Source organism: Tyto alba, unplaced genomic scaffold (genome assembly GCF_018691265.1).
Source record: "Tyto alba isolate M040663 unplaced genomic scaffold, T.alba_DEE_v4.0 Super-Scaffold_33, whole genome shotgun sequence".
NCBI classification, from domain to species: Eukaryota; Metazoa; Chordata; class Aves; order Strigiformes; family Tytonidae; genus Tyto; species Tyto alba.
This window is the reverse complement of record NW_024881308.1, coordinates 2,672,618-2,794,513: the sequence shown is the minus strand read 5'-3', so window position 1 is coordinate 2,794,513 and position 121,896 is coordinate 2,672,618. Positions and strand designations below refer to the sequence as shown.

At 49.3% G+C, this 121,896-nt stretch overlaps 4 protein-coding genes and 1 long non-coding RNA gene across 6 annotated transcripts; 3 read left to right on the top strand and 2 right to left on the bottom strand.

Moving 5' to 3' along the window:
- Positions 1-1,009: 1,009 nt before the first annotated feature.
- Positions 1,010-5,357, bottom strand: E2F1 (E2F transcription factor 1). Its single transcript, XM_042800741.1, has 7 exons — positions 5,157-5,357; positions 4,580-4,670; positions 3,780-3,999; positions 3,190-3,342; positions 2,898-3,012; positions 2,579-2,783; positions 1,010-2,333 (listed from the first exon to the last, which is right to left on the bottom strand). The coding sequence occupies exons 1-7, from the start codon at positions 5,355-5,357 to the stop codon at positions 2,083-2,085; spliced, it is 1,236 nt and encodes a 411-aa protein (XP_042656675.1). The 3' UTR covers positions 1,010-2,082.
- A 2,552-nt stretch (positions 5,358-7,909) lies between these two features.
- Positions 7,910-10,399, top strand: LOC122154153. The gene is made up of 2 exons (XR_006166074.1): positions 7,910-9,457; positions 9,898-10,399. It is a non-coding gene; the product is annotated as an uncharacterized LOC122154153 (long non-coding RNA).
- A 278-nt stretch (positions 10,400-10,677) lies between these two features.
- Positions 10,678-18,234, bottom strand: PXMP4 (peroxisomal membrane protein 4). The gene is made up of 4 exons (XM_033001250.2): positions 18,062-18,234; positions 17,578-17,640; positions 16,796-16,994; positions 10,678-15,818 (listed from the first exon to the last, which is right to left on the bottom strand). The coding sequence occupies exons 1-4, from the start codon at positions 18,175-18,177 to the stop codon at positions 15,555-15,557; spliced, it is 642 nt and encodes a 213-aa protein (XP_032857141.1). The 5' UTR covers positions 18,178-18,234; the 3' UTR covers positions 10,678-15,554.
- A 509-nt stretch (positions 18,235-18,743) lies between these two features.
- On the top strand, positions 18,744-41,201 carry ZNF341 (zinc finger protein 341). Of its 2 annotated transcripts, XM_042801075.1 has the most exons (15): positions 18,744-18,823; positions 22,887-22,997; positions 24,134-24,321; positions 25,444-25,596; positions 26,267-26,506; positions 27,655-27,850; positions 29,082-29,166; positions 30,215-30,405; positions 31,377-31,570; positions 32,382-32,590; positions 34,016-34,112; positions 35,716-35,848; positions 36,275-36,386; positions 37,196-37,266; positions 38,416-41,201. In XM_042801075.1, exons 1-15 carry the CDS (start codon positions 18,793-18,795, stop codon positions 38,928-38,930), a joined length of 2,526 nt encoding a protein of 841 aa, XP_042657009.1. In that variant the 5' UTR covers positions 18,744-18,792; the 3' UTR covers positions 38,931-41,201. The 2 variants fall into 2 exon arrangements, with proteins under 2 accessions (XP_042657009.1, XP_042657010.1); XM_042801076.1 differs by lacking the exon at positions 22,887-22,997 and having other exon boundaries at positions 18,771-18,823.
- Positions 41,202-43,952: 2,751 nt separating this feature from the next.
- On the top strand, positions 43,953-71,331 carry CHMP4B (charged multivesicular body protein 4B). Its single transcript, XM_033001253.2, has 5 exons — positions 43,953-44,331; positions 65,747-65,924; positions 66,666-66,780; positions 67,354-67,480; positions 70,519-71,331. Exons 1-5 carry the CDS (start codon positions 44,136-44,138, stop codon positions 70,584-70,586), a joined length of 684 nt encoding a protein of 227 aa, XP_032857144.2. The 5' UTR covers positions 43,953-44,135; the 3' UTR covers positions 70,587-71,331.
- The last annotated feature ends 50,565 nt before the right edge of the window (positions 71,332-121,896 follow it).

Genomic DNA, 121,896 nt, shown 5'->3' with positions numbered 1-121,896 from the left:
CTTGGCCAGAACCTGCGCTCCCATTCCCCTCAAAAACTGGTGCAGCAGCAGGGTGAGCCTACGCCACGTGGCCCAGGGTGAAATATTTTTCAGGCTGTTTAAAGGAGAAACAGGCAGGAGGCCAGGCAGAAAGAGGAGGGGAGCGAGTGCTCAAATAGGGCAGGGAAGTGGCATGTCCCTGCCTGCCACTGAGGTGGGGGCCATGATCCCCCTGGGCCTGCTCCGGGCTGCCAGGGGGTCCCGGGAGTCTGCAAGCATCCCTCTCTGGGGGAACCCCACTGTCACCTGCTCCCCAGGAGGGGAATAGTGTGCCACGGAGGGGGTTGGGACATTCAGGGTCAGGGCTGCCACTTGCTGCCAACTCGTCCCCAGTGAGCAGGGACACGGGGACCTCAAACGCCAGGCCACGAACTGGTGCCAGCAGCTGCATTCAGGCAGGATGAAAGGGTGCTGGGGTGAAGAGGGGAGCTGGGAAGGCACTGGGAGCCTGCTGGTGCAGTGGATGCATGGACTGGCTTCACATCAGCTCCACACTGCCTTCCTTCTCCCCACGCTGGAGCTGGAGTCAGTGGCATGTGCCGTGCAACTGCTGCCCCCAAAACCAGGAGGAAGGCAGGGGAGGGGGCCAGGCAGGAGAGGATCTGTAAGGGGACAGGGGCTGCCAAAGGATGGGGACTCTGAAAGAAGGGATCCCTGTCCAGACTCATCACCCTGTCCCCCTGGGGCACAGGCTCTTTGGAGGAGCAGAGGGTGGCAGGATCAGCCCCAGCTCCCATCCCACAGACAGGAGCATGTGGAGATGCAGGGAGAAAAACAAACAAACAAAAAAAAAAAAACAAGGACCAAATCACTTCCTGCAGCCCCAGGCAGTGACATGCCTGCTTGTGCCATTTCAAGTTCAAAATGGAACCTCCTCCCAAAGTAACACAAACCCCCTTGGTTTCTCAGGTTGGGGTCTCCATCACCCCTAATGCCGCCAGCCACACCTGAGCACAGCCCTGCACCGAAGGCCAGTCAGTAGAAACCTTTATTAAACACGAAGCTCAGAGGAACACAAGCTTGTTAAAAGGCAGTAAAAGTGAAAGTGCGTCTCCAGCCCAGCTCTGGGGGGTGCCGGGACACCCCGCTCCTCCCTTCTGCCTCTCCCAGCCCCAGTGGGCCGGAGAGGGGGAGACGGAGATGAAAGGCTAAACGGCTGCATGCAGAGGGGAAGAAAAGCCTGGAGACAGCACTGGGTCCTTGCCCGCAGAGATGCAGCCGCCCCCTGGACACCCCTGCGTGTCCCCCCACCCCCACCCCGAGGGGAAACACCCATGGTCCTGGGGCTGCCAGCACCATCCAGCCCTGCTTCCCCTCCTGTGGCCACTTGCCACCGCAGTGGCCTTGCCAGCAAAGCTGGGACGTGCCTGTGAGTCCCTGGCGGGACCCTCCATGTGTGTGTCCCCCCCCCCTCACCAGCACCGTCCCCCACTCCCTCCTGCTCCCCATGTCCTGGGAGAACTCCCATACGCCATAAATAATAAATAAATACCCCGCACTCAGCTGGGCTGTGGGCAGCCCCCCTCGCAGGGGGGGGGAGAGCCCCAACCCAGCGCCCCCACATCTCTGCCACCCCCTTCCCAGCATAACGAAACCTCTTGGCACCCCCACTCTGCTGCATGGCCCCCCCCCAATCCCCCCATGGAAATTAAACGCTGTCCCAAGAGGACAATAATAAATTAATCAAATCTATACACAGGACTGCTTAAGGCTCTGTAAGGGGCAACTGGGGGGGGGGGCAGTGGCTCTGCCTTGGGCAGCCCCTCCCCCTGATTAGGGCTTTGTGGGGGGGTCCCCTGAGATGGGACCCCCACCCTGGCATCCCCCTCATGGGGCTGGAGCCAGGGAGGCCACTGGCTCCTGCTGGGCTGGGGGGGGCTGGAGGTCTAAGAAGAAAATATTGCAAAAACAGACAGGGAGAGGAGCTGTGGGCGCTGCAGCTGGAGGGGCTGCCTGCCCTGCCCGCTCTGCCTGCGAAGGCAGGAGCCCAAGGGTGGGCCCCCCCGAACCTGGCAGCTCCCCTGCAAGCACCCCAGCAGAGCCTCAGAAGTCCAAAGGTGTGAAGTCCCCAAAGTCGCAGTCGAAGAGCTCGCTGATGCCCTCGCCCTCCTCCAGGCCGAAGTGGTAGTCCTGCGCCTGCGGCGGCGACAGGTTGATGAACTCATCCGCCAAGAAACCAGAAAAATCCTCCCTGCTCTGCTCCAGGAGGGCGTCCATGGAGGCCAGTGGCGAGAGGCTCACCTCCTCTGCTGGGCACTTGCTGGGAAGTGCGCTTGTCCCCGGCAGCAGTGTTTCTGCAGGGATGGGAAGCAGCAAAAAAATCCCACAACAGTTGCCAAAAACCCCAAAAAAGCAAGTTCTGGCTATGCAGCAGAACCTGCTTTCCCACCTCCCTGTCTTGCTAAGGTGCCGGAGCACCACCCCAGCTCATTGTGCTGACGGCAGAGGGGCTCACACAGCAAAAGCCCCTGGCCAGAGCCACTGTGCCATCATGACAGCAACCCCCATCCCCTGCTCCCTCCTGTCCCCAGCCCCTCACCTTGCTCTCCGGGCAGCAGCGGCATGTTCACATCCTGGGCGGGATGCAGGAGTGGGGAGGCTCTGGGCTGCGAATGGTTGGGAGATGACTCCTCTGCGGGGCCTTTGAAGGGGCTCTTGACAGGGCTACAGACCCCCGAGCTGTCCTCCGGGCAGAGGAAGACATCAATGGGGCCCTGAGTGCTTCGCACGGAGACCTGGAAAGCCTGAGGAAAGGGGAGAGGAGTGAGACGAGAAGGCACAAGGATGCCCAGGGAGCCTGGGCTGGGATTTGCTGTGGGTTGTGCAGGTGTGGGGAGCAAAGGGTGGCCCCAGCTCACCTCTGCTGGGTCCGAGACCTGCAGCTGGGTCTCTGGGGGGGCTTTGATAACCATCACCATTTGCTCCGAGGGGTCCACAATGCTGCGGAGGTCCTGGCAGGTCACGTAGGCTGCGGTGTGGAGGGTCAAGGAGCAGACACGGGGATGCTCTCACGTGGCGGGGGAGGGAGGGTGGGCTGCCAAACGCCCTGCTTGCAACATGGACGGGCTCACCTCAGGGCTCGACCGCGTTGTGTCTGTGTGTGTGTGTGTGTCCCAGCCAGCCCCATCCCAGCCTCGCACTAAAGGATATTGCTGGTTGGCAGGGTCCTCGGTGAGCAGGCGCAGCTGCACCGTGCACGTCTGGATGAGATCGTCCAGCTGCCGCTCGGCTGCCTGCAGCTCCCGCAGCTCCTTCTCCAGCAGCCGGTGCCGGCCAGGGGCCCCCACCGTGGCCTGGCTGCCCCTAGGGAGCACCACGGCCATCAGCAACCAAACCCCACAGCTCCCTCGGCCCCACGCCCTGACTGACCCCACGCGCGGTCCCCACCTGGGCCAGGTTAAATCCCACCCTGTACGCAGGGAATAAGCCTTGCAGGGAGATTTCCCAGCAGGGCACAGCCCCAGGGTCCCTTTCCCAATCCTGGACACAGTCCCTGACTTGCCAGGCTGGCTTGGGGGACACGAAGGGGACTCACAGCTGACACAGGAATGCCCACACTGCTTGGGAGCCCTTGCGTGGGGCTGTGCACCATGTGAACGGGGAGCCACCACTCAACCCTCAAGCAGATGCTCCCGGTGACACCGCTCTGAGCTCCTCCATCCCAGCAGGACACTGCTCCACCCCGAGCCATCCCAGGGAACAGCCATCCACAGCCCCACGAGCCCAGCCCAGGGACATACAGCCACTGGATGTTGTTCTTGGACTTCTTGGTGATGAGTTGGATGCCCTCCAGGACATTGGTGATGTCGTAGATGCGCCTCTTCTGCACTTTCAGGACCTCGGCTGCCCAGTTGAGGTCCACCACGCCGTCGGGCGACTGGCTCAGCAGCTCCAGGAAGCGCTTGGTGGTGAGGTTCAGCGAGGTTTCGTAGCGGGACTTCTCCCCAGGAGACTTTGCCCCTGCAGCCACCGAGGACAAGTGTGATAAGGCACAAGTGGAACCCAGTGCTGGAGGTGAGAAGTCCCAAAACATCTCCCCATGCTTGCAGGTGGCTCATGGACCTGAAACCCATCTGCTTTCTCAGGACAACGGGGTGAGCTCCCCACATCCTCTGCGGGAAGAACGCCGCAGGACCTGGCACAGGCTCCGACGGCCGTCCTCAGTTGTGACACTGAGGTGCCAGGCAGGGCTCGGGAGGGGGAGATGACGGAGCATCCACCCGGGGCACGGCACTGACACCGTGCTGACAGCTACGGTTCCATCCCCCAGGGAGGGACAGAGCTGGCGCGGTGCCCATCAGATGGGCAGGACAGCCATGCCACCAGCCCAGGAGACAGCAGCACGGGCTGGAGAGAGCAGCCAGAAAGAACCTGGCCCCAGGAACAGCCTCTCCAAACCAACATGAAGGGATGGGGAGAAGCTGCCAGGGATGAGTGTGGAGGCACAGCCCGGCTCGTGGGCAGCAGAGTGGGGCTGCCAGACACCCTGCCGCAGGCTGGGCTGGCTTGGGGGGGGGCTCAGAGGGTGCGGGGCTGGTACCTTTAGTGGGGTTCCTGGCCTTGCCCCGGCCCACTGGCAGGCTCTCTGCTATGTACTGGTGATCCGTCTCCAAGTTCAGCTTCCTCTTCACCTGCGAGGGATGGGGCCGCTCATCAGGACGGCCACAGCCGCGGCCTCACCGTCCCCAACGGCGCCGGAGAGCGGCCGCGAGGGACCCCCCCCGCGGGATTCCCCCGGGGGATGGGAGCTCCCACCCCCGGCAGGGACGGGTTGACGGGAACGGCTCCTCGGCTGCCACGCAGGCCGGCGGGGCCGGCGCGGGCACCGAGGGCCCCGCCACGTTGTGGGGAGCGCCCCAAAACAGGCGCGGGCCGCAGGACGGGGAGGCGAAGCCCGGCCCAGCGCCCGGGCGTGCGGCTTCCGGGGAAGAGCCGCGCTCGGCAGGTGAGCTGCGTGGCGCGGCGCGACCTCGAGCACGGCACTGCCTAGCAGGGTTTAGCGGGTCACGGCCCGGTACACAGCCCGGCCCGGTGCGCAGCACGGCCCCGCCGCGTCCCGGGCTCCGCAGCCCCCGCCCCCGCGCCGCCCCCTCCCTGTCCCGCTCCCGGGGGGTTACCGGCGGGCGGCCCAGCGCGGGCCGGCGCGGCGCGGCGCCGGGGCGGGCGGGCTGCGGCGTGGCGAAGAGCAGGAGGTCGGCGTCGGGGTGGTGCCCGCCGCCCGCGGGCTCCTCCGCGGCCGAGACGATGAGGAGGTGCGGGGAGGCGCTGCCCAGCAGCGCCGCCAGCCCCGCCGCGCCGCCCGCCGCCGCCGCCGCCATGGCTCACATGGCCGCCGGGGCGGCGGGCGGCGCGGCGGGCAGGGCGCGGGCAGGGGCGCGGCCCATGCCGGGCGCGGGGCCGCTCCGCTCCGCTCGGCTCCGCGCCCGCCGCCGTATTGTTCGGGCGCGACCGGCCCCGCGCGCCTTTGCGCGCCAAATCCTTTTTGCCGCGAAAGCGGCGCGAGCATCCCCGCCGCCCGCCCATTGGCTGCGCCCGCCGCCGGGCGCCGCGGCGGGGGGGCGGGGGCGCCGTCCCATTGGTCTCCGCCGACGAAGCGACGGGCGGTGCCGCCCGCCCATTGGTCGCGGACGGCGGCGCCCGACGCGCTGACAGGCGGCCAATCGGCGGCGCCGCGCCGAGGCAGGGGCCAATCGGGGGGCGGCTCGGGGACGCGGCGGGGGCGCCGCGTGGGTGCGGAGCGCGCGGGGACGGGCGGGGGGTGGGGGGGGGGAGGAGGCGCCTTTCGCCCCCCGCCCCGGGGATCCCGCTGCGAGCGCTGCTCGGCCCCGGGCTCTGCCCGCCCGTGGCGGGGTTAAGCCGCGGGGAAAGCTGGGCACGCAGCGCCGGCGTGCAGGGAGGGCTCTGTGCTCCGCGCCCGGGCTCCGGGTCCTGCCCCTGCCCCGGCGGGGTGACGGGTTTCCGGCTGCGGGCGCAGCTGCTCGTCGGATGGCGGAGGGGGAGGAGGAGGGCACCGGCACACACCCACGAGCAAAGTTCACATTGCCCCCCCCCACCCCCACGGACTTTGCCCACCCGTGGGGCCCGGTGGCTTTGGGCGCTGCGGGCTGTCCCAGGCTGCCCCCCCAGCCGTGCCCCTTCCCCGTGGGGTGACGGTGACTCGGAGGCTCAGGGCATCCCCCCGCCGCAGGGCCAGCCCGGCAGCAGCTGGCGGGTGTCAGGGGGTGCTCAGCCGTGCTGGGGTGCAGCCTTCGAGCAGGAGGTCTGCGGGGGGCAACGTTCTCAGGGGAGTGTTGGGACCGTAAAACTGATGGAGGGACAGAGGGATGAGTTCAGGGTTGTCCTGTCTCCCTTGTTGCAAAGCCGCCCCGAGACCATGGATGAGGCTGTCGGGCAAGTCCGGAGGCTTTGGGCTCGGGTGCTGCTTGAGGGGTCCAGCTCGTGCAGAAAGGTTGGGATGCTGCAGCCAGCTCTGCCCGTTTGCCGGATAACTCACAGCATTTTGTATTTCCAATCACCTAACAGCTCTGGATCTCAGCAGCTTCTTCAGCACTAGCTGATAACCCCTTGCAGGGTGGCACAGGGAAAAAGCTCTGCTGGGAGCAAAATCTGCCCTTGACCGTGCCGGCAGGGATCTCCGGCGGCGGGACTGCGTGGCTGGGGCTGAGGGCCGGGCAGCCGGAGCCAGGAGTGGCCCCACCACGCAGAGAGAGATGATAATCCACCCAGGAGACACAGCACAGGCGGCTCCCACCATCAGCATCTACCGCGTGCAGGGTGCTGATAACCCTCCTGCTGCATGAGAAGGCAAAATGAAAAAGGAAAAAAAAAAAAAAAATAGACATCTTTCTAATAAAACCCCTGAACTTAAAGAGTAGGCCCTTCCCAGGGCCTGGAGATGTTGAAGCTCATGGGCAGAACGTGCAGCCTGGGTCTTGGCCAGGCACCCAGAACCCCTCTGAGCCGAGCCCAGCGTTTAACCCGTGTCCCCACAGGCTGCCCCACGCGTCCCCAAAGGGCCCCACGGATAAACGTGGTGGCCTCCAGCTCCTTGCTGCTGCCAGGCAGGGCTGTGGGCCAGCGCTGGCTCCCGCCCCGGCCCCGCTGCCAAATCCGACCTGCCTGGGATGCAGGAGATGGGGTGTTTTTTTCCACCAGTGCGTGGGATGCAGGAGGCATTCGCAGGGATGTGTTAACTCCTCTGCTGCAGAGCAGATCCTGACACGCCGTGCCCCTGCGCTGGCCTAACAGGTTTCAGGCTTTGAATGATTTTATGCTGGATACTTTGGCAGCGGCTGCAATTGCCCCACAGGACAGCCAGCACAGAGCAATGCCATGACTTCCCCAGATCCCTACACATCCTTAAATATGTCAGTAACATCGTGCATGTCCGTGACCAATCACATCACCTCTCCATGCCTCATTTCTTCATTAGCAAAAAAGCAAAGAGAAATGCTGCCCTGCTTAAAGGAAATTAATACAGTTAATTATCCCTCAGCCCTTCTAATATTAAAGAGCTCACTCTCTGGAGCCCTTGCACTGCAATATCATCACTACTATGATGCATAAGCAACAGTTAGACCAGATGTTTGCACATAGTTAATGTTTCTTCCATCTGGGGAGAGGGGAAAAAGGCAACTCGACAGCCGGGCAGGAGCGAATGGCTGGCAGTGCTCTTCCCCGTCCCCGGGGAGCCTCGGCCAGGCGCTTCCTGGGGTGACGCAGGGTTTGGGACACAGCTGCTGCACCAGCTGCTCCCGCTCTGCTCACAAAGGCTGCTTTTCCCACCCCACCCCCCCTAATTCATGCGGGACCTTATTCAGGGGGAATAGGCTGTGCTCTGCCTCCCTCTCCCACCGAGTTGCTGCGCTGCCTGGCTGCACTGCAACTTCTCCAAGGCTTTTAGTGCTGTTGGTGCTGAGAAAGGGTGGCTGCGAAGACAAATGAAAGGCAAATACTGGTGGGAGAAGAGCAGGAGCTTTTCTTTCATGCATATGAGCGAAAGCAGATGAATCCCATCTCCTGCACAGCTGCAGCCTCCTCCCAGCCTCACCAGCCCTGCTAAGGAGTGGAGATGTGCTTCCAAGATTAGCTGTCTGGCGAGTGTTGCACAAAGATAAAGTCATTTATCCTGCGGCCTCACTTGGTCACGGAGAGGATCAGGGAGGCTATTCATATGCTTTGTACCCCAGCTGGATTTACCCTGCAGCAGTCACTGAGCTGGGGTGGGTTTTAGCTTGCCTGCACTCAGGCCAAGGGGTGTCTGCTGGTCCCCGTGCTGAAGGAGAAGCTCAAACCGGGGCTGCAGACAGAGCTGGAGCTGGTATCTATGCTGCAAAATCATCTCCCGGCAGTGGGAGCAGGCAGGAGGAGAGCTGGTAGGATGCAAACCTGCATCCCTGTGCTCAGTGAACCTTAGCATGTAGGTGTCCCAGAAGCACGCTCACTGTCCTTGTTGTCTGTAGGGTGGTCCTGCTTTCAGCACCTCCCGCCCGGCCTGCGCTGAGCTGTCGCGCTGGAACGGCCGCCTGGCGTGAAGGGGAGCGCGGCCACCCCCGGGGGGTCCTGCCAACGCCCCCGCTCCCACCGCTTCGGCTCAGATGACAGCGAGCCGACAGCGTGGCACGCTCTCGCTGCAAGAGGACCTGTGGAGGGGGACAGGCAGCTGGGGAAAGCCCAGAGCTCCCATAGTCCTGTTATCCTGACCTTACTGCCCTCCACCATTGCCTTTTTTCTACAGGAGCTGAAGCTCTTTTCTGATAGCGCAAATGAAATAACTGAAGCTTGATTGTGTCAGATGGAGAGCATCACTGGTTTAGGTGTCTTCTCTCAGATCCCAGTCCCAAAAACTAGGAACTGCCTGCTCCCTTTCATCTTGTTATAGAAGACTACACTAGCAGTTCTTCTGCCAAGACATTAGGTCAGCTACTCTCATGGATGTTGGGCACAACAGATTCAGCAGTGTTATTTCCTTCTCTCGTATGATGGCATCTGTTATTAAAGTTCACATCAACCCGTAGAGTCTTTCAGTAGAAGCGACAGGGGCACGGAACCTCTTCGCCCCCGGCTCTGCTTTTCACACCCGAACAGGACAATCTTGTTCCAGTCTCTGTAAGGCAGAGCAGTACGCCGCCACCTTCCCACGCCGGTTGCTAAAAGCCACTCCGTGCGACAAGGCTCTTCAACTTCCTTCGCTCAGGGCCTGCGGAGGAATGGAGAGGCAGAAGCATTTCTCCTTGCAGAGCAGTACGTTATGCAAATAGCCTGGGACTCATCACGGAGTATTCCCGAATGGGAATAAGCCCCTTGATGCTGCTTCTGTGTTTTAGCTTCTACCTAGACTTCGTAACTCTAGCTGGTCCAAGCTCACTTCCCAGCAGGTTCAGAGCATGGCCACTGGCACTGTGAACCCAAAAGGCAGGTAAAGTGTCAGAGCAAAATCTCACTCAGAGCTTCACTTGGAGCAGAAGGGCTCAGGTACAGTGTGATGCTTTCAGCGGGGGGGGGGGGGGGGGGAGGAAAGTTAAGCTAGGACTGACATCAGTTTTGAGGTGTCAGTTTGGCTTCTCATGGACCTCTGCTGCACACTGCAGCACTGCAGCAGCTACAAAGTGGGAAGTTTTCTCTTACAGCTGTTCAGCACTCTCACTGCAGAGGGACCCTCTTCTGTTTGGGATCAGGACCTCCCTTACCTGCCCGTACGGAGGAAGCTCCTCACACAGGGACTGCTTTGCTGTAGCTCCACTACCACAGCTGCTAGCTCTACAGCATATTCTCTCTATGGCTTGGAAGAGGCAGCAAAATCATCTGTATACACTCTTATTTTGTCTAACTATTTGTATATGTCCTTAATTTGTTTAGTGAACAGGCAAAGCAGGTTCAGGCTTCTGTCGGGTGCCTTGTACCTGCGCCCTGCCCTGGCAGATGGTCCCGTCGCAGGCTGTCCGCCCTAAAGAGGAGTATTTGGGCAAGGACCAGGCACACAGACCGAAGCCAGGACTCCACAGGCAAGCGGGGCAGTCACCAACAGAGCTTCCTCCAGCTGACTTCTCTGAAGAGTTGCGTGCCTTCCCCAACCTCTCGTGTGTGTTCTCGGCGGCCCGCAAGGCACCAAGGAGCAGTCTGCCCCATACCCATGCCACCCCAGGAATGCCCAGCGGGACAGACTGACTCTTTGCCAGCTGCAATGCAAGAGCAAAAAGAGGGTCGCACCCTTTTCCATTAACACTGTGTTTGAGCGTGTCCTGCTTGTATGTGCTACCAACCGCCCAGCCTAGACACAATTTGGCTGACTTGGTCTGAAGATACGGCCACACTAAGCAATCCAACCAGCTATGGCATAGGAAAGTTCATGCTTACAAAACAAAAAAAAAAAAACAACCCCAAAAAAGGATGACAGTCACCCCAATTTGTCTTTGCATCTAGGTTCCTCACCCGAGCTAGCCAGCGTTGCAGTGGTTAAATCTGATGGTCTGGTCAACGCAAAGTAGCCCTGCCTATTGCCTCCAAGCTGGTAACACAAGGGCAACAACTGATGCCAAAAAGTCACTCTGTGCATTACTTCTCTACATACAGGAATAGCAACATGCAATAAATTAAGCATTACTTAATATATTTTAGATTAATAACGACAACAGTAAAAAAAGAAAAAAATATTTTTAATATGGTTATAGAAAGTACAGTGTAATAATACTCAGAGAGTGACTATACAGAAATAATATGTAAATTAGCTTGGCAGAAAGTCTTGGATTGATACACTATACCGACTGTGCAAGAAGGCAATTCATAGTGGACAGAGCTACTTCAACAACCCACTGCCCCCTGTTTCACATGTTTTAAAACCAAAAGCTGAGACATTAATTCCTGCAAGCATTCTGATCAGTGTAATTACAGGTTACCTGAGTTTATGTTCTAAACTTTATTCTATGTTGTCAGAAAATCAGGGCCCAGATTACATAGCAATTATGAACACAAAATATATACTAAAAGCAGAGGTAATAATACTTGTATTATAGAGCATTTCATTTTTTCCCCCCTCCTCATCATCAGTCTCATAAGGAAATGAGATGGATGAAAATTCTTCTAAGTAAAGAAAAAAAGTTACCTCCTCCAACAATCTGGTATGAACACACAGGTTCAAAAGTCAAGATTAGCACCCCTAAAATATTAACAGTGGCAGACAGACATTGTGCTGGACAGCATTAGGCCTTATTTTCTCTCCTCCCTTATCTGCTAGATTAAAAACCAGCATCAGAGAACCATACACGTTCCGCTTGGGTTGGCATGATCCAGGAAGACAAACACAACCTGACAAACAGGAGACAGCATGCAGCTTGGGGTACTATCCAAAGGTCGTATTTGTGCTGATGCAGCAAAAATGAGTTTGAGAGTTTCTCCTCTGCATGAGGGTATCCACATGGGGTTCTGGTTACTTCGCTAGCACTGGCCATCCACAACAGCTCCCAACTGGCTGCAGAGCTTAGTGTGCGCAGGGGACCCCCTCTGCAGTCACAGGGGGTCCCCATGGACGCCTGGTTTTGGTTTAATTCAGCAGCCAGACATCCCCGCACTTCTACCCACCACCTAGCTTGGTTTACGCAGAGCTTGAACTACTCTACCAGGGCAAGAAAGTCTTGCAGCACCAATATCAAAGCTCTTCTGCAGCCTCTCCCTCCCGACCCGGCTGCCTGGAGCAGGGGAGGTTACTGCCCAGGCGCAGGGATGGTGACCGGGACACAGCACGCTGTCACGCTGCCAACACAGACTCGTACTCTCCAGCAGCAGCCGCCTCCATAAGCACTTCTCTGCGGCACTAATTGGACAAGCACAGGTTTTTCTTTCAGGAATATCCTCCCCTTAACTGAAAGGATCAAATGCAGTACAGAAAACCTTAGCTATACCAAATGTCATGTACCCATTTAATTGTCACCTTTGTTAAATAATGTAATTGTCCCGGAAATGGTTCTTCAGCAATCCTGACAGCCACCACTAGCATACAAGCTGTCCTCCAAAGAGAAGTGAAGCACAGTGGGTATGCTAGGGCAGCATGCAGCGGCAGTAAATAACCCTGAGCTTGCTTTGTTCCTTCATAAAATAAATGATTAATAGCTCGGTAGAGGCAGTTTGCTATTCAAGGCCTGCTGAAAACTTTTGATCGGTCTGATTCATTAACCTTTCAAACTGCCTCTAAAAGAGGCTTAAAATCTGAAGGAGAAGCATCATTTTAAAATGAACACTTCCATTTTATCCAGTAAACCTAGTTCTTGACAAACCAAGCTAAGCATTGAGACACTCTGCTCCTCTTCATAGGCACTCAGCATCTCACAGTTAGGTGTTGAGGAAGGAAAACCACGGCAAAATAAAGTTGATGTAGACAAACAAACCCACGTTCATCTTAAAATTCAAAACCGATCAGGGTCGGGGGGGAGCAAAATGGCACTTCTTTGTGATTCTTAAGCATTTGGCTGATTCGCAGGTGGCTTGCCAACTGTCTCTTTATTTCTTGTGTTTTTAATGCTAATAAAAAAGGAACACAAACAGGGGACTCAATTCCCCACACAATGCACTGGGGGAGGGCAGGGAGTGTAACTTATGTATCCGAGAAGTCTGGCTCAGACAAATTACTTCTAGTTCACTTCCTTACTACACGCCCGCATTGTTCCAACACCTTGGTAGCATAAGGGGCTCATCCGCAGCTATCTGGTCACAGAAACAGCGATGCAGACTACTGCCATTAAAGAACTGTTCCAATTACTTTCCTGGGGAAAGAAGTGACTTGCAGCATAACGTCCTGCCCCAACGCAGCAGGCAAACCAACCGTCCGCAAACACCCAGCTAATGGCTGCTGCTACACGGGACCTGCTCCGGGGATGAGCTGCAGCTTGTCTTGCAGGGATGGCAGCTGGTTCCTGGGTCAGAAGTACAGATGGTTGGAGGCTCGGGCACAGTTTGCTTTCAAAGTGAAGTTGGTGATAGATTCCCAAGAGAAAAGGGGCATTCTGAACTAAGGACGACTGATAGCCACTGCTGACAGGCTGATACTAGAAACATGCTATTGGCTTGGTTTTGCCATCTAGAGAGGACAGAGATACTACTGTAGTATAAAAAGGACAGGACAGGTCACTTGTCCTTCATGTGGCCAGAGAAGTGCTCCACAAGCAGCCACATGGTTGCAGTGGTAGAACTAAAAGCAGAAGAAAATTATTTTTCCTCTAAGGGAATCACAAGCAGGGAATGGGATGCCAGCTATAAATTAAAAGCCATAGCTGTCAGATTGTGGAATTTTTTTCTAGGATCCCATCAAAGCTTATTCAGCAATATTAGCACAATACTAGCATACTTATTTGGAACAAATAATTGAGGCTTCTGACACAAAAATAAAGTGCTGCACCCATGCTGCTTCAGATATCCAGCAGTGGTGCAGATGAAGATACCATGTTTATAAAGAAATCAGACCGCACCTGTAGCTTCAGTATTTTTTCTGTACTTGAATCTTTAAGCTTATCTACACCAATCGACACAGAAACAAACCCAATTTTTAACTTCTATAGCTTTCCTTTGTTTAAATACTGATTGGTGTTCAAATTCAAGTATTCAGTACAGACTGTAATATCAGGTGAAGTTAAAAGTTAAAGGTACCATAGACAGTTATCATGGCAAAGCAGTATCTTGTCTTTTGGGCACCAAACACAAGTATGTTGTGAATTTGCGTGGCATAAGCACAAAGAAGCTTCCGTCTCTACACTGCAAGATCTCACAGTGAATGCAGCCAGACTCAGCACTGGATTCAGTTCATGAGCCAGAAGACTCTATTCCTACTCCACCTGAGCCACTCAGGATGCAATTCAATCCCAGACATTGCAGCACCAGACAGACTATGGAGAGGGGAACATTTCACTCTCCTTCTTGCCGACACAGAGTGTGGAAAAATAAAGAGCAAAGCAGCAGTCACAATATGCATAACAGTACTAAAAGAGCTTAGGAGGACAAGGAAAAATGACTTGAGAAGAAATTGAGAATTTTTTTCTACTTAGAAGCTACTCGTACTTAAATGTACTGTTTCAGACATATCATTGAATTCAACAAATTGATAGAGCCTGGAGCATAAAGAGACTGTGAAAGACCATGAAGAACAGCATCAGTGGGATTATAAAATGACACGCTCACGTCAGGATGGAAAAGCAGGTGGGTACAGAGAGAGCGAACAAAAGTTTCAACTGAGCCAAAAGGGAACGGTTAGCACAGGCAACTTAGTGACTCTCCTGCAGATATCACCGCAAAAAAAACACTGCATCAGGAATTATTTTAATGTACATCATTAAGTGAATGGTATAGTGTTATATGGCAGTGTAAGTGCTTTGCATGATTAACAGCTTGAACTTATTAAGAACAAGTGTTTTCCTCAGCTATCTAGTCAATCTGATGTTAAAGCCCAGCGGGTGCTGCACTACTCCCGAGGCTCAGCAACTGCATTTTTAAGAGGAAGATTCACTTGTTTTTTCATCCGTGGCCTCAACCTGGCTCAGCAACAAGCCTGCACAAACTGCAGGTACGTTCAAGTTTCACTACAGCTAACACACGCCACTGCTATGCAGGGTAGATCCTGGACCTAAGAGAAACCCACGTGCTTACCTTCCACCACAATAAAAGTGCTTGTCAAGTGTTGCTCACTTCTACATGTAAAGTACCCAGTGTGATATCCAAGGGCGTGCAATGCACCTCAGCCCGTTTCCAAAGGAGTCTAAGTAGCACAACTGGTTTTGGTTTTCAGTTCAAGCAGCTTTTAAAAACTTTACGAATAATTTAAAAATAATTATAGGGTATTAATTAGTGCACTCTGCAGAGGGGCAGATTTAGCTCAAGCATATGAAAGAAAATGAGCAAAATAGTCCTTCCAAGGCTGATTTACCAAGCTTAAACCAGACAATTTCAACACTTTTAGTCTCAAACATCTTATTGTCTCCTTGTGGGAGAACTGCAAAGAAACTCTCTTAAGGAACACACACTTGTTCTTGTAACAGATTAAACAAGATTTCCGGTTGCCCACAGAAATCACTAAGTTATGTCCCTGTTTTCAGACCTGAGAAGGTCCCCCACTCCCATCGCACCACAGTTAGCACAGAAAAAAAAAAAAGAAACTTCTGCCTTGCGAGCATTTAGATGATCCTTGGAACATTTTTTCATGATTAGACATACTCTCCAATTACTGTCAGAATGTCATAAGTATGTTTAGTTTCTTAAAAAAAACAAAACAAAACAAAACAAAACCCCAAACCCATACTTGTAGGGAAAATAAGGCCTATCTTAAAAAAGACTGCAACAAGTTTCTGTGGGGTATTTACTTGCTCTAAAGAGAGACAATAGAAGACTAATCAGAACTTTTTGGCCAGAACAAAAGAGGCAACTCTGCTTGACAGACATTAGGTTAAAAAAAAATCACCAGTCAAGAGCAACAGAATAACCTTTTCCCTTAGCTGCTGGAGGTAGCATCCCATTCAAGATGTTTTACAATGAACCACCTACTTGCTGTCTGTCCTTTTGTTATAAATAAGGAAGTCAGAAATATCGTGCCATACATTACTATCATCATACAGGTAGGTCATGGAGGACTGTAGAGAAGGCTGAAGAGTTTGCCGGTGGTATTCAAAGAGCCAAAGGACTATCCCCCATACCAGAGCGGTGACAAATGGAAAGGGATCCCGCTTTGGCTCTGGGATATAGCCCTTTTCCACTGCCAGCCGAGACAAGCCGAACAGGATCCGAGACAGCAGGTACATAGTGATCTGCATGAAGAGAAAACCCAAAGACCGTGAGGTAAATAACCTGACCAGATATACCTGCCAGGTTAAGTGATTTAGAAGCGATAAGCCAGGCAATGGGAGTGGAAACAATTTATCCAACTTAAAACCACCAGGTTGTAGGTTCACATATCAAGCAGTTTTTATAACTGGAGATGTTTGTGTCTTCCCTATGTCCTCAAAATCCTACTTCTCTGCTGGTACTCTCAGTTAGTACTCAACAAGTTATACTTCATGCAACACATCTTTGCAGTTGCACAACTTTTGTTTTTGGCTCAGTTACTGCTACCTCAGATGCTGCTGCTGATGGAATAGTCAGAGAGAGCCCTGCCCTGCTAACCTGCCAAGCAGATACAAACTCAGGAGTCTGGACACAGCCTAAACACAGACTGAAGGTATGCTCTTACAGGGCACCGCGTAAGTAGAACACTGTTGATTAATCTGCATCTATCTGTTTTACAGACTGATTCATCTGTGACTGTGTGTTAACAACCAGGTTTAACTCAAACATCCCCTGAGCAGCTGTTACCAGGTTAATTAAGAGTAGCTCAGTAACTGATTGTGCTCTACACTTAAAACATTAAAGATAAAGGGTTTAACCCTCTGAGTAGGCAGACTAGGAGGGCTCACAGTCAGTTACCACAGCTCAGATGACAGGTGGGGTAACCCAACGGCTTTGGACTGCATGACTGCTGCCTTTCCTAGGCATGCAAGCACAGCTCCGGAGGTAAACCTGGGCTTTTAGTGCTCAAACAGCACACACTGTTCATGGAGGCACACAGCCACCTCTAGTGTCTGAGTGCAGAGCAGCCAAAACAAGAACTTGTACAAAGAGGAGTATGGTGAAACAGTAATGCTACACAAGAACCACCAGAAACATGCCAGGCTATAGCAATCACTTCCTGGCACACGATCATCCGTCAGGTTTTTTTGTCATGGAAACTTTCAACGAACGCATTTACCTGGCTGTTGATGGGATTGTTCTCACTGAACACTAGCAAACTCCCCATGAAGGCTGCAAAGAAACAATGAAATGGAATTTTTTTCCCCTGTAGTTGGGACTGCAACGCCATCAGCCCCTTGTAGGTGAACACAAAATACGCCAAGTTCCAGGAATGAGTGTACGTAGCCTGAGCAATCGATTTCAATTTCTCTCTTAAACTGAAGAAAAGAAACAGACAATTAGGAGACCAAAAATGCTGGACCACTGCAGTTACTCAGCCTGGACACTATACCCCTCTGGCTTGCCCATCTAGACTGACAGGTTGGGCGCCCCACAGCACATCTTGTGAGGGAGGAGAAATCCCTTCAGCTCTGGCTTGCTCATCAGAATACAGCTCTACTCAAATTGCAGATTGGGCTTCTGTCTAGTCCTATGACTAGTCAGGCAGCCTGTATTAATATTTTTTGCCCAAGTGCAAATCTCTGGCATAAGTGGGGAAAGCCGCAACATGCAGTGCAATAGCTTGACTTTCCTTATTTGAATGGAGAGCTGCTGTTTGCATCTGCTAATTTCTCCTCTGCCCACTGCTTCTCATCAACCATTCTATGAGTGGTTGACCCCTATGACTATGTCTATCTGTGTGTGCATATAAGTTGTCCTGGTTAGCTACCAATACAACAGGCAGCAAACAAGGCTCATGTATCTTTCTGCATTTTAAGCCCTCTGGAAACTTGAAAAATTGAATGCTTGAATAAAAACATTATAAGCAGTAACACAGACATACAGAACTAGGGTTTGTACCTTCCACTCTTGAATAGGAAAGTCATCACCAGGGCATGTGGGGCACGAATTTTTGCTCCATAACTGCAAAAGTAAATACATATTTCAGAGGTTCTGTGCTACACTACCCAATTATTATATTTCTCTTCTACTGCCAGCCAAAAGACGCTACTTAAGCAACTACATCTTACTTTTAAGTCATCCCAGTAGCAGCAGCACACCAAACCAGAGGGAGCCCAGGCCACAGACTTAAGAGAACATGCACCCCAGCAAGCCAGGCCCTAAAGGGACCCCCAAACCAGTTAAAACATCGCCTATCGGTGAGGGAGATGGAAACGCCTCTCCCGAATCTCTACCGTAACAGCCCCGGCCTCCTTCCAAGCCAGGAGGGCACACGGCGGCCTGCAGCGGTCCTCGGGCCGACTGGGCCCCAGGGAGCAGAGACACCCCACCGCCCCTCCGCCGGCCCCGGTGCCCCCTTCCTCCCCTCAGCCGCTGCACTCACACGGCCCCGTTGCGGAACCCTTTGAGGACGGCGAGCGCGGTGCGGTAGCGGCGCTGCCGCAGGAAGGCATTGACGGCGCGGAGCAGGGCGCGGAACGAGGCCCCATCGCCCGCCATGGCGGCGCCCCCGGCCCCGGCTGCCGGCGGCGAGCGCGCTTCCGGGGGCGGGGCCCCGCCCGCCGTACGCATAGGCTCTCCCGCCTGTCCATCGGCACCGCCTTAACCGCTCATTGGTGAGAAGCGCCCGTGCTGCAGCCAATGGCGGAGGCGCGGAGGAAGTTCCCCCCACCCCCGCCTCTGGGGGCGGGGCCACGCTCGCCGCTGTCGGCCCCGCGGGGCGGCCCGGCCGGGCGCCGGACATGGGCCCGGGGCTCCGCGGGCCCTCACAGCCGCCGCGCCGGGAGCCCGAGCGGGGCAGGTGCAGCCGCCGCCAGGCGGTTCTGGCCCCTCTCGGCGGGACCCGCCCTCCGCGGGCTGCTGGGGCGCTGCCAACGGCGCCGCTCCGCCGCGGCCCGAGTTAAACGCAAGACCGCGCCGGGCCCGGCCGCACCAGCCGGCGCGTCGCTGCCCGGAGCGGCGGCCCGGTGCCACCCCGCCCCCCCCACATCGTCCTTTCCCCCCCCCCCCCCAACCGGGCCCCGCCGCGGGCGGAGGGCGCCCCCTGGCGGCGGGCGGCGGCGCTGCTCCCGGTGCCCGCTCCGGCTGGCGGGTCGCGGCCGCCGCGGCTCCAAGATGGCGCAGGCGATCTTCGAGGCGCTGGAAGGTAACGGGGCCGCCGCGCCGGGCCCGGCCGCGCCGCGCCGACAGCGGGGATGCGCCTCTCCTCGCTCCCCCGTCACCTCCCGCCCAGCGCCGCCGCGCGTGACGAGGGGCCGCGGTGGGGCCGCCCTGCCAGGCCTGGCGCGGCGCGGGGGTTCTCCCGGCAGCGCGGGGCCGTGCCCCGCTCCCGCTCCGCTCCGCACCGGCGCGGCCCCCGGGGCAGGCGGGCGGCGCCAGCGGCCTCGCGCGGCGGCAGGGGCGGGGCGGGGACGCCGCGGACATCCCCGCTTCCCTGGGGCACCCCCGGCCCCCTCCCGCCCGCTCCCTGCGTGTCGGGGCATCCCCGCACCGCTCCTCCCTCCGCCCCGGGCAGTCCCCGTTAGCCCCGGCACACCCCATCGCCTCCGTGCCCGGCGCCCCCGGCTCTGCGCCCAGCAAACGGCATCGCCGATCCCCGGGGCGCCCCCTTCGCCCCCGTGCCCGGCGCGCTGGGAAACCGCCGTGCCCTGGGCACCCTCAAGCCCTGCATGCTGGGCTCCCCCCGTCCTCCCCACACCCCGGGGCTCGTGCCGCTGGCCCCGCCGGTGTGCCACGCAGTGCCACGCTCCCCGTCAGCCCCGGGGATGGTCCCCGGGTGGGTGCTGGCCCCTACGCGTGTGTGTTCCCGCAGCGGGTCCGCGCTGCCTGGCGCAGCCAGGGAAGCGAACAGGTCGCGCTCGTCTTCGTCTCAATTTGGTGTTGGGTGTTACAGGCAGGTGCCATCCGAGGGGACTCTTGGGCGTGCTAAGCTGTAGGAGTCTGACCCTGACACTGAGCTCCATTTGGAGAAAAACTATTTCACAAGGCGTTTATTTCCCAAGTTGGTTTACGTGTTTTTTTTCCTTTATGAGTTGGGATGCCACTGGCTGGAAGGCCTTGCATCAAGATTGCCGCCCTGTGCTTCGTAAACAGCACCTATGATCACAGCAGCAGAGAGAGAAGCAAAGAAGAAATATTTCTCTCTATTTTGTCAGGTTACTTGGTGCATTTGACAGCACTCTGTATAATCAGGTTCCTTATTTCCTCTTTGCCATCAGCTTCTCATTGTGTGGGTTTCCTCATAGAATTCAAGATAGCAAAACATTTTAGCAAATTAAAGAAAAAGTGTGATTTTTTTTTTTTTTTTGAAGCCCACAACAATTGGCAGCTTTGAGTAACTGAGCTTGTTTGTTTTGTCTTGATTCGATTACAAGTCAATGGTGACTTGGCATTCATGTGCAGTGCTGAGAGCAGCCGTGTTCCCAGTGGGTGCTATGGGGCAGAGGTGCATTTTCACCTGTCACTAGAGCACCTGGTGCTCGTGTTGGCAGAAAAAAGACTCAATGCATGAAATTCAGGGCATGAGGGAGAAGTAGCACCTGGGTGAAGTGAGCAGTCTTGTTTCATCTCTAACTGAGAGAAATTTGAAAGAGAAAAAAAAGCACAAACCAATAGTCTTGTACTTTTATCCTGGCTTCCCCAAATCCCACTATTTTTGTCAGGCTTTGGGGAAAGCCTGCTGCTCCCAGGAGAAGAGAGATGGCTTTTTTTTTTTTTTTTGGTTTTGTGACTGTGAAGAACATCCTGTAGACTGGTGCTGGCTGTAATCAGTGCAGGATTGATCCAAAGCTCTCTCCTGGAGTCCGTGGATGGCTGTGAATGGCCTCTGTGTAACCAAGTAACTGCGGGCTTGTCTTCATGGGTTACTAAACCTTGAACTTGGTGGTTTCCCTCCATGTTAACTGTGGCACTGTGCATTTACCCTGTAGAACTGCAGGGACTCTGTAGGCATTTGTACAAATTGCCAAATGAATGGAGAGCAATGTGTTTCTGTTGTCCTGGGCCACTTTTCTCTGGCAGAAGGCTGGATGCAACACCGACAATGTTGCTGCATCATTGTTGCCTGTCTTCATGACTTGGCCTCTCCTCAAGCTTCTTCCTCCTAGCAGTATTGAGGCAATCAACTGGCTTTTTTACTTGGAAGATCTGGCTATGTGGCAGAATGAAACCCAGTTGCCCAGTGGTGGGCACATCAAGAGTGGCATTTTTTATGCAAACTGTTCTTAATAAACCCCATGATATACTTAACCTGAATTTTTGATCCCCCTTTTTCTTTTGTGTCCTGCTAGCCTACTTCTGCTGAAGAAGGGCTGCTCCATTTCACTTTCTGGTTTGGATATGCCAACAAGAGCCTGCAGTGCTGCCTTTGCAGTTGACTGGGAGGTTATTTGTACAAGAAGAGGTATATTTTAAAGCAGGGCTCTGGTTGGTGTGAGAAGATTTACCCTGGAGTGCTCCAGTGGCCTTCTGCTGGCGGGGCTGTCGTGCAGCGCTCTGTGCAAGCGAAGGCTTGCAGAACTGGACCTGCAGCTTTGCTGTGCCTCCCTCTGATTTATGTGAAAGGGTTCCCATAAGCGCAGTGGAAATTTTATGGTAGCGTGTGAAGTAGTGTGATCTGCTGCTTTCCAGTAGCCGCGTGTGCTCTCTGCTCCTCAGCAGCTGGGAGAGGTCACTCTGCTTGCTCCCAGGGGCACGTGCAGTGATTGCAACCTCTTCATGGTGAAATAATGAAAAAGGTCTTTACAGAGTCGTCATGTTACTTGCTTCACGTTGGAGATGCAGGAGAAATGAGTATTTAGGGTATCTTTAAAATGCTGTATGGGTAGTCCCCATCAGGAAGGTAACATCCCGGTTGTCCAGGAGAAATTTTAAAATCACAAGAGGAACTTGAAATGGTGATTGCTTCTGCTGCACTGTTCCTTTATGCTGTCATCTGCTACGGTGTTTCACTGTCCCTCCTGGTGCTCTTTGCTGAGCAGCCTCTTGTCAGGAGCTGTCCTCACCTCACTGCTTAGAAATTATCAGACCGATAGATTTTCTCTTTATTGTGGCATGTAATTCTGAGTTCAGAGCTTCACAGTTTTGTTTTGCAAAGATCTTGGAGAAAAGTGAAAAGCAATTTATGAGCCCCCCAACTTTTCTTTCACTCTATACATAAAGTATACAACCCTGGCATGCCATTTGTTTTATTCATGGGTTCCTTGTCATAAGGGAATGGTAGGGAGGAGTGGTGCATAAAAATCACCCCTTTTCACTGTTGTTTTTTCCATAATTGGATTGTTCTACATGTCTTTACCTGTGATTTCAAAAAAGAAAGTGTGTCAGGCTTAATCCACTGGTCTCATGCTGCTGGCCAGGTTGTCTGCCTAGATGAGCAGTCCCCCTCTCCTGTTTTTATCTGAAATCTTTTAGAACGTTTTAGCTGTAGCAAGAAATATTTGTGCCAAAGCGAGTGGGCCAATTCTGACAACAAATCTGGCTGGGGATGTGTGCTTTTATGGAGTCCTGAGGGAAATGGAAATGGGAGTGAGTGACTGGCAACTCTGCTTGAGGGGAGCCACGGTCCCGCTCTCCCACATGTCCCAGAACTGGGGTGGCCAAGGAGGTCCCCCCCAAAGCATCTATCCCAGGAGCCCCTGCTTAATATTTCCCTCTTAAAACTTGAAATCCTCCTGTAGTTCATAGCCCTGTGTCTGATCAGATCCAAACACTGGTCTTGAAAACAGGGAGGCATTTCTAACACTGCTGCTGAGACAGTCGCTGCACACCGAGGATTTTGTCTTTACCGAGCTCAGCGCTTGTCTGTGCTGTGTCACACTGTGTCCTCAGGCAGATCCACACAGGCTGCTACCCTGTATGGCCTGTGACATCCCACATAGCTACTTCTTAGCTCTTTTCATGCTCACTGTTTGTAAGCATTCTTACTCTCTGCAGCAAATGCCTGAAACCAAGCCCTTGTTTGGCTTTCCTTGCCCTTCTTCCCTTTTCTTCTTGTATTGACAGAGTGTATGGAGACAGGTGGGAGTGTTGCTTTGGTATGATAGTTAACGCAGCGGAGTAGAGGGGGATGAGAAGGTGAGTGGCTCTGTAGAAGACAGCAGCAGCTGGCGAGTGGCTTCCCTCCGTGACTCACGAGTGAGCTCCCAGCGTCTGAGCATTCCGCGTTTGGGCTGTGCCAGTTTACCATCCATACTCATGTCTCCTTTCAGGAATGGATAATCAGACAGTGCTGGCTGTGCAGTCCTTACTGGACGGTCAGGGAGGTGTGACGGATCCATCTGCTCAAAATGTGAACCCTCCCACCGCCATCCAGTCGATGGGTGAGTCCTGGTAGCACGGGGAGAGAGAGAAGAGGGGCAGAAGGGCTGCAGACCTCTTGCTACAGCGTGCGCTTGTGACTGTTGGAACAGCTGGCAGAACAGCTGTACGTGTAGGGTGCTGCTGTGAATGTTGTGAGCCCTCGGCAGGACTAGGCAGAGCAGGAGGAAGGGAACGAGTGCTCAAGCAAGCAGAGATGCTTTTGGAGATGGTCGTGACAATAGACTTGACCATGTATTTACAATAAAGGCATGAAGGGGGGGAGCAGCCACTCTTCCTGTCACTAGTGCTTGTTACTGTTCACATTTTTTATTTAATGAGTCATTTCTTATCCTCTGGGGATGTACAACTACTTCAGTCATCGAGTATCTCAAATGTGTGAATGTATATGGGAACTGGTCGTTTATGTGCACGTGAACACTCACAGTGCTTGAGTAGGACTCGCTGGGTGGATACCTGGAGGAGTTACAGTCCGTGTCCCCAAAAACGTTCTGCTTCAGGCTGTGGCTCAGCCAGGAGGTACAGCCTTGTGAGTCCGCTGGATCAAGTGCAAAATGGTGTGTGCTTTGCTAAAGCTATTTTTATCTAGGATGTGGTAACTGGGTTGTCTTCTTTCTGCTTCTAACATCAAGCAGAGGTGCCAAAGACCAGCAGTCTTGTGGGAGGGTTGTTTTTGGACACAAGCTGCCATTGGTTCTGTGCCCTGATCCAAGTTACTTCTCTTCCTTTGCGCAACCTGAGAAATAAAATCTGCCTCAACTGGCATAACACAGGTGCTTTGGAAGAAGCTGTGTTGACTTAAAGCGGAGGGTGCTACAGGAGCAAGGCTGGGTTAGTTGTTCATGTCTTTGAGATGGGAAGACAGACAACAGGGTTCAGTTTGTCACAGGGAGATGACGGGTTTTCTGTATGGGAGCAGGGCTGAGATGTGTCCAGGCACATCAGTTGGCTTTAGGGAGAGCTTGGGCTTGGGGAGGAGGGACAGTTTGGCCCCTGCAGCTGATCTCTCCTGATGGTGATGTCCTTGAGGTGCTAAGATCCAAAAGGTTTCTGTTTTCCTATGGCTGTGGTTGTAAGGTGTAGCACTGGAGAATGCAGGAGAAAGCCTGGAGCACTGATCTGGTCCTCTTAATTGCAGATGATGAAGATGTGTTCCTCTGTGGGAAGTGTAAGAAGCAGTTCAACTCACTGCCTGCCTTCATGACCCACAAGAGAGAGCAGTGCCAGGGAAATGCCCCTTCCCTCTCCACGGTCTCACTGGCCACCAACAGTGTGTACACCCCCTCCATCACATCGGTGCAGCAGGCTCCGAGCGCCAGCCGGCAGGTACTGTGCTGCAGTCAGAGGCTCTGCTGCTCTGTCGCCATGGGTTTGGGAGCTGGGGGGACCTCTGGGTGATGCTCTTAAATCCAGCGGTGCCTCATGACTGACCTCTTTTCTAGGAGGCTCAGTTGTGATCCTCTTGACTTTTGACCTATGGTTAAAGCTGACTGGTCCTCTGCAGCGAGGTGTCTTCCAGCACGCGTGTCAGATAGCCCTTTTTTCAGGACAGGAAGGGTTTCATATTGTGTCTGTCTGTGCTACAGCCAGAGTTTGGTTCTACTGAAGAGCCCCAGTGTCACAGCCTGGCAGGCCGGTCACATCCCTGGGTGCAGGCTGCGCAGTGCTCAGCGTGAAAGGGCTCTTGCTGTCCCCTGGGCCGTGGTCTGGCTTGTGAACAGAAGAGGAGGAAATGTCTGGCAGCTTCATCCCTGCATTCTTCCTCTCAGTTTCCTGCAAATAAGCCCACATAATGTGGTGTGACGAGTGTTAAGGGAATATCCTCTCTGGAGTAACTCTCCTTCCCAACAGACTTCTCAGGAGTGAGGCCCTTGTATGGGCCATGTACCGTGCCTGCAATTGTAGTGGTTTCCAAAGTGCTTTCAAACAAACTGTTTTTTTTCCAGTTAACGTAGTGCCCAGGGCTGCAAACATGGGTTGTTTCCACCCAGAAAGCGGGACAGCCTGCCTCCCCTCCTATAATCCAACTCTAGTCTCAAGAGATGAGCCTGACGTTCACCGTCTGCAGGCAGAGCAGCCTTCCTCAGTTCTCCACCTTCCCTAGCTGGGAGAAGCACCTAGGGAAAGCCTGAACTTGTCCTTGACCAGTTTGTCCTGCAGATATTGGTTAATATCCTCTGATTTGCATTGTAGCTGGTGGCCACTTTCCCGAGCCACTGTGATACTTTTTACCTCCTTTTCTAAAGAATGTTGCTGGAGCTGCCTTGCTGTTAGGGTTAGAAACTACCATGGACTCAGCAGGAAGCTGTAGATAGTAACTGTGGCTCATTTGCTGACCAGAGGCTGTGAAAGCAGAGACTCTGAGGTTCAGTAAAAAGCAGTGTCATCGTGTTTTGTTTATTGTTTTGTCCTGTTGCTGGTCAACAATGCATCCTTTTTTTCTTTCAGCAAATTTCTACATACATCACCGTTCCCCCATCACCTTTGATTCAGACCCTGGTGCAGGGGAACATCTTAGTCAGTGATGAGGTGCTGATGTCGGCCATGTCTGCTTTTACATCCTTGGACCAGCCCATGCCGACAGTGCCGCCTCCAGCGCAGGTAAACGGGCACGTGTGGGCCCGGGGAGTCCCACTGCGGGGGGCCACGCTTGCACAGGAGAGCCCTGTTGGTTGATCCGACCATAGAGATCCTGAGCACCTTCCCAGTGTGACAGCCAAGCTCAGGAAGGAGCGATGGATAAATGACAGGGTAGCTCCAGGGCCTGTTCTCTCCTGGTGTCCTTGTTGCTGGATGCTTGCATCTTTGTAATGTGGTCTCTCCAGCTTTTTGTTGAGCCCCAGTATAAAGGTTGGCTTCCAGAGCCCTTGTCAGTTTGCTCCGTGGATCCCTCTCCTCCTGGGATGGTTGTTTTGGGCTCTCCTTGGGATTGGCCAGGCCTTATACACTCTCCATGCTCTGAAAATGTTCTTTGTAACCAGAAGGATTAGAAGCTTTAAAAAACAAGGCAAAAAAAAAAGGAGAGAGTTTTGAGTGCTTGGCTTTTGGAGGAGACAGGCTCTCCTGGTGGGTCGTGCCAAGCCTCTGCAAGCCGGCACAGTCCGGTCCGACCTGGCAGTTGGACAGTGCTGCGCTGTGGCAGGCATCGTCTCTGTTTCTGTAGGTGCCATTTTTGAACTGGGATTGGGAACGTGTGTAAGGGAGCAGCCCCTCCAGCTCATCGCTGCCGCATTTTCAACATCTTGTCGGTCTCTCTCTGTTCTGGTTTCAGAGCAGCTTGGGTATGCACGCTGGGGCTGGCTACCTCTCCCAGCCCCCCCCGCCTCCACCTCCCCCTCCACCGCCCCCTCCTCAGCCTCCGCCGCCTCCCCCGCCGAGCATGGGGCCTCCAGGGCAGCCCAGCACCGGCAGCAGCGGGGTGGTCGAAGTGTACAGCGCGCCTGCTCCTCTGGCAGCAAACAGCACGGTGGAGATCCAGACGCTGGGGATGCAGCCCTACCCGCCCATGGAGGTACGGCCAGCGGCTGGCTGCAGGGGCCCTGTCCTGGGCCTCGTCTGACAAGCAAGGCTGCTCAAGAGTTGCCCGGGCTGGAGATGTGGAATTAGTCTGGGAAAATGTGTTAGGTTTTTTGACAGTGATTATTTCCTCTGGAAGAAGGGCCTGAACAGAAGGATGTTGGCAAGATGATGGGGATTCTGAGAACAGGAGGAAGAGTTAAGAGGGATGAAGGACTTGGCTTAGGAGACCTGAATGTCTGCTGTGGTCGAGGGATACCTGGAGGTGCTAGGAGTGAGAGTGAGCTGAGGTGAGGGGCTCACATCCCAGAGAGGTCCAGAGCAACGCGCTGTGCACTGCAGGCTTAGGTGGAGAGAAAAATAGTCTAAATATTGATGAGCTCGACAAGGCAGCATTTCCTAGAGAGGCACAGGCAGGGGTGGATTTACTGGTGGGTCAGCTGTTTGAAGCCTCCATGTTAGCATTGCCATTCGCAACAGAAACTACTGGGTGTGACAGAGGCTTGTCGGCCTTGTCTTTGTAGCTGGCATCTGATCTGCAAGTGTCAGTAATCAGAAACGGACAGGGATGTTGAATACATAGTGGTCTGTGCTACTGTGGGCAACAGAAACACCCTCGATCCGTAGTCAGCCCAAATGCCTCTGTCTTTTTCTCTAAGTGTCCTTTTCTAATGTTGGTGCTGATGTGGACAGCTGTGCTTTGCCATCCGGAGTTTTCTTGTGCTTTCCTTCCCTTCTGCAGTCCTGCCAGGGCGGGCAGCAGGACCTGGAGATCCTCGCCTTCAGGGCAGGGGCGAACCCACAGGGTCAGCAGTGATCATTCTGGTAACCTGCTCTGGAGGTAGAAGAATCTCTTCTAGGCATAAGACATATATGAGGGACTAGATGGCTCCCTCAGTGTTTCTTTGCTGTCCTGTTCCTGCTGTAATAACTGCTGGATACTTCGTGATGTTCAGCACAAGTGTTTGACACTGTGCAGGGTGTTAGTTTTAGTTAGAGGCACATTGTTGGACGGGTGAACCAGAAATGTGATCCATTTTGACAGGAGTCAGAATACTCAGCCAGACGAATAGCCTGGTGTGGCAAGTGTTGCTAGAAATGGAGGTTGGGGCCTGTTCCTACTGATAAATTGCACTCGTGCAGGTACCGAGCCAGTGTGTGGAAAGTCCCGTGTACCCTTCTCCTCCTGTGTACAGCCCTGGGAAGCAGGGCTTCAAGTCCAAGAGCACCAGCGCTCCCACGCCTTTGACCAGTGCAGGAGGAGGCAGTGTGGTTGGTTTTGATTCCACCCCCACTGCCAAAAGTCGACGCTGCAGAAACGAGAGCGGGCTGCAAGAAGGTAAGTGTCCTTATAGCATTTGCCCTGTAGGCCACCGTGCTTATACCGTAGTGGACTGTCAAGCCACGGGCTCTCCAGGCCCTGTGGGGTGGCAGTGGCTGTGCGTGCAGCTCTGGAGGAGGAACACAGTGTCCTGCACGAATCTATTGAGAGGAGGTGAAAGTGTGGACATGCTTCTTGTCTGTCATCTCTGAGCGCACGTGAAAGGACTGTCGCTGTGCTATTGCGTGGGCAAGCTTGTGCTGAATCTCTGCAGCCACATGTTTGTTGGATCACCCCTGAAATGGGGAGATCCTGCAAAGTAAGGTGTTAGAGCTTGGTCCGTTTTAACCTAAGGAGGACTGCCCAGCCGCAAGGCCAGTGGGCTAGGTGTGGCCTGGCCCTCAAGACTCTCTTCTCGGGCCCAACTGACCCGTCCCTGCTGTGTGTTTCAATGCCTGTGAAGAAAACACACCTGTCCCCAGGTGAGGCAGGACAGGGACGTGCACCATTACAGGGTGGAGGAGTGTCAGACCTTCCGCTGGCCGAGCCTGCCCGTTGCTGGTGTGATGCAAGCACACCTAGCTGAGTGACAAGGGAGGTCCCAGGCGTGAGGTGGAGGAAAGCCATGCGGCCTTCCTCCCCAGAGAGGTTGGGCCTCTGGAGTTACAACCATACAGACGCTAGGGTTTAACCTTATTTGCAGAGGTGTGAATGATCATGCAGGCTGCAGCTCTCAGTTCAAAATTTCCTAGAGCAGCCCACAGTTCTGCTGTTTTCCACTGGTTTATACCCCATCACAGTAGACAGAAGATATGACTGACTGATCTGGATGGGAGAAATATGCATGTGCTCTGGCTGATGGCTGACGTTGGTGAGTTCATAGGAGACAGACAGAACTGGGGTCCTTTCTCTCACTAATCCTGTGTCTTTTCCCAGTGCCCAGCATGCCTTTAAAGTAGGTGCTTTACAGCACAGCTGGAAGAGTCCCTGGAGTGGTTAATGCCTGAAAGGGATGCACTGCCCCCTCCATTGCTACTCTCCTTAGTACTTCTAGAGTTAGCTCAAGCTATGCTAAAATTTCTGTTTCTGGCCATAACCTCTCCCCAGTCTGGCCAGCCAGATCTTATCGTTCCATAAGCCCTTTATTCTTGGTCCTGAATAGACATGTCCTGGGGTGAGGGCCCTGTGGTGCAGTGGGACAGGGCTGTGCCATGTGAGCTCACTCCTGTGCTCGCTCTTGCTCTTTCAGGCAAACCCAAGTCCCCCAAGCTGAAATGCACTTACTGCGACAAGGCCTTTACCAAGAACTTTGACCTGCAGCAGCACATCAGAAGGTAATGGTGCTGCCAACCCGGGCACGGCAGGGTGGCTGGGGTGGAGGTGGGCACAGCTCTGCTGAGGGAATCTGTGTAGTCCAGTAGACCTTGTGTTTGTCATGTCCCAGAATCTGTGCTGCTCTGGGAGGTGATCCTTTGTCCCCCTCACCCCAGGACGCCTCCTCTCCAGTGGCTGGGGTGAAGGCTGCATCACGGATGTAATCTTCTTGCTGATTATGGGCTGGGACTGGAGAATTGTTTTTCTTGCTGATGGGACTTTGAAAGCCAAGCCTGTTGTTACCTGATTACTGGAGCAGCATTATCTCCACTGCTTGCCTCTGTCTTTTACTCTCCCTCCCTAGCAAGCTGCAGCCTTTGTGTTTGCTGGTGTTAGCAAACCGTAAGCCAAGCTCAGTGTCTATATAGGGAGCTCTTATAACAGAGCTTTTCTCTGGCAGGAGGCAGCTGAAATCTTCATCGGAGTCTGCCAGACTCAGGACAGATGAGAAGGAACAAGTGGTGGTTTCGCTCCCCTTCCTGGCCTGGACTCTTCACATGACGTACTCCTTGTGTTAGTCTGCTCTTTCTCCTGAAGCAGAAGGGCAGGGTAGAAAGACCTTTCTGTTGTGGACAGTGGAGAGCAAATTCAGGGAGACCAGGGGACTGCCAGCGAGAAGAGATGTGTGTGCAGGGGAGGGAGGGTGATAGGGAAGAAAAGGGTTGTGCTCCTGAGAAAATGAGGGGGTCCCCAAGGTCCATGCAGAGACCCTGACAGCAAATGCTCTGATGTTGCTGCAGAGCTCTTTTCCTCTCCCACTTCTTCCTTCGATCCCTTGCCATCCCCAGACCACGTGTTCTGTCTGTGTGGTGTCAGGCTTGTTTCCCCAGGCCTCTCACAATCCACTTACTGCAGTTAATCAGGTCTCGGAGCCCTCGTTTGGCTGGTCCAGGTGCTGATCTGCCAAGCAGAGTGCCTAGCGCAGTCCTGCAGCAGCCACCCCACCACGGTCCATGCCTGGGGGCTGCCTCCTCTGCCGGCTGCTGATCCGGTGCCTTCTGCCTTCAGTCACACAGGCGAGAAGCCCTTCCAGTGCATTGTGTGTGGCCGAGCCTTTGCCCAGAAGTCCAATGTGAAGAAGCACATGCAAACCCATAAAGTGTGGCCTCCGGGGCTGGGGTGCACTATCTCCCGCAACTCCATCACAGTGCAGGTCATGGCCTTGAATCCCAACCAGCCGGAGGACGAGGAGAACACAGGTTTGCTGCCTGGGGCTGGCATGTGCATGGGGCAGAGCAGTGGTGTGAGGAGCCTGCATGCTCCTGCACCTCCACACAGGGAGGAGGGGAGACGGGAGCTGTGTGTGCTGTTTGCATTCCTCCTGTGGGGTTTAGCAGCACGCACTGGAGAAGCGAGTTGCATTTGCTTGACTCCAGCTGGCAGTTGCATCCTTTCATACCCCCAGCCGTGGTGGATTCAGGTGGTGGTGGAGACAGTGACTTCAAACTCTGTGCAAGTATGTGCGTGTGGACAGGGCAAGGTGTCTTCCCCCCTTCTCACTCCCTGGCAGGTGCAGCTTTGGCAGTGCCTGAGCCACACTTGACAGCTCTGGTCTAGTGGCCAGACAAGCCGGTGGTTTAGCGTAGCCCAGTGCTCTGGCTTGTTTGCAGTGTGCGAGTCATGCCTGGGCTGGGTCTGGCCCCAGTGACCAACTGAAAATACCTGGGACAGAGAAGAGCTCCTCGCTGGCAGGTGGTGTCTGGATACCCTTTCTGCTGGTGGCCTCAGTCCTGGTAGGAGGTGAGGGAATGCAGTGACGGTGCCATGTCTAGAACGAGGCCTCACTGGAGCTGCTCTCTGCAGACATCATGGACTGTGAGCTACTGGCCAGATCTTACTTCTCATCTCCTGCCAGAGGTGGGAGTGAATCTGGCTCTGGTTCACCGGCAGAGGCTTGTTCTGCTGGCTGCTCCACAGAGCACAATTATGTCCCTGGAAAAAGGGAATGGGTTAAGGAGGGGAAGACAGAGTAATCAGAGCCCTTAATAATCTATAGACCAATTTAAAACTACTCTGTTAGTGAGATTTGTCTGATAAAAAGAATCTGTCTTTGAAAGGAATGAAGAGCCTGGACCCAGAGCCAGGCCTGCTATGTCTCAGCATCACGGTGCTTGCAGAGCAGCTTTCAGAGCTGTCTCATGGCAGGCTGTGACTTTCTCCCTTTCTCTAGGTTTGACTCAGCCCTCAAGGAACCCTGCACCACCGCCCCAAGACATAAGCCCCTTGGAGGAGAGTGAGGCGGGCAAACTGGAAGCCAAGCAGGTTGTCTTGATCGATAGTTCTTATCAGTGCCAGTTCTGCCCCAGCAAATTCAACACCTATTTCCAGCTCAAATCGCACATGACACAGCACAAGAACGAGCAGGTAGGGACAGAGGGTGCCCTGTGTCAGTGGTGAGATTGGGATGGGCTTCATATAGTGCACTGGCTCCCAGGGTCTGTCCTCAGCCTCTTGCTCTCTAAAGCTGCCAGTGCTTCCTGTGCAGCTCGGCTCTCTGCATGTCTGGGTTGCAGCTGTGTGGCCTGGGTGGCTTTGAAAAGCTCTGCTGTCTCCACTCTGCTGAGTGAGAAGTCAGCCCAGCAGGTTTGGGTGGCTGGAGAAGAAGCAAAGTCCAAAGTTTTCAGTGTAGGTGTCACTCTCAGGTCATGCGACAGTCGCCACTGGGGTGTTGTGGTCTCACCCCCTGAAGTGGTTTCAGGTGCTCACACAAACACCCTTTTCTTCCACCTTGCTTTCTTAGAGGAGTGCCCTGACAATCTGTGTTTGCAGATGTTCAACTCCCAGCAAGTTTTCTTCACGTGGAGCTGTCAGCTGCATTTTGATGCTGAACTGCTCTGCACTGTTCTCTAAAGACCCTTCCTCTGAGGAAGGGGATGTTTTACCACAATACTGTGTCCTGCTGCAGTGCAGGGCAGGGTTTCACTGCTGTGCCCTGACTGAGTGCTAATTTGGCTGTGGGCATGGTGGGATGCTCTGGGAACCACAGTGCTGCTTTGTTCATAACATCAGCTCATGTGTTCTCCAGCACAGTGGGTCAAGGGGCTGTGGTCCTTTTCTGTAAATGACCCAGTGGCAATGATTTCCAAAAAGGAAAGCCGCTCACTCTGTTGGCAGAGGATTTTCCCTGTTTGTTTCCATGGTGTGCCACTGCAGTCGCTCTCCCTTCTTCTCCCAGGTGTACAAATGTGTGGTGAAGACCTGTGCTCAGACCTTCCAGAAGCTGGAGTCCTTCCTGGAGCACATCAAGAGTCACCAGGAGGAGCTGAGTTATCGCTGCCACCTCTGCAGCAAGGACTTTCCCTCCCTGTATGAGCTGGGTGTCCACCAGTACTCTCACAGCCTCCTGCCCCAGCACAGCCCCAAGAAGGACATGGCCGTGTACAAGTACAGTAGCAATCGGTGCTCACAAGGCTTGTAGGAGTGAGTGGGTGCAGAGTGTGTTTGGCTGAGAGTGGTGGGGACATGCGAGGGAAGAGGGGGCTGCGTGTCCAGCAGCCATGGTTCTTTTGGGCACCCAGGTGGCAAATGGGGGGCCCCTCCGTTGGGCTGCTAAGGCCAAGCACTTGGAATGCAAGGAACCTTTCAGAAAGACAGTGAAAGGCTGGGATCAGTTACGTGGGAAGATTCCATCACTGCAAGTCCTCTTATCACCAGTCAGGAGTGAGATGGGCACGGCTGAACCTGCACTAGGCCAGGTCAGAGACCCAGGGAAGCCTCTGCCCAGCCTGTTTTCTGTGATTCTTAAACACCTGCAGCAAAGGGAGTGTGGCTTGTAGAAGCTGTGCCCAGAAAAAATTTCCTATCCCTTTGCTGTGAAAGGGTCTATTACCTGTGAAAGCCTTTCTACCAGTGTAGGTAGGTGAGAGTTCCACAAAGAGCTCTCTGGAGCTTTTGAAATGTCTGTAGACACATACAGGAGGAGTAGGAAGCTCAGAAGATACTGGAGCTTCATGGAATAAGTATCTGCTTCTTCTTGCACAGACCATGATTTCTAGCTATCCTTGTACTGCGGAGCCTCATCCTGCAGCTCGCTAGTGGGGATCTTTGAGATCAGAACCCTGTTTATGTTTGAGGAGGTTTTAGTCTGATCTAAGGAAAAAAGGTTTCACAGAAGATACACGGGGTGAGTGCCTGTGTACTCATTGTTGGTGATGCATGTCCCCATTGCCCATTATCAGTCAGCTTTGGCAGAGGTCTCCAGCAGAAATACTGCCAGGGTATGTGAGAACGGGTGAGTTAGGAGGAGAGGGCCTAGGTGGTTTTGGAGAGGTGTGACATGAGCTGAAGCTTTGTTAGATGCCAGAGACCCCACATGGAAGCGTGTCGGCTTGTGGCTGCCCTAGCCATGAGTAACACTGCTGTTAGGTTGTAACCCCGCTCTCGGCTCCTTCACTGGGAGCTGTTGTCTTCGTGCGATGAAGATGGAAGGAGGTGTTTGAAGTAAGGTGAAGTCGTTACTTAGGGCTTGTCTTCCTGAGGAAGCAATGTGGAATATGTGCTCAGGTCTGGGTGCTCCCCTGGGAGTCTGTGTGGAAGAGCACTAGCAATTTCAAGGTTTCTCCACCCAGTTTTCCAGCATCTCCCCCTCAGGAAGGATGCTAAGTGTGAGTGTGATCTGATTATGTGGGTTGCCGAGGTTTCAGAGCACCTGGGTGGTGGTATTGTCTGTACCAAACCGACCCTGTCAGAAAGCAACCTGGAAGGTGGCTGGTGAGTGGGCTGGGCAGTCCCCCCTGGGGTCTGCCTGCAGTGTGGGGTTTGCTGGCCGTAGCCTTGTTCACAGGCTCTGTCCTTTCTCTCCGCATTCAGATGTGTGAAGTGTGTAAATAAGTACTCCACCCCGGAAGCCCTGGAGCACCATCTGCAGACAGCAACGCACAACTTTCCCTGCCCTCACTGCCAGAAGGTGGGTGGGTGACCGCTGCCTGCGCTGGTCCTGGACATGTAGCTAGGGCTCTGAGGGGGACGGGAACCCTTGGCTCCCTTTCCTCTCCCTTCCTACCTCAGTACGGACTGGCAAGCTCATGAGGCGCTTTTCAGAGAGACAGAGGTGTTGCACCCCTGGCTTCCAGCTCTCTGGCCTCGCACGCAGAGTATGTTCCTCCCTGCAGTGCTGGCCTTTCTCCCGGGTCCCGTTTGCTGAACAGAATTTGTCAGGGGAGCCCCCTTATTCCCATGACAGCCCAGGACTGTGCGCTGGGCTGCTGTCCTAATTTCTTAAAAGCAAATGTACCAGGAGGAGCAAGGCTGGTTTTGTGAAGTCTCAGAGTGGTGGCAGTGCCTTTGACCCACCGTGCCTGGCTACCTATGGCTTCAAGGGTTGGGCATGGAAAGCCTTGGGTCCTGCAGGAGCTCGTACACCTCCACTGCTGGCCTCATCTCCTCTTGCAACAGAAGTCTCCAGGTTTCCCTTCATTCCTCTCTTTTTCAATGAGTGCTCTGTGTCCTTGGCAAAGCGAAACCTGTCTGAGTGATGTGACTGGGACTGGAATGATGCCTGGGTAGGTTTTGGCTGGAAATACTCCCTTCAGCACAGCCTCTGAGGGGGTTTGAGGGGCAGAATTTTGTGGGCTTTGAATTCTAATAAATTATTTTTTGAAATCCAGACTAAAATTTGGACCCTTGCTCCTCTGTTTATAGCAAAGGAAATGAAAATCCTGCAGTGGGGTCAGGGACAATCTCAAAGGAGTGACCACTCTGTACTGAGGTAGCTCAGGAAGGGGAAACGCACTCCTGCCATGGTTAGTAACCCATCTTTCTTTACCTATTTTCTCTCCACTTCCACCTCCACATGACAGACACCCTTCTGAGCCTGGGTGGGACTTTCAGTGTGCAGCATAGGAGTTTGAAAGCCCATTATCTGAAGTAGCATTTTTTTACTTCTGTTTGTATTCTTACTAATATTGCTGTTTTCTGGAGATGTGAGAGCACAGTCTTGGGTACCAGAACTCTTGGCTGTCTTGTGCTTCTCTCAGATGTGTGTTTGCAGTGTGCCCATTAGCAATTCACTTAGCTTGGGTATTTCCAGTATCCCCGTTAGCCAAAGGAACCATTCCTACTGGATTTATAAAGACCATGAATGGGAGCCTTTGGTAACAGATTATCAGGAAGCAGAAATTGAAGTGAACGCTGTGGGAAGGTAGTAACTACTGGGGGTCCTTGCTCAGCCTGTCCTGCTGCTGGCTTTGGTGGGAGACTGGGCATCCATCTGGGGTGCTGGTCCTCAGCAGTATGGTGTTAAAAAACTTAGCAGCAAGGTTTCAGCGTATGTGTTTCTTAAAGATAAGGAGGTTTGGGGTTTTTCTTGTTTTGTTTGTTTGTTTTTTAAAGAATTATCTGTATTTTCCTTATACAAAACTGAAGGTTTTCTCAGCATGTCCTTTCTGAGGAAGCAGTCACCATGAGCTTCGTATGCTTTCTATACAGGCCAACACTTCCCATGCCCATGCGGGCTCAGTGATGTCCCTTGTGTGCTGCTGGCTCTCAGCCTTATTTCTGTGTGTTAACAGGTGTTCCCCTGCGAGAGGTACCTGCGCCGCCACATCCCCACGCACGGCGGGGGCAGCAAGTTCAAGTGCCAGATCTGCAAGAAGTTCTTTCGCCGGGAGCACTACCTCAAGCTGCACGCCCACATCCACTCGGGTACGGGCTCCCCCAGCACTGCAGCGCTCATTATCTCAGCATCCCAGTCCTGTGATGCCCTGCCTATTTTCCTGATAACCAGAGTAACAGAGTTGACTGTATGAGTCATTTGTAGTAACACGGGTTCAAGAGATGCACGGTTTTGGTTCAGCCTCAGGCCCAGTACTGCACCAGTTAGAAGGGGGACACTGAGGTGGCTTCCCCACTGCCCGCGGTTGCAGAAGCTGAGGAAGCTGGCCCTGGAGAGCAGGAGCAGTGTGCAGTGTGGATTGTACCCATCCATTTACTCATCAGGCAGGGTAGGGAAGCTTGGGGAAGTTTATAGAGAAGCAGAGTGGCACAGCTGCCATAGTGAATCCTGTATGTGACTAGAGTAGCCCTGTGTGACTGGACTCTCCCTGACTCTTAGTCTCTTTTTTTATCCAGGTGAAAAGCCCTTTAAGTGCTCAGTGTGTGATGCAGCTTTCAATCGGAAAGACAAGCTCAAGCGACATATGCTGATCCATGAGCCTTTTAAGAAGTATAAATGTCCCTTCTCGTACGTAGCGTGTCTCCAGCATGGCAGCATGTCTTAATGCAATTGGGATGGGGTTTGGGATGGCAGGAATGTCTCCTGCAGGTACCCTAGGGTACACGTGTGGCATCCGCCATTCCACTGCTGCTTGGGGAGGCAGGAATGCTGTGTGCTGTTGCACTGGGAACCCAGAAGTCCCAGTTCTTTGTCACTGACTTCCTGTGCGGCCACATCATTTCATCTGAGTTCATCAAAATGCCTGTAAAATAATGCTGGCCTACATGGAAGGCTTGGGGGGCTTGTACCTGGGCAGCACTGCGGAAGAGAAGGAATATTATTTGACCACAATGCACAAGGTTGCCTGAATGATGGCCTCTGCCTGACTGCCATGTCTCGAAAAGCACTTGGCAACATAGGAGCTGATGTACGAGCCAGAGAAACCCAGGTTTAGAAGGTGCATCCCCAAATCCATGGCACACCCATGGGCCTTCGGAGATAGCCAAGACTTCTGCCTGCTCCAACCACCTTGTAGCTCCTTCCGAAGTATTTCTGTCTCCAGCCAGGATCTTGAACCTGCTGCTTTTAGGACCATTCGTGGTGAGACACGGGCCTTGTGTAATCTAGGAGAAGCCATGTGTCCCTGTAGTAGCCCGTTTATTTCTTGCCCCTTTCCAGAAGGGGTGAAATAGTGGAGCTCCTAGCGTCACTGCACCCAGGGACCTGTCTGGCTGCTGCTAGGAGAAGGGTTGTGGATCTCTTTATGGTCCAGGATCTGTTTATACATCAATCCTCAGCTGATTCATGCTCCTCACCAGCATTTGTTGTTTTTACAGAAGCCACACAGGCTGCAATAAAGAGTTCAACAGGCCTGACAAGCTGAAGGCTCACATACTGTCCCATTCAGGTAAGTGCAGCTCTGCCTGTGCTGCCAGTGGTTGGGAACAAAGTGGCTGGGATTTGCTGTGGTGCTGCAGGAGCATCTTACAGGAGTAAACCTGAGAAACAAGAGATGGCAGACTGTGAAAGTGCTTCTGCTTTATACCTGCAGAAGTGCAGGATGTTCCTTACAGGTGCTTCCCTGCAGCCTCCACTCACCGTGCAGCTAACACAGCTACTGTGTAATTCCCTGTGAGAGAATTTTCCACTGCATGTGGTACAGTGTTTCTCAGATTTAGTCCTAAATTCTTAATATCAGTTATTAGCTTTAGATTTTTTTTTATCTCTGGTGCTGCAGGCCTGTTTAAGTAAGCTTGCATTTACAGTTGTGTCTAAGCTTTGAGCTGTTTACTGAGGCAATGTAAATCTGTAGGCAGGTGTGTGTGCTATCAAATGAATATCCAGAGGGCTCTGTCTACTCCTCCCCAACACCATCTCATGTTCAAAAGGAGATCTCTTGGGATTTGATTCCCTTCTCTCTGTGTTCCAAAACAATGCTCCCACTCCTAATAAAGACACGTAATTTATTCCCATGCCATAGGGAACATTGTGACATTTGTCTCTTGGGGTAAAACTGAAAGGCTTTTCTCATGCCTGTCATGTCCAAAGCCCTGCAGAGTGCAATCAGATGGGACTGTGCTGACAGTGCGATGGATGGTTTGTGTCAGACTTGGGAGAAAAAAAAGTGAAACTTTTTTTACTTACTGAATACACTTAAAAAAAGGCAGACTTTAACACCATTTTGCATTTTCATCACAATTACCTGACATTTTTTTTTCTGGTGATATTTTAATCCTCTTATTTGAGGCAAGAACTGTTGTTTTAGCCTTTCCTAAACATGGACATTCACAGTGTAGCTGCTCACCCTTTTCTTGCAAGTTTACCTGGGGTCTCCTTAGACCATGGGGTTTTTGGTTAGTTTTAATTAGCAAGCTGAATAAAGAATGGGGCTGCTTGGATGAGGAGGTGGCTGTTTCAGGCTTTTATCAGGGAACATCTCCTTGGAAGAGGAGGTGAAGCTGCCATGTGCTCCCTCAGGGCGATGCAGATTTTCCAGAAGATCTGCATTAGGATGCAGGGTCTCTAACAGCTCTCTCCCCTCCCATGCTCTGTGCAGGGATGAAGATCCACAAGTGCCAGTACTGTAACAAGTCCTTCAGCCGACGAGCCCACATGGTAGAGCATCAGCGCTCGCACACCGGCAACTACAAATACCGCTGCCCCACCTGCAGCAAAGGCTTCACGCGCCACAAGTACATGAAGGACCACAAGTGCCGGCTGGGCTCACCCAAGGACAAAGACCTGCAGCTCAGGAAGCCCCAGAAGAAGCGGGTGGCGCGGGGGCGCAAAGCGGGCCTTTCCCTCCCCAACCAGCTGGGTCTGGCAGAGCTGAAGGACGGTGCCGCGGGGGAAAGCCCCCCCGAAGGTGGCCCCAACAAAGAACCGTTCCCGGAGTCGGATGCGGTCCTGTCCATCGTGGTTGGTGGGTCAGGAGCTGCTGACTCAGACCTTGTCGTTCCTGGGCAGCCCAACAGCATCGCGCCCGATTTGGCCCTGGCAGAACTGCAGACTGCCTCCGACGGCCCCTGCACCATGCTGGCTGTCCCTGTTTACATCCAAACGACAGAGTGATAATGCGTAGAGCCACTGTGTGGCTGAGGGCTGCTGCTGGGGCTGTCAGACTCGGTGCTGAAATTTATCCCAGTGAAAAAGACCAAAGCTCTTGCGGGGAGGCGGATGGATATGGGAGAGAATGCCTTTCATCTCCACTTGTTCTTCCCATCCTTGGGCAGAGAACTGCTTGGAAGCCACTGACAGCCACAAGGCACTGAAGAGGATGGCTCCATTATTTCTTGTCCCTCTGCATCACTGGTCAGCTTAGGGCAAGAAAAACTCAGATCCCTGAATCAGGGTAAGAAGAAGGAGCGTACAAACTTGCAACAAACAGAGCTGCTGAAATCAGGTGGCTTTGCAAATCACATCCTGTCCCATCTGTGGCTTTTCTGGACTAAAAGCTGTATTGCCCAGTATTTGGGTGGCCTTTCCAAGAGCAAACAATTGATCCTTCCTAGTGGAAGCAAGTTCATCCTGAGATCCTTTGGGAACACTGTTTGGAAATACCCTGATAGACTTATCTATGGTATCTTTCTTCTCTGTCTCTTATCAGTAGAAAGATCACCTAGTCTGTACTACATGTGTTATAAACACTGTGGACCTTGTGTCATGTGGAGTCAGTGGGTGGGAGCACGTGTGCGTGTTGATTCTGCTCTCTGGCTGGTATTCTCTCCACAGTGTTTGTCCTTTTCATGTTTTTTCTCCATATTTAAGTATGTCCAAGTGCCTTAGACACCAGTGAGCCAATCCCTGGGACAGTTAAATATGACGCCTTCTGTGTACAGCAAGGGGGAGCAATGACCTGTCCAGAGTCACACAGGCAATGCGTGATGCATCCACGGGCCAGATTTTTAGCATTGGCTCTGGATTAGGTGCTTCAGGGTACTTCTGTGCACTTCCTCTCTCTCAGCTTCTTCCCAGCCAGTGCATTCCCTCAGCTCAGTTCTATGGGCCAGGTGTTAGGAGTTCCAGTGGGTCACTGGGAGCTGAGGAGTCGGTGTGGTTGGGTAGCAAGAAAGTCTGGTGTGAGTGGGACGGTTTCTCTTGTCCGCTTGGCTTCTCCTCTCTGATTTCTCGAGTCCCAGCCAAAACCAGCATGGGAGCACCAAACTCAGGAGATGGAAAATACCATTGTGCAATGCTGGTAGAGGAGGTTGCTCTGCTCTGCCAGGCTTTCTTCCTGCTCCGTGTGTAGGCCAGCCGATCTGAGCCTTCCCGGGTAAATTTGTGTGATGAGCTGCTAAGTTGTCTGTAGATGCGAAATGCTGCGTTTCAGCCTGTTTCTCCGGGGGTGGTGCAGAGCAGAGTGTGGGTTGTCAGTCAGTCCTGGGGGCTGAAACTCTGGCTGCAGAGTCCCCTGCCTTGCCGTCTGGGAAACGGTGGGTGTTTCTGGCCGCTGGAGCCGGCAGCCCAGCGTTACTGCTCTGACCAGCCTGACCCTGAGGCCTGCCCGAGCTCCAGCCCATCGCTTGACCTCAAGGTCCTCTTCCTTTCTCCTTCCAGTGTATTTTGCTCAAATCTTAAGAATAACAGTTTGCAGAGACAGCATGCTGGTGCCGTGCCCATCGTGGCATCTCCTCCTGGCGGCGTGTGCTCCCATGCTGCACCCACTCTAACAATGGATTACGCTGGGAGACTGTCACCCTTTCCTGTCAGGATGGGTCTTGCTTTGCTTTGCTCATTCATTTTCCTAACTCACTTTTTGCCCTTTTCACTTTTTTTGTGATGCTTCTGTACCTCTTGCTGTTGGAGGGTGTTAGGAAATGGAGCACAAGGCTTACAAGGGGAGGCTGGGGCAGGGGGATTGTTCAGCTCTTCGGGCTTTGTAAGAGGTTAAGGAGAGGTCTTGCTGCTGCTTACAGCTGCCTGACAGGCGGGAGCGGAGGAGGTGGAGCCAGACTCTTCAGAGGTGCATAGGGACAGCACAAGAGGCAACAGGGACGTGTTGGAACATGGTAACTTCTGACTCGATATAAAAAAAAAAAAAAATTATACCAAGAGGGTGATCAAAGGAAGGGGGCCACGGAGAGGCTGTGAGATTTCAGTACCTGGTGATACTCCAACAGAGCATCCTGAGCTGAGTGGGTGTGCTTGGGAGGAGGTGGCTGGGCTGGAGACCTCCAGATGGCCCTTCCTCCTTGCCTGTTTCTGTGCTTCTGTGAAATGTCTTGTCTGCTTTGAAGGACGAGTTTATTTGCCCACAATGTTTGTTTTAAATACTTAGCTCTCACAGGAGGGGAACAGTATCAGGAAATAGTTTGCTAAATATACTTTTCCTATTTTCCTCCCCTCTGTGCCCACACCGTACGGTGTCATTATGTGGTCTCTGGCGCTTGCTGCAGCGCTGCACTCGGGTCTATTTTGGGAGGATGATGTGCGGGTGCAGCACTACTTCAGCTCGGAGGCACCCTCTGGAGGCCTAGCCCTTCCTTTCTGGCCCCTGCTTTCCACCAGCCCTGCGCACAAGCCAGCCAGTCTAAATGAGATGCTGGAAGTTGGTTTCCACTGGCTACGCTGAGTGTAATTCAAGGAGTGGAAGCAGAGCCTCTAAACAGCCTGTGACTGTGGGACATGCGGGCTGAAAGACGCCGTGCTCTTTGCTTGGTACATGTTTGCATGTGTGGTAGCGCTGAACCAAAATAAGTTTTATTAAGTTTTATCTTGAGCATAGTGATTGTCCTATTACAGTAAACCTCAGAGCTATTATGTGTAAGATAACAAAAGTTCCTGATAATAAGAGAGGCCGGGCTGGCTGGGTGTGCAGCTCTTGCCTGTGGAGGCTCTGTGGATATTGAGTCCTACGTGTGTCTGACGGGTGCTGCAGGCCCAGGGGGACTGGCAGAGGAAAGGATGGGTGACTGCCTGCAAGTGTGGTGGCCACTGTCCCTCAATTCCCAGCTGGGCTGGCTGCACAGGAGCAACAGCAGGTCCTGGCAGCCCCCACAGAGCTGGGTAGGTGCTCCTGGAGCCTCACTGCACTTTCTGTGGAAAGGAAACAAAAATGCAGTTATTTAAAACAACAAAAAACTCCCCTCTCCTCTGTAGCTGTACTGCCTGCAGTTTAAATTTTGACATGGAAGGAAATGTCACAGGAAAGATAATTTAATTTAAAGACTCAATGCTATCACTAAGGCCCGGGAAATCACATGCAATCCTCTGTACTATTCAGTACGTAGGGGCCAGTTGTGTAGGGAACGTGCCTCATCACAGCAGGCCACAAACTTCAGAAACCCTCTTTCTTCCTCCCTGTCCCAGTCTTGTCCAGCTGCTTAAACTCCTCTGCAAACCTGGAGTCAGTTAAGATGTGCACAAACTCTTCTAGTTCCTCCTGGCCGAAAGGGAAGAATTCCACCCAGAATTTTACTCCATGGTGTAAATCATTGTGGGCTGAGGTGTATCTAAACTGCTCAGGGCACCAATTTTGTCCCAGCACCTTTCCACAAGCCTGGTTCTATCCTGGGTACAACTGTTTTCTTTACACCACCACTGTCAGAAGCATCGGGGCATTTTCTGGAGGTTCCCTGGAGCAGCCCAGGGCCAGAGCCATCCCGTGGGAGAACCAGAGCCAGTACTGGATCAGAACAAAGGTCTGTGGTGCTCAGCCTTCGCTTCTAACAGCAGATGCTTATGTGAGAGTAAGAAGAGAGCAGGTAAAAGCTCTACCTCCCCTCTACTCTTCCAGCCTCTGATGTTGTCAGCTGGGAGGGGGGTTTTCCTGCCTACCTCTGTGGATTTTCCTTGTGTATTTTTGGGGGTCTTTCTTCCGTATCTGCTATTACGATGTTAGCAAGGTAGAGTGAGGCAAGAGCCATCAGACAGCTTTGTTGCTGAACTCCCACCTTGTGCACAAGGAGGCTGTCTTTAGTTGTATTAGCCCGTTCGGGGCCTTTTCCCCCTTTACTGAGGGCATGAAAAGGTTCTCTTGCCTGAGAAGCAGTTGTTTGGTTCTTTTTTCCTCTTTGCCATTTGGTATGTATATCCTGGCCTGTTTTACAGAGCACTAACTAGTCCAACCCTGCTCAAAAGCAGTGATTAATTTTCTTGGGTGATTTCCAATGGTAAACACTATTATTGTCTGAGTCTGTTATTAGTTAACTTGTTTTCACAACACCCCTGTCAGTGGAGAGGGGGCTGTTTATTACTTTTACAGATGATAGAGGCCAAGAGCCACAAAGAAACAAAACTCGAAAGTGTCCAGTAAAGGTTGGTTCCAGGCTGAGGCACTTAAGACTCGATTTCTTTGTTGGCCTTTGGACTCTGTAACTAGTTCCTGTGGTCATATAGCATGGAATTACGTCCAGAGTGCCTCCACAAACCGGAACGTGTGACTCAACTGTCCAGGAAATAAGGCACTCACACGTAGTCACCACTAATTAAGCAGCTGTGCCTCTGGATTTAAATACTTGATTTTGTAAAGTTATCAAGTTCTTAAAAAAAAGAAACGTCACCACACTTTGTCTCGACACCGTGGTGGGCTGCGCGCAGGTGCCGGGGCTTGAGGGGCACGCTAAGGGAGGAGGGTGCTGTTCCCCGCTGCGTGGGCGAGGCAGCGGCTCTCGGGGACTCGCACCCACACCCACGCAGGGCGGGGACGGGCGGCTCGGGGGCCGCGATGGCTGGGGAGGGCAAGCTCCCACGCTAGTCTCTTCACCCGTGGCCCTGGCTGCCCGCTTTCTTCCAAGCCCGCGCCTCGTCCAGCCCCAGCCGCGGTTCCAGCCGCCTCTCCCCGCCAGTCTCAGCTCCCGTGGGCCGGGGTCCCGCCCCGGTTCCCGCCTCCCGGCGCCGCAGCGGCCGGGCCGGGCCGGGCCCACCATGGCGCCGCCTCCGTAGGCCACTGTCCCGTCGACGTCACCAAGCCCCTGACGTCAGCGCGCCCCGTGACGCCGCTTCCAGGTTCCGCTCGGGAGCCCGCAGCTCCCGCCCTGCCCGCCGCGCCGTGACTACAGCTCCCAGCAGGCCCTGCGGGAGGCTGCCGCCTGCCTGCGCGGGGCGGCGGCGCGGGGCACGCCGGGAGCTGTATGCGGCACGGGGGTGGCGAGCGAGGGCTGAGGCGGGGCGGCGGGCGGGGTGCGGCGGCCTGGGCCGTGCTGGCGGACGGACGGACGGACGGACGGACGGACGGTCTGTGAGGGAACCACGGAGTGAGGGGCGCAGGTACCGGTGCTCTACGGCCGACCTCGCGGCCCCCGCCTCACACCGCGGCCTCGGCGGCGCGGCGCAGCCATGTCGGGGCTCCTGGGGAAGCTGTTCGGGACGGGCGCCGGCGGGAAGGGCGCCGGGAAGGGCCCGTCCCCGCAGGAGGCGATCCAGCGGCTCCGCGACACGGAGGAGATGCTCAGCAAGAAGCAGGAGTTCCTGGAGAAGAAGATCGAGCAGGAGCTGGCGGCGGCCCGCAAGCACGGCACCAAGAACAAGCGCGGTGAGCGGGCGGGGGGGCCGGGCCGGGCCGCCCCTTCCCCGGGCAACAGGTCGGGCGGGCCCGGGTGCCGGGCGGCTGGCCGCGCCCCGCGGGCACCTCCGCGGAGCTGCGTTTTACCGCTTTTATTTTATAGCGCTGCCCGGGAGCTGCGGCAGCCCTCCTTGCGGGGCCCGCCGCCCTTCCCCCGCGGGGTTTACACCGGAACGGGCTTTCCCCCACGCGGGAAGGGCAGCCCTGATCGCGTGGAGCGGTGTGGCGAGGGTGCCGCGTCACCCCCACGTGATGACCGTGTCACGGCTCGGCTCGGCTCGGCTCGCTCTCTGCTCCCGCTGCGCCTCCGTCTAGGGGGAGGTTAGGAAAACACTGTGCAGCAGAAGCTGGGGTGTTGCTGGTTGCGTACGGGAGGGGCTGGAAAAGCAGCGCATCAACGTGGAATAAGGCCTTGCTTTACTACGTTGTTGTTTTTTTTCTTCTAACGCACAAAACTCTTTTGCAAACTACTGCTAGGATTTAGCTAAATATGTTTTTATTCTGGTTAGGTATCAGGAAGCTGTAGGTGGCTTATAAATGGAGGTTAGAAATTGGTGTTTGCCAGGTGGAACTCGGCCTGCCTGGGGAGGTCTAGCTATGTATTTGCAAGCCGTGCTTGATTAGCATTAATGGTCTGTTAGCCTGAAAGTAAGAAGTGGGTTGTCGGTTCATGTATTTCAGTGCTCTGATGAGCTTCTTCCTTGTTTTACAACTGTCGTTAAAAGCAGCATTTTCAGGAAAGTGTATTTAGATTTTGGCCTTGGGGTTGCTCTTTTTGTGCTGGGTTATAGCAGAACGGCAGGTTTGAAGCAAGAGGCGCGGCTCTGTTTGTGGCACTGGGAGTTGCTAACACACACAACTACTGACCAAGTAGTAAGGGTTAATCTACCATAATTACCAATAACAGCTTCTGCTTCATATCACTACTTTAGCCAGCATTTCAAGCCTCCTTTCAAACTTCAGAACAGCGTTCTACTCACTTGCACTGTGTGTGAGCGTTTAGTGCGAATGGAGCGAGCTCGCGGGTGCTTGCTGGGCTTGTAGGCAGCGTGGCAGAGGCCTCGCTTGCTGCCCCGCGAGTCTTCTGAAGGACCTCCAGAGAGCTTGGCATGAGGCTTAACTAAGTTAGTTTCTAAATCAAATTTATTGCAACGGTTTTGATAAGTCTGAGTTTCTTGTGCAGTTTTTAGCCTAGTTTGGTAACGAGCTTGAAAGGAGAACTAAAATACATCTCTTTGTAGCCTTCCTCTTCTGCAGTTTCAACATCCTTTGTCTTACACTGGGTCCTGTTTAGCTTCTCCTAAGCTTCTCTTTCTGCTGCTGGTCACTCAGGTCTTTATCTTGCTCTGCTGTAATGTCATCTCTCTCCATGCCTTTCTGCGCATGCTGCTCATCAGTGTGCTCTGGAGCACTTTGGTAGTGGAGGGATTAAATTTCTTCAGGGGCGGAGGAGGGAGAAAAACCTGCCCACTCACTAGTGACATTCTGGGTCAGACTAATTGAGGTCTTGCAGAAGGACAGGATCCTGACGAGTAATTAAGGAGCTGCGAAAAGGAGAAGGGCTAGGGATGGTTTTCTGGTGGAAAACAAAACCTCCTTTTTCCAAAGGACTTCTGAAACTAAGAGGCCAACTTTTATTATTGGGCTGCTAGGAAAGACAGCTGATTATCTGCTTGTTTGCTGGGAAGTGAGTTCCCCTCAGGACAAAGGGGCTGCTCATTTATTCTGGATTCTAGATGTCAGTCATCAGTTGAGCTGTAACAAATTGCATTTGTTTATATGCACTTGATAGGATTTCTCTCTCTCTGACTTCAGGCTGTTTTATAATCCAAAAATAATGTAGTTTTGATGCAAAGTCGCTTAAATCCATAATTTAAGTGAAAATAAAAATTGTTGGGTTTACATATAAAAGTTTGTTTTTGTAATGGAAATATTTTGACATAGTTGAAATGTTTTAGGTAAAAGCAGACAAAAGCTAATTAGCTAGAGATTGTTTTAATTTATTTTTTTGTAAGTGCTGGATCAACTTCTGAAAAATACAACTTGAAGAATCCTTCAGCTTTCTTAGTTCTCCAAGACTTAAGCATTTTTCTCTCAGTATTTCTCTATATTTACAGAGAAGTGTACTATGGATGGTGCATATGTGTCATGTTCCCTGGGACAGTAGTGCTGACATTAATGGAAGCTGCTGTGGTAAAGCTGGCAGAAGAATATACATGTCTGCAGCAGTGGGACAGAGAGTTTACCTGAAAGTTTAAAGGCACCTTAGAAAACCTGGAATGATATTTTTGTTTTCTTAGAGGAAAGATGAGTGTCTGGCACGCTGGGGGTAACAAAAGGAAACGCTGCCTGCTCTCCGGCACACTGTGTGATTGTTTGGGTGCCAAGCCAGCGGGGTTTCTAAAGGCTCATTGACTAATTCCTACAGCACTTCTAGAGTCTAACAAAAACTCAGAAACTTATCGGCCTTCTGATTCATATGCCTGCCCCAAGCATATGCAAGTTTTTATTTATAAACTTATTATAGGTGTGTATTTTTCATAATCTGCATTTAGGATATCCAGGCTGTACAACCAGACAACTCCTCATGAAATTCTGAAGTTAAAACGAATAACTATCTGGTATAAATTTCCTTAGTCTGTATTATTTCTTGGCATGGGAGGCTTTAAACTTTTTTTTTAAAAGTTAATTTTTTCAGGGTCTTTCTGTTCTTTTCTGGCTGCAGAGATGTGGCAATTTATGGTTACCATACCTTTTGAAGTAACTCAAAAAATTTTAATAAGTAGCATTTTTTTTTTTTTTTGCTTTCACTCTACCAATTCCTTCTCATTAGTCCGTGATATCTCAATAGCTCCTGGGGGAGGGAGAGGGCAACAGTCTCCAAGTGTTAGGTTGGTATGAAGGCATATATACTGCTTCTAGAGCTCATTAGGGAGACCAGCAGTTATGGCTTTAATGTGCATGTCATTCTTTGTCCATGGTATAAAAAACTGCTGAGAAGACCAATCACCTTTAGAAGGGTTTCTTGAAAAGCTGCAAGTTAATATTCCCATATTGGGGAAGAACTTGGGTTATGCTTGTGCTCTGTTTTGTGTTCTCACAGAAATGTTGAGCGTATTCTTTTGAAAATGTTGTGAGTCCTGGTGTTTGTCCTCCTCCCTCTGCCCCCCCCCCCACCCCCCCCAAAAAGAGTCTTCACTTCTGCTCTGGCTCATGTGGATTTACTTTCCTCAGTGAAGTTAATGGAAGTAGCAGTAGTACAGCATGGTTTGAACACCAGTCAGCCAGCGTTCTACTGGATTTTAAATCCATCCTGAAAATAAATTTTGCTTTAACAAAAGAAGTGTGCAGCCGTGAGCTTGACCGTTTGGAAGTACTGTGCTGCTGTTGCATCCTTTTATTCCACTCCAGTTTGTCAATATGGTGTTGTTTTATCAAGTGTGAGGTATTTTATCAGGCACTCAGGCTTCATGAAACAAATCAAACTCCTAGATCTTGACAAGGATTATGAAGTTTTGGGGTTCAGTGTTCAGCTTCAGGATAGCTCAAGCTGATCTTAATCACTGCTGCTCCAGTTTTACTCCTTTCCTTGTGGCTACTGCCTGGTTGCATAAAGCCAAGCTGCCAGAGAAATAACATACACACACAAAGAAGCAATGGGTGAATTCCTTGATGTCTGACTAGTTTAGGTATAACTATTCCAGGATCTGTTTCTCATGGAAACCCAAAGCTCAAGTTATGTCTCAATGTGAAGATTACAGTAGGGAGGGAAATCTGACACTGTCCTTGGCTGCCACTTTTATAAGTAGTCCACTCTAGAGTTTAGGTCCAGGGGGAATCAATGCAGTTACATTCCAGCCTGCAACTAGATTTTACCTTTTTATTAATGAACACCAGGTTTACAAACACCAGAATGGGTGAAAAGCTAATATTGTATAAATATGCAGTTAGTACATTCAGGCTTTAGCAGGAGACTGATGTTTCATGGTTTTGCTATCAACTCTGATTTCTGTTAGCTAGTGGTTTTTCTCCTCTGATATCAAAGTTTCTCTTTCACTGTAAATAAATATAACAGTATTTTTTTTTCAGCACCGATGGCTGAGTACACAAAATGAATGCAAAATCACTGCTAGATTCCTGTATAATACAGCCTTTTCCTGGAAAGAGAACTCTCCTATTCTCCACCCTCCACCAAAACCAAACAAAGTTGGTGTAGGCTGAAGCCAAAAGCCACAATTTTACGCCCACCTCTGGTTCAGGACAGATCACAGTGTTGCCACAGGTAAGTCAGTTCAGCTGGCTGGTCTGATGCAAGATTAACTGTTTACCCTCCCCCTACCTTTTTTTAGTCTGTCACATCGGTCTGCTGTTCTGATTTGCCTGTTGCCGCAGGGTTACTGTGTCTGACACTGAAGAGGAGACAACTGCCCCTTTAACTGCCCCTTTCAGTCGAAGCTTAGTTAACCTGCCTGAAACATAGGACTGGTGCGTGGTGGTGTGGCTGTGGAACTGGCACCGACTGGTCTCGAGTGACGTGGCTGCCAGAAGCGGTAGTGCCTTGTCCCGCCTGTTTCTCTTGTGCTAGTGTTAGCATTTGTGTGGGCAGTGCATGAGTTGGATTAGTTTGCTGATCCAACCAAAACCTAACTCTTAAAAAAAAAAAAAGTAAGTTGTTTTGTGCACTTAACCACACATATTGCTAGAAGTGGCAGGAGAGGGAGTCAGGATTGTCACTGAAAGGAGGAGGGCAATTCTGCCTCTCCTGGCAACAGTCCCCTGCCTGGTTGGCTTACAGGTACTAATTGTAATGAAATCTGAGGGTGACATGTCATCTCCCAGCAAGGGGGCCAGCTGATCATTAATTAAAAATTTGAAGCATGCCTGCATGATGGTGTGGACATTTTTGTTAAGAAGTTTGAGTTGTTCAAAACGTTGCAATGATTTGGAATTCAAGGAGGAGAAAGCTGCAACCTCAGGCCTGGTTATGGGCAAAGACTCAAATGACCTGTGACCGTGTCTTAGACATTAACGCATTGCTTGGTAACATGTTTTTAAGGTCCTGCTTGACATTTGGCAAGAGAGTTGGTCTCTGCTCCCAGAATCAAATAACATGAACATGGTTTTGTTTCCATGCATCGTAAGATACTGATGTAGGGGGAGCAGGAGTCCTACAGCAAACACTATCCAGCCCTTCTTGTAGTACTTCAGTCTGCCTTTTCTGTGTTTCAAGTCATAGTCTAATGTAAAATGCATCTTTGAGTTGCAGGTGCTTAACCATAAACCACAGCTTCCGTGCAGGAGTACTGATAGGAGTGCTGGCCTGGGTCCTTCATCTCCCTTGAGGTTAATGAGCATTAACCACCTGGCTTGGGAAAAGTGTGATAATTACTCTTTTTAAATAGGTATTTAAAAACAAGAGGAAACTTCTGGTTTGTAATTCTGCCCTACCTGTGTTTAACAGCAGCTTTTAGAGACAGATTGCTGTAGTATAGAACAGTTTGTGAGGAGTGGGGGGATTCACAAACACTTTTTTAGAACAGCTTTAAAAAGTGGCATAAATGAAAACAAAAAGCCTTGTGTTTCTGCCAGCTGTGTTTTGGTAACTGTATTTGATGCAATACATCCTTCCTCTGTTCCTGTTCTCTGTCAAGCCCTGTCAGAAGGGAAACCTGGCATGTTTGCAGCCACTGACAGTGTGCATTACTTTTTCTCTTCAAATGTATTAGATGTTGGATTTAGTATCTCATTAAGCTCCAGGCCTAGTGATGGAATCCTGCTTAAGGGCTCCTAGTGCTAGTTCAAAACTGTAGTTTGCAGGTGATGCAAATCGTTAATTTGGTTTAACCTTCTTTTTCTTACTCAGACTTGTGCAGAAAACTTCCAGGTTGTTTCTTGCTGGCTGAATTTCTGCTGAGTTGTGCAATGTTTATCCGGACTGGAATATTGTTGGGCTTTGCTCTCATATCATTCAGGCTTCTCTGTCAGTCCCTTCTTGCTTGTTCCGACTGGGTTCTGGAAAGAACCGTTGTGCTCGTGCTTGAACATCATCCGGGAATCTGGATCCCGGACCCCCCAGGACGCTGGGCATGGCCGGGCTCTGTGTGCTCAGGTATGCTCCCTGGTGCAATCTACAGTGCTGCTCGGCAGACAGGCCTGTAGGAAAGGTGCTGTGCTGGGGCTTGGAGTTAAAAATGATCACTACCCCTCACCTGGCCAATCTTGGTGCTTTCAGGCCTGAAGTGATGGTGAAGGACGTGGCCATGCTTCATTGCTGAGCAGGGGATTAATTTAACACAGAGAAGAGAGGGATGGTGTCACAACAAGAGGAGTCTGCAGCCAGTGCTCCAGAAAAAGTTTGTGTGTTTTTTTTTTTTTGTTGATGCTCAGACTCTTTTACAGTTGCTTTTTGGCATTCAGGAATGACCTACCTTTAGGGGAGGGTACTACCACCTCTGAGCTCTTGTAGGGCTCATGCAGACTGTGTTGCCCATAGTATTGGACTTGAGTGGATACCCTCGGTGAGGTCTCCTGCTGCTGTGTGTGTCCATGTTCCTCTGTCTCTCCTTTTCTGGTAGCCCAGCTTTTCCTGCTTGCACACCGTGGGCCTTCTGCCTGCAGGGGGTGTTCTGTGTTGCTCCTGAGCACTTGTACTTGCTGGGGGCAGCAGCAGGCTGAGGGATGCACTGCTGGCACTCATCCAGTATATCTGGGAAAAGACCACTGTGATGATTTTGGCAGCGTTTTGCTCTCTCCTGTGAAATCCTGATCTGTTTGTTAACAACTTTGTTTTTTACCATTGGCCTTTCTTGTTTTTTTTTGGGGCAGTGTGTGCTACTTGTTCCAGAGACTTTGCATGGGATGTGGTGTGAGCAGGGAGGATGTGGCCTGACCTCCTGCAGCCAGCAAGACTCTGAGTGTGTGTTTGTGGGGGAGTGGGGTGTAAAGTAAAATCTTGCTGTTTACTCCCAGCACTTAAAAATGGATGATTTTTGCAAAACCGAAAGTTGGAGCAGCTCACGTGCTTTAACACATTTTCTGTGAAGTTTGCAGCAAGGTGTGCAGCAAACTGGAATGCCTGGCACAAAATGCTTGAAACAGAAAGGATGCAGTTGGAGAATCTTACATAGGCGACGCATCAGATATTGATAAACCTTTGCCTTTCCCTCAGACAACTCAAGGCCCCAGCACACAGCTGATAAGGAGGTTAGTTTTGCTTGTAATCATCCTGGTTGAGTCTTTGAGCAGAAGTGGTGTTACAGTTGCTGGAGATTTTGAGAGATGCGGGCAGGTCTGCTCACAAGGATGTGGCCAGGTTGCAGGTGAGGAGCTTTCCTCGTGGCCAGTACTGAGGGCAGTGACATGGCCACAGTGATCTCCTGCTGGTGGGAACACGGGAGAGCAGAAGTTTCCCCTTGGTGAGGCTCAGTGCCTGGCTGCAGCAAGGTTCCCATAATGTCCTTGCAGGTGGGAGCCCAGTTGGAAAAGGTCTGCTGTGGCTTCCTCCAGGTTTGTTGTTTAAATGAAGCCTTGCCAATGACTATTTTTATAGGGACTAGTAGAAATACAGGGTAATTATTCAGACAGCTCTTGTCTTGCAACTCTCAACTGATTGAGAGCAAGTGATGGAGATTTGGGGTTGTCCAACTAACCAGCGTAGCCATCCTGTGCATACGCTGGGACGTGCATGTTGATCCTTGTGTGCAGCACGCAAGGGCTGTTCCCTTTCCCATTCTAAGCTTCTGCACCAACCTGTGTTCCTCCAGTCAGCTGTCTCCCCAGCTCCTTACCCTCCCCCAGGGAAGGGGAGCCAAGTCAGTGTGTGTCGATACAACTGATGGTCCATCCTGGACTGTGCAATTCCTGCTTGCAGGATCATATCTGGAGCAATAACCAGGTAGATCCACCTTCCACTGCAGCTACTTTCCAGACAGCAATTGCTTCAGAACAGCATACAAGGTTAACAGGTCTCTGTCCCCCAGTCCTTCATCCAATAGGTCTGATGTGCTGAAGTCAACAGTTGGTTTAGACACAAGGTAAACCAAGAGTCTTGGTGGTGTGGGCACCATCCTGATGGCACAAACGCCTTGAGGTTAACCAGATAGTGACCATTTGTGAATTTGGCTGCGTATCTGCATCTTGAGTTTGTTTGGATGCCTGCTGCTGTGTTACTCCATGCATGCAAGGACTTGCAATGTAAAACCTGTCTTTTTGGAGCCCTACTTTCTGTTAAGGCTGTGCTTAGCTATGCTGGCTGTTTCACTAATGTGGTGGTGTATTAAGTGTTACCAAACATCTGTACTGTATGTGCTCTTCATGGCTTGGCAGGAGCTTATTCAGGTTTAAGGATGTTGTGTTTACTTCCAGGTGACTGCTCAGATGTAGTGAACTGAAAATAAACACAAATGCCAGGGTGACAGGAACATCAACTGATGATATTCAGAAACTTGCAGGTAATTTTTGTTAGCTATGAAATAAAACAAGTTGATATAAAACAAATTTCATAATGGGCTAACTAGGAACTGTGCACAGTCATTACATCTCCCTTGAGGGTGGTACCTTAATAAAAGGTCTTGAGAGCATCCCCGCGGTGGGTTCAGCATGTGCAAAGGCCGGGGAGGAAACTGAGTGGTAGAAAGCTGCTTCCATTAAGTGCTTCCCTGGCAGCACCATCAACTTGTGATGCGAGGGCTGCAGTAACAATGCTTACTGCTAAACCTGGCTCCTGGAGCTGATCACTGCCTAAGAGCATGGGATTGCCATTAAAAAAAATGCAATTCAGTTCTGGCCTTGAGAGACATACTGCAGTGTTGCTAGCTAAGTGTTTGGAGGTTGATTCAAGAAGTACAAACTTTTTTTTTTAATAAATATGGTTTGTCTTATTTGCTTTATAACTTTTGGGTTTCTAAAGGCTTCTGTTTTCATTTTTTTCCCCTTAGTTGTTAGTGTTGGAATCTGAGCATTCATGAAAAGAGTAACTTTTCACATCTCAAAAATAGCATAACTTCACCAGATGATATGTTAAGAGAAATGCTAAATATTATGACAACCTCAAAGAAATTCTTAGATTTGGCAACACTCGAATAATAATTGCCCAAAGCTGGAAAATGCATGACAGATTACTCAGGCAGCCACTTGCTTCATTCCCCAGGAAGAGAAGATTTCAAAACGGGCCACTTAAGGGCAGGATCTTCTGAGTTTTGTGACTTAATCACAAAGATATTGTTAAACAGGGAATTCAGTTGTTTGGGTTTTTTCCCTGTGAGAAAAGAACGTTTGGAGATACTTAAGAAGAGATACTTCTGTTCTTGTAAAGCTGAACCTCTACCTGATGCGTTTTTGGCAGGGATTCAGAAGAAGGTTATAGTTTTTCACTGGAATTGTCTTCAACAAGGTATCTTAGTCAATCACAAAAGAAAGAAAACCCATAAAGAGTATTTGCAGGCTGTGAAAATCCCAAGGAGTCCTTAAACATTATTTTCTCATCCTAAAAGTTTAAACTTTTGTTGAATTCTGAATAATTATCTCTTTTTATATACATATAAAATTCTGGTGTGAAATAAGGTGCAGATTTTTAACAGCAAAATTATTGGGCAGTTTAAAAGGGTAAGGGAGGATAATTTATCCCAGCAGCCTCAGAAAATATCTAGATGTATTTGGAAAGAAGTGTGTGGTGGGTAAATTGGTTTTGGAGATGCCTTGCAATCCCCTGCTGTCATCTAACGATATGCAGGACCACAAGAGGTGAAACACTGAAAATTAGGAAATATGGTGGATCAGATTTTAATGTAATGGTTTGAAACATTAGGCCTAGATGATTTTGGCTGGTCTGGCATTTCTTAGGCTCATTCTAGCTCCTGGGTGGAACAAACCCATTGGCTGCTTCCCTGCAATTTGGATCTTTCTTTCCTGATTTTTCTCATGTGGGCTTCAAATCTCACTATAGTTTTAGTTTACATTTTTCCTTTCTTTTTGGGCAAAACTGTCCCAGACTCACCTAGATGTTACTTTACAGAGAATTACTGACCAGGGGATCATTGCGTTGGCGTTCAAGGGGCAGAGGAATCAACTTCCAAAGCTGAAGTCTTGCTTGCTTTCTGGAATCTCCACCTCTGTGGCCTGAAGAAGGCCAGGCCAGGAGGAGGTTACTCAGCTTGCTGGTTCGGCATCCACAAGTGCAGTATGTTTCCATCTGTAACTTTCAGCCTCATCAATTCACTCACTGTTTCAGGAATAAATAGCACTGTAATCATGGATTCTGACCTTCGGAAACACGCTTGCTGCACTCCATATGAAAATGGCTGCTGGTGACTATTTTGTAAGAAAGGGCATGACAAGGAAGTGCGTTATGCTTCAAGTATAGCTGCCTTACGTCTGGGCTCTGGGATGTGGAACAACATCAACAGTTGCTGGTGCAAAGGTCGAGTCGGTGCTGATTAGGAAGAACACCGAGCAGTGCTGCAGTCGGTGACAGTGTGAAGGTGGTGCTTACTGCTGTGTTTGGGTATTGTGTGTATCAAAGCTCTGCTGTTGTGCAGGATGCTTTTTTCTTTTTTTTCTCCTTTGTGTATTTATAGATTTTTAGACCAGGAATGCTTATTTTTTAGTTTAATCTCTTGCACAGTAGACTAAATATTCCGGCAGTATTTTGCTCAAGAGGAAGTTGTAATCTTGTGTTTTAAATACAGGTAGGACAGAAACCTTCTATTTTCTGCCTGGGTTTGGATGTTTTATTGGCGTGTAGTGTTAATCAGTCACTTCATCTCTGAGCTGGGAGTAGTTGCTTTCCTCTGATGATAGGGTTTGAGAACTTTATTAGATGTTTGGTAAACAGACACAGAAAGATAAGTAGAGGACCTAAATTGAACTCTGCTCATGATACTCCCTTCTGAAAGCACAGCATCTCCTGAAAGAAAGACATAGGAGGCTGGTGCAGGCATTTGTGAGCTGCTCTCTGGGGGTCATGCTGGAGATACGAGGCCCTGGCATCGTGGGGAAATGTGTGATAATGACTTCAGACATTCAGCATAAAGTGACTTCCATACCTGTATATATCTTCTAGACATCATAGATCTCAGTAGGTAGTCCTCATGGGGAAGGAAATCGTGCTGCTTTGCACTGTATTAGCCTTGGAATTAATGTGAATTTATTTTTAACCGTATCTCTGTCTCCCAACCGCTTTCACACCATGATGCTTAAAATCAAACCTGACTTCTTGGACCTCTGACATTTTGTTCTGTGCCATCAACTTGGCTCGGTGCAGCTGAGTATTTAATGGAAAACCAGTTAGGAATATGCTTATATATCAATCAGCTTAGCGGCCATGCTTGCTTTTTTCCTCTTCAGTCCCTTGTAGGAGGCTTGTATGTTAACTGTTTCAGAAAGGCTTAATGTTTCTTGTCATTTAGAGAAATCTCACTAACGTGCAGGATGTGGACAAGGCTCTGCTGGAGCACAGGTGGGATAGGAAGTATTTCCAGAACTGGAAACAGCAGCAAAACAAAAGTGCTCAGGCAGACACTTGCAGGACAAGGATGTTCTCTAACTGTTATATCTGATGTAGTTACATGGTTTTGGAAATTCCCTGAAAAGTTTTGGAAACACCCTGAAAAAAATCTGATGTTTAGGACCCTGAATAGAGAATTAAGAGTCACCAGCTTCTGCATCTTGTAAGACTCACCTGGTCTGGGATGAGCATTGCTTGGTGTGTACTGCGGATCTGTTGTGGCAAGATACTACCTTGATGCTCTTTACTGGGTTTGGTTTGAACCAACACAAATGTTCTTCAGCTGGTTAACAGTTTCTTGAGCTAGCAAATCCCTGCAGAAAGGTATTTATTCAAGGCTAAACTCAACGGTGCGAAAGAACTTTGGTAGGACTGTAGTGGGATTTATAGCTACCTTTTTGTCTGCTTGTAGCACTGGAGGATGTTTTGTGAATTGCTTTAAATTACCTTTTTGATTCTCCAGGATTTTTTTTTTAGGATATTTTAGGCAGGTTGCTAATTCTCAATAGAATGAGAAGATGAGCAGTTGCTGCCTAAGATTAAGCTACTCTACTGCTGGCAAGGCAGCCAATTACTTCTTAAATCTACTGATGCCTCTTGTTTATCCCATTTCAAGGACGGCGAGGATGTTGTTTGTGATGAAATTTGCTGCCGAGGCAAGTGCCAGGAAGATGGAATGATATTTTCAGAAGCAGCAAAAATAATGACACTTCCTTCTGTTGAGCAAATTATAGATGGATACACTATCTAATGTACAAGACAGCCACCTAATATTAAGCTGATTATCTCAATCATCTCTAGTGTCTGGGCTTTCTGCTAGAGGGGCCGAGAGACCCCCATTTGGGAAGCTACTCTGCAGCTATCTTGCACTATTTATTTTGGCATGGCTGACATTTGGTGTACATTATTTTTGAGGCCACTGTGGAACTTTTTCATCCCATATTAATACTTTTGCAGTGGCATCTGCTGCTGCCATTTCTTCTCCCATTTGCCAGAGGAAATGTAAGAATTGGATGTGAAATTAACTTATTTTTTTCCCCACAATTGGAGTAATCAGAGCTGTTAACCCATGTGTCTTCCTCTGGATGAGAAGCCTTTCTATTTTAGGTTTCAGTGTGTTTTTTAGCAGATTTTTGCAGACGCAGGAGTTGGATGGACAGGAGAAGTGAGTGTTGTGAGCCAGAACAAATTCTCTGGGTTCGTAAACACATGGACCTTGATACAAGTGTGTTTATGAATTAAGTGAAACTCTTGAATTATATTCCCAGTTTTTCCCAGTGCTCTTTGAAGTAACTGGTCCTCTTGCTCCTCTTGAGTTGGGACATGGTTTTGCTAGCAAAACTTAGAGTTGCAAGTATGTAGAAAAAGAATTCTTAAGTTCTTAATTGTTTTTTATCTACTAGTTTATACTTTTTGACTAACGATATTTAAAAACATTAATTCAATAGAACTGCTGTATGCATAAATATCCCATTAACACTATTTGTCCTACAAGTGTATAAGCATTACTTATTTGCAAGAAGGCTGTTGATTTTTAATGAAATCACTGACACATTCATAGTCAATTTTTCCTCTCTGAATGCGCTACTGTGTAGTAAAATTGTATTTTTATTATCCTGCTAACTTCTCACAGTGAACATTTTTCTTATTTCACTAATAAGCTGTTGTAAATATTGCAAGGAAAATCTTAAGACAACACCTCTGTTAATAATTTGCTTATATACAATTTGAAATACTTTAAAAATACATAAAATCAAATTCTTACAGACAGAATTTCATGAGAACAAAGTGAAATTATTTGAGTGAGCAGTCATGCTTTTCAGACTGTGAGTGCTGACAGAGGAGGATAGTCTGGCTAAATGACTCTACTCTTTCCACTTTTGAGTGTTCATTAGTCAGAAGTAGTGACTGAGAACCCTGACACGAGTTCCTGCTTATCAGTTGTGTTGGAGGGCTGGGTGCTGCCGTGGTAGGCATAATAACAAAACCCTTGGCTTCTTGTTATTCACTGTGATTGAACGGCAAGTGTAAAACTTCTGCTGGAATTTCAAGGGGAGGCTATCACAGAAATTCAAACAAATAGGAAATTAAAAACAGTATTTGCAGTTCATCATTTGAAGACTGTAAATAAATAAAAAAACCCCAAACACGACAAACACCCCTCCCCAAAAAAGAGAAACAGACGGAGGAATAGCTTTTTATGTATTAAAAAGTTTGAGTTCTTAAACAGGCTATAAAATGTTCTTCAAATGTACTCTTATACATGCTTTTTATGTTCAGGTAATTGAAGCAGCCAGTCCAGATCTAACTGCTTTTGACTTGGCTGCTGTTTTACTGCGCTTCTCCGTCTCTCTGGAAGCTGATGTTTTCTTTGTAAGAATTTCTGTGTAAAAAAAAACAACTGCAGAGATGAGGCTGATGCTCATTAACACTGAGACATTTTGTATTACTTTGCCAGTGGAAAAGAGGTCATAAACTATTTACATCAATTTTAAATGGTCAGAGCTCTGTGGTTAAATCCTGTGAATAAAAATTTGCTCTAACATCCCAGTTGTAGCTGATAATAAAGACAATTAATATATCAAAATGTCACATGGATAAGATAATTTTGAGCCTGCTCACCATCTCTTGATGGCAAGAGTCACCCAGTTAGTTTTAAATGTATTACCTTTAATTTAATTGTAATAATATATATAACTGTTTTTTCCCTAGTGCATACTTCTTTATGTATTCCGTTGCAAACTTTACTGAGACTCAAATAAAGTACAAGTAAATTGTGTTATGTGTTGGTTGGTGGGGGTTTTTGAGTACATTTTAAGTGCATGCAATACATAATGCACATTGGACTTTAAAACACACACTGTGCCTGGTGAGCATAAGGTACAAGTTGTAAAGGTTGTTTAATATACCGAGTGTTTACTGGCAGGTTCTTGCTGTCATTTTGTGAAAACTAACTTCCTATGTAATGATCAAATAGTTTTGCTATCACTGGGTCTGTGTTGTTTCATTAAATGAACAGTATCTTAAATGTTACATTTTTTTTTTTAATAGTAAATTCTCAATCTACCACCAGTTTTCTCTTCTTGCATCATTTTATCTAATCCTTGGCTATTTAGCAGGCCAGGAGGGTAATCTGTCAGTTTGTTGTAAAATCGTTCAGCAACTTCTGTCTTTTCCTCATGTGCAACCTGTGGGAGATTTGAGCTAAAAAGGAATGAAAAAAAAAAAAAGGGGGGGGTGGGTAGTGGGCCAAGAAAATAATCCCCTCTGAAACCAGCTAGTGATTTGAACTGTTACTACTGGTTTTATATGTAATAGGGATATTCCAAGGGTATGTTAACCCTCACCCAAAGGCAGGAGGATGCTCTGGGGGGAGAAACTTCTGTTGTTATCGAGTGATTTCCCCAGAGCGTCACTTCTCACTGAGGGAAGGCAGCTCACGGGACAGCGAGTGCTGATCAGGGATGCTGCCTGTCATTTTTCAGTACCTGCTCCCCGTGTCCTTCGTTGCAAGTCCCATCCCTAGGGCCTGGGAAGGTTTTATACAGAGCTCCTTCAGCTCTGTGCAAGAGTAGTGCCATGCCGAGTGATCCCGCGAGGGCTGCGCCTTGCCCCCTGCTCACCGCCTGCGACACACTGGATTTACCAGCAGTGCTTAAGTAATTAATAACATGCAGAGATCATAGTCTGGATTTTTCTGTGCTTTATTCTGTATAAAGGCAGATACTTCCATAAGAAATACACAGCCACAACATGGTGAGAGTAAGCATCAGCCCTTATTTGTTTCGAGCCTCTGAATATCAGGCCCTTTGCAGGAGCTGCTGTGAGGGTGAGGGTCTGGTCCAGCGATCTTGGAATCTTGTATAGATTTTTAAGATAAGGAAATTGTAGCACTGTTGGAAAAATTAGATTAGCCATTTCTAGAAAAATAGGCTGGTGTTCTTTTTAGCAGCAAGTTCTGGGTCATGAGTGAACGCTGTCTGGCTAGGCTAGAGAATAAATGCTTTAAACTTAATATATGGTTACAGGTCCTGCTGAAGCAGTTCCACAGCAATTAAAGCTGAGTATTAAATTATGTTGCCTGCCTATGTAATTAGTATCTTGGAAGCAGTAAAGACATAATTAGGTGTGTGGATCCTGAGGACTGCCTCTTCCACGGTTGCCTAATCTGATAGCAGTCTTCATGAAGAGCAAAGATAGGCTGTGTTACACTTTGACTTCAAACACACATCCATTTCTTGCGTGTGTATAATGCTAGAAGACATATTTGTAGCCTTCTGTCTCTGTTTCATATTTATTTCAAATACTAGAAACTGATTTTTTTTTTTTTTTGAAAGTAAGAGCCAATGTCATTCCCTTCAGATTAAGTATTTATAACTTTGACTTCAGTGAAAACTTAATAAAAATGTATTACTCTGGCAGTACATAACGTTTCAGTGGGTAATTATGCAGATGGTAAAGACTTTTGCTGGAAAAGAGCAACACAGCTGCTCATCAGTTTTTAGAAATTGACACTTAAATAGGAGACTAGAGATGAAGTAGCTGTAGATCAGAACAGAATCACCTCCTTGGAGCTATACCCCTGTTGGGTACCACCACTCTGTAAAGTATGATAACAACATAAGGAAAATTTGCAGCCCTATTATATGTGCCAGCAAAGACTTTTGCTGGTCCTGCAGGAGTTTGTGGCAGTTACCCAGCGAGGCACAGGCGTGGGGGAAGCCCCTTGGCCCCTGTGCAGAGGTCAGCATGGCTCCCAGTTTTGCTACCAGATGGGCCCCTTCTCTAGAAATTCCTTGTGGGCTCTGAGGTGTGGGTATTGGCGTGGTGTGCTTATCCAGAAATATCCAAAGTTGGAAAATGGGTCGTGAGAGATGGAAAAATGACTTAGCTGTAATGGTTTTACATGATTTTAAGTATTTCTCTGAAAGAAAATGCATTTTTATGAACTCTTTAATAAAATTAGATGCAAAGAAATGATCATTGTGATCTGTTTTCTAGCTGAGACAAATACCAATTAGAAAGGCCTGCCCCAGATCCTGGCAGTCTCCACCACCCTGTGCAGAGGGCAGGTGTCCTGGAACGCGGTCCAGAGCATCGTGGTGTGGGTGCCTGGGAGCACCCCTGGAAGGGGCACTGTGAAAGCACTGCACTGCCACTTGCACCAAGGAGAGTCTCGAATGTCAAGTGCAAATCCTCTTCTTTGGGGGGAGGAGTGTGGGAAATAGATGCGAGTGACCTAAATTAACTTGGTATTTTATTAGCTTCTCGGCTTAATAAAATCTTCTACTTATAAACAAGGACTTTACATTAAAAGTTAAGGAAGGAAATACAGATGAAAATAAATTGCAGGAAGTTGTGATCATCTAATTTGAGGCACTGAATACCTTGTTCTACCTTCCTTAGTGCTTCTAGATGCAAAAAACTTCAGTCTCTTGTGTAATACTTTCTTCATTGCAGAAACTCATTTATCATTTTGATGTTAATTGACCTGTGCTAAATATTCATGCTGCCATGTTCAGACACAGAAGCTTTATGCATGGCCCTGAGTTTATTGCTGGGGCTGTGTACCAGTCCTTACTCCTGTTAGGCTGCTGAAACTGGCATTTCTGCCAGTCGATCTTCAAGTAGGTGCAGGTGGGCACGATGGTTATGGGAAGCTTTGTGCTTGCGTTGGTCTTATGGGGAAGAGGAGAAAATACAAATATGTATCTTGGCCGCTCTTGGTCTGAAGAAGTTAGAAAAGACACAAATCCATTTCAAGTTTTTACTGGAAACAGGCAATTTTTAAAATGAGCATGTTTATATTCCCATTCCTAGGCAGGTGTCTGTGTGCCAGGCTTTTGACTGTAGCAGATCTGGGCGTGGTGGGTGCTTGGCCGAGACACCAGCAGGAGCTCGAGGGGGTTCAGCGGGAACTCGGCAGGTTGCGGGGCTGCAGCATGGACGCAGGTGGGAGATGTGTGCCACCTTCCAGCTCTTATGAGGGGGGATCCTTGCTCAGTTCTGCAAGCTGGAAGATTCTGTACCATGCTTTTGTAAAAGCAGAAGCCTTGATCTATATATACAAGTGAGAAATTAATCAAGAAAAAGATTTACAGAGCAATGAAAGCTGGGGAGTGCAGTTCTGGAACACTGAACTGGCATGCATGGGAACAGGAAGGATAGGGTTACCCAACAGTCCTGATAAAAACTCCTGATCACAAGCTCTTGTACAGTGATGATTGCAACGTTTGGTGTCTGAGCAGCTTGTTTTAAAAGTACATAAGCATGAAATGTAGCTATTCTCAGAGAAAGCTAGAGTGGGAACTGTACATAAATTGTAGCACTTTGCTTGGGTTTGTAGAATGGTTACAAAATCTCTGGTTTTGCCAGTAATTCTCCATGATGCACAAAATCCTCAATAAAGAATGTTCTATCACTGTCTGACACTTCCCCAGCAACTGTGGCTATATAAACACAGCCTATTAACAGTTTTATCTTTCTGAGTAAGAAAACTTTATATATCCTTAATTAAGCCATTAGCACAGAATTAACCAGACTAAATATACCAGTATTGCATTGCTCATCACTTTATGATCTGGCATAAGGCTGGAATGTTTCAGATTATACTTGTGTTGCGCTTGATTCTGCAGAGCAAACACTGTCCTTTGTGTTACATGAAAACCCAGTCCTCTTCCTACCCCTGTCAAATGAGAATGGATGTTGGACTGTCCGCAAAATAATGGGGAGACTTACTGGTTGTTGGAGTGGAAGTCAGTGAAGGGGCTTGGTTTGGGTCTTGGGCTTCTTTTGGAACAGTTGAGGTGACCTGTGCTTCTGTGATTTTGATCACTTCTAATTTATCACATCATAGAATCAAATCATATAATCATCAAATGGTTTGGGTTGGCAGGGACCTTAAAGCCCCCCCAGTCCCACCCCTTTTCCCACGGGCAGGGCCCCCTTCCCCCAGCCCAGGGGGCTCCCAGCCCCGTCCAACCTGGCCTTGAACCCTTCCAGGGAGGGGGCAGCCACAGCTGCTCTGGGCACCCTGGGCCAGCGCCTCACCCCCCCCACAGGGAGGGATTTCTGCCTTACATCTAATCTAAGTCTCCCCTCCTCCAGTTTAAAACTTACTCCTCATCCTATTCCCACACCCCCTGATCCAGAGTCCCTCCCCACCTTCCCTGCCCCCCCTTTAAGCCCTGGGAGGCCGCTCGAAGGGCTCCCCGGAGCCTTCTCTTCTCCAGGCTGAACCCCCCCAACTCTCTCAGCCCGGCCTCCCAGGGGAGCTGCTCCAGCCCCCCCAGCATCTCCGTGGCCTCCTCTGGCCCCGCTCGAGCAGCTCCGTGTCCTTCTGCTGTTGGGGGCCCCCGGGCTGGCCCCAGCACTGCAGTACATACCAACATGTGCTACTTTGCATGCCTGCCAACCTTAGCTCTACCTTCACAAAGTGCTTTTTTATTTTGTAATGCATTTATGTAATTTGAAAGTAATCAAATACAGCATATTAATAACCATTTGTAAAACTGAAGGTATATGTAGAGCTTCTGGATACCAGAAGGACTTGAAGGACTGTCAAGCTTCTCAAGATGGCATCTGACAAAATACATGGGGTGCCTGCAGGCTTAATCTGCTTTTAGGAGAGGAGCTACTTTGTGTGTGTTGCAGGAACATACTCATCATGTCACAAAGTTATCATCCCTGTAATAGGGGAGATAAGGGAGACTGGCATCGGGATTTCCTACTCCGCTCCAAAAAAATCTGCCAAGTTTTGAAATGACGTCTTTCAGAGATTTAAAGATTTAAAGCCTTTATTTGCTTCCATTCCTGATGCGTGTGACTGAGCTATTAGTGTTACCTAAAAAGCGGATTTGTGCCCGGCATGCAATAAGCCAATCTTAACACACTCAGGAGAGATACTGTATTTTATTAAGGTGATTGGTGAACTCTTCCACAAATAAAGCACACCTAACAGCAGGTTTAGGTGCTTCTTTTATACACAAAAATAAGAGGTTAGTACTTTTCCAAACATGCCTATTAGATACTGATTGGTTAGTGATTATAATACAATTATAATACAGATTACATAATGCTTTTATCACTGCATGTGCTCAGGGGAAGGGTCTTCAACCTGGGCAGGGGCTGTTTTGACCCAGGGGTGTGTTTTTTAGTATTATGATGAAGGTAGTTCACTCTTATGACACTTAAAAATTTAGTTATCCTGCCAACTTAATGAATCGATTAGTCACTTTGTCAGATTGTCAAATAATTCACCCTTAACACAATCAATCCTTGGCATTCTTATTACGATCTCATGATTTACCTGTTATCTAGAGTTTGGAGGTCAAAGCCTGCTCCTCCTAAATTCCTTATCCCTAATCAGGGTCATCTCGGCCACGATTCTCGGTCTTGCTCGACCGATCTTTATGGCCCTGTAATTGTCCCCATGTGTTCTGTAACTATGGCTACCGCCAAGTTTGATGTATACTAAACTATTGTCTATAGCCAACAGCAAATGTGGAGTATACTTCTATCAATTATTAACTATGACCACCTGCAAATGTGAAGTGTACTACATCATCGGGAGATCCAGGACGTTGATTTGTGGCAGAGCTGATCCCGTGTCATGTTAACTGTTTTCTGCTACGAGTCTCACAGAGATGAAGAGACCACTGAAGAGATGAAGCGTGCAATGTGGCTGAGTTCAGAAACCGAGAGTAAGGCTGTTAGGACAGCAGCTTGTGTCCAAGCTGAGTTTTTGAAGTACACGGCTGTATTATATGAGCAGGACTGTCATGCAGCGGACAAGCGTGTTTGTGTCAGGAGGGGACATGGAAATGCCACAAAGGGCAGTTGTACTCATGACTTACTCCGTGCGATACTTGGTGGTTCATCAGTTGGCAGTGCTCAGTGCTCGGTAGGTCTTGCCCACGCTGCAGCTCCTGCCAGAACTTTTAGCCACATGCAGGCAAGATTATATGTAAATATAGTCTGTGTTCACTGTCAGCGTTTCGGGCATGGACATGCCCCCGTTGCCTGTCCGGGTGTTTCAGGAGGAGCTGGCTGTCGACTGCTGTCACCGCCTGGATGCATACCTGTCCGGGTGGGGTGGAGCTGAGCATCCCAGGAGGAGCTGGAGAAGCCTGGCTGTGCAGCGAGTTGGACCAGTCCTCCCTCACAGGGTGATCCCCGTGGGTGTGGGGCTCTGTGTTGGTGCTGTCATGGGTGGGCTCCTCTTGCAAGGGCAGGCATGGTGCGAGTGCTTAAGAGCAGCAAATCGCTCAAACCAGTTTAAGCGATGGCACCTCTTTTCTCATGTCCATCAGTAGAGACTGGTGTGTGCACAGTACCTTGTAGCAGGAGTAATGTGAAATAGGTGTGTTTCACAGCATTAAGTAGCCAAGCTGAAGAAGCATTTGTCTTGCGTTGTGTTTGAATGAGCTGCTTCTCCCAGCAGCTGCACAGGTGTTCAGCTGGCTGGTAGGGACCTGCAGCAGCATCAGAAACTCATCTGACTGGAGCTACCCCGACACTGTGCCTCGATGTGGTGGTGAACAACGATGTTTTTAAGTGTATCAGCTTGCCTGTTGAAGCCCGTTGTTTGTTGTAGCGTAGTCTGGTCTGTGGTGTGTTAGGAGTGACTGGATGACTGATCCTTGAGCGGCTTTTTGGCTCTCATATGGACAGTGGGCATCTGGCCACCTTTAAACAATTTGTCAAAAGAGGCACTTACAAGGTTGCCTAACCAGGCAACTTAATTTATCGAGGAAGAAAAGCGGACAACAAACAATAGAATGTGCTAAATATTTCTCTGTACTGAGTGGCATTTGGTACAAAATGTGAATGGCTGTTTCAGCAATATATCTCACAAATCCTACTCTTTTCTTTGTTGTTCAGCTGCTCTTCAGGCCCTAAAGCGTAAGAAGAGGTACGAGAAGCAGCTTGCACAGATAGATGGCACGTTATCAACAATTGAATTTCAGAGGGAAGCCCTTGAGAATGCCAACACTAACACTGAAGTGCTTAAGAATATGGGTTTTGCTGCTAAAGCTATGAAAGCTGCTCATGACAACATGTAAGTTACTCCCTTCTGCATCTTTCTGTAGGACCTTTAGTTTGTCATTTGATCTGCTAAATGCCAGTTGTTTCATAACCAAAGGTGGAGCTACAGTAGCAAAATCTTCTTTTAAAAGGCTGTAACTTAAACTAAAATACTAGATATACTTTCATATTGAACGAAATATGTATCGGTGCTTTCTGAGTTTGCCACCATTTTATACTGCACAAAGCTGCTGCCTTTGTCCACCAGAAGACTAGCACCAGTGTAGTCTGAAGCAAATGGGAGGATGCACCAGTTACAGATCCACCTAGCAGCAGCAAGAATTTTGAGCCTCAAGGGGAGCCTTAAACTTCATTCTGTGCAGTGGAGTTTGTGTATGTAGCAATAATTAAAGGTAAATTGAATTATGGGAATGTTGTACTTGCTCCAAAAGCAAATATTTTAGATTTAATAATGCTGGATCAGAAAATAGAGCAAATTATTATTAATACCAGTAATGCAGAACAAAACCTCTCCATATGAAGTCTCTGTATATAACTGGTGTGAGCTAAGCTTTTAGGGAAAAGTAAAAAATACATACATAATTTTGTTGAGACAGGAGGGATAAAATTCAGACTTGCATGCAAAGTGTATTTTGGGAAAGGACCTCTTAAATGTCACCATGGTGTGGCATTTCTGAAAACCCCAAGAAATACAGTCTTAAGTGTTGATTGGGAAAGTGCCTGATTATATTGACCTCTTCCCTTTCTTTTACAGGGATATTGATAAAGTAGATGAATTAATGCAGGACATTGCAGAACAGCAAGAGCTGGCAGATGAGATCTCAACAGCCATCTCAAAGCCAGTAGGATTCGGGGAAGAATTTGATGAGGTATGCTTTAAATTTGCCTCTGTTTATATCGTGGAATCATAGATTCATTTAGGCTGGAAAAGACCAGTTTTTCGAGTTCAGCCTCTAACCCAGCACTGCCAAGTCCACCACTAAACCATGTTCCTAAGCACCACATCTACAAGTCTTTTAAACACCTCCAGGGATGCTGACTCATACGAGATCCTTCTTTAAAGAGCTGCGTATTGCATGTGTCTAGGTGTAATACTAGGATATAAAACCTCTCCTGGAAATTTTTACTAGCTGTTCCTACCAGTGCATAGAGCTGCTGTGACCCTGACTTTGTGCTGAGAATGGTGTGAATGGTCTGATCTGAGAATGTTTGGACTTAGATTTCTTCTCTTCACTGCTTTCCCCACGCACCCTCCTCACCTTCCGAGAGATCACGTACAGGAATTCAGATGAAGAATCAGACTCCTCATCTCAGTTTGCTCTCATCTTGTGTGTTTAATCAATTTTCTTTAATAATATGACCAGCTAAATTTAGTTGCTAATAAATATGACTTAAAATTTCTGCCTTTTTTTTTTTATTTTTTTTCCCCTTTAAAAACCTAGGATGAACTCATGGCAGAACTAGAGGAACTAGAACAAGAAGAACTAGACAAAAACTTGCTGGAAATAAGTGGTCCCGAGACAGTACCACTACCAAACGTGCCGTCAATATCAATACCATCAAAGCCAGGTATGTATGGCCCTTTACCTGAAAGGTTTTGGATTCTTAAAAAGTGTGCTTATTTAACTGCCAGCTCCTCAGATTTGAGAGATCTAGCTGCAGGCAACACAGACGTTTGCTTGAAATTGCTTCATGTATCACAAATTACATCTAGTGCCATTTTTCTGTGGGGGCAGCCTACCTTTCATAAGAACCACAAAAATGCATAGCTATCAGAGCAACAGTTATTATCTAGTCTAGTGCTACCAGTTAATGTACAGTGTGGATGATGCTCAGGGTAGAGTGGAGTTGTGGAGAAAGGAAGTCTTCTACCAGTTGCTGCTGGCCCAACAGGAAAGTAATCTTGACAAACATACCAGGGCTATAAAAGGGAGTGGAGAGTAAATTAGCTTTTGGAATTAGTCCCAGACTGGTTCACATTCCCACACTGACCCATGCTTCCTTGCTGCTGCTTTGTTTTTTGATTCGATCCCTGCTTTTCTGGCTTTTGGGAGCAACTAGCCTCAGAGTCCCCTCCTTGGGGACAGCTGTTGCCTCCTCTGAGGTTTGCCCGTACTCATGCCAGACAATACCAACCGTAGGGTCATGCCAGTCTTAGAGCACATATATCTGGGAAATTTTCATTAGTGTGATGATTTTATGTGGAGAATGGGCAAGAAATATTCGTATTTACACAGACAGTTCAAAGCTGCTGTTAAATCTGAGCTGACCACTCTTCTGTGAACTGGAAGTGATACCTCATGAAACATAGTTGAGTTGGAGTACATCTGGCAAGCGTTAATGGAATAGGAAGCTTTACTAGCCTATTTTGCTGAATCTGCCTTAGTGTTTTATGAAAAAGTTACAGGTTTTGCAGCTCTATTTCACATGTTTCCTTAGGAAAAAATGGTTCAAAAAACTAGTGGATGAAACCAGTCCCAGCTGGTCAGTGTATTTGTCATTCCCTTGCTGCCTTGCCAGGCTTGAAAGGACCTGGGAAGCGGCTGACGCTGCCAAACAACGATGTTCTGCTTTAGGTGGCACGCTATGAAGTTAACGCCTTATGCATTACAGTTCTTTTATTTTGACATAATTGATTTTGTGTTTTTCTAGTTCTGTTTTGCTAGGCAGAATTGCTGACAAGTGTTGTTGTGAGGGGAATGAGTTATATCAGAGTATCTTAAATCTGAGACTTTGTCTAGATTTGGATCCAACAGCAGCAGAAAGAGATTAAATAAAAATGTGCATTACCGTTTTATTTCCTAGCTAGTTTAATGAGGTTTGTTCTCTAAAATATTCTTTGGGTGTGGACATTAAAACACTGACTTGAAACTAAGATACTTTTTGCATCATATTAGGTAGTAGTGACTGCGCACTAGTGAGAGACATTGTAACTGTGCACATATTTAAGTAATTACACAGCATAAGAGTTATGCAGACGTAGCACTTCCTAAAGTAATGAAAATAATAAAAATTATGAATGTTTTTGTAGTAAAAACTATGAGTATAGAACTGTGTTTTATAGGTTTTATGTTAAGCAGCTTTTGGATGGAAATTAAAATGCCATTAATGTATTTAAATAGCATGTTACTTAAATAAAGCTGCCTCTGAGACTGGGATTTGGTTAGTAAACCTTGAGATTCTGGGATGGTGGTGGGTGGGGGTTTAGAGGTTTTTTTTGTTTGTTTTTGTTAGTTTTTTTTTTTTTAATTAATGTAAATTGGTTTTCATTTAAAATTGGCTTAATGTACACTGGGATTAAAATTTTACTTTTGGTCATCATGGGTCAGACTTTAAAGGCACTACTTCACCTACCAACACAGGTACATGCTTAATGTGTCTTTTGGAAATAAGTAATGTGTCTTCTGCAGTAGAAATGACTCTATTACCTCCTTTTTATTCATTGAGTGGGAAATGATCGTGAGCTTTCTTGCTTTTACAGTTCGCAGGACCTGTCTGGATTTTGACTTAATCAGTCTGAATGAGAAAATTTTGCTGCTGCCTGTCAGCTAAGTTGATGTCAGAACAAATTCAAGCAAAAGCTGATTTTGTTTAACAGAGACTGGAAGAGCTTAATATAGAAAAACAAATTTCAAACTTATACAAATGATAGCTCTTGAGTTTGACTTAAAGCTGACTCAATTCTCTCTTACATAAATGTTTCATTTGGAATGACACAAACCATTTTGAGTATGAGTTATTTGACTCTTTTTCCCCCTTTGAAGCAAAAACACTGTCTGAGGAAATGACATCTTTTTTTGTTACTTTCCAAAATTATTGCATCAATTTCTGGGTTAAAACCTTTTTTCTGAGTTATTGGTTTTCATCTCCAGAAACTGGACTTGTCACGTTATGATAAATAGCAGCATTTGCTCCCCTGGAAGGACCAATAATGATGATAAGGCAGCGTGTAGCCTGCTACTTACAATCCACATCCACGCAGCTACTAGTGAGCACGACAGGAGGAGGGGGTAACTAGCAGGGTCCCAGAGCTCGTCAGCTCTTCAGCCCCTTGAGGAACTTGAACTGACACAAGAGTTGGAGATCTCCAAATTCTGTACCTGGCTAGACCGAAACAGAGTAGCCTCATTTGTTGCACTTTGAGTACTTAATGATGGAATAGAGAATTTTTTTTTTTTTTTCTGTGGGAGAGACTGTAATACTGGAGACAACGGATGAATTTCTGTAAGAAACTGTAACTCTCTGAGAAGGGCTCAGAAGCTGGAGGCTTGGGGTCGTCTTCTTGGAGACTCGGTGGTTGTGGAAAACAGCAGATACGACTGGTGCACACATCTTAACCTTCCTGCATGTTTGCATTCTTCCCATGTGAGCTATTGTCTTTTTCCACCGAAAGTGATAGTGTCAGAAAGCTTAGCCCGTGCTGGCTTTTTCAGAATGCACTTTTTACTTCCAATTCAAAAAGGTCTCGTGTATTTTTTTTCTTCTACTGGCATTTGGTGCTTCGTGTATTGCTTAAGTCAGTGGCACAGAGGTTTCTCTCCTGTGAAGAATTGAGACAGGGTTCTGTCAAGATTCCCACTCATTTGTTTTCTTTTAATATTTTGCAGCCAAGAAGAAAGAGGAAGAAGAGGATGATGACATGAAAGAGCTGGAAGCTTGGGCGGGAACCATGTAACCACAGCAGTAACTGGCTGGAAAAAGACTTTGATTACCTGTTCTGGGTGCAAATGTGTTGTGTTGAGGAGAAAGCATAAGCAAAATGTCTTTATCTTTAATTTTAACCCAAAGCAGTGGGAACTGCATCGTTGTTTTCTGCATAGCATGGTCTGCACAAAGGAAAGAAAGGGGAGCAAGGGGAATTGCCTGCAGTTTATACGGTTGAATTTCTGTAGAAAGGTATTTGCGAAATCAAACATTCAGCTTTTGGACTGTGCTACTGCCACTGCTGGATCTTCATCTTCAAAGTTTGGGCCATATTGAATTGAAATAAGCTGAAAAGCACTCTGTAATTTTAAGTCAGTTTAAGTGTGTCTAGAAGTCTTGTAAGGCATTTAAAAACCAGGAAAAGTCATAAGCCACCATCGGCTTCTTATTGTGTTTAGGTGCAACAATGCTTTAGGTTTTTAGTTCTTTGCAAGTTATATTTATATCCCTTGACTGATGTGTGGCCAGCCTTGTGTTTGTCACCGCAACAAGTAGTCACAATTCCCATTTTAATTGGTGGTAATGATTTGCAATGACAAATGCTATCTTGGAAGTAGGGAAGATTTAAATTTCAGTTGTACATTTTTCTACATAGCACTACAATGTTTATTGCTTTTTTGTGATAATTGATAACCCATTCAGATACATGCACACAATTATTTTAATTAAGAAACTACTATGGATTGCACTGTATTAAATATCTTGATTAATTTTCATCTGTGGCTACTGTTGTTGGTTCTTTCTGATGTTTAAGTAATCTGGCTATAACTTAACGTGCAGTTTGGCCTCCTTCTACACGAGTGACGTGCACTCTTTAAAGCTAGCTGAGCTTTGGTTATATGACTGTAGCTCGGTTGTATAAAATACAGTCTTAGCTGAGCAGAATTGCCAGAGGGCTGTTATAGCTGTTTTCTTTTATTGCTAGTAATATTCTAGTCCACCATGTCAAAACCCCCACACTAAGGAGAAATCAAAATTGAATTAATACAGAAGCAACAGGTTTCTGGACACAGGTGGGAGCCTTGGCTTTATAATTTTTGTCATAGAAATGGTATCTGTTGTGCATTGTGCTAACAAAAGTTGTATTTTAAAGCAGCATTATTATAGGAGTTAATGGTGAGCATCTCAAGTTCAGTGAAGTGTCTTAATAGAAGTGTTCAGGTGTAGCTGGGAGAGGAAAAAGAAATCCCATAAGCACCGTTAATGCTTTTAAGGTTACTGATGTGGAAGCTCAGAAACTATAAGTGACAGAGGCACCACCTGGCAACCCAGCTGTTTCCTGGGTTATGTTTTCTTTCCTGTTCATTTAGCCAATTGCTTTAACTACAGGAAGAACCTAGTCTGCACATCAAGAAGAAAATGCAATAATAGGTGTGTCATGATTCCTGTTCAGTTTTAGCCAGACGGCTAGAACAACTTTACTTCTTACAACCTATTTTTTCTTGATTATTTTAATATATGATAGGATGGTTTCTTAATCCTACAGTTTATTAGTATGTCTGAGGACCGCTCACCTTTCCGCTTTGGGTATCACTGAATTCCTTGATATATTGCATAATATTAGTGAATAGCTAAAACTGTAGCTTAGGGTAAAACATTTTCTGCCTTGCTCAGTCTCGTTCTGCAGGCAGAATTTACCTGTCAAGGGCACCAAGATGCAATGAAAAGGAAGCAGCTATCAACTGCCAGCCCGCTTTCTGTAGCTGTGCACTCGGTGCCCAGGGTTTCCCCCTCCTAGGAAGGGCAGGCTGGTTCCTGCTAGGAAGCTATTCTCAATTAACTTGCCCTCAGTGGGCAACTTAATTTGCAGCTGCATCGGTGTTTTCTTGTAGAGCTGCTGTTAGGTGTTAAAGGAGGCAAGCGGAAAACTGGAATCCAGGTATTTTCAGTTTGTGGTTAATCCTTGTTTTTTTCCTATCGGGAAGGTGAAGAACACTGTTGGTGTTGCGTGTGTGTATGAGTGACACATTGAAAACAGGGCAAAAACACAGTCTGGGCTGATGGACCTCATTGCTGCTTTTCCCTTACAACATTTTCAACCTTTTACAGAGGGGATGGCTTTATATCATCTGTGCAGGTGAAGAAACCAGGACATTGCGTTTGTCCTTTGACCCTACGGAAGGACAGTGCTTTTGCCAGGAGTGGCAGGGAAGCGTTTTGTCTTTAAGCTGCGCATTTGGGTTGAGGGAGTCAGGAAAGCGATCGTGGCGTGGTGGCTGCTCAGAGGCACAGGATTTCGCTCACACCAAGTGCCTGCTTTTTGTACCTCTAGAACAGGGGGAACAAGCAAAAAGCACTTGCAAAAGCTGGGCCAGAGCGTGGCTGAGGTGGCTTTGCTTTCAGTGCTGCTGATTATAAACCTCAGCAAACGTCCTCCCCCGGGGCTGGAGAGCACTTGCGTTGTGCAGCAGGCGGGAGGCTGTTCCCTCCCAGGAATAATGGAAATCCATAGCTCTGCCCAGTACTGCTTTCTGCGAAATCGATCTTCAGTGTTGTTGGATCTTTACCTTTACAGACGTGTAAATGGCTCTTCTGTGTGCCTTTCCTGGTCTTCTCTCTAACAGATGCTCTTTCTGGGACTTTTAAGATACAGACATTTAACTGCAAGAACCTTCAGTGGAACGTCAAATAGGCAGGGGATAAGAGGGGCTCCATTAACCACTGGCGTGGCAAATCCCTCTCCAGTTGCTTAACCGATGAGTTGTAAGCAAAAGTGCTTGTTAGTCAGTGCATGTTAATAGCAGGCTCTCGGGAGACGCTTTGGGGGACTTCGGTGGCAAGGGCTGGCTGGCGAGCGCTGGGGCTCGCACGGGGGCGCGGGGGCGCGCAGCCGGTCAGGAACCATCTCGGGTTGCCGTGGGGGGCGGCGTGCCCGCTGGATTGTGTCACTGTGGAAGCCGCTTTTTGGTACTTGAAGCTTTTGAGGGAAAGGGGGACTTCTCCAGAAAAAAAAAAAAAAAATCGTTGAAGCTTTCGTCTTGGCTTCGCCAGCAGGGAAGTGCTCCCCAGGAGCCAGCGCCGGAGCCGGCTGCCTGTCCCTAACGGACCTCGGGTGGGCCAAGGGCTTTGCTGCTGAGCACGCCACTGTGCCTTCCCAGGTCTGCTCTCGCCGAAGCGGCCTGCTGTGTGTCAGCCAGAACAGCTCCAGTGCTGAGAAGAAGAGGAAGAGCCGGTTGTCCTCCCCTGCTTCAGCCCGAGCGTTTCACATCGAAGCACCAGGCATCGACTAGCAACGCTGTGTGTGGGGAAGTCCCCCGCTGTGCACGGCCACTGCCCACGCCGGCGGGGCCAGGTGTGGCTTCAGTGGCAGAAAAGGGGCTTACAGCTCTGGGGAGGGGAAGCTCGGGAGCTGGTTCCTGCAGTTGTGGCAGCGCCCGGCTCTGCCCGCGCTCGGCAGCCAGGGGAGGTCGGCAGTCGAGTGCCGCCCGCACGTGGCTGTAGTTCGCTTTCACAGCGTGAGTGAGGCTGAGCCTGCTCTGAGCACCCTTGGGGCGGGGGTTCGTTAGCGTGGCGGCTCCAGGGATGGATGGAGATGTGAGTGTTCTCTGCAGGCCTGGAGAACCTGTGTCCTCAGCTCAGGAAGGTGAATATGGAAGTGGAGGGAGGCAGGAGGCCCTTTTCAAAGGGGCCCAGGTGCCAGTTGAGCCGTGTTTGTCAGTGCTGTGATGGGAAATGAGCAAGAACACCTCCCCAGTTCTTCAAGAGCTGCTGCACCCTGTGCACACACAGGGGATGGCATTTCATTCAGGAGTGAGAGCTCATGGCTGTCACTTAGTGGCATAAATCAGCTGCCACACTTGTCCTGAGGACTTCTTTTTCCCCATCTGAAATGCTGGCTGCCTCCCTGCCGCTGTCACACTCCCCCTTCCCATGGCATCTAACCTGTGCCCGTAGAGCTGGATCCCCCCTCGGGATCTGGTCCTGATCTGGGGGAGAGCTGACCTTATTTCACTGCCAAATAAACCCTTTTCCAATTCTCCCAGCAGCACATCACAGTTCCCTGGCTCAGTTGTTGCCCCCACCTTGTCTGATGTTACTGTCTGGTTGCTTCTGCCCTCGGTTTTCCCAACCCTAAACTGACCCTCACGCTCTGGACTCCTGCGCGTGTCTCGGTGCTGGGGGGTTCAGGCAGGGTGGGTGGGTGGGTGGGTTCGTGGGTGGGTGGGTGCCACCAGGCTGGGCCCCTCAGGAGCAGCCGATGCGGGTGCTGCGGGACGTGCGCTGGGCTGGGGCTAGAGCTGGGAGCTGGCAGCCCCTGCCTCGCTCGCTCTGGAGGGAGGTTGGGGCTGTGACCGTTTGGTCTGGCACTGAAGAGCCGCTGTCCTCCGGCCAGCCTGGTGCTGCAGGTCGCAGCCAGGGCTAAGCTGCTTGCGCTTCTTTCTTTCTCTTCTCTACCTTGGACCTACCCTGCCTGCCTCCCCGGTTAAACCCCACCACGGAAACCCATTGGATGCTCCCGTGACGCTGCAGTTTGAAACAAAAAAGGCCCGAACAACAGGCCTCAAAACCAAGGTTGACTTCTGAGTGAATCCCCTGGCCAGCAACCAGCATCTTATCAGCGTGAAAATGCAACCCTGGGAACAATCCCTGGGAACTATAAGTAAACAATAGGAAGTAACTATAAATCCCAAATGTAAAGAAAAACAGAAACTCCTCAGACGTGCCCGGATCCTGGCCAGATCCGGACACGCCTGAGTGAGGCACGTCAATCTACCAGCTATCTCCTGTGCGTTTTGCATAGATTTGTTTGTTAAACTGTACAAAAGCCGGGCCCTCTCCCAGCACAGACACAGACCTCCCCTACGAGCGGACGCCCTGCGTGGGACTTCCCATTGCCGGGAAAGGCTCTGCGACCCTTCGCTGGGACGGGGCTCCCCAGCTGATGCACGGGGCGGGGGGATGGTCAAGTAGAAGGGCAATTGGTGATGGATCTTTCTTAATCACTATAGCCAGCTTTATGTAGCAATGACTAGGTGCGTTACCTTGCTTATTCTTTCTGCTGCTTTAAGCTAAAGTAAAATAAGCCTATTTCTTTAGCTTGGTGTCTGTGTCCTTTGTGTTAACCCCATCAATTGGCAAAACACAGCTCCTCCATCCCCAGGCACAACCCCTGTGGCACATCACCTCCCGGGGTCCTGAGGCCACCTCTGTCACCTGGTGCCAGGTGAGTGTTCAACAACACAGGGTGCCCCGCGGCTGCAGCGCTGCCTCACAGGGGCTGTCCCCAGCCAGCCCGTCCCTCCACGGCTCCCCTGGGGTGCTGGCACCCCGGGAAGCACCCCGGGCTTCTCCGCACCTCTGCGGGCACCCCCAGCATCTGCCAGCCTCTTGGGTTACTATGGCGATGTGGCTTCATCCCCAGAGATGCCATCACCAGTTGCAACTCTCACTAATCCCTTCGCAGACGTATATTTAAATCTCAACCCTTTCATTAAAACCAATCAGCTTATTGAAGCCGCTGAATGCAGCGTATTTATGAAATTAGCCTGCCTGTAAGAATGAGTTTCTTCTCACTCGAGAGGTGTAATACTGCTAATCGATATAATAGGTTAAACCCTTTTATTACGGCTCTTCTGAGAGGATCTGGGGTTTGACATTTGTATCCCACGCTCAATGCTCCCTTTCTCCCCTGCTAGTTATTTTTATCATTATTTTGGTTCTTATGACAAAATTGCATTCTGCTCATCTGGAAAGCTCTTCCCCCTCTAAATCCTGCTTGTGTTCGGCTTATGCTCAGCCCTGTGGCAAATAAAAGAGCTCTCTTGACTTAATTTTCAAGCATCAAGGTCCATTAAATCAAAGTGATGCTTTCCAGATATTGTGGCTCTCAGCAGCCCCTCCCCAGCCCCATCCCGCCCTCCCGTCGTTTCAGCTCTGCGGGACGTCTCCTGAGCTGGTCACCTGGCAGAATTTTGAGGCCACGTTTTAGGGCATTATCAGAGGTTTCCCCTTGTCTTGCCTGCGCTGTGGGATCCCGGTAACGTTCTCCTACACGTCGCGTCAGAGCTGTGGCTGAGGGCATCCCTTGCTGGCTGTCCCGTGGGTGCGAAGGGGGGATGGTTGCCTGGGTCTGGGTTCCCGGGTTTCTCCTGCCCTTTGCTCTGTGCTGGGCTGTTCGCCTGCACTCGTGCTCCCGTTCTCATTACGGGCTGTGCTGGCGGGGGGACCTCCCCATCCCTCCTCCGTGACTGGCTCCACGCGTGGGACGTGAGGAGGTTTTGCAGAGGAGCGTGGTCAGCAGGGAGGAGGGACACGACACGTGGGGCCAAACAGCTCGGACACGTTCACGGGGAGTTCTTTAAAACCTTCGCAGCTCCTGTCCCCGGTCGGGGGCAGCCGGTCCCAGGCACTCACCTGCGGGTAGGGGGGAGAAGGTGTTGGCTTTGGGGGTAGATGGAGCTGAGGCTTGTAGGGCTTTTTGGGGTCCTGGGTAGGCAGCACCCTGGCGTGACGATCCCAAATGTCCCAGGCACCAGTGGGGTTTAGACAGAGGCACAAACAAAAAGCTTGTCCTGCTGCCCTGGATTGGCCCACCCTCCCTGTGCTGTGCTTGCCCACGCCTGCACACACACGCGTGTGCACCCACGCAGCCCCCTTCCCCTTGTGCGTTCAGCCTCCTGCAGAGCCCACGCAAAACACAGTGGGCGAGCTGTACTGCGGCGTGCAGGCGGGCCACAGCCGCCACCCGTGCAATATCCCGCGTGAACGCTTGGCGGCAAAACCGCCTTTGCGGACAGACGTGCAGACACGGCCCCGGCCCCCGCGGGGCCGGGGCTCCCGCGCCCCTCCTGAGCTCCCCACGGGCTCCACGGCCGCCCCGGAGCCGGGCTCAGGGGGCTGCCCGCGGGCTCCGTCCCTCTGCCACGGGTCGCGACGTGGGCACGAAGCTGCTCGGCCCTGGCCCCCGCTGCTGGTGAGCGGGAGGTGGTGGGGAGAGGGTGGGGAGGTGAGTGGGAGGGGGTGGGAGGGGATGGGAAGGTGGGTGGGGGAGGTGGGTGGGGAGGTGGTGTGGGGAGGTGAGAAGGTGGGTGGGGAGGTGGGAAGGTGGGTGGGGGGGTGATGGGGTGCTGGTGCTGAGGGCACCCTGCCAGCCCCACCCCGGGCCCCAAAGCAGCCGTGGCCCGCCAGCCGGGCATCCCCCTGCTCTGGAAAGCATCTCCCAACAAGGTTTGCAACCCTAAAGTAATTTCTGTGTCTCTCTCTCCCGAACTGCGTTAAACTTCTGTAACTTGGAGACTAAATACTTTGATGCCGCCACAGGGTCACTGGCTGCCAACTGTTAATGGGACCCATTTTTTCCCCACTTTAATTTTCAGCTCCTGGTTTCCCCAAGGGTGATGTTCAGCCCCTGAGAAGCTCCAGTCCCCTTTTTCAGTCGCTCAGCTGCTTTCCTGGGCACACAGCAGCCTGCCGGAGCCTGCAGCCAAGTCTCAGAGGAAGGAAGATTCTCCTTGCCCAGTCCCTCCAGCTGAGGCCAGTGGTAACACTGGGATTTGGCCCTGGGGATGCTGTGGGTGCCCAGCTGAGCAGCCAGAAGCAGCTCCCCAGGGTATTTTGGGCAGATGTGGTGGGGAAAAGGCTTATCCAGGAGGGATTACCAGCAGAGGGCAATGCCGTGATGGATTTCCATCTCTGTGCAGTTCAAGTAGGTGAACTCCCACCAGAGTGGGAGGAGGAAGGAGGCAGATGCTGGGACACAGTCCCTTTCAAACTGCCTCAGCCCTGGCGGCGTTTCCCCCAGCAGGCAGGAGCAGGCAGGAGCAGGCAGGAGCAGGCAGGAGGGCACCTTCTTCCCGGGGCAGGCGGCTCAGGACAGCCCAGCACCTCCCGGTCCCACCGGCGAGGGGTGGAGGTGGTGGCTGGGAGCTGCCTCCCTGCCAGTGTGGGCAGCTCTGGGGCAGCAGCTGTGGGATCAGGGTATCCAAAAGCAGGGGGGGGGGCAAATCCTGGATGACGCTGAGGGATTTGACGGCTCTCGAAGATCACAGCTTGGGTTTTGCTGCTGGCCCGTTCCCCAGAGGGCAAAGCAGAGCATTCGGGAGGCAAGAGGAGAAGTGCTCACACTGCTCTTCAAACCCTCAGCAGAACAGGGAGGAACGCTGTTCTTGGCTTTGCGAGGCTGCAAGCATCCTGACGGGGTTTGTGCACCTCTGTCCCCAGCAGAGACCAGAGCATCCTTCCAAATGCTGCCGCTCCCCTGGGCAGGCTGATGCCATCCAGGGGGGCTAGGAACGCTTGTGCTCGTGCAGGCCAGATGCATGTGGGGCTGGTGGGAGCTTGGTCTCTTGTGAAAGCGATAGGGGAAGGGGAAAAACCTGATTACAAGTGGCAAAAATGCACTTCTAGTGGGGTTATGTCAAATACACGTGGTGCGAAGCACAGACGAGTGCACACTTTTGCACAGAAGACCCTAAAAAGCAGCAGCTGCATGTAATAGGCTGAAAGTAGGGGCTTGGAGACTAGAAAACCATTACAGTGACCAGAGAAATCCCAGGGTGCCCAGATGATTGTGTGGCGTATTCTAGTGGCTCAGCTGCTGGGCAGTGAGGTGGCAGCTTGGCCACACAGGGATGCATTGGATCCAGCAAAGAAATAAAACGATCTTTTCCAAGTAACACTGCACCCACAGCTCGCTGACTGTCCCTTGCTCTGCCTGGATCACCGTGTGCCCTGCGGTGCCATCGATCCCCATCCCTCCCACCAAGATGTGCTAGGGGGAAGCAACTTGCATTTTCCTGCTCTGGCCACCTCCGGAGGTGACAGAGATTCACACCCAGTGACAGCAGCATCGGGTTTGGGGAGCGCAATGCCTTCCTCTGCTGGACCACTGATTTTTTGGCAGCACAACCAGCAGCATCCCTGCGCGGGGCCAGCCGCAGCTCCTGGGCGCTGGGCTCTGCTCTCCTGCCCCGCAGGGCACGGGCACCCAGCCAGAGGAGCAGCACCTTCCCAGGGGCCACCCATGCTTTGGCATCTTTGCTTTGCCTTGCTCTGTTTTTCTCATGAATCAGCAGCACACGAATGGTCTCTTCAGTCTCTATTAACAGAATAAGAGCCAGGGAAAATTTGTGGCCAGCCGAAGCGTTGAGTGGAGGGAGGATGCAATCTGTGCTTGCAGCTAGAGAGCGATGCTGCTCCAGACACCGCAGCGGCACTTGGCATCCCGTGGCCGTTCCCTGCAGAAACAGGGGTCAGCTCAGTGGATCAGCTCTCTGCACTTATGTCTTTCATTTCACCCTCCAGGAAAGCTGCTGCTCCTTAGGCTGACGTAAGCACAGCCCCAGTCCTCAAACCTCGCTGTGATTTTCCAAGATTGCACTTTTTTTTTGGCTTCCAGGGAAGAAGTTTGCCTCATTCATGAAAAAAGATCAGAACAAGGAGACCGGTTTCATTAGTAACAAAATATACCCCATCTTCATTATGAAATGTACACCCGCTTCAGCATCAGTTATGGAGAAAGGATGTTACCGGCCCCGATGTTCAGGGCTGGAGTCAGAAAACTGTTTGCTGGTAAGAAAATAGCCGGAGTAAGCCACGCTCAGCCCTCTTCCTTGGCTGTTTGGGAGCAAAGCCCAGGGCAGGTCCCCACTGCCGCGCTCAGCCCTGCGATGCGGAATTGCCAAGCAAGGTCAGCTGCAGGTGGGAGATGCCACCACTTATTGATGACTCCTGTTTTGAATGGGGGTTTGGAATGAACTTGGCTGGTGGTCACTGGTCTGAAGTCTCCGTGGCTTCATCTGAGACCTCTCCTGGCCAGGGCTGGTGGCTTTTGGGGCACTTGGCCAAGGGTGTCCACATTACTCCTCCTGTTGGCTTCATCTCCAAGGTGCAAGAACTGTTTGTGAAGCAATGAAATCCCTCCTTGGCAGAGCCATCCTCAGGCCACTGTGTCTGAACCCCAGTCTGAGCAGCTCTTCCTTTCCTCCCCAGCCTGTTGGGGTACTGCCCCAGGGCGATGCTGGGGTCTCTGGGGTTTGGCACAGACTTTCCCGGTTCTTCCGCTCGCCCGTGCCAGGGAGGTTCAGGTCTCAGCTCTACCTGACCGGCAATGACATGGAGATAAAATGTAAAATGTGCTGATTTATTGCAGGGAAGACACAGTCCAAGGCTTTTCTCTCCCACGCTGGCAATGGAAGTGCAATTTATGCCCCTCTGAAGGTAGGAGGGCTATAAAGAGACTGTGGTGTAAGCAGTCCCATGGTGCAAACTCTGGTCTGTGGAATAAATCCTGGGCAGGTTCATTATGAGCTGGGTGGATTCAGCTATGATTTGGGGATGCAGGGAGCCTCTTCCATCCCTCCTTGCCCTTGAGGAGGGTGAGGGTTTCACCTTGGATGGGCTTGGGGCTGGGTTGTGGCTCTCACACGTCTTGTAAGAAAACCATCAGCTGATGTTTGATGGCACAGGTGGTTAAACTGACTTAACTGGTGGGGAAACCGAGGCACAGAGTGGCAGCACTGCACCATGGGGCAGGCTCTTGGGAAGCACGGCCAGCATGTTCAGACAGGGCCGTCTTGTGCTGTGTTGACATCCTGAACTGGTGGCGCATCCCGCTCGTGTCCGTGGCATTGCTGTTGCTCAGTTAATGCTCCCAGACCTTCCTCTCCTTCACCCCTGCTGGAAGATGAGAAAGTGAATATTTGCCATATGGTTTCTTGGCAGCTTGTTGCTGTAAGGGGAGCTATTACAGATGCAAATGAACAATTTTAAGCAGTGAATGTGAAGCCCAATGGCAATGAGGTGCTCTTCACCTCTGTGACACTTTGGCAGAGGCTTGTGCAGCCGTGTGCCCGGAGTGATGGGCCTGGCACGGTGGGACTCGCCTCTCGGTGGTGGGGACATGCTGGGCCTGGAGCCATCACTGGGACAGAAGGACTTTGCTTTGTGTGGGGAGGGATATATCCCCTTGTGCTGGCTCGGGTGGAGCACTGGAGGCAGTAAGTGTTGTGCTGAGCATCCCCCAAAATGGGGCCCAGCTCCTGGAAGGGGAACATCTCTGCTGCACCTCCCCGAGGACCTGTTGCAGTGATGGAGCTGTTCCCTCCAGGCATCTTCAAGGTGTCCCAGTTCTGAGGCTCTTGTGTGCAACAGGGGAGAAAGAAGGATTGCTGGGCTGCTGGTTGTGGCTGTGCTGGAGCTTTCTACAGCCCCATGAGACACATAACCATTTTTCCAGTCTGTTGTCCCAAACAGCCCTTCTGCGGGGTCTGAGAGTCCCGTGAGCAGCGACAGTGAGTGTCCATCCTTGTCTTTGCCTGGGTCTGCTCCTCCCTGACTGCAGAGTTGCAGGACAGAAACACTTGCAATGACTTTCACAGGGCCCTGCTGGCATTTTGGGGCACAGGGAAGAAACAGAAACCTCCCAGCTCCAGGTCAGATGTGTATGGAGGCAGTGTTTCATGTGTATAGCCCTGCATGCAAGGAAGGCAGGAACATCCAGGATGTGTTTTTTCAGCCCCTGCATTAACAGCCTGCTGCCCGCAGGCACGAGCTGGGAAGCAAGTGCTAGAGCTCTGCGATGGGACAAGTTCCCAGCAGAAAATGCTGACATGTGTCCCACAGACCGAGGAGGTGCTTGGGAAAGGATGTGTGGCACGGGGAGGTAGGGCAGAGCCATCTGTCACTGATTTCTAATTAATGTTGCGTTTGATATGATAATTAAATCTGACTTTTGCATTCATTTTTTGCTAATTATTTATGCTAAAATTGATGTGGATGACTGTCATCATGTTGTGTAAAAGTGATACCCAGTGGGCAGCTGGGGGGCTGTGAGTCTGTGTGTGATGATGGGCTCATCAGTGCCCTTGGCCACGGGGCCAAAGCTGCCGCGGAGCAGGTGGCTCCAGGTTCCCAGGGCCACCACACCAGCGGGGGCTTTTTGGGGAGCTCCCCATCCCGCAGTGCTGGGATGGGGGTCAGGGCCAGCTCTGAGGGTTGGCAGCAGCTCTTCTTCACCCCAGATGTCTTGGTGCCATGTGCTGGCATTTGTAGGGCTGGGGGAAGGAGGACCCCTGGGTGCACAAGAGGCTGCTTCCACCAAAATTTCACGGTTCTGACTCTGTCAGTGGGAGCTCTGGAGATTTGTCCCCGTGGAAAGTCAAACCTGTGACCATGTTTGGTGTTGCCACCTCGAGGTGAGGCAGCATTTGCCTCATCCTCGGGGTGCCCGGGAGCAGCTCGGCCAGGCGCTGCTGAAATACCAGTGGCAAAGGAGCTTCTTGGCGTTTCAAAGCTCTGGTGGTTGAACGGGCTGCAGGAACGAGTCGGGGAGCTGGGGGGGGGGCTGGGGAGCCAGTGGGACCGAGGGGGCGGCCGAGGGATGTGGATGGATGCTCCAGCACTCCTGGCGCAGCAGAGAGGGACCATTGCAGACTCTGACAGTGCAGCTGGGGTCTTCTCGGCATTACACCCAAGCTGCCCAGCACAGGTTCAACCCCAGGATTCCCTCTTTGTCCATTGTGAGCAGACGAGGCGGCTCCAGTCTCTGAGGGCTGTAAATTCCAGCCAGCCTCTGTGCAGAGGCTCCATTTCCCCCTTCATCTTGGAAGCTCTTTTCTGTGGGACCTCTCTAGCCCTGCTCTGCCGCTCTGTGTCCCCAAACCCTGTCCTCTCGGGTGCTGGCACTGCAAGGGACAATCTCAGCAAAGCCCAGCCCCACCGTGTCAGCCTGAGAGCACCGTGTGGGGGATGTCTTTCCCCAGGAAGGGCCTGAATGGGTTCAGCCTCCTCCCAGTGTGGAGGGAAACGCTGCAGGAGGCTGCTGGCCACCCGGCAACTCTGTGAAAGGATGTGACACCGCTTACTTTATTTTTACAGGCCTCTGCATTGAAATTTGTCACGACAGCCTCAGCAGGGATCAGCTCTGCCTTGCACGTAAGGCCGGGCTGGGCACCACGGTGTCCCGGCCCTGCGTAAGCGTCGGTGCCTTCCCAGCACTTCCCATCCCCATGCGCTTCCCTGGCTCCACCAGCCCTTGTGTGGTACGAAGGGTCTGACTCTGCTGTCCCCAGTAAGGCTCTGCTGAGTGGGGGGTCTCTGCAGGACCAGCCACGCTGCTGGTGCCCCGGCCGCTGCCAGCTCTCATCCCCTGCACGAGGGGAGCAGGAGCATCTCAAAACCAGCAGTTAAAAGCCATGCAGAGCAGCTGTGGCAGATGTTTTAAGTACGTTTTCCTCCACCCACGACAAATTTGGGTAATAAATGTTTAAATTTTAAATCTGTGGTTCTCCCTCGCTCTTTACGTGGCTCGTCTGACTCTTTCCATGCTGCTTGAGAGGCAGATTACAGAGCTGGGCAGGACTGGGCTGCAGAGGTCGGTGCTGGGGGGCAGGCAAGGGGTAACGGGGAGCTGTCTGGGGGTGAGCGGGGCCCCGTACCCAGCTACTGGGGGTGCAGGATGGGGTGCACGAGCTGCAGCACCCTCAGTTCTGGCTGTTGCTTTTCCCTTCGTTAGTATAAAGCAGGCGTGCAGATTAGCTCACCCTGCTGAGTTTATTACAGGTTGCTGATTTTCTGCACCGGTTGGCTCTGTGTCTGTACAATGTGTAATTCAAAATCAACTCACCTAAAGTTAAAATACAAAGGAGGGGGAGAAAAAGACAAAAAAGGGACTTTTCAATTTAACAGCTGGTGATGCCTCAATAGCCACCACCGTGGGCTATCAACGGCACTTCACAATCCAATATCTGACATTATTTTTTAGCCTCATTCAGTTCAATTTCACCTCAATCCTGAGCAAATATTGACAAATCTCATATAATCCTGCCGGTACAGCACCAGAGAACTTTATTTTGTTTTCAGCATGCCTGGTACCATCTATATCCCTTGGACAGGAGCCAAGGGACACAAACACGAAGTTAAATCAGAAGAGCAAAAGGGCAGGAGAGCAAAGAGGCTGTGCGTGCGTGCGGTTTGCTGGGATTGTTTTTTGGGGGCTGGGGCTGCTCCTTCCCACGTGTCTGCCCACCCCTGGGCTGTCAGGGCTGGGTGGCTGGGGGCACGTCCCCTCGTGGGCATCCCCCTGTGCCCAGGGGCTCTGGGCTCCCGGTCCCGTTGCAGAATCCTCCGTGGCATGTCCAAGAGGGAAGCTTCTCTCTGTTCTGAAACATTTTCAGGGACACGGGTGTGGTGCTGTCTGCACCCAGCACATGGGGATGAGCCACGGCTCAGAGACCCCCGGCCAGAGGGGACACCCCGGGCCGGGGGCCGTGTCCCAGCGCTGGAGCCTGGCTGGGGCTGCGGTGAAGCACGACGGGAGGACGCATCGCTCAGGCGGGCAAGCGGGGAGAGTTTTGCTTTGATATTCCTGGTGGGACAGTTTCTAGTGTTCGCTGTTGGAGAGCATGACAAATCTTCCTGCTCCCACCGCTTTCATCACTCGCCTGCAGTTTATTCTTCCCACACCAAACCAACTCGCGGCGAGGCCGGGAGGTGCTAAATCAGCTCCTTCTCAGTGCCATGGCTCATGTTATTGCTTGGAAGGTTTGGGATGCTTTTGTTTTACTAATTCATCACAAACCAATTCCAGGTCAGGGAGAGTGATGGGTGTGTCAGGATGAAGACCCGGCGAGCGCTGCAGTTTCTGCTGGACACGTGCTGCCGGTGTCCCCATCACTCCTGCAGTGGCTGGTGAGGAGCTGGGGACAGTCCCTGCTGCAGCTCTGGGGCTTGGTGAGCAGAGCAACATTGTGGGCAGGAACCAGCTCAAGTCTGAACTTGAGCCAAAGTTTTTGGGGAAGGGAAAGGTCTTTTTCTTCTCCTAATCCTCATGGAGGTGTCAATGAGTGCTCAGTGTTCATGCTGAGCCGACGCCTGGTTCAGCAAAGCTCATAACAAAACAGTGTTCAGACTGTGCTACTTGTCCCTGGGGCACCGAGGGTGCCATGAATGGCCGAGTCCCTTTTGGGGATCACTCTGCACCCCAACGTGCTGCACCTGATGGGCAGAGCTGGGCCGGTGCTTGAATCTTGGAGGTAAAATCCCAGCGCTCGAATGGAAAATACTTGCTTGTAGGAAATGCTTGCTCTGATTGTAGGAAGTCTGGAGTCTGTTGAGTGCCACAGTGAAGCTGGTGTCCCTGGGGTGCTGCGGCAGAGCTGGGGACCCCTGAGCCCCATGGCAAAGCTGGTCCTCAGGGCGCCACAGCAAAACTGCAAGAAAAGGGACCTTCTTTCCCCAGGCGGCCGCTGTGGTGTCACCAGCTGCCTCACTGCCCCGTGCAGGTGAGTATTTGCAACCCCCCTACTCTGGGTGTGATGATGATCTCCCATCCCGTGTCCCACCGCAGCCGCGAGGCTCTGCAGGGGCTGCGGCGGGGCAGGGCCTGCGCCAAACCTCCCCGGCCCCGCTTGGGGACCGCGACTCTGGTTTTGTGCCCTGGGCTGTTAATCCTCTGGTCGTACCCTGCCCAGCGCAGCAGCTCCTCTGTCTGGATGGGGCCGGGCTTTGTGGTCTGTGCTGGGCTGGCACGTGGAGGGGGAGTGCTGCTGGTGCCATCGCAGAAGTGAAGCGGTGTCGGGGCAGGATGAGCCCACTGTAGCAGAAATCACGGGGAGAGCGGAGAGGTTTGGGGGACTGCAGTGTCCCACCCTGAGCCCCAGCAGACCCCAGCCAGTGCTTTTCATTTGTCAGCACCACGAGTGCTAAAACGGCCCATCTCCATCAAAAAATGGATTCAGGCAACTGCAATTCTCACCTACCTCATCTACAGCATCTTCACCCTACCCAAGTCCTGCTGCAGTGTGGTCCCAGGGGAACAGTGCTGGGGCACCAAGATGGATGTGCAGAGCCAGGAGTGATGGATGGATGGGTGCCTGGCAGGAGCATGGCAGTGGAAGAGAAAGCTCATTTCAATTGACTGGGTAATGACTTCATAAAGTCAGTGACTTGTTGGCAGTGCCTGGCAGTTCATTTTTAACAGCAGAACTCCAGTGCTCAGTCCCAAAGCCGACTGCCTCGGAAATTTGAAACTCAATAAGCAGCTCTGGGGCTGAAAATAAGCTCAGTTTGAATCAAATTGCGCTCTTCCCTGCACCCCATCCACGCTCTGCATGCTGCAGCCTTGCCATCCCCCAGTCCTGATGCAGGAATCATGCTCTGCCACACGGTATTAATCATAACCCGGGACCTTGGTTAACCTGTTCAGCATTCAGAGGAGCCGGGGACAAATGGCATCTGTGGTTTGACCTGGACACGGCATTCATTTTCTCTCTGGATTTGTGCACTTTTACACCCTGCTCACCCACAACCTGGGGCACATGAGGCCCCTCAGCAGAAGGCAGCAGCAGGCGCCGTCTCACCCTTGGTTATTCCCTCCCCAGCCTTGAGTCGTGTCCCCCCGATTAAGATGGATCATTTATCTAACTGCTAATCTGCAGCACATGTCTTGAAACACTCATAATATAATGTAATCTTTTTCAAGTCCCACAGCGTTTCTTGGCGAAATGCTGGGTATTACCACTAATCTTCCTGATCTCTGCTCATTTAATTATCTTTCTCCACACTTCATCCGACCCTCTCCCACTCCTGGCTCTCCAGCCCCTGATCCACAATCCGTGGTGGCTTCTCAGCATGGGCAGAAAAGCTGACTCTGAAGCGGGGGCTTCATCTCCAGCTGCACACTCTGAGGTTTCGTTTGAAATTTTCACCTTAAATACCTTTAAAGACTCCCTTCAACTTAACCATGACCCACTCCCCACTTTTCTGGGTGTCCCTCCCTGTGACACCCCCCTGCTCTCGCAGCTCATGGAGTATCACGGCTTCTCCCACTCATGAGGTGAGGCTCACTCATGGTGAGGTCCAAAAAACCAGGATAAAACAGTAATAAGGACACCCTGCTTCATATTAATATAACTTATTTATGGAGACATGTGCAGAAAGAATTTCTGTATTTAATCAACTCGCTGCCAGCAGCCTGGTGGCAATGGGCTGCGTTACTTCAGCAGCTTGGGCTCACGGTTATGGAAACACGGGGTTACAGCCGTGGCGAGGAGCTGGCCGCAGAAGGAAAGTCTCTTCTGCGCGGCAGTGTGTGGTAATACATACTAATTAAGACAAATGTAATTAGCCAGGCTGCAACTCATGCTTAACAAATTAGAACTAAAACATGACAAACATGAAGAGAGAGGAAAAACAAGCTCATGGTTTTGAAAAGCACAGAGCCCAAGCAGGAGCTTGGGCGTCGTCTCAACTCAGCGAATCTCCTAGAGTTCATTCAGGGCACAGGGGGATGATTTTTCAGCTTCCTCCACTGTCAGAAAGTCACTGCTGCAAGTTAGAGGGGCAAAAAATAAAATGAAAAAATATTAAAGGGGCAAAGAAAAAAATGAGTTTATTTGAGAATTGAGAACTTGGGGAGAAAAATTGAACCAGGTGTCCCCAGGTCCTTTGCAAGGAGCAAAGGACAGGGACAACAAATCCGTGTTCTTATTAGCTGTGACACCCCTGTGTTTCCTCGGAGGCCACCACTGGGCACATCCAGCTGCCTGTGCTGGGGCCACCAGCACCGAGCGCTCCCAGACGAGGCCGTGCTGGTTGGGACAGGCAGGCGCGAGGAGCGCTGCCCCGGCCGCTGCGGCGTCGCTGGGCGTTCGGTTACATCCTGCCCTTCTTGTCTTCAGCTCGTTTTCTTACCGGTGGGTGGACAGCCTCTGCCGCATCGCTGCTCTCCTGGGCAAGTCACTGAAGGAGTTTCATGCAGGCTGCAATAAAAATGTCATCATCTTTATGAACAGCCATAAACAAATCTTAGTAAAAATCCCGAGCTGGATTGCTTTAGATTTCAGGCTTTAATTTTAACCAGGCTTTAATTTTTATCAGATCATCTGATATTTAGCAGCTAAATCAGGCTTTATTTTTTATCAGAACGGAGCTGTTGGTGAAATCTTAATCATGGTGAAATCAGTGGATCATGGCTGATGCTAGTGAGGACGGTGGGAGCGAGCTGCTGAAGTTTCCCGTGGGGACATGACCGTGACCGACGTGGTGCGTGGGGACGTGTGGGTGCTGCTGTGCTGGTGCAGCCGAGCTCGGTGTCCTGCCTGGGCACCCGCGAGCTGAGCGCAGGCTCCTGGTGGGTGTCTCACTTGATTCCCTGGCTCAGACAAACTGCTGATGGTCTGGTGCAAGTGTCCTGAACCTTGAAGCCTTCTGGGAGGAGAAGGGGTTATGGAAACCCAAGTTTCAATGAAACCTTTAATTGCTTGGTCTAAATGTCAGGAAGAGATGCTGAATACTTCTTGCTCCCCTGAAAATGCCAAAAGAGACCTTTGAGCATGGAGCTGAGACTGAGCAAACCGACCGGAGAAGTGGGTGTTGCCCAGAAGTGGACATCACCATCGAGGCAGGGCAGGACCATGCTCTCCTGCTCTGGCAGCCCATGAGAAAATGCCGCGGGCTGTGCTGACCCTCTGTCAGGACTCGATGGGCTTCTCCTGGGCTGCTCCGCTTGGATCTCCCCTCGCCCGGCGGAGGTTGGCAGGAGAGGGGCTGCATTTGATGTCTTGTGGTTTCCACTCGCAGAGGGGTGTTTGTGAGGTGGGATGTTAGAAACCAGATTAATGAGCAAGACGTGAAGAATTAAACCAATAAAAATCTGCAAAGTAAGTAGACCTGCTGTCAAATGTTGCTCCAGAGGGAGATAATATCCCTTTCCCCTTAGTTTCTTAGTAAATCCATTATGATTAATGCTATTAAAGAGGAAACACTATTATTACAAATACATTGATGATGGTAGAGCTGCAGAATTAATAACACTGGGTATTACTTAACTGATTAGCTCCTGTTTTCAATAGGGTTGTTACCCAGATGCATTATACTGAGCCTTACATTGCACTATTCTCTGGACTGTCTTTGCTGCAAGGAGGTGAAATGAGAAGCATCTCCTTCTTTTTGGCCAAAAGCCATGTCCCTGCGGCACCGCCCTTCAGCTGAGCTGCCCACTGGTTGGTGGCACCTGTGGAAGCCCCGGGAAGCTGGTGGTGGAGAGTCTTGTGTTGGGAACCAGCAGCGACTGGAGGAGGAAGTGGAACCAGGATCTGGCATCTTCAGGAGTTCCTCAGCCCTCCAGGGCTGCCCATGCAGGGGACCTGAGAGGCCACTGCAGCCCACGGGGGCCTGGGCCAGCATGGGAACGTGCTCATCCCTCCTTGCAGCCTCATGGCTTCAGGGCTCCTCTGAAGAATTTTCCAACACCTTTTTGTTTGCTGCTTTTTCCACCTACTGCAGAAATGCAATTAGAAGGAGGCCTCCTTGGCTGGAAGTTTGCTTTGCCTGTTGCTGGTTGGCACCTCCACACTGGGAAATCCTGATAACTGGCTGCATATTGAGCTTCACCAAGAGAGTGGCGCCTGTGTAGTGGGCAAACTGGGTTTGAACAGGAGCTGGGAGGAGACGGGTGGGTTGAAAGTGCTCAACGCACTGGTACTGCGCAGGTCACCAGGATCCTGGAGACCCTTTTCCCACCTTGGGAAAGCCACGAGCTGTTGTCAGGTAGACCTGGGAGCTGTGGGCAGCCTCAATAGTTATTCAGCACATCCCATTTCAAATTGGAGCAAAGACCAGGTGTGGGTGAAGCAGTCACCTGCTGTAGCAGGAAATGTCTCACCCCGTCCTTGGCACTGTCACATCAATGGCTGTGTCCTGCTCAGCATCACTGGGCAACTTCTTAGCAATTCCTGCATTAGGGTAGTTTGTCTGACAGAGGTCTGCTGGGGGCTGAAAGGCAAATAAACCCTGTCATAATATTCAGAGTGGTTGGACAGATGGCTCAGGGGCTGCGTTTAGGCTGGAGAGGATTGTTCCCACCTGGCTGCAGTGCCAGCACTGTCCCTGTTCCCCAGGGATTGCCATCGCCAGGTGATGGAGTGGGCTCTTCCCCTCCTCCATCCCCCAGCCCCATCCCCTGCTCCTCCTGACACAAATGGATCCTGATGCTGCCGGAGGCCTCCTTTCAGTGACTTCAAATTAATACCTACTTAAAATTCAAATGCATATAAATTTTTAATTTCCTTAATTAAAATTATTTCCTCGTTAGAGCTGAATAATGGGATTTGAAGAATAGAAGTAATGAGACATGCCTGGCTGCATCGGAGGGGACTAATGCACAGGTAAGTAGAGCGAGAGCCCGGGAGTGGTGGGACAGTGCCCCATGTGTCTGGGGAGCCGGACCCAGCCAGAGCTCAGTGTCCCTCACAACTCCAGTAAGTAAAATTCACCCAAGTAGCTGCTTAAAATATCACAGCAACCCTTGGTTTTGCAGAGCTTGAAGATGATGGGTTGCTCCCACAGCCTCCCCTGCAGCCCAAAGCAAGGTCTGCAGGGGCTGTCGCTGTGGGGGTGGGGGGGGGAGATGCCAAGGGGGCTGATGCATCTCATTTGCACTGTGGGGGACTGGGGGAGCTGGGGGCCAGGGTGCTGAGCTGGGGGTGAACGTGGAGTAAGACCATCCCTGCACTGAACCGCTGCAGCCCGACGGCAGACAGGGTGAGCAGCAGCAGAGCTCCCTCTCTGTGTGCCGCTCTGCCCCGAAATGTATCTGCCCCAAAATAACTCTGGTTTTCAGGTTTGCTGGCTGGTTTTCTCAGCTTGGCTTTTGGGCCGGTGAGATGCAGGAGACCCGTGTATTGGGACTCTGGTGTATATGTGACTGAAAAAAAAAAGGAAAAATATATGATGATGGTACAAAATGTATTTAATCACCTCTTGCTGCCCATACACACCCCAGTATCTGGACTCACGGATAGGAGGAGCTGTAGTAAAGAGACAGATTAGACCCGCTCTGATCTCATTTGGTCTGACTGAAAAACTATTGAGTGAAAGCATAGATATTTGGATTCTGAATCTCTGAAACTTCCCTGCTGTCTGAGTATCTCCTATCTGCTCCCAGTCTCTCCCTGGCATTGTAATTCCCTGGCTCTGGAAGCTTTTAATGTTTTTATTTAAATTAATAGTAATTTACCCATTAAAATGCTGCAGATCAATAAATTATTCCTGAACAAGGTGAAGAACCCCACATATGCTTCTTTGGAGAATTTATCAGCTCATGTATTTGCACCTCTCACAGCATGCTTGTTAGATGCTGTACACGAAATGATCTATACAGATCACTGCCACTCGTACCGATCCAGCCTAGAACAATTCACAAGCAATTGCATAAATCATTTAGTAATTATTACTGAAGTACTTATGCAACTTTCATTTGAATTGTCCACCTTTTTAACTGGCATTTGCTGCATTGACAAAAAATTTTTGTGTCTAATGCATCCTGCTAACAGGCCGAGTTGATTGCAGGAGTGGTCAAACCTCTGCAGCCCCTCTCTGCCTGGCCGAGGTTTGGACACGCCGCCTCTCACTGCAGCCCCCAGCCTGACCACAATGCGTCTATACGCTCCCTCAAGTAATGAGCAGGTATCCTAATTAATCCTCATTTCCAGCAGCAGACGAAATGAGCTCCACGATGAGCACAATGCCATTTGATGCAGATGAACTGTGCTTTGGTGGGAATTCAATTACACAATTTTTCCTCGCTGAACATAATGCATTTTGACGATACAGTAGTTTCAGTGCTAATGAGATGCATTTTAACTGCTGTGAAGACTGTATTTCTCCCTGCACTTAGTACACAGGATCCACTTTAATTACAGTTTCAGTGGAGAAAAACACACAGAGTTACTACCTACATTTTACTCCTGGTAATAGCAGTTTCCTTGTATTGCCAGGAACATTATGGACTCACTTTCAAGCCACATTTTATATGAAACAACTTGATTGTGATAGCAGGGAGAAAACAACTCTGCTTTCCTTAGACTGCTCTGTCTGTGTTATAAAAGGGTCATTTATAGCAGGGAGATGAATCAGATGCATTCAAGTCAGAACATCCTCGGAATACAAGCATTTATGGAAGTTGTTTTAAGATGTTTTTGTAAGACATATGGGACTCAAGGCCAAATTAAAACAGCAGCTCATTGGCCCACACAAAAATGCACCACCCTTGCCCCTGGGATGGGGGCTGTGGTGGGCTGGAGCACATCCCCATGGGGCAGCACCCAGCCCTTGAGCCAGCATGGAAAAATCACATTTTATTCCAAGGAAGAAGCATGGTTGCTCTTGGATTTCTTGTTGAGAGTTTTTGCACTCCCAAGCCAGGCAGTGCAGAGTTTCCTCACTATTTCTCCTACAGGAGTTATGCATCACGGGAAGTCCCACAGCTTGCTATGAGCCATGGCAAAAACCCCCCACATCTTGCCCACAGATTTTGTCTCATTAGTTAAACCACGCTGCTTGCCTGTGTCTCTGGCACACGGCCCTGGTGTGGCAGGAGAGGCGGCCGGCGGCAGAGCAGAGCAGGCAGCAGCTCCTGCGAGGGGGGAGAATCCGACCCGGGGGGTCCAGCAGCATCGAGGAGCCGCCGGGCTGCACCAGCTGGGGAGTGCAGAGCAGCCTTGGGGCCGCTCTAATGCTCCGAAGCCCTGGCTTTGGGAGTTTGGAACTGGTTTCTTTACAGCCACTTCCCTTTCTCCACACAGCGGTTTGGGCTGAGAGACAGAAGCGGGCAGCTTGGAAAAGCCGAGAAGTTGTAAGCTGCATGAAGCATGTGTTTGATGAGGAGTCAGCAGTCAAAAGTACTGCAGATATATTTAATAAAAGGTTCACCAAATGTGTTGTAGCACGTTGTATAAATTGCTCTATGACTTCCATTTAACGCCAATGCCTCATCTGTTAATAGCTGGAAATAATTTGTTGCCTTCTATAATGCATCTCAGCAATTGTCGTGGAAAAATAAAAACAATTTTTTCTGTTAATCATTCATGTCTTTTATTTAAGTATTTATACATCTCCCTTGGTTTAAAGTTCCCCTCCCTCCCAGTGCAGGGGACAGCCCGGGCCAGCCGCGCTGCTGAATTGCGGAGCGCTGCAGCTGGGCTGTGAACCGGCACTAGGGCAGGTGACAAATAAACGAATCGTTCGTTAGCCCAGCAGGGTAATTAGACTCTCACTTCTGCGGCTGGGAGAAATGGCTGAACAAAGACTTATTTACTGTTGAAACTCCTTGAATATTTGACATGGTTAAAAATGTAATCCCATGCAAAAAATTCTTACTTAGCTTCCCTGAGCTGTGCAGGAGGAGGGGGGGGCTGCTGGGGTCCATGGCTGGTGTGGGGGGCATGGACAACTGAAAATGGGTTTGCATGGAATACTGGGGAGAGAGATACTTGGTCCCCATGCCAAGTGGAGTGCATTTCTTTCCTTCCTTCGACAGTTAATGCTGCTCGTTTTACAAAAAAAGCTTCTTTTCTTCTTGTTCCCTTTAATACTGATGGTTAAAGCAAAATCAGGAGGTCACAGTTCTGTCGTGTTCATGGTGTATGCTGCCTGTTGGCTAACAGCTCGCAGCAAGAGGTTGTTTAAGAGGAAACCATAATTTTCCTAGAGTCCTCAGCACCTCTGGCATGGTGGATGCTTTTGAAGACAACCGGGCAGGTGCCGAGACCTTGAAAATCTGAATATTTTTGAAAAATCAGAGCTGTGTTTCAGGCAGCTGTCCCCTGATGCCTGGCTCTGCACTTACAGAGGTGGAGGTCGCAGCGCTGGTGAGCAGTGCAAGATTTTGCAGTGTGGGCAGCCCTGAGTACCCTCCAGTGGAAAACCAACGAGAGGATTCAAAAAAATAGAGGCTCACTGTCCTTTTACTTTCTCTCTGATCTGAATTGTGTTTTTATGGTGGTGTCTGCAAGGGAAACAGCTGAAAATATACTGATTTTGACAGTCATATAGAATGAGGCTCCAGGAATCCCGGGACTCCAGGAGCCAGGGCTTCCCAAAATGTGAAGGCAGGAATAAAATCCTGGGTGCTGGCCATGCCACGGGTGCAGTGCACTAGATGGAGCTACAGGATAGCTGGCTGCCCTGCCCGCTCGCAACCCAGCAGTGGAAGGTGGCCAGACACAGGGAGCTGACAGGTGACCTGCACGGGGACATCGGTGGCCACCCTGTCCATCCCAGCCAAGCCCCCAAGATGCCTTAAGCTGATCTCATTTGATGCCTGCTTGCTGGTTTTGCTCCTTGCAAAGAAAAATCTCAAAAATGTGGAAATTATTTTGCAGGTACTATAAGGCAAATACCGTTCTTTTTTTCATTTTAGCAAGAACCAGCAGAGGATGTGAAGAACTGTTTCTTATGGGGGGTTCAGCCCCATGTCAGAGGCAGGAGCATGCCATCCTCCTTGGTCTTGGGATGGTGAAGTGCTGGTAGGTCTTGCCCTCAGCTCACCTGTTGCTGGCATCACTTGCATCCTGCACAAGGGGATGTCTGTCTGTCCAAGTCAAATGGGCATGGGGGTAGTCATGGCTGCTGAAGAGGTTTTGCAGCTCATAAACCAAAATTGAGTGAAAGGGAGCTCACTTCAGATATAAAAACATGGAAATACCTAGAAGCAGTGGGGAAAAAGCAGTAAAAGATTAATCTGGAAAAATTTACTAGAGATTAGAGATTTCACTGTTTCTTTAAATAAAACCTTCTAGCAGGTTCAGGTAGTTCAAATTCTCCTTAAATCTCTGTGAAGGTTTAACAGTAGCTAATAGGAAGTATTGGGCCTGGTAATTAAGGGGAAAAGAATGAAAATGCGTTATGTGTGTGGTCATGGTGGAGCTTGTCAACATTTCTGAAGTTCTTGGTTACTCAGTGAGATCCTGCTTTCCAGCAGGCATGTTCATGGGAAGGGTTTTACTTAAAAATCCATTTATAAATGGTACTAGAGCCTCTGGAAAGACTCCAAAAATGGGAGTAGGGAAAATGACTCTGCTGGCTGGCTTTTGCTTGTGCACCACGCTTAATTGTGGAGCTGTGTGTAGCCTTCACTTGTGCCTCAGCCCAGGCTCTGCTTCCAGGTAGGGCTCAATGTCAGAAATTTCCAACTGCCTGTTATTTTTTTTTTTTTTTGCACAAAACTTTGCTAAATTTGTGGTCATTGTTGTGGACCACTGAAAACTTTCATGGAAATATGTCAGCTGGTGAGACCTTTAATGGGGGACATGTCCTGGCCAAGGATGGGGGGAGGAGGGAGCTGCTCCTTAGGGTGAAGACTGGACTGGCCACCATGTTGTGCCCAGATCTGAGCGGGGTTGGGGACAGTCCCACGCTGTGATCCTCCTTTGGGTGCTGGTGAGTAGAAGCCAGCAGGGTTTTGTAGTTTGGGCAAACAGCTGGTCGCCTGTGGCTGGTTTGGGAGTTTGGTTGAAGTCCTGCTGCTCAGATTCTGTCCTGCTGCAGGTGGAGATAAGGTTGAAGAGCAGTTTCTCACCTGTGGACACTTCTGCTTTTAGTGACTACAGAGCTTTTGCAGGGAAGTGGATGTGAAGGTCCATGAGGTGAAGTCCAGCCCTGTCTCCAAAGTCATTTCAGGCTGCTCTACTCCCACCTTTCTCCCCCCAGTCATGGGTCTACTTCAGGGTTTCTTGCAAAGAAATGGCAGCCATCTGTTCAGCCTGCATGAACTTTTATATTAATTCTCATTTCCACATCTTCTGCAATAATGGTATCAGTTGGGGAGGGTGACTTGCAAATGCCATATGCCCAGAGTTGTTCCACTGTAGTTTCCCAGAAGCACTGAAATCTCAGAGCAGCCCAGTTAAACGTGATTGCCAGCCCAGTTTCATTCACCAAAGGGGAACAGATAGTTTGCATTTATTTCAGAGAAGCAGCCGCGATTTTGATACTTTTTGTGAGATTAATTGAACCGTGACAAGTTCTCTGGCTCACCAGCTCCAGAGGTCTGGCTGTAGAAATTCTTCCTATTCTACTTGAAAGCAGATGGCAATTTATTTTGCAGTCATGTTGGAATAATGTGTGTTTCTCTGCCTTTGTATATGGATGGTCAATAGGGAGCAGTCCATCTTCATGTAATTTTAAATATCTTGGAGGATCCAAGTGCACAACCCTGAATTTGGGGACTTCATGTGCATTTTTGACCCTTCTTAGAGGGGAGCTGAGGTCATAAAATAGTGATTGGAATTCAGGGGGACATAAATATCATATTTTTATCTGTGGCAACTATAACCTTGTTTAACTATTGTTCACGTTACTTAAAGGGAATGTGGACCCATTTGGCTTATTTAATCAGTCTGAAAGTTTCAAGACAGGATGGAGGAAGTAGTTCTAGTAATGGAATAAACTGCAAGAGATTTGGAAAGGCAGCAGAATGTCCTCTGCCAGAAAAAAAAAAAAAAAAAAAAGTTATTTTTAGGCTTTTCTAGTTGTTTATTTATGGATGGGTCCTCCTGCACCCTTTGGAGAAGATCAGGGCTGGTGAGAAGAGCATATCTTTGCCTTCATCAGAAAATGGCATGCTGTGTTTTAATGATTTTTACTGGGATGAGCTGGAGGCCCCTCTGAATCACCAGGGAGAAATGGTCTCCACAAACAGGAGAGTAACTGTGGTGCTAAGGAGGTCTCAGCTGGAGTGCAGATCTGGAGAACCTCAGCTGTGTTGCCAAGTGACAAAGTGCCTCGGGCATGGTCTCAGCAAAGACATTTGGGGACTACAGGCTCAGGCTGGGCCTCCAAGCGTGGCCATATGGTATGTGACTGTCCAGTTCTGGGATTATCTTGTGAGTGAAGATCCCATTTTCCATAGTCTAGAGCTACCCCAGAGATAGTAGGCACAAGGTAGGCCTAAGAAAGGCGCAGCACTAACACTTCTTCCCCGTCTCCAAGGTCAGCCCTCTATTTTGAGTTTTTAGGAAGTCAAATCATATATACGAATAACTTATTGTACAAAGTTTTCAACTGTCAACAGAGTGATTTGTGAATAAATGTTTTCATTACTTGTCTGGCTCTATGGATGGATGAACAATATCCGTCAAATAAATTATTCATCTTTTTCTCTCCTTGCCATCATCAGATAAATTCTTTGTGATTTATATTTGTTCATTATTCATCTGGCTACGAGAAACAGACATATTAGAGATGGGTTAAGAGCTAAATCTGCTTTATTGAAACCAACAACTAAGTTCTGGTTGGTATTGGAGGTTGTACTGACACAAATCTCATGCCATGTAGTTCAAATGCTGTCTGACCTCAGAGCAGCTCCATGGGTGGCAAGAGTCCCCAGGTGATGTGTTGAGGGCAGAGCCACGTTTTCCTGCTCTGATAACTGATCCACAACTTCTTAACGTCCTCTGATATCTCGGGCCTCTCTTGGGCTACTTCTTGCCAGAAACCATGGGGTAGGGATGCCACCCTGGCTGGCTCATGAGTTGTGTCCTTTGGCCAGGACATGGCTACAGCAAATAGACACGTGTGCTCTTAGAGGGTGCAATTCCTTGAAAATACCTGATGTATTGGAGTAGAAGGACAGTAGAGAGGAGGGGGACTATCAGTCTTTATAGATTTTTTTTCAATATTTTATATCACATAGGGGTCTGCGGCTGCAGTCCTTCCTTTCTCAGGCTCCCACTTTGGAGCTTTCTCAGGCTGATTTTGCTGCCGACAGAGGCATGCCAGAAGGCTGGCCAGCCTCCTCTTCAAAACACTCCAGCAACAGGGATATGGGAAGACTTTCCAGCAATTCCAGAGGAGGAAGGGAGGTATCACATCCCACTCAGATGAGGGACACAAGTGACTTAGATTCATACATCCCCAATGAAGCCGACAATGGTGAGACAAGTCTCAAAGTCCATGCACAAACATTTATTAATTTCCTACAGTGTACTAATTGAATACATGATAATTGCTTAAGTATATAACGAATTATGGCAAGTGATATAGTATGCCTTGCATTACTTAAGGGTAATAAATGAAAAGGGGAAAAGAAAAGAAGAGAGATAGGGAGAGAGAATAGAGAAATAGAGATCACGGGTCCGGGGTCCTGCATTGGTCCTGTCCGAGTCTGTCAAGGATGCACACATCTTGCTTGCTTGCTTCTTTCTATTGCTTGCTCACTTTTTTTCCTGCCTACTGGCTTGTCTCACTCCTCACCCCCCCTCAATTTATACAAACTTTCCTTTGGTCTGTCCCCTAGGTTGAGCCACATACCTACGCATTACATGTATGGGGAGGAGTAAGGTACTTCGTGGGGTGATGTAGCATATTCAGGGGTGTCGACTTTAATGTGCATTTCATGGATAATGAAGCAAAGGTCACTCACCAGGCAGACAGCCCTTGGAACTTTACAAGGTGAACCAGAGTAGAGCCATCCTGCCTTCACAAGAGTCCCTCTTCCAGCTGCATCCTGTGCTAATCAGGCTGCCTTATCAGCTCCAGACTCCCCATTATTCACCCAATGAATATAGTTTCATTACTAGTGAGTGTTTGAGGCATTCCTCGGCTTGGAGGGCCTCTGCTTCCCCCCATCCCTTATCTCTTTCTCAGGCTGTTTTTCTCAGTCCTTGTCAGTCCCTGTTTTTCTTAGGCTGTTTTCCTCAGACCCTGTTTTGGGGAGTTAGAAGTCAGCTCTCACAGGAGGGAGAAAGGACTTTATTTGTGTCCTCTACAAAAAGAAGCAAAGAAAACCATCACACAGAAGCTGACTGAAGGGAGAGACATAGGAGATATCTCCTGCTTCTGCTCAAAAGTGACCCGATTTGTTCATCTGATTTACAAATTGTTCCACAGCCTGGTGGCTGAACCAGTTTCAAGTTTCAAACTCTTGCTTTTTTGCTTTATTCCACTTCTGAAAGTGTGTCTATGGTTATTTTCTTTTTAAACCTCTGGGAAAAAGCATTTTTCAGTTTTTCTCCCATGACTCAAAAAAACGACAAAATGTTCTTCAAACCCTTTTCCCTCTCAAAAAGTTCAGGCAGACAGAAAATACAGAAAGTTTCACCTTTAAATAGTGAATAGCTGAGAAAGTTACCTGTCTGTGAAAAGCTGAGGTAATAACAGAGCTTGTTTTGTCACCTTAGCTCGAGTATGCTGTGCCAGGCACCTGCTTGTAATAACAGGCTGATCTACGTGAGGTGTTTGCAGACAGCCCTGGAACACCAGAAAAGCTTTGATTTTTCATTCACGGCATCTAACATGACGCTCTCAGCTGAGTGATCAAACACAGACATAAGCATCAAGATTCAGCTGGAGAGAAGGAATGACAACTGAAGGAAAAAGCCCATAACTGCGCGGATGGAAGGAGACGCATCCTTTGCAGGCAGGGGGGAGGCAGGAGGCACGGGCAGTGGTTTGTTTAGCGCTTCCCAGCCAGCCTCGGCCTGGTGCTGGTTTGCTCCCGAACACTGCTGCTCAGCCGGGCACTGTCGGGGGGTGCAGAGACCTGCTCTGGGATGCTGGGTGCATGAGCCCCCGGTGTCTGTCCCAGCCGGGGTACCCGCAGCGATGCCCGACAGGGGCTTTGGGGCTGCCGTGGGCAGGGTCCTCTTAAACACACGCTCGGCTGCTGTCACCTGTGCATACCCTAAAGGAACCAAATATGGCAGCAAGTAGGGGACCGTCGTGCCTGAAGGACGTATTGGAGTATAATTTGTGGAGTGATTGATGTTTAATTTTTTAATATTTTTTTTCCCCTCTTGCCAGCTGTCTGGTCCGGGGGACACATCAATCTTTGAGCCCTTTCGAACTCAGAAACATATTTCAGCAGGAATTGTTTGTCTTGCCCACCTGTGTGGGGTGGGCGGGTGCGGGAAGGGAAAGGAGCAGGGCTTGCTCTGCAGTGTAGTGCCAGAGGGAGGTATCTTCTGCTTGTTTTCTGTTTGCCTTTGGCCTTGGCACCCAGGGTACCTGGTGCTCTCCTGTGTGTGCAGGCGCCCTCAGCCAGCCCAACAGCTAAGCCATTAAGAGCTTGTGCTCTAGAGGCTGTGAGAACCTTTTGCACAAAATTAAGCCTATTTCAGTCACCTTTTCAGAGCTCAAGAAGTCTTGGGAGCAATCATGGAGGACAAGGGTGTCCTGAGCCTCAGCCAGGTTGTTCACCTCTTGCTTGGGTTTCCTCAGGTTGACTTTTCCAATGTGGATGGGGAAACTGTTTTGTTTTGTTTTGTTTTGTTTTTTAATTTGTGGGTTTTTGTTTGCTTGTTTGTTTTGTTTTGTTTTGGTTTTTGTTTTTGGTTTTTGGTGGTGGTTTTGTTTTTGTTTTTTTTTTTTTTTCTCCTGTTTTTCCTCCATCCAGCAATGGCAATGGAAGATCTTTAGCACCAAGAACTTGGTGTATGTGTAGGACTGAAGGGGTGAGGGAAATCAGGCAGGCAGGTATGTGTCCAAGAGTGACCATCTCACCAACTGGAGGCAAGGTGGATATGGGTGCGAGTGGTTGGACTTTGGGGCGGGTCATTTATGCTGCCTCTGTGGTGCTTAAGATCAACTTAGCGCCTGTGATTTGCTGAAATTTAGACACATCTCTGATCTTCCCTGAGGCCTGCAGAGAGCAGAGGTATGTTGGGAGGGACAGAGAGAGCCAGTGAAACCAGTGCTGGGTCAGGTTTGAGGTACCCAGTGCAAGAGGAGGCTGGCTGCAGCCTGGAAAAGGGCTGTAGCCTCCTTGGGAGCATCTCTGCCAGGGGAGCTGCTGGGCAGGACTGTGATACACCCTTCCTGCTGTCCTTCGCTGTACGCTGTCACTGGTGAGTCGACCCTGACAAAATCAAGCAGACAGAAGTAACCATGTATGGGTGCTGGCTTAATCTGCCCTGATTAGTTTCCCTTAAGCACTTATGTTGGGCAGAGGATGCAAATATACAGGGGAGCAGAGCTGTCAGAATCTGCTGAGCCCCAGAGGTTGTGTTGCCTCATGGATTTAGCAATCCTAGAGTGCTGGGTTTCATCACGACTCGGTTGGCTCTTGCGAGATGGAGCTGTTACCTGGGGGGAATGGGGTCAGCACCCAGACCGGGAGCCGCAAAGGCAGCTGCAAGCCTGAACCCTATTAAGTCAATGGGACAAAGAAAAGATGATGGGACATCTCCCAGATCTGTGTAACCAAAGAGTCTTTTCCTTCAGGTCAGGCTACAAGCATCTCAGAAGAAAATAAGCTTATGATGGTTGGGACCTGTTTGTGCATGGGAACTTGTGTGAATAGTTGTCATCTGTGTAACAAATGAAACTTGTTTTGCAGAGTTGGTTTTGGTTTTGTTTTGTTTATTTGTATTTTTTTTTCTTTGCATTGTGTTGTGTTGTTTTGTTTTTACTGGGGGGGGGCAAGGATATTGAGTTCTCAGGGTTTCTGTTCTTTGCTAACAAGTGTTTGAGCTGTTTGTCTGTCAGAAAACATGGAAGATTGCAAGCTCCCATGAAGTTGGAATAGGGCAGCAGTCACCTGACTTGTACAATATAGCTTAGAGCTATCCTGAATTTTAGCATGAGGTCATCTCTGTGGCCAACATTGGGAACTGCATCTTCAAGATGTTCCCAGCTCTGAGTATGTTCATTGAGTTACTTGTCCTCTTGGGACATAGAGGTGATATTGAAAAATTTTAGGCTAGGAAATTCACCATCTGCTCATCTTGCTCAAGGTTCCCTGCAGTCTCAGTGTATTACTAGAATTTTCTGGGATATATTTTGATGCAAACCCTGTTAGTCACCTCAAATTAGCCAGCAGACAGTTGCACTGTTCTATTATTAGCTGTGTCTCCTGCAAATTTTGAATTAAGTACCACAAGTGCAGGCTAGGAGGTGAGTGGCTTTGGAAGATGAAGACCAGTAGGCCAGCTGGTGTGTGTGTCCCTCCTGGTAGAGATTTGCAGACGCCTCTCTACCAGAGAGCTGTGAGAGGTGCAGAAAGATTCCCAAGAGAGGTACTCACACTCACCTTGGATCTGGTGTTCTACAAGATGGTATCTATGGAAAAGCAATAGTGGCCAGAAATAAATGCTTGTTTTTTTCAGAGACCTTTAATCTGTGAGTCCTTTGAAGAAGTGTCACCTCCCCAGTGTCAGAATAATGGTGATTATTCATATATTCTCCACAGCTGAGAGGGCAACTGATGTCTGGATGGATTGTATGGCTTTGTAAATGTGACCTGGCAAACTAATGCGACAGGGCACCCAGGCCTACAGCTACAACTGCTGGGCCACGCTTCATGGATTGCCTTTGCATGGCTCTGTGTGTATGAGTGGAGGTCCTTGAATCAACAGGTTAGAAAACAAGGTTGCTTCATCAGTCCCGTCCCCTCCGTCTCACCAGCTCCTACCTGCTGCTCGGTGCCCTCCTGGGGAGGAAATTCTCCCCCTAGTCAGCATGGTTTTGGGTATCTGGGGCAGCTCTGCCATGCGTGGTTGGGATTGGGCACCTTTCTGCCATCGAGCCTGAGAGGTGGTTGGGCAGCCCATGGAGATGCTTCTAATGAAGTTTTGCAAAGCCCTCTCTGCAAGGGCTGGTGGTGCTAACCTGCCCCAGACACCTTGAGGGCTGCTTGCTCTGTCTCTGGAGTGGATTAGAAGATTTTTAAACGTTCTTTTCGCTGCTGAGCAAGTGGCACAGGCTGGACATGTTGTGGCACTTGGGGATGTTGAGAGACAGATTTCCTGCTGACAGATCCCAGGGCTGCTCATCAGAAAACATCATTCCCTTTCATCTACAAAGGAACCTTTCCACACAGGGCACCCATGGGTGCCGGGGCAGTTTTACCAGGGATGCTTTTTCATTTTTATTTTGGTAACAGGAGCTCCAGGAAGCTTCTGCTGAGACTTCCCACCTTGTGTGCAGTCCAGATGTCCCCAGCTCAGCTGCTGGAGCTTCCAGCTTGCTGGTAGCAGTTTTTTTTAAGACTCTTATTTTACCCAGAATACTGTGTAGCTCACTTAAAATTAAAAATGTAAGAGTTGGGTAAAATAAATTGTATTTAATATCAACTTAAATAGTCCAATGATACTGCATTGATGGTATTCTGGATTTTCATATTTTATTCAATAAAACTTTTGGTTTGTGATAATATATCTGGAACTGCGGCAGAATTTAGCGGCCTTGCCTTGGTACTTAGACCAAGCCTGATGCAGAGGCGAGAGAGCCTGGGCTGTGCTCTCTATTTTTTAGTGAGGCCAATTCTGATCTTAAGTGGGCAAGAATAAATAAAAAGATGCCCAGCTAGACTCACAGATAGGAATAAAAGTGGTTGATGGAAGACAGCCCGATAGAGACCAGATGAGAAGCAGCCTTATAAAGGGGAAGGGAAGGGAAGGGAAGGGAAGGGAAGGGAAGGGAAGGGAAGGGAAGGGAAGGGAAGGGAAGGGAAGGGAAGGGAAGGGAAGGGAAGGGAGCCATATTTCTTGGAAACCAAGCAGGAACTCTTGCAGTTTCTGTGGCAGGGCAAGTGTCTGGCTCAGCAGATAGTCTTTACTCTTCTGACACAGTTATTGACAGCACTGCTTTTTAAATGGAGACCAAGTGGACTGACTTCCTGAGCTCTGTCCCTTTTCTTCTCCATGAAATGGTATCTCTAACAAGTGGTGCCTTGGAGGCTCCCTGTGGCCCTCAGCTCCAAGAGGAGATCCTGTCTCGCTTGGCTCTGGGGGCATGTGATGAGCCTCAGCCCTGGCCCTGTCTCTCAGGTGCTCTCTATTTTCTGAGCCTCTTTCATTCACCAGTGAGTATCCCTGAAGAGCTACCTGTAAGGGGTAATTTTACTTAAGAGCTCAAGCTAAGACTCCTGCAAGCATCACAGCCAAATTACACAGTGTGCAATTACCAAATCCACTGCTTTAGCCCATGGCTGGTGTTGAGAAGCAGAGGAGCTGTGTGGCTGGGCTGGATGATGTCCCAGCTCCCCATCCCAGCTCCACTGTACACCGCTGTGTTTCCTGCCTCTGTGCATTCAGCTCCTCCTTGCTGGGGTGACGCTGCTATGCTCCTGGCATTGCCAGTTGTCCCAGCTCCAGAGGCAATAGCAGACTTTTTCAAAATCCTTTTGCTTTATTGAACCTTCATTTTCAGGCTGGGAAGGGAGGTTGTAATGACCTGAACAGACCTCCTTGTGCCCAGGAAATCCTTCCTGTGGCTTCTGCATCCAGTTCAGTGTTTTGTCTCTGCATGACCTTCCAGATACTGGTCAGACTTGATCTGAAGACCCTGGATGTGGGAGGACTTTACACCCATAGGGAGGGTCTTCCAATGCCAATTTCTGGGGAAAATAGGGTTGGCTGCCAACTCTTTCTCTGTAATGACAGAGAATGTTTCTATTTTGGACAGGAAGAGGTGAGTTGTAACTTCCATGTGGGTAAAGTCATGGAATGATTTGGGTCCAGAAGAGGTAACATTTGGACCATCCCAAGTGAGCAGGTAAATCTGCCTCCTGCCCATGGCTGGCAGTGCCCTCAGCACTAGGGAAGAAGTCTCCTACCAGCTTACCTGGTGAGCTGTTGGGTGGTGAGTCTTCAAGCCACGTTGGCCAGGGGATGTGGGGAGACGTAATGCTGCTGGACAGGACATACTCCAGAAAGAGCCCTTTAGCTGAAGGGATCAGTAAGAGATAGCCCAGGAGTCTGGATAGGAAAGCAAACTTCACTGCTCCCTGAGATAAAGCACTTCACACATGACTAGTGGGTCTTGGGAAAGACAGACGAGCAGCTCAGGTGGGTCTGAGAAGACTGAGGTTGGTGTCTCTGGCTGCCACATCTTGCCTGCGGCTGGGAAGCACCTCCCCAGGAGAGCAGCTGGGCTCCAGCACCGCTGCAGCTGAGCAGCAAACCCCACTCACCTGGGTTAAACTGCACCGGGAGCCTTCCAGCATTGTGCAGCACATTTCAGCGCTGGAGCTGCGATCTCCTGCTGATGGGTGGTAATTAGCAGCTCCTGGTAAGAGTGGGGGGGCACTCATTTCTGAACCTGATCAGATGTGATCTGCAGATGCCCATCTGTTCAAACCCTTAATTAATATCCTGCTGTGTGTCTGATGAGTACTCGACAAAGCTCAGAAGTTAACCAGAAGTGGCTCGTGGCCCTATTTGGATGGGTCTCTAAAGCTTAGACACTGTTAAATATGTATTAAGGGATTCAGTGAACAAAGTATTTCCAGTGTCCTCTAGACAGTACTGAATGTGACAAGCTAAGACTCCATTTTCATGGCCTTTCTCTTATAATTCCCAGTTGTTTTTAATACTCCCATATTTGACTTGCAATACTTTTTTTTTTTTTTTTTTTTTAAATTGAAATAACCTTATCAGACTGAGCACATGGAACTGTGGTCATGTACATCAATCCAACAGAGGGGTCAGTTAATGGGAAGAATGAGACCAGGGATGGCATCAGCCTCCCAAGAGCCCATTTGTGCTGATGTTGCTTTGCACTCATGTTTCCCATGCACAGGCTAAACTTGAGTGTGGTCTATTCAGCCAGAGAAATTCAACATGTTCCACCTAAGGTCTTGGGGGACATCTAGCCTGCAATCACACCTGCTCCTGCTGGGTACCATGTAGCAGGACTGCAAGAAGGCAGATGGTTTCACTCAGGCTCATGAAGAAGGCAAAGCTGCAAAGAAGAACAGAAAAGCAGCTGTGACCTGCTCAAAAGTATGGGGTGAGAAGCAAGAACAAGGATGGCAGCAAAGTACAGTGTAAGGGATGTGCTGGGGGTAAAAGCAGAAGGAAGCAGGATGAGCAAGCTGGGACAGGGACCTGCACTCTTTAGTCCTGCTCCTCCTCAAGGCTGGACTGACATTTGGGAGATGAGCTCTAGGGTTGTGGTGCCAGCAAGGATCTGTGGATGTAACTCTCAAAATACATCTCTTCACTCTATGCATGAAGCCATAATTCATCTGAGCTACAGTTACCTTGTTAGGTCAATTCACATCATCCTTTCTGCCTATGAAGGTCCACTTCTACGGATGACCCCATTCCATAGGACAAAATATTTATGTTTTCAGGGTCTGTTTAATTTGTATTTTTCATGGATGCTTCAGCAATAAAAGACCACATTTTTGGGTGCAGGGTGGAGTGTTTGAAAGTCAGAAATTCCAGTGTTGTAGGTGTTTATGTTAGGGTATTTTCTTTAATCATTACCTTCCGCTACTGCTGCTTCAGACTCCTCTGCCCTTCTGTAATCACATAAAAAGCATCTCCCAACAGCCTTGAAGAGCAAACAAGAATTCAGTTGTGCTTTGACTTTCCTTATTTGCAGACAGAGCCTAGGACTCCCTCCTTTCAACCACTGTGAGCAGCAGAGAAAGGTCTGACAAAAGTGCTGGAGCCATCTCTGAAATTGGAGGAACAACCACGTTGAGTGTCCTTCCTAATGCCTTCTTCAATGTATTGGTCCATGACCTATGAAGTGTATGTAGAAGCAAGATTTTGATGTAATCCTTATTTAAACCAGTAATGCTAACAGTAAATTACTGCTTGTAGAGGTTCTACTGTTTTGACATAGGATGTCAAACTGAGGCTGTATCCTGTCCATGCCCATCACCAGCTTGTACCAAGCTGCAGACTTAACTGGGAATCTTTGCCTTGGACTTGTCCCCTTGGTGCCCTCAGTTATCGAATCCCTCTGATGTGGGCTGGATTCAGCTCCCCACTCTCAGCCATCTGAAGTTGAGACATCTCATTAGAGCAATTTTTTTTTTTTACTTTTGGCCAAGGCAGTAGAGAGAGGTGGTCAACACAGAGGGCAGCTGATCTAATTTGGAGGTTGGTATCTAAAGATAGCTAGACTGGGTGGCTCTCGAGGGACATTGTCTCCGCAGTCCCTAGAAGCTCATGGTGACTAGGTGAGATTTGAGACAGAGGGGAGATCTGCATCATCCAACTTTATATGTCCCCAGTGCAAATAACTGTGTCTCAGCAAGTTACACAGGCTTCCCTTGAAGCTGAGTGAGAGAAAGAAATTTTTCTGGAGTGTCATTCACCTTCATCGATTTAGATAGCTGAAATGAGTGAGAATGCATGTCCTGGAGAAGCTTTTTAAATTTTTTTAATATGAAACCTTCAAAAAGAGTCTGAATGGTTAACCTGGACAGGGATATCTGAGGGACATCTGAGTGGTTAATATCTAAACTTGGACAAATGTGTTTCTTCCCTAATTTTAACTCAACTTCCACCCTCCAGCAGTGAGCTGCATTCACCTAGCTAAAGCAGACCCAAGTTCTCTTCTCTTTCTACCTGTCTTCCCCCCACACCAACATGATGTGAAACACTATTTTTAAATGTCTTACTCTGTAAAACAACATATTGTACTGTTCTTCACTCACTTTCAATTTTATGCAACTTTCTTCAGTGGGATAGCATCAATGATCTCAGGAAATAATTGGTGAGCTTGTTAGACTAATGGGATTTTTATTTCCAAGGCTATAGATCAAACAAGTATGCCTGAAAATTCATTATACATGCAGTGTGCACTAAATAATTATTCCTGCCCATGAAAGTGCTGGAGGAGAGACTATGATAAGGTATAGCTTTAAAAAAACCTGCTTGATTTATCATTTATAAAGCAAAGTTCATATTAGATGCACTAGTTAAATATTCAGTGAATAGTAAGTCACTTGACTAGCCAGGGTGCAGGAGGAAAGCCTGGCAAGAATGGTGGCTTTTCTTGTTTGACTTTATTTTTGGTGTGGATCTGAATGAAGTGCCTCTCCCTGAGTTCACTTCCACCTTGTTAGCAGAGATAGCCCTTGATGTTCCTGGAAACAGCAGGAAGGTGTGTTGCTTCCAGGTGGTGAAGGCGGATGGTCTTCCCTCTCCCTCTTCTCCAGGGCTTTGATTATCATCCTTCATCTCTGCTCTCACTTACACCTGGGGCAGCAAGAGCAAACCTCAGTGTGGAGCCAGGAGGGAAGCATTAAACCCAACCCTGCATATGGACACGTGGCAAATGGGACTTCAGCAGTGGAGAACCTGTCCCATAATAAAATTATTAATACTAGTGACCATGAGACATGGGCTTTGCAGGGATCACACTCAACTTTTCCATCCTGATCATTTTGTATGTGAATTGAAGTATCTGGGGTTGTTCTGGCCAAGGCTACTGGGATGGTGTGGAGCTGAGAACATGACTATGAGCTGAGCTTGAGCAACTCCATGTGTTGTGCCCTGTGTGGAACTGCTGTCCCTCAAACAGGGTTCGTTACCCAGTGTGCAGAAGCCAATCTCACACACAGAGCTGAGATATCAATTTGTTTCATGGTTGCTCAAGCATGGGTGGCAGAGGGTCGTTCCACAAAGCTAGCACAACACAAAGCAAATTCCAAGTATTGATACACTTCAAACTACACGATTATGTAATTACTATAATGACCATTAGTTAGTTACTTATCACTTCTATCCCCCATTGGTTAGTAACATGCTTGCTTCTATTTACAGTTACAGTGTGTTTTTAATTTTCTGCACAAGCTCAAAGGGTAGGAGTGTCTATTTGGGTAGAGGTCTCTGAAGCAGTGGGTGTGATTTTTACTATTGTAACGAGGATAGTTCCTCCAAAGGACACTCTAATCTCTAATTAAGCTGGTTCCCAGCAAACATTTTTTAAAGAGCCTCCAAGTTTCAGGATATTTCCCTTTCTCAAGGGCAGTAGCTCCTGATTAGGAGTTCCCTACCAATTGTTGTTGATGATTTGAAGAACAAGCTGACCTAGCTGATGCATCCAATCTGTCCTTGTATTTGATGAAAAACATCGGTATGTACAATATTATGCACTATGTGTCCTTGTATACAAATACTGTGCAATGAGAAACTTTTGTGTGACCTGCAGAACTCGATGGAGATGTTGTGTTTGGCTCCGTGATGTTCTGGCCGAGCAACCCTGGCTCAGGCTCTGACTATGTAATCACAGTTTGTATTGTAACACAAATAATGTGAAGAGGGTGGTGGTTACCCTGGGATCTGGCTTCTGTCACAAGTCAGGCTTAATAAATTTACTCTTTGGCATGGCTGCAACTTCATTTTGCAGTTTTGTTTGTAAACTAAGCTGTCTTAAAGATGACATTTTATGTGTCTGTGTTGGAGTTGTCCACTTATGGCTACTTTTCTATTAAATATTTAGTATTTTCCATTTGTAGAGCTGGTCAAAGAATTGTTCACTAACAATTTCCATAGAAAACACTTTTAAAAAAATTACAAGTGGATACTGTTTTCATGGGGAAGACTGATGAATGTTTGGGATGTGACAGCAGAAAGAAAAAATGAAGGAATACAAAGGAAAGTCATAAAAATGTTCAAAAGCATGAGCTATGACATCTCTCAAATGAAAATGCTTGATATTCCTTGGAAAAATTTGAAAACAAATCTCCACATAACTTAAAAATAGTTATTCTCATTTTGCAGGCAGAGACTAATTTGAAGTGACATCATTTAAGAATGTCACTTCCAATCTGTTTCATTCACCCAGTATTTGCCTTCAGGGTCACCCTTCATGTGCCTGTGTGGGATCACTCTGAGCAGGCAGGAGGAGGAATTTTGTTATCCCTCATCAGAGGCTGGTGTAGATGCCCCAGCTCTTTCTGGGTGCGCAGTTCCTGATGCCCATGGTGTTGCACACACAAGTGCAGAGCAAAGGCTTGAACTTGGGTATTCTAAGCCCAGGGTCTGAACGATTGAACCATTTTCCACATGTGCTATTAATTTAATAAGTGATTTAGTCCCTGTTCAGCCCCTGATGGGAAAAACAGCGCTCTCAAGAGCTGTGCTCTTGCCAGTGGCCACCTGGAAGCAGTCCCTGCCGATCCTGGATGTGCTGCTTGGAGCTGGGAGGGTTGCAGGCTGTTACACTGGTGCTCCTCGGGGTGAAATGACCCTTGGCTGCGCTGTCGGATGAGATGTCTCCTGGCTGAGTCATGGTGAAGGCAATGTCACCATGAACATCCCGACCTAGGATGAATCTTCCTGCTGATTAATCTAGCATTCAGGGTACTGCAGTTCATCAATCATGGTAACCGTGGGTTTGCTGAGAGAGGGAAAGGGAGCAGGTTTGAATGATGAGTTGAACATCATGGCACACTGAGTAAGTGGATAACTAATAGGTAAGAGGCACTGTTTTGGCTGGAGCGTGCCTGCTGGGAGTGAGAGGAGTGGCTGCATCCATCCATTCAGGAAACGCACTCAGCATCTTGCGATGGAGGCCTTCAGGGATATGGTTCTGCTAAATGTTTGCAAATAGCTTGCTGGGCAAATCATCCAGGGCAGTTTTTCAAAAGACCACAGCAGCACCTTTCAGAAATTCCCCTTGCAGAGCACAGTTTTTAACAAGATGCACACAATTATTCCGCATACGTATGAGAAACAAGCAATCAAGCATGCTAACAACCAGTAACATTCATTACTGGCCATTTTCTTCCTGTTGCTTCTAACCTCTGGTCACAGCTGCAAAACCAGTGCAACAACTGCATGTAGAGGCCCAGAACATCCCCATTCTTTCGTTTACTGTGCAACAGTGGGATGATAATAAGTAGCTCTACAGAGAAATTGTAAAGCTTAACTAATTAATCTAGAAGTGACTGTGAAATTCTCAGCTGCAATGTGCTGTGTAAGTGTGAAGTGCTGCTTATAATACTTTAAGATGGGTGTTGGTTTTTGTACACGGTGCTTCATAAAGGAGTCTGGTCTCACATAGTTCCCTCTGAAGGTCCAATAATGAAAAGCATCTCTGTAGCTTTTGCTTGTTGTATTTGAACACTGGAAGCCACAAACAAAACCCAGAAGTGGATCTCCTAATCAAACTGGCCAGGAGGAACGTTTCTTCTCCTGCTGCCAATTATTGAGCAAGTATTACAATACAACATGCTAGTAGAATTAAATATCTATTTGAACTTGGCTCCTCATGTACTTATGGGTGGCAAATTAATTTTAATATTATTTATTCTGTGACTTTCAATAATTCATTGAGATGTGTTCGTACCAGCAATTAGAACATGTAAAATAAGAAACAGAGCTCACATAAATTATTCCATGGCATTCATTATTTATTTGACCATTTATAGCTGTGCAAAATTTACTGGGAAAATATGTACATTAATTAACATGTACATTATGATTTCACTACACTTTTTCGACAAGTAAAGATACTTAGATTTGGGTGTGTGAACAGCTAGAGAGGCCTTGCTTGTGTCTTTTAAATTAATTAAATTCAATAAAGAGCTCTGTGATTGGGATCCAGGAAGAGGTGTTTGTGGGAAGCCTTTCTGTTGGCCTGCACAAGCAATGGCAACGTTGTTTTATGAAAAGCTGCTAAGATTCCTGAGCCAAACGAAGACATGGGTGCTTGGCTGTGTTGTACAATCGCTGACATTTGAGCTAGAGCAATGAACAAGAGAAAGGCCAATAATTAAGACCCTCTGCTTTAATTTCCCATAGTTGAGGAGACTATAGGGGAGTGCAGTTGGCATGGTGGTCCCATTGCATTTGCTTGGCTAATGCATGCCTGGTGGCTGAGGCCCTGGAGAAGACTGTCGGAGGGGTCCTGGGGGCATCACTGACTCCCTTTACCAGCCCCACAGACCTCACTTGAGGCTGCTGTAAAGTCACCCCAGTTTCAAAAGCACGTCTTTGAAAATACTCACGTGCATCAGCACAGATATACAGTTCAAACATGAGGAATTTGTTTGTGCCAAGTGGATTAAAAAAAAAAAAACCCAGCAAACAACCCACAAATTCTTTTGTAGTCTGGAAGGGAAGAGAAATATTTTTAATCATTGCCATAAAACCGATGCCCACTCACCGTTTTTTACATCATTAATGAGTCCACTAGAGGACTCATGGGGAAATTTCCACATGAGTAAACTCCACCCAGTGTAAAAAGGCTTAGATCCACCTCTGTGTGGTTCAGCATGCACATGAAACCTATTATTTGGAGTTTTAATTATTAACCACAAATTGATTTTCAGCTTTTGGAGCAAAGAGCTCCCTCCCTCTTCAGAATCCAGCTGAGGGCTTCCTCACTGAGGAATGATGAAGAGGATTTTGGTATGGCCACTTAAAATAACAGCCACAGAGATGCCTGTCCCATGGGAGCCTCATGGCTGGCAGTATGTTCAGAAAGTACTGTGTCTTGGATAGAGATAATGAACTATTCATGATGCATAATTCATCTCAGGAATCTCAGGTGTATGCTTTTCTGTTTATGAATTACTATCAAAACTCATGGTGAAAGCTGGCTATTAATTTTCTCATGGTTACCTGATGGTCCAGAAACCTGGGGAGCTCCTGGTCAGTGAGTAGTTTGTTGTGGGCTGGAATTGAGGAAATGATCCACTTCATGGTTTTGGTGATTTTCCTTCCCCTGGCAGAAGTTCTGTCCGGCTGTGACTTGTAATGGGAAATTGTGGTGGTGGTGTGTGGAGAAGACTCATCCAGGTTGGTCACCAGCATCTAGATGAAGAAAGGCTTGTGAGAATAAAGACCCTTCCAAAACTTGCTTTATCTTTCCAGCCAAACCCAACCCCACAAAATATACTTGTGTGCTTTCATAGTTCTTGAATTAACAGCCACAGAACACTTTGAAGCATTTTGGGTCTGGCTATGCATGCACTCAGAGGGTGGAGCACAAGAGGGGAGAGCAGAGGTCTTTGGGGAAGTGGAGAAGGAGAAACCAATCATCTGCTTCCTGGAAGGCCTGCAGTGTGAAAGTCTTCAGAGAAAAGCTGCCTGATCTCCTCCTGCCTCTTGAGGAGGTTGGCCGAGAGCTGTGGGGCTGTGGGACACCCTTCCTTGGGCTGTCCAGGGTTGAGAACTCCAGGGTTTTGTCCTTCAGGGAGTCAAAAACCAGAACCCTTATAGCCCTCCCCAAACCCCTGTATCCAGGGGTTTTAGGAGCTTACCTCCCAACAAAGACCAAGGCAGGACTGCCGTTTGGGAATTTGTCTTGTCTCTATGGCTCAGCTGCCAAGATGCAAAAAAATAAATTGGTTTGGATCAACACAAAATACATTTCTTCTCATTGCAGTGAAACTCTGAAGAGATTCCCATTTGACTCAACCATCTATTCTTCTCTAAGTGTCTGATGCTAAATGGAGCCAAAGGTGAGAATCAGGGCTGCTAGGAAGGGACTCTCCTCTCCTCCTTGTCCTCTTCATCATTGTTTTCTCAGGTAACTTGGAGGTTAGGGCACTTCACTGAGGGAGGGTACCCAGGATCACTTCTGCCTGCTTACACAGCCAGATGCTGGGGCTGAGCAGTATCCTCCTGTGGCAGGCTGTCATTTATAAAAGCTTCACTGGTGCAGCTATTACAGCCCCAATGTGTCTCACTGCAAAGTCTGTGTCTCATCTACTGAGTTAGAAAACAGGCCACTCCCCACTTCTCTTACATATTAATGCTGCTAACCTTGCAGAGAGGTGCATCCCAGAGGAGCCTGTTGCTTCATGGCAGATGGTGAAGGGGAGTGGAAGTACTCTCAAGGAAAGAGGGGGAGATACTGAGTCCATATTGCCAGTGTCCTCAGAGCAAAACTTTAGAGAACATTATCCTGTATATTCTGAAGTTCATGTCCAGAGTTGAGGCTGGTTTTGAAAAATGTGGATTTGGTTCTTTTATAGAGGAGCATTTATTTTTCATGGCAGAGGGACTCTCTTGAGTATCATGCCTGAGATAGAGTTTGAAAAATATGGTGCCTTGTCTTTTGAAAATGTTCTGAGGAGCCACTGCATGGTTTCAGATGAGGGCCAAGATTATGCTCTGGAGGTTGTCATGGGGAAGGATGCTGCTCGGTCTTTCTCTTTTCTTTTTACTGAAGTTGGCATGAAAATGGATTATTCTAAACCATCTCTCTGTCTTTCTGTCCCATTTGTCAGGTTCTTGCAGTCACATTCCCTGCTTGATGTTTTCATAAACTGTGCTCCTTTTCCTTGGGTTCCGGTGATTAATTGTAATGACAAGTGAAAATATTCCAAAATAAATCTATTTTCACAGCCCTCTGCAAAGTCCACTCTGGGAACCCTCTGCAGATTTAACAATTCAGAAAGAGGTGGGAAAGCACAAGATTTACATCAGAGCATCTGTCCCATGATGTCCCTGCAGTTGTTTCGGTAGGGACTGTGTTTTCCCCTAAGGGGCAAAAAAAATATCATTCAGCCCAGGAAACTAAAGGAAAGTAGGCAGAAGACCTGCATGTCAGGAGATCCATGGACAAGCAGAGGCCAGTAACAGCTCCAAAGCTGGACACTGATAGAGCAGAGATGAGGCCAAATCCAGAACTGCTTAGCGTTATTGTTTGCAATGATTTTCCCACAGTCATGTTTTGCTTTTAAAAATATTTCCAGTACAAAGAACGTTCTTTTGTATGAAAATGTGCCTTTCAAGTCTTGAAATTGCCTCTCCACAGAAGAAAGTCCCATCATGCAGACCATCCCTTTATCATCAGTAGTGCCTTTCTTGCACATCATGGACACTGCATGGGTGAAGCCCATGGCCCCTTGGGTTTGGTTTCTGCAGCTCTGTCATGATCCAAAAGAAGCTCTGCCAACACCTCTTCCTCTACCTGCCTCCTTCCAGACTGCATCTGATGATCTTAAGAGCCTTTTCCAACCTAAATGATTCCATGGTCCCAGAGGAGCATGAAAACCTGCTCCTGATAAGGACGATCTGCAGACAACTTCATCTCCATTGGCTTGGCACAGGTGGGATGTTTGGCAGAGGGGCTCACGGCAGAGCAAAGCACAGGGACTGCCCTGGCAATGCACTGCGGCTTTTGGGAGGAGGCTAAGCAGGGAGGTTAGCTCCCACAGCAGCAATCATCCCCAGGTGGTTTTGGTTTTACCCCGCAGCCTGATCTGCAGCGAGCAGGGCAAGAGATGAAAATGAACGGTAATGATCACTTTTTCCTGGAGGAAGGCACAGATGGGCAGGTCCTTCTGTCGAGATGCCCTTCAGCTTGGAACCTGAGACACTGCCTCTGAGCTGAGATGGTTTTTATTTTCTCTCTCCAAGTAAAAGAAAGGAACTAAGATGAAACAACAAAGAGGGAGTGACTAGATTTGAATTGATATGAAACCCATGAACTGGCATACAGCCCAGTAAATATTGGAATGACATTACCTGAGCTTAAAAAAAAATTTGACAAATTGTTAGGTTTAATTTATATCTGTAGTGGAACTGGGGAGCAAATGCCATGGAAATATCATTATTTCTTTTAATCATTTTCTTTGGTAACATAATCAGAAGGAAAAAGCTCTGGAGAGACTCTTATTATATTTTCCCTCCCTCTGCCTTTTCTTTCTGATTCCTTCTATTGTTCCCAGCTCTCTCAAGATTGTGACAAACTTAATTACCAGAAAACAGTAGGAAATCCAGATGACATATCACTTTTTTTTTTTTTTCTTTCTTCTGACTTCATAAAAGCTTTCTAGTCTTTAATCTGGAGTGAATAAGGACAGGGGCCAGATGGTGCTGGTGTCCAATATCAGCAGCATCTGAGCCCTTATCTCCTTGAGATCTTCAGTGTCAACAAGCAAAAGATGAGGATAACAAAACCTCCAGGGGTGATGAGTTTCAGGGTTTTGGTTTCAGAAAATGGCATCATGCATGGCCAGGGCAGATATGCAGAGTAGGCCAGTTATGCAGAGTATCCTCATTCCTGTTTGTGGGGGTGTCACCTGCCGAACTTTTATTGAAAATCTGAACTAACTGCACTAATTTCAGAAGTGCTCACAGCAGTGATTGCAGAGCCCAGGGCCCCAAGCTCCTGGCACTGGGGTAAGGCACATGTGTAGCCCCTGCATTGGCAAAGCCTGATGCTTGTTTGACTATAAAACAAGAGCTGGGTAAAATGTTTTAATGAACAGGGTGTTTGCCCCAAAATCATATTTCTGGGGGTGTGAAACAACATGCGGTGAGTTTCAGTGAACAGGTTTTGAATGAGAAAAAAAAAATTAAAAAACATGCTGTAAAATACTTTGATCATTTTTAAGTGAGGTGGTTTTTTTTTGTTGTTTTTTTTTTTTTTTTTTCCCTTTGAGCTTTTCAAAGGCACTTTTGCTGTCTTGGTCTCAAAGATATTTTTGACTTTAAAATTGGGTCCAACCTGAAAAAAAAAAAAAAAAGAAAAGGGAAATTAAAAATGGAAAAGGGTTAAAAAGGGACATAAAGTGCCAAATTACCTAAAATGGAGATGTGTTTTTCAGTCCTGAAGACTAGAATCTTTGACTTCCTTTAAATGAAATCCAGGGAAGCTGGGACACAACAAGTGTTGTGATGTTGTGACAAGATCCAGCTACCCCAGACAAGCTGAGGTTTGTGCTCCAGTGGGGTTTATCCAGCCCCATTTGCAGCAGCTCAGCTGGGTTTCCTTCCCTTTTCCTGGGAGAAGAAAAGCAACCCTCCATAGAGGGCTTGTCCCTCAACAGCTTTGACATGGGCTCTGGTGGCCTTAGCCAAAGGTTCAGGTTTTCATGGTGGCCCCTCACTGTCCTGCTGTGAACCTCCCACCTTTCCCCCCAAGCTGTAAGGGGGAGGGAGCTCCCAAATGCCAAAATGCTGCTGCTCTTTTTCCTAAGGGGGAATAGGCAGAAAAAGGCATTTAATTTCCAACCTCTAGGCAGTTTTATTTTTTCCTCCCTTCTCTAAGTAACTAATGAAGTGGAGCAGCTCAGACAAAGCCACTTCTCTCAGCTATAAGCCAGACCACACAGAAATCACTAGACATCTCATTTACCCATCAGAATTAAAGAAAAAGCCAAGTGTGGTGCTCACTGCTCTTGGTACCTGTCTTAGTTTGGGCTGAAATAGAGTTAATATTCCTTTTCAGGGACTAGATGAGTGCTGTGTTTTGGATTTAGCTTTGGGTTTGGTATGGGAAAAATGCTGATAGCACACTGATGTTTTCAGCTGCTGCCGAGACTTCAAGGACTCTCCGACTCCCCCTGTCCTGCCCGTGCGCAAGGGCACAGGGAGCAGGGAGGGAGCACGGCCAGAGCACCTGACCCAAACTGGCCAGTGAAATATTCCATATCATGGAACGTCATGCTCACTATATAAAGGAGGGGTGGTTGGGAAGGAGCTCTCTCTCTCTCTCTCTCTCTCGCTTCTGGGATTGCGATTGTGGGATCTTGGTATCTCGGGGTTGCTGGCCGGGAACGGGCTGGGTATTGGTTAGTGGGTGGTGAGCAATTACGCTGTACATTGCCTGTTTCTATATTTCTTTTTGTTTTCCCCCCATCATCATTATTATTCTCGCTTTATTGCCATTATTAAACTGTTCTTATCTCAGCCTGCGAGTCTCCCTTCACCCCTCTAATCCCCCCCCCCATTCCCAGGTGGGGAGGGGGAAGGGAGGGTGATTAGCTGCGGTGGTTGGTTGCCGATCAAGCCCAAACCACAACAGTACCCCAGGTATGATGGTGCCTTTCCCAGCACAGATGCTCCTGAACAACTCACAAAATGTGGGGACTTGGAGGGGCATCAGACCTGAAGGGGCCAACTGGCTTGTTCTGTGATGGGGGCCACAACCACGTGCTGTGTAATGGTGTCCCGGGGGCCTGCAAGCAGCCACGTGCTTTTCGGTGTTGGTAAGAGCTAAGTGGATGTTTAGTTTTGAGGTGATGGCCTGGAGAGGAATAAGGCAAGTGAGGAACGTCTCGGGGAGGAGGCTGGGGGAGAGGGGGGAGATTGCCACAGCCTTGGGAGATCCAAGGGTCCTTGAGTTACCATGAGTAGAGCAGGTCTGAGCTGGCTGGAGTCCTTGCTTGGAGAAAAGTGTAGAATAGTTCCAGACTCTCTGTGCTGCAGGAGGTGAGGAAGGGATTGGGAGCTGCTCATATTCAGCCAACGTATTGCCATGACAGGCAGCTGTGTCGCCCAGTAGAACCCCTTCCAGGGGCACCTTCCCTGCAAAATGCTACGTTTGCAGGTCTGCAAAGGTAATTTTCACCCACTCATCACTGGACACATGGCAGTGCAGAGGCCAGAAACGTAAGTGCCTTAAGATTTACAAAATATATTGCCTTTGTGAACATTGGTGCTTTATTCCCTCTTTGCTTTCATCCATGGTCCAGGTGGATCTTCAGAGACCCAGGTCTAGAGGGAGAAAGACCAGCTGTGTGTATGTCTTAATTGTCTTTCTAAGGGATTTTCTGGGAACATGTCTGGGGAAGAGGTGTGCACATTTTGTTCTTGTTGAATTTTACTATTTTGAATATTTTTTTTTTTTTTTACTGCAGCCAAAGGAAAAAACACAAGAAGCTGCAGCAATGAGGGTCCAAAACCTGTATGTATTCCTAGAGGCCTGTGAGCACTGGGGTGGAGGTGCTTTTCAGAGTCCATACCAGTTCTCCAAGTTCAGGCCAGATCGTGGCAACCCAGCTTCTGAGGACCTGTGCTCCTAACTTTTGCAGAAACAGGGAACCCTTGCCTCCAGCCTGCCCTCCTGTTGACTTACACCAGCCATAGATCATTCTGTCCAGGGAGTGTTACACATCACCGATACTTTGCACAGCCTTGTCCAAAATAGTCTGTAATTTTCTTCCTTTTACCAATGAAGACAAAGCTAAAGATAGAGCATGGCAATCTCAAATAAGCGTCAATGAATTAAGGGTAGAGTGTCACGCGTTTGATTTTCCTATCTATTTACAAAGAGTCTAATGAACAAGGAACCTCATGAACCTGGTAGCAATGACCAACCTGTAGCTGGGAGTCAAGAGATGTCTTGGCCACGGTGATCTTCTGTTTGGTGGTGATGGTGTGGTGCTGCAAACATGCATGTCCCAGCAGCCCAGCATGTGTTCTCTGCTCTGCAATGAGATGCAGCCTGAAACATAACTCAGTTTTCCTGCATTGCATCATCATTTCTGGAGGTTGTCACCACAGCAGCTGCATAAACAGGGGTCCATGGAGAGCTTTACAGGTGGGAGATGTGTCCTTGCTTGCTGCTGGTAGGAGGTTAGGAGTGTTCCCATGGGATTAGCTGCACATCAGAGGCTTGGACTCATAGACAGTAAACAGGGCTCCAAAGGTGCTGAAGCACAGGGTTGTCAGGAAGCTGAGGGCTTCCTGCAGGCTGTCAGCAGATCTCTGAGATGCTGGTAGCTCATGTTGCCCCACCTGAAATACAGGGAGAGGAGCAATGGGCAGCCACAGCACTTGGTTGGATTTATGGTTAATTGACTTGTTTTCCTGCCTGCAAAGTGGTTTCAGATTAATGAAGTTTTCTTTAAAAATTTACACTGTTTCTGCCCTACTTTCAAGCTGCTCCTTGCCAGGAGAGGGCTCTTATAAATGGAGTGATGCATGTCCATGCATGGCCTGCTGAGTGGCTGTGCTAGCTCACAGCCAATGCATGACATTATTATTATTTTAATAATACAGCCTAGGCAATCCATTGCTGTGCAGGAAATGCCAAGATTTGCCTTATAGACACTTCTTTCCCCCATGTTCCTTCTCATGGGAGACAGACAGTGGTCACGGCACAGAGCAGTCCAGCTCTCTGCAGGTGGCTACAAGCACTTGAACTGTGCCATGAGCCACTCTATCAATGCAGGGGATTGGCAAGCATGTATTGAGCACTGGAGGTTTTGTAGAAAAAAACACCCCTCACCCCCAACCCCAAACCCCTCTGGACAACTGCACTCCCTTCTGCAGTATTTTCCCTACCCAAATATCTCCATGGCTCCAGACTTGCACAGCAGCTCCTGCTTTGAAACTTAAGGGCCAAATTCTTTCTCCTCCAGGAAATATATTTTCTGCCAATATTGTTTTTCTCAGCACTGCTAAAGCTCAGAACATGGCTGGGGCATCATGCCAGCTGTGCTTCAGTAAATCATTACTGCGAGTGTGATATGGCAGAGTTAGGACAAGGAGACCATGGACAATTTTGGCTTTGGGCAGTTGATCTCAGAAGCCATTCAATTGAGCCCAAACCATTAAAATCAGTTCAGTTGAAATCTTGGACTCCTGGGTGATGAAGAATCTCACCTGAAGATGAACACTTAAGGTGTGTTTCACTGCCTGTTAGTTTGTGCACTGGAACATCTGGTAAAAAATAAATTGTATAGATGCTTGGCACAGCTGGGGCACATGCCACACCTCCAGGATTCATAAAATAACCCACATCTTGTTACTTTAATTAGTGAAAAGCAGCATATGTGCAAAAGAGGAACCCAAAACTATCATTCTCTCCTAAGCAAATAAGTTACATCATCTTATACTTTTATAATTTTTTTTTTTTTTTTTTTTTTTTTAAGTCTCATCAGATTCCACCCTGGATAGCTGCCTATTCACCTCCCTCCCTCTCTGTCCCATTCTGGCACCACTGAGAATGAGGCTGGAAGGTGTCCAGGCCCCTGCTCTGGGGCATGATCATCCATACGATGCTGTGCCTGACAGATAACCTCTATCTTGTGCTTCAGGGTCTCACAGGTAGAGACTGTGCCTTCCTCCATGCTTCACTCTTCCACTGTCAGTGACTACTTCTACTACTTGCCTTGTTCCTTGCTCGCCTCAAGCTGAGCCCATTGGTTTTTGGTCTAGCCCCTGTTCAGGAATCTGTTATTTGTGTGAAAGCTGCAGCCACATCCGTTGTTGATCTTCTCTAAACCAAGCAGCCTTCGGAGCTCTCCTGATAGGTCATGCTCCTGAGGACTCTCGCTGCTGCATGCTGGATTTCTACACGGCTGGTAACTTTCATGAACAGGTATTGGGGTTTGTTTTCAGAAGAAGACACCCCACTTCTCCCTATCTATTAACCCAGAAGATCTGGAGCCCGTCCATCTTCTGGGATGCTCACAGGCAGCCTGGGAAGAGGATAGATGCTCCCAGCACTGCCAGTAGCTACAGCACATGACAGACCAGCCCCGAGCAGCATGCTTTGACCTGGGACATCAGGCAGAGCAGGCAAACATTTGCACTGGGATGGGTTGAATACTTTGGGGATGATCAGGGAGGTGGTGCCTGCAGGGGACCAGCCAGGAGCTGGGGGGGGCAATAGAAATTTGATTTCCAGCAAGCCTGGACAGAGAGGGTCAGCAAACCTTAATGATACACACGAAGCTTAAACATGGCAAACTTGGGAGTGTGCTGGTGGACATGCCTGTGCCAATATAAGCACTTCTATACTGGTTTAGCTCTGTGCAGGAGGCAGAATAAATTATGTGTGACTTCAGCTCTATTAAAAGCTGTTGTTTCAGCACATACAGGCAGATGGGCCTTTCTCCCTTGTATCCCTGGCACATCTAAAGAGAATGGGAATGTCACAAAAGGAGGTGGTGGAAACCTCTACTCCCTCGGACTTGTTGAGTGAAACATTTATTCTTGGTTTCGGATACGACCTCAGGGAGGGCCAGGCCAGACTTGCCAAGGTACCTGGTCTGAAAGAAGGAGAGACCATCTGCAAGTGACATTTTTCAACAGAATTCCCAAGTGTTACATGTTCCTGTCATTTCCTCCTTTGTTCTGCCCCCAGCAGCTGAGTTATAAGGTTCTTAAAACAGGCTCATAAAT

Excerpts from the sequence above, each read along its gene's own strand:
- ZNF341 (XM_042801075.1), top strand. The coding sequence starts at position 18,793 with ATGGCGCAGGCGATCTTCGAGGCGCTGGAAG. Across the intron at positions 31,571-32,381 it reads CACAGCACAAGAACGAGCAG|GTGTACAAATGTGTGGTGAA; the intron begins GTAGGGACAGAG and ends TTCTTCTCCCAG. Across the intron at positions 35,849-36,274 it reads GCACGCCCACATCCACTCGG|GTGAAAAGCCCTTTAAGTGC; the intron begins GTACGGGCTCCC and ends TTTTTTATCCAG.
- E2F1 (XM_042800741.1), bottom strand. The coding sequence starts at position 5,357 with ATGGCGGCGGCGGCGGCGGGCGGCGCGGCGGGGCTGGCGGCGCTGCTG. Across the intron at positions 4,000-4,579 it reads GGCCAGGAACCCCACTAAAG|GGGCAAAGTCTCCTGGGGAG; the intron begins GTACCAGCCCCG and ends CGGTGGCTGCAG. Across the intron at positions 3,343-3,779 it reads AAGAACAACATCCAGTGGCT|GGGCAGCCAGGCCACGGTGG; the intron begins GTATGTCCCTGG and ends GGTGCTCCCTAG.
- PXMP4 (XM_033001250.2), bottom strand. The coding sequence starts at position 18,177 with ATGGCGGGCGATGGGGCCTCGTTCCGCGCCCTGCTCCGCGCCGTCAAT. Across the intron at positions 17,641-18,061 it reads GGGTTCCGCAACGGGGCCGT|TTATGGAGCAAAAATTCGTG; the intron begins GTGAGTGCAGCG and ends TTACTTTTGCAG. Across the intron at positions 15,819-16,795 it reads ACAATCCCATCAACAGCCAG|ATCACTATGTACCTGCTGTC; the intron begins GTAAATGCGTTC and ends CTCTTCATGCAG.
- CHMP4B (XM_033001253.2), top strand. The coding sequence starts at position 44,136 with ATGTCGGGGCTCCTGGGGAAGCTGTTCGGGACGGGCGCCGGCGGGAAG. Across the intron at positions 44,332-65,746 it reads CGGCACCAAGAACAAGCGCG|CTGCTCTTCAGGCCCTAAAG; the intron begins GTGAGCGGGCGG and ends TTTGTTGTTCAG. Across the intron at positions 65,925-66,665 it reads AAAGCTGCTCATGACAACAT|GGATATTGATAAAGTAGATG; the intron begins GTAAGTTACTCC and ends TTTCTTTTACAG.